The sequence below is a fragment of the Pelophylax lessonae genome (genome assembly GCF_965119305.1).
Source record: "Pelophylax lessonae genome assembly, chromosome: 7".
NCBI classification, from domain to species: Eukaryota; Metazoa; Chordata; class Amphibia; order Anura; family Ranidae; genus Pelophylax; species Pelophylax lessonae.
Genome location: NC_138774.1, coordinates 38,719,653 through 38,838,163, shown reverse-complemented (window position 1 = coordinate 38,838,163; position 118,511 = coordinate 38,719,653). Strand labels below are relative to the sequence as shown.

Here is a 118,511-nt window from a genome sequence, read left to right as displayed (position 1 = left end):
GGTATATGCAAATATCATCTAGTTCTTACAAGGGGCGGGTAGGATTAGTAGACATCGAGTTCTTACAGGGGGCGGGGCAGGGAGGATTAGGAGACTTGCGGCCGTGTAATAAATGTATTAAAAGTAGTTCCTTCGGTACCGCTGTATACTAAATAATAAAATAATAATAAAATAATGAATATTACTATTAAAAAAAAATTATATATACACACATATTCCTTCGGTACTGCATACTAAGTAATAAAATAATAATAATAAAATAATGAATATTAGTATTAAAAAAAAAAAATATATATATATATACACACATATTCCTTCGGTACTGCATACTAAATAATAAAATAATAATAATAAAGTAATGAATATTAGCATTAAAAACAATTATATACACACACACACATATATATATATATATATATATATATATATGTATGTATGGAAGAATAAAATATATATATATTGTGACAGGAAGTCAGGTAAATCTGGGAATGTAGTCACTGAGAGGAGACACATTCCCACCTGCTTTGAAAGTTCACTGATACTATAGGGTGTTGGCTGCAGAGAGAGCCAGCAGGAAGTTGAAAACCATTCAGCTGTTCAGAATGAGGAGATCAAGGACTCTATAATTTGTCCAGAGAAAATCTATTGAGTGCTGCCTCCTGTCGCTGTGTGAGCTGGGAAGAGGAGGACAGACATACGTGTACCTCCCGACGCCGTGTGGGCATGGGAGAAGGACTGCTGCCGCCTGTCGCCGTGTGGGCTGGGAGAGGGGGACAGTCGGATGTGTGCCTCCCGACAAGCTGGTGAGCATGGGAGAAGACCCCCTACAGCGATGTGAAGCTAAGGAGGGTAACCACGAGTGAAGACGTCTCAAAGGTGAGAAGACAAAGTGTTCCATGTGAAGAGTGTGAAGAGAAGTGTTCCATGTGAAGAGTGTGAAGAGTAAAGGGACCTGTTAAATGAACTATGTTCAATGTGAAGAATCTGAAGAGTAAAGGATCCTGTTATAAATGAACATGTGCTGTGTGAAAAGCAAACAAATGGACATTTGAGTGTCTGCTGTAGGATCAGCAGTGTCGGCCCAACAGTAGGTTGGAAAGACTTCTTAGGTAGGTTCCAGCTGTGAGAAGGTAGCCGCCCACAGAGGCAAGGATTTATTTTGTGTTTTATTTTATTTTGGATGTTTTGCTGCATACAGCCTGGTGAAGAAAACACCATTTAATAAACCACACTGTTTGTTTGCAAGCACTTGTCGGCTATCTCTCTGTGAAAACGCACCCCCAAAGGGGTCATCCACGCCTACCACCGAGCTAATCCCTCACATATGGTGGAGGTATGCAGTGGGCAGAAGCAGCAAGATCCCTGCAAGGAAGTGCAAATGTTTGATGAACTTTATCTGGTGCATGAGATTGCACAATCTATGTGTGCAGGAGAGAAGATCCTGACAGAAAAAAAAAAAGTGTTTTAAAGAGACAGCGGTCTCAAAATTTTTTGATGAACTTTGTTGTGTCTGGTGCAAGTGACTGCACAAACTGTGTGCGCAGGAAAAGAGATCCTGCAAGAGAGAGAAAAACTACATGTGTTGAAGAGACAGTGGTCTGAAAATTGTTTGCTGGACTGTGAAAAATTTGTTTGTGGAGTTATTGAAGATGGGGCGGTCCAAACGCCTGAAAAATGCAAAGATAGATGAAATGAGAGACCGGATTCTATGGATGGAGGGGATGTTGCCGTCTGAACCAGCCCCATCCATGCCTAAAGAGAGTCTACTAAAGAGGAAGGTTGTTGTCCCTAGCAACACTGATGAAACCGCTATGGAGACGCAGTGTGCTCAGATGAAAAGTAAACTCAAAATGGAGGAGATGTTGAAACATCTGATTATATCAAATGCAGCTCAACAGCAGGCAAATGCAGCTCAACAGCAGGCAAATGCGGATTTTCAGCAGAGCTTTGCAGCTCAACAAAAGGCTCATCAAGAGAGCATGGCAGGCTGGAAACAGAGACGCCAGCAGCCAATGGAGGCCATCGGTTTGGAGGAAACCGAGTATGTGTGCAGGGCTGAGTTGGATGCCTTGCAACGGAAAATGGAAGAAAAGGAACAAGCCTTGGAATTGCTTAAAATGGAGCATAGAAACTTGCAGGAAATGAATGAACTACTCAAGTCTCATGTGTTACAGTGGGAAGAATCCACTGCTCTTCTTTTGGTCGAGTTGCAAAAACGCAGAGAGACTATAATGGAGAAAGATACCATCCTCATGGAAAAGGAAAGTGAAATTCAGACTTTGCAGAAGCAAAGTATGGCTGATATGTTGGAGTTGCGTAATCAGCTGGAAAAAAGTCTTCAGTCTTTGGGAGCTACAAAAATAGACCTGCAGGAGTCGCAGGAACAGAATGTCGCTCTGAAAACGACATTGTCTCTCAGCGACAACGAGAAAAGTGAAAGAGAGGCTAAATTACTGAGTACTGTGTATGAGCTCACTACTTTGAGCAATGTGGTAGATGAATGGCGTGCGGACTGTGAAAGTTGGAAAGATGAAGCCCAACGTGTCCAGCAGCAGTTAAAGGAGAAAGAAGCCTGTGTGGCAGAATTACATTCTTATTCCCAGATGCTAGCCAGTGAGGTGAAAGCTCTTATGCAGGGAAAAGGAGATTCTGAACACAAGAGAAAAAAAGTAGAGGCACAGCTGCAGGAATCGCAAGTCAAGGTGTCAGAAGGTGACCGAGTGTGTGCTAAGCTGTCAGAGAAGGCAACCCGATTGCAGGTTGAGTTGGACAATGTTACAAATCAGCTTTCTCAAGCAGACAGCAAATCTAGAGAAATTGCGGAAGATTTTTCTATCTTGGAATCGCAGCTGCAAGACACGCAGGAACTCTTACAGGAAGAGAGGTGTCAAAGGCTGAGTTTTAGCACAAAGCTCAAACAAATGGAAGATGAGAAAAATGGCTTCCTGGAACAATTAAAAGAGGAGGCGGAAGCAAAGAAAAACCTATCAGAGCAAGTCGCAACATTGCAAGCTCAGATAGCGGTTATGAAAAAACGCATGGAAGAAAGCGTTGGTTCATTACAGTGTGTTGAAGATGTGAAAAAGAAGTTTGATCAGATGCTTGGTGAAGAGAAGAATGTGTCTGCAAAATATGCAGAAGAACGCGCACGTGCAGAAACGGAGGTGCGTGATAACGAGAGCAAAGCCCTGTTCTTGGCTCGCTCTTTGGAGGAAGCTCTAGAGTGTAAGGCTGAACTAGAAAGTGTTAAACAGCTGCGTACAGAAATGGAAGAATTGGTCAGCTCCAAGGATGATGTTGTGAAAAGCGTTCAGGAGCTAGAAAAGTCTACGCGAGCCTTAGAACAGCAACTAGAAGAGATGAAGATTCCGTTGCAGGAACTGGAAGAGGAATTCCAGGCAACAGAGGATCTGTCCCAAAGAGGGGATAGTGTGCCTGATGCAGTTTTTAAAAGGATCAGTGTTTTGGGGTCTGTCCTGAGTGAGCCTCAGAAATGTGATGACACGTGGCTTGAATCACCCCTTTGGAATAAACCGTTCCTTCAAAAACTTCAAGCATTGGAAAATGTATCATTAGAGCTTCAGCAAACAAAGGAGCTGAGTAAGAAATGTGGTGATTTCTCAGTTCAGGCTGAAAACCTAGTGGAGAAAACTAAGGCTGTTGGTGAAAACGTGAAGCAAATGAATAAGTGCCTTTCAGGGAGTGTTTCCAAAATGGAACTGGTGAAAGACGGGTGGCAGAAGTTTGATCGTGATCTTGAGATGCATTCCATGTGGAATTCAGATAGAGAAAAAGAACTAGGTGACCTTGAGCGGTCAAATAGTTCAGCAGAAAGTGCATTGAAGAAACCTGTAAAAGAATGTGTTGCAGTTCCATGCTTCTTCACTGATGCAGAGAGGAGGTCTATAATGGATACCACCCAGATCGCTGGGTTCAACTGTGTTGTTGCCTTTGACCCCTATGTTGGTGGAAGGAAAGTTGATGATGTTCTGGTTGGCTTCTTCTGTGAAGAGTTTGGCAAGAAATATAAACTGAATATCAAATCAAATAGTAGGCCTTTACTGCGACTCGCTCAGGAGGGCGAAAAGTTTAAGAAGTTGATGAGTGCAAATGCTTCAGATCTGCCTATGAATATGAAATGTTTGGTGAATGATATTGATATCTCTGGGAAAAGGAACAGGGGTCACTTTGAAGAAATGTGTGACAGCCTGTTGTCTCAATTGGAAAATCCTCTGCACAGCATCTTAGAGCAAGCAAAGCTCAAGAAGGAAGATCATTCCCTTTTACAACAAAAAGTCAATGATTGTGTACAGATGTATGGAGAGGCAACTCAAGTCACAGAGGGATGTCAAGAGTCCCTACTTGGAACAAAGCTTAGTGAAGCAAAGGTTCTCAAAGTTTTGTGGAAAACATTTATGGATTGCAGAGAGAGGCGTCTTAAGAATGTTGAAGACATTAAGACTAGCCCAATTGAGTTGCCTATGGATCACGGTCCTCCATGGTGGATTGGACAGACGGTTATGAGGGACAAGCTGTCTGACATTTATGAGAAAGCTGTCAATGAAGATGACAGAAACGAGAAGGAGCAAAATGATGCCAAAAATGCAGTTGAAGAATGTGTATATGAGATGAGAGACAAACTGTGTGGCATTTATGAGAAATCTGTCAATGAAGATGACAAAACAGTTTCATCCGGAAGCTTGAGGATAATAGGAGGCTTATCAGTGAGTCAGCAGTGCCTGACACATGCGTGCCTGGAAATATGTGTCCCAACCCTAGGGTTGAAACAAGAGGGGGGGGTATGTGACAGGAAGTCAGGTAAATCTGGGAATGTAGTCACTGAGAGGAGACACATTCCCACCTGCTTTGAAAGTTCACTGATACTATAGGGTGTTGGCTGCAGAGAGAGCCAGCAGGAAGTTGAAAACCATTCAGCTGTTCAGAATGAGGAGATCAAGGACTCTATAATTTGTCCAGAGAAAATCTATTGAGTGCTGCCTCCTGTCGCTGTGTGAGCTGGGAAGAGGAGGACAGACATACGTGTACCTCCCGACGCCGTGTGGGCATGGGAGAAGGACTGCTGCCGCCTGTCGCCGTGTGGGCTGGGAGAGGGGGACAGTCGGATGTGTGCCTCCCGACAAGCTGGTGAGCATGGGAGAAGACCCCCTACAGCGATGTGAAGCTAAGGAGGGTAACCACGAGTGAAGACGTCTCAAAGGTGAGAAGACAAAGTGTTCCATGTGAAGAGTGTGAAGAGAAGTGTTCCATGTGAAGAGTGTGAAGAGTAAAGGGACCTGTTAAATGAACTATGTTCAATGTGAAGAATCTGAAGAGTAAAGGATCCTGTTATAAATGAACATGTGCTGTGTGAAAAGCAAACAAATGGACATTTGAGTGTCTGCTGTAGGATCAGCAGTGTCGGCCCAACAGTAGGTTGGAAAGACTTCTTAGGTAGGTTCCAGCTGTGAGAAGGTAGCCGCCCACAGAGGCAAGGATTTATTTTGTGTTTTATTTTATTTTGGATGTTTTGCTGCATACAGCCTGGTGAAGAAAACACCATTTAATAAACCACACTGTTTGTTTGCAAGCACTTGTCGGCTATCTCTCTGTGAAAACGCACCCCCAAAGGGGTCATCCACGCCTACCACCGAGCTAATCCCTTACAATATATTGAAGATAAATTTTAAAAACCAAATATGAAAGATCAGAATAAAAAAAAAATTAATTACACACACACATATATATATATATATATATATATAGATATATATATATAAGAATAAAAAAAAATATATCTATATATATATATATATATATATATATATATATATATATATATATATATATATATATATTGAAGATAAATATTATAAACCAAATATGAAATATCAGAATAAAAAAAAAATAATTACATATATATATCTATATATAATTTTTTTTCTAATACTGATATTTCATATTTGGTTTTTAATATTTATCTTTAGTGTGTATGTATATATATATATATATATATATATATATATATTTTATTCTTCCATTTATATATATGGAGGAGTGGGGGGCCCGTCATGTAACTATAGGTGCAGTCACGCTAGGGAAAGTAGAGGGGCCACAGCTCAGGCCCTGAATAAGTCCAGGGTCCCAAATTTGGCAAAGAGATAGGGGAGATCTTCATTTACCACTCTTAAAATGTTGGAGTAGCTAGCCTCAAATTTTTTGGTCAACTTTTTCAGGGGCCTCTTGGCAGGGGCGTCACAAGGGGGGTGCGGTAGGGCGTCAAAATCCGTGGCTGCCGAGCGGGAGGGGGGGGTCGGCGGGACCGGGCGCACCTGATCGTGGGGGTGGCCGCGCCGTCCCGCACCCCCCAGGGTGCGGTCGCGGGAGTTGCTGGCGATGTGCGCACCGCCGCCGGGGCGGGAGGCCGTGGTCGCGAGGTCGGGACGCCCTCGGATGACGGCCCAGGAGGAGGAGTGGGGCCGGAGGCCACCGTTCTCCTGCGGGGCGCTCTCCTAGGGCGGACCTGGCCGTGACGGACCTGCCGGCCGTCCGGCGGCGTCTGTCTGGCCGTCTGGAAGCTGATTCGGGTCCTGGCAGACTCACCTGGCAGGGAGTTCCGCTCCCCTGGAACTCCCTGCCGGCCCCGGCCGGCAAATCCGTCCTCATCCGCCACTTCCGCGGGACGCCGGCGGAAAATTGTGCAAAGTCCCGGGGGCCAGCTTGGGTCGCGCTGCCAGCCTGGCGTGCGGTGCCGTTTCGCGGCCGGGGGACGGCAAAGTCCCGGCAGGCCAGCTTGGATCGAGCGGCCAGCATGGCGTGTGGTGCCGTTTTGCAGCCAGAGGGCGGCAGCCCCGGCGGGCCAGCTTGGATCGAGCGGCCAGCATGGCACAGGGTGCCGTTTCGCGGCCGGAGGACGGCAAAGTCCCACACAGTGCCAGGGTGTCTCTCCGGTCACCCTCGCACGGAAGCCGACTTCTCCCCACTGACGCCAAGAGCCATGGCCAGCAGGGCAAGCAGCTTCAGGCTCTCCCCGCCGGTCACCCTGACACGGAAGCCGTTTTTTCTCCTTTGACTTTTTCAACTTTTTGGCCCCCGGGGGGTACGGCCGGAGGTGGCCTTGACGTGCCCCCTTAAGGGGGACTTCCAGAAAAATTTATCTCGGGACCCCTTGTGTCCAGGGACCCCAAACTTGCACCAGACCCAGAGGGGGTCCCGAACCCCCGGCCCACCGAGTTTCGCGAGTTCGATCCGCCGAGGCCACGGCTAAATCGCACAATTTTTCAGGGAGGTCGCCCGCCCCCCTGGCGACGTTAAACGCGGAGCTCGAACCGACTCTCGCCCCGGGGTCCGGAGTTAAGGCGGGTGTCTCAAAACTTTTGAACATCCCGACTTTGACTTCTTTTTGGACCCAGAGAGACGGGGCCAGCGGGTGCCTCGACTCAGAGCCTCCCGGGTGAATTCCAGAACATTGATCTCGGGACCCGTCGGGTCAACGAAGCCCAAACTTGCACCAGACCCGGAGGGGTTCCCGAACCCCCGGCCCACCCAGTTTGGGGTCCCTGCCCCCTACCATTCCTGGAGATATCGACCGGTAAAAACCGCAAGTTCCGTCCGCCCGGGCTGCCGGAAGCCGCGGCTAAATCACGGCACGCCGCCCGTGGCGTTCCCGGCCACCGGGGGCTCCCACGTCCGGGGTCGGTCCTCCCCGCCCGTTTCACCCAGAGACCCCAAACTTTCACCAGACCTAGAGGGGTTCCTTAACCCCTGGCCCACAGAGTTTTGCGTTCCTGCCGCCCGCGGCCCGGAGATATCGACCGGTAAATACCGCAAGTTCCGTCCGCCCGGGCTGCGGGAAGCCGCGGCTAAATCGCGGCACGCCGTCCTGCGGCCAGGGTCGGTTCCAGCTAGGGACCCCAAATTTTTCAGGGAGGTCGCACGCCCCCCCTGGCGATGCAAAACAGGGAGCTCGAACCTCCGGTCGCCCCGGGGTCCGGAGTTAAGGCGGGTGTCCCAAAACTTTTGAACATCCAGACTTTGGACTTATTCTTGGACCCAGAGAGACAGAGCCAGCGGGTGCCTCGACGCACAGCCTACCCGGGTGCAGGGCCGGACTGGGAATAAAATTCAGCCCTGGAAAAAATTTCATACCAGCCCCATAGCATTATTATACCTGCCCAACAGAATAACGCCATTATTTTCTTGTTCATAAAAGGGAAAACCATGCATTTTAAAGCAAATTTGAAGAGTGTATTATATACAGATAATACAGATATATACAGATAAGATAGATATGAAAGCATATAGGGCTTTATATATAAAAGAGCAAATTCTATTTAAAAGTGGTAAAAGTGCGGACATGGTAAAGGAAATGTCAGAGGCTGTGCGGACATGGTACAGGACATCAGGGCCTGTGAGGACATGATACAGGACATCAGGGCCTGTGAGGACATGATACAGGACATCAGGGCCTGTGCGGACATGGTACAGGACATCAGGGCCTGTGCGGACATGGTACACAACTGCGGACACAACTGCGAGCCGAAGTGATCGCTACTAGAAAGGCAACCTTCTTAGACAGCAGAGGCAATGATATCTCCCGGATGTTTTCAAAGGGAGAACGCTGTAACACGGACAGAACCAAGTTCAAGTCCCATGGAGGTAAAGGCGCCCTCCGGGGAGGGGCCAAATGTCGCAAAACCTTGAAGGAAGGTGCGAATTAAGGAATAAGACGCCACAGGGCGTTGAAAAAGAACAGCCAGTGCAGATACCTGGCCCTTTATCATGGCCAGCGCCAGACGCTGGTCCACACCAGACTGGAGGAAAGCCAACACTCTCGTCACCGAGTATGAGCGACGAGGAAACCCCCTGGACTCATACCAGGCAAAATAAGCTTTCCAGGTACAGTAATAAATTTTACCAGAGGAGGCTTTCCTAGCCTTGATTAAGGTAGAAATGACCTCCGGGGAGAGACCCCTGTCTCTCAGGACCTGGCTTTCAACAGCCAGGCCGTTAAAGCCAGCAACTGTAAAGCAGGATGGAAGATCGGTCCCTGAGACAGTAGATCTTCTCGCATTGGCAGCCGCCAAGGAGGCTCGACGGCTAGGTGAACGATGTCCGCGTACCAGGACCGGCGTGGCCAGTCCGGTGCCACCAGAATCACCAAGTTCGGTTCCGAGGCCAACCTGCGACGGAACCTGGACAACAACTGAATCGGAGGAAATGCATACATCAGACGATACTGATGCCAAGGGGCCACCAGCGTATCCGAGGCGTCCGCCAGAGGATCGCGCATTCTTGCCACGAACCTTTCCACCTTGTGGTTTAGCCGAGATGCAAACAGATCCACGTCCAGGGATCCCCACTTCGCACACAGCATTTGGAAGACTTCCGGGTGTAGGGACCATTCAACCTGATCCAGGGTCTGGCGGCTCAGATAATCGGCCTGCAAATTCTCCACACCCGAAATGTGAACTGCCGAGATCGCCGGGACATGAGTCTTGGCCCAAGACAGAATGTCGGTCACCTCCCGGGCCCTCCTGGTGCCCCCTTGGTGGTTGATATAAGCCACCGCGGTAGCATTGTCCATCTGTACCCATACAGGACGGCCCCGAAGTCGACCCGACCACTGGAAGAGACACAGTTTGATCGCACTCAATTCCAATATGTTGATTGGAAGGGAGGATTCCTCTTCCGACCAAGTGCCCTGGGCCGACAGGTTGCCCAGGACTCCACCCCAGCCCAACAGGCTGGCATCCGTGGTAATCACCGTCCACAGTAACGGACAGAAGGATTTTCCTTCCAACACAGCCGGGGACTGAAGCCACCACAGAAGATCCAATCTGGTCTGGCGACTCAACGAGACCCTCAGATCCAAGGACTGAGGTAACCTGTCCCACCTGGCCAGTATCTCCGCTTGGAGAGACCGCGTGTGAAACTGAGCAAATGGTATAGCCTCGAAAGAGGACACCATCAGGTGCAGGTACGCATCCTTTAGGTCGATAGAGGCCAGGAATTCCCCTGGACTCAGGGAGGCCACCACCGAGCGGAGGGATTCCATATGGAACTTTGGAACGCGCACAAAGCGGTTCAGAGCTTTCAAGTCCAGGATCGGACGCACCTTGCGCTCCTTTCTGTGCACAGTAAACTGATTCGAGTAAAAACCCCGAAACCTGTCCCGATGAGGCACCGGGACAATCACCCCCTGGGCAAGGAGGTCCTGCACCGCTTGATGCAGGTCCTGTAGGCACCCTGGGGTCAAATGAAGATTTGAGGGAAAGAATCTGTCCGCCGTCCGTGAAAGGAATTCGATCTTGTATTCTGATCGAATGATTTCCTGAACCCACCTGTCCGGAATTCGGAGCAGCCAAGGTTGGAGGAAACCGCGCAAACGTCCCCCACCCCTGAAACGCGCAAAGGGGTAGAGCATTTGAAACCGTTTAGGCACCGTAAAAGGGCGTTTCAAACTGCGCCATTGTTCATTCACTGTGTGATGAAACTCAGGGGGGCAGGGAAAAACCTGCGCCAACTTGCGGGTCCTATGTGTACCAAAGAAGGACACAATGCCCGGAGGATTGGGCTCATCCTCCAAATGTAGTGTTTCTTTTACAGAAGAAATCAACGCATCCATAGCTGCGCGTTCTTCAGGCGACCCCGGGGCGAGAATCATCTACCGCCTCCCCCACCAGCGGGTCCTGAGACGAGCGAGTCCCTGAAAAGGGGGAGAAAGATAGTCTAGGCCTTTTTCTAGCAGCTCGTTCAGCCATCAGCACCTCCATTTTGGACACTAAAGTCGCAAACACAGCGGCCAAATTAGGTATAACGAGGGGTTCAGCAGAACTGGGGTCCCCCACCAAAGCTGGGGGGAATTTGCGGTTTTGAGAATCCATTGCAGAAAATACCATGAAAAAAGTACTGGCCCTTTAAAAGCGCTGCGGACTGCGCAGCCCACCGCTAGATACACTGTGTACATAGACCCTCCCAAAAGGGACAAAACTGAGCCAGAAGGGATAAAACAGAGAAGTATGGAAGAGACAGTCTGCAGAGCCCCACAGAGTGTTACCACACCGATCGCTGCTCCAGAGGAAAAGGAAGTGAGGTCACCAGAGGCTGAACTATATGCTGCAAGGCTAAGGGAAAATGGCTGCCCATAGGAAGTAATGGGAGGCATCGGCAAGATGGCCGCCGACATGTGCTCGGAACGATCGTTCTGCCACACAAGATGGCGCCGGATGGCGCCAAAACCACTACATAGCAAGCTGTTAACAAGCCCATAGTGAAGCTAGACATACTGCCCACACCTAAAATGGCGGACCGCGCGGTTCACACAGTCTGCACCAAGCTTGCCCTCACTCGACATCCTGTCTGTGAGGATCCGGGACCGGATCATTTTCCCCGCTGCCAGCGGGGCCGGTAAGCGGGGAAAAGGACCGGAACGCAGCGGGAGGGGGGGGGAACCCCTTCCGCCGTCCCGGAAGGGTGATCCCGTGGCGAATCCGCCGCTGGGACCACCCTTATCGGAAAGCCAACCGTTCACCGTTAAAAAAAATACCAGGGTTATGGCAGCTATCTGCTGCCATAACTCCGGTATTTAGGTTTAAACGGAGGACGTATATATACATTGGCCGGTTGGCAAGTGGCTAGGGACATAAATCACACACATAATTCCTGACAACCTATCACATTGTTGAAGGCCCCTAAGGCTCCGTTTCCACTATTGCGCCTACAAAGTCGCGCAACTTCAATTGCGACTTTGTACTTTGATTTCTGTACGATTTGTGTACGACTTTACAACGACTTGTTGCGACTTTGATGTATGCGATTTGCGCAAAGTGATTCCTTTTCCTGCTAGTGATGTAATTCCTTTTCCTGCAAGTGATATAATTTCCTGTTTTGGAATAGTATTGTATGGTACAGCAAACATGTTGGCTATGCAGTATGTTGGGGCAGCAGTCATTATGGCTGCTGTAGCAGATGTTATTGATGAGGAAGAAGAGGACCAGAGAAGGAGAAGGCATCGCTTTTGGATCCATCCTGTCATCTCCCAAAGGGAAGAGAGAGGCCAGTTCAGGATCCTTTATCATGACCTCCGTGCTCATGAAGACAAATTCTTTAATTACACACGGATGTCAATTAAAAGGTGAGAACATATGTTTATGTCAACTTGTAAATTGCAAAAAGAGATTTTTAACAAAAATGTGTATATCAGCATCATGCCCGGACTGGCCATAGGGCCCTGGACCACTCGCTCCGTGGCCATCTGTTAATCAGACCATACAGTGGGAGGTAAGGGAGCTATGCCTGTCTCGCTGAGCTGTAAATTTCTCTCTGTGTATGTCTCTATGTATGTTATTTTTACATGGATAATGTTGATAATTGCCATATATTTTTCTTTACAGTTTTGATAAATTGCTCTCCAGCCATCTAGAGCGACAAAACACTAGTTTCCGAAGGAGTATTCCGCCCGTAGAAAGACTCATTATCACATTGAGGTAACTTTTCAAACCTACTTACCTCCTGAGGCATTTGGAGATCCACATAATTATGTGACCCTTATGTAGTTGTGGGTGTGATTATGTTTGCCATGTCGCTTTTCAACAGTGTCTTTCTCCTGCTCCTCTTCTTCCTTCATTTCCTCAGGCACCTTCTTCCAAGCCAGTTTATGTATCATTCTAACATTCTTTTTTTCATTTTAGGTACCTGGCAACTGGACATTCCTTTGCAAGTTTACATTATGTGTTCTTGGTTGGCAAAACTACTGCCAGCAATATTATCCGTGATACTTGCAGAGCCATCTGGAATGTTCTTAAGGATTTGGTCCTGAAGAAACCCACTACAGAAGACTCGTGCAAGATAGCCAAATATTTCTGGGACCACTGCAATTTTCCAAATTGCGTTGGTGCAATTGACAGAAAACACATTAGAATAGTGAAGCCCATTGGCAGTGGAAGTAAATTCTTCAACTACAAAAAATACTTTTCTTTTGTCTTACTAGCCGTGGCTGATGCCAAATACTGTTTTAGCTATGTAGACATAGGTTCGTATGGAAGCAGCTCAGACTCGAGCATATTTGCGAGATCCACATTCGGAAGAATGTTGAGGAAAGATGGACTTCAGCTGCCACCGGACTGTACACTACCAGGGACAAACGGTCCGCCACAGCCATTTGTTTTTGTTGGAGATGAGGCTTTTGCTCTCAGTCATCATCTAGTAAGGCCTTATTCCAATCAGTCTCTGACTGTGGACAAAAGAGTTTTCAACTACCGCTTAACCAGGGCAAGACGAGTAGTTGAATGCGCTTTTGGAATTTTAGCTAACAAGTGGAGGTTCCTGCATACAGCTATCAATTTAAAATGGATAATGCAATATGTGCGGTCAAAGCAGCATGTGTGCTTCACAACTATGTTGCACTTTGTGATGGGTACATTCATGAAGATTCCAGCATGAATGACATGGAGGGTGCACGTTTGATTGCCAGTAGGGGCACAAGCAATGGTGCCACTGTGCGTGAGGGATTCACATCCTTTTTCATGTCTGCTGCTGGTTCTATCCCCTGGCAGCAGGATGCTATTTCATAATGTATCACACGTTCCAACACAGTCCAATTTTGAATAAAATTTGTTCTGTTGCGTTTTCCTTATATTTCTGTAAAATGTGCAATTGTATTCAAAGTCTGTATATAGTTCAATTTCTAGATATAATAAAACTACATTGCTTTACCTTATGTTGTTCTGTTTCCCCTGTAGATATACTTATATAGCATAACAGACAGTAATGAAAGTATTATACAAGAAAAAAAAAAACACAGAGTATGTAACAAGAGTATTTATTTATTTTTTGGGTTTTTCATGAAATTATGAAAAAATAAACTTTCTTTCCAATAAACATTACAAATGTTTTGGTTATTCCAGCACCAAAACAACAAAAAAATATAAATGAACAGGTAAAAAAAATAAACAAATTTCCTTTTTTGGACAGGTAAAAAGACAAAACAGTTGGGCTTTGAATTTTGCCCAATAACAAAACCAACAAAAAAACCATTACAACTCCTGATAGGTTATTTGTTCAGTTGACCCACAACCTGAACTAGTGGATGGGCCAGGGTAATCTGTCGATGCTCCCTGATAGTATTGCCTTTCCTGAAAAGGCGTAACCTGAGTGGGTGTAGGTTGGTAAGGTTTGGGTGTGCAAAGGGTGGAGGCAATAGGGGGTGGTATTGGATGCAACATGCGGGGCCTGGAGGGATTCAGCATGTTTTCATACTCATCATAGTATGGTCGGTTTATTGGCGGGCCATACGGTGTACTTGGTGGTGGGTACTGGCGATAAGGGGGATATGTGTGTTTTGGGGGGGGGGGGGTGTTTCCATACATGCTGCAGATGTTGTTGGCTTCCCAACCACAAAGGATTGCGCGGTTGATTTCAAAGCTATCCTGAGCGCATATTTCCTCTCTGGGGGGACCTTTTTACACATCCCTAAAAGGACCATCATAAAAGCTGTGTCTTCACACATACTTTCATTCATTTTGGTGGACATCTCATTGACCACCTTCAAAATTTGATGCATGGGTTTCCCACCCCTAGCACTTGCCCTTGAAGCTCTTCGGCAAGGCCTTTTCTCATCACTAGGCCCCGGTTCAGCCTCCACCGCAACTGGAGAAACATTATTAGACATTGGTCTGGACGTTGTTCCCTCAGATTCTTCACGGTCACCAAGGTCTTGAAATCCCTCCTCCTCCTCCTCCGCTGCTGCCCCCCAATGACCCCTCTTCCTGTGCCAAACACGTGAGCTGTCTTGCTAGCTTGCTTGGGTTCTGAAATATAATGAATTAATTTTTAATTGTATAAATATTACTACATTTTATATGTAAACTACAGTATATAACTGCTGACAACTTACTCTCGCATCTCCATCACCGGCCTTAAAAATTCCAGCTCCTGGGCGTGAGCATATGGGGCAATTCTTGAAGACCCAGAACCACTCCTTTCTTCGCGTAGTTTGTGTAGATAACGGTTGTAGCAATCTTTGATACTTCGCCATCTTGTTTGTAAGGAGTGCACTGAAAAACAGACAATACCGGTACTGTACAGGGAATAATGGGTGCAAGCTGCAATGTGATAAGTTGCATATATGAAACACTTACATTTTTCTGACCGATCTGTAGCTGTTAAACAATCCCAATTTTCGTAGTAGATACGAGCCATCTCCAACCATGCTCTCTCCTTCCTCACATGATCCTTGTATAAGGGGTCTCTGATGTCATAGACTGTTGGACGTTCTCTGACAAGACGTATAATCTCCTCATTGTCATGCGCTTGACGCTTGTTCTTCCTAGGCCTAGGCATACTTCCTTTTTACAGTATACCACTCTCCTCTATGAGCTATGGGAAGTGATGTGTTTGGGAGGAGCAGAGATCATGTGATTTGGGCGGAACATAAAAAAATGAAAAAAAAAGCATACTGTACTTCCGTGCAAGTCGCAACGAAGTCGCGTTTAAATACATGTACTGCGACTTAGTTCCGACTTACATTACCTTCTATGAGGGACAAATCGCACTAAAGTCATCCGAAACAGGTTGGAACGGTCCTGATTGAAATTAATGGGTTTTGACTTGTCATGCGACTTGACATGTGTCAAGACACACAACAAGTCGCACTAGTGGAAACGGGGCCTAACACATAGCATAATACATACCAAAATACATTCTGCTGAGCAAAGGATAAACAAAAAATTGTTTGTGCTGGGCATTTCCTCCTGCGGTCCAGCCCCGTTGGCGTTTGCCGATTGGCCATTGGCGCTGCTGGTGTCTGCCTGGTTTTCAGTGCGGCGTCTTGTAGGCCGAACTTCTTCCTCCTCCGATTCAGTTCTGGATATAAGAGCTCAAATTCTGAACCAGATTCAGAAATGGTTTCGGCATCGGAAAGTGAGGGCTCCGCGGTGCTCTCATCCGCCAGGGTTAATAATTTATAGGCCTCTTCGGCAGTGAAAACCTTTTTGGACTTGGACATGGTGGCTGTATGAAGGGTGACAGGTAATCTGGTACTTTGCTGGGCAGGTGACAGGCAGGTGACAGGTACTCTGGTACTGATGAGCAGGTGGCAGGTACTCGGGTACTCCGATAGGCAGGTGACAGGTACTCAGGTACTCTGATGGGCAGGTGACAGGCAGGTGATAGGTACTGATGGGTACTGATGAGTAGTACTGATACTGATAGGTGATACTGATACTGTACTGATGGGTACTGATGATCAGTACTGATACTGATAGGTGATAGGTACTGATGAGTACTGATGAGTAGTGATGGGTACTGATGAGCAGGCGGCAAGTACTCGGGTACTTCAGGCGTCAGGTACTCTGATGAGCAGGTGGAAGGTACTCGGGTACTCTGATGGGTAGGTGACAGATACTCGGGTACTCTGATGGGTAGGTGACAGGTACTCGGGTACTCTGATGGGTAGGTGACAGGTACTCCGGTACTCCGGTGACAGGTACTCAAAGTACCCGAGTACCTGTCATCAGAGTACCCAAGTACCTGTCATCAGAGTACCCGAGTACCTGTCATCAGAGTACCCAAATACCTGTCACCAGCCCATCAGAGTACCCGAGTACCTGTCATCAGAGTACCTGATGGGCTGGTGACAGGTACTCGGGTACTCTGATGAGCTGGTGACAGGTACTCGGTTACTCTGATGGGCTGGTGACAGGTACTCGGGTACTTTGATGGGCTAGTGACAGGTACTTTGATGGGCTAGTGACAGGTACTTTGATGGGCTAGTGACAGGTGCTCTTTATTGGGGGGGCAATCAGTGGGTTTTGGGGTGCACTGTAATTGGTAACTAGCTGTTACCACAATCTCCTCCTCACACAGGATCAGTGTGTGAGGGGGAGAACACAGTGACAGCTAGTTACTGTGTTCTCTATTGACATTCTGTGACCGGCTCTGATTGACAGCCGGTCACGTGGTAAAAAGCCAACTTTACCTCTGTCCGAGGGATGAGCCTCGTCCCCGATCGCCGCGCTGCACGCCCCCAGGGGGGCGCACATTGAAGAGAGAACGAGCGGTTCGCGCTGGAGACGCTCATGTGATCAGCTGGGATTGACACAGCCGATCATGTGGTAAACAGCCAATTTCATTGGCTGTTTACCTTGATCGGGGTTGGGCTCAATCCGAGGGACGAGCCTCACCCCCGATCGCTGCGCTTCGCGCTCCCGGGGGCGCGCAGTAGCAGCGAGAGCAGGCGGCCGTTATATGACGCCCGCCCGGATCTCGAAAGCCACCCTGCTGGCGTCATTTGTCTATACACCGGTAGGGAAGTGGTTAAGAAATGGCTTTCTTCTTGCCACTCTTCCATAATGGCCAGATTTGTGCAGTATACGACTGATTTTTGTCCTATGGACAGAGTCTCCCACCTCAGCTGTAGATCTCTGCAGTTCATCCAGAGTGATCATGGGCCTCTTGGCTGCATCTCTGATCAGTCTTCTCCTTGTATGAGCTGAAAGTTTAGAGGGACGGCCAGGTCTTCGAAGATTTGCAGTGGTCTGATACTCCTTCCATTTCAATATTATCACTTGCACAGTGCTCCTTGGGATGTTTAAAGCTTGGAAAATCTTTTTGTATCCAAATCCGGCTTTAAACTTCTCCACAACAGTATCTCGGACCTGCCTGGTGTGTTCCTTGTTCTTTATGATGCTCTCTGCACTTTAAACGGACCTATCAAAGTGCAGGTGCATTTATACGGAGACTTGATTACACACAGGTGGATTCTATTTATCATCATTAGTCATTTAGGTCAACATTGGATCATTCAGAGATCCTCACTGAGTTTCTGGAGAGAGTTTGCTGCACTGAAAATAAAGATGCGGGATAATTTTGCACGCCCAATTTTTCCGTTTTCTATTTGTTAAAAAAGTTTGAAATATCCAATATATTTAGTTCCACTTCATGATTGTGTCCCACTTGTTGTTGATTCTTCACAAAAAATTACAGTTTTATATCTTTGTTTGAAATGTGGCAAAAGGTCGAAAAGTTCAAGGGGGCCGAATACTTTCGCAAGGCACTGTAGGTACCTAGTGTGACTTGCAGGCAAAAAAGCACCTGGTTGTCAAGGATAGTTTGAACTGCTACCAAAAAAATGTAACTGCTAGTGCTAGAAGAGATCAGGCCTGACACTTCTTGGGGGGGGGGGGGGGGCTTAACGCAGGTGCTGGCAGGTGTTGGGGCTGATCCTGCTAACGCTGCGTTTTGGGAACACTATACTAAACTATTGGGGACGCTAGTATAGTTCTGATCAGATCAAAGATTTTGATCTGTTCATACACTATACTAGTAATGGAGGAGTTTAAAGCGGAGTTCCACCTGAAAAATTTTTTCTATATAAAAATACCCCCAGGACAGTCAGGGCTAGTGCATTTCACAATGGATAGCCAATGAACTGTCCCAGGTTGCACTTACCTTTTAGAAGAAATACTTACCTTGAAAATTTCTTGTCCAGCGCTGCCATCTCAGGTGTGGGCAGCTGAAGCCAGCGCGTCCTCTTGTGTGTCCTCTTCGTGTCCTCTTCCATCCTAGAATGCCCTTCACCGGCCCCGACGTCAGTTCCGGTGCAGACGCGTCATTCCTGCACAGCTTCTGGGCATGCCCAGGGAATGACGTCAGGGCTGGTGCAGGCGCATTGATTCCTGGGAGCGATGACGTTCAGCTCCCAAGAATCAATGTAAGCAGGAAGTCACGGCAGCGGACGTGTCCGCAGAGGGAGGAAGTAAGGTAAGTATATTTTCTTTACAAACAAGGTAAGTGAAAAAAAAAATTGAATTATCCAATTCTTTTGCAGGTTAAAAAAAGCAAGCCGATATTAAAAAAAAAAAAAATCCAGGGTGGAACTCCACTTTAATGTGTGTGTGTGTCACTGGCAATCAAAGGGTTAAAATGTATTACTGAATATGTGGCGGGTAATTGGACGCTGTCCTAAATTGACGCTAACTAACGTGAACGCTAACTGATGTCGCCTGTGCCACAAATACAGTGATCAGAAAAAAGATACTATAATACACTATAATAGTTACACTGTGACAGGGCAAAGAAGGGGTTAACTGGGGGTGATCAGGGGGTTAAATATTTGTTAGGGGAAATATGACGGGTACCCTAAACCTATCTGGGACTCCCTCTAACTACCAATGTCTCTCACACTAACTGAAGTCACAGGTGACACTATACAGTGATCAGTAAATTTATCTGTATACTGTATATAGTGTGTACTGTCACAGGGAGTGAAAGGGTTAACTGGGGGGGGGGGTTATCAGGGGGTTAAAAGTGAGCCTATGTGTACTGGTGTCAGTGTACTGATTCTGTACTCACGGTGATGTTCTCTCATCTCGCGCTGGAACCGAAAAGGGCTTTACATTTGTGAGTAATGTTTACATTACACAGGCACAGGACGTTTTGCAATTGGCCAGAACCGATCACCAGGTCTAGGTCAAAAATCACTGGCCAGGACTTGATGACTGATCGGTTCTGAACCAAATCAGAACATCGCAGAGACAGCAGGGGCGTGCGCGCAGCCCCCCCCCCCCCCAGCCCCACGTGCGACCAACGTATGGGCAGTATATCTGCGTTGGGCGGTCGGCAACTGTTTAAAGTGGTTGTTAACCCACTTTAACCACTTTACATAATCCTCTCTATTCCCGGCGATCACGTGACAGATGCAGGGGACGGGACTGAGATTCCCTTGCTGATGTCAGGTTGGGCGAGAGGAGAGAGAGAGAGAGAGAGAGAGACGGCCAGTAAACAATGCAAGATGGCTCTCCTGTCAGAGAAGCAGGGAAAGATTGTGTGCTAAGCTGAATCACCAATCTCTCTGTGCCTCTGTTAAATCCATCCCCTCAGAGTTAGAAAGCACATATAGGGAACACATTTAACCACTTGATCACCCCCAGTGTTAACCGCTTCCCTGCCAGTGTCATTTATACAGGAACAGTGCATATTATTTAGCACTGATCACTGTATTAATGTCACTTGTCCCCAAAAAGTGTCACAGGTGTCATATTTGCCTGCCGCAATGTCACAGTCCCGATAAAAATCGCTGATCACCGCTATTACTAATAAAAAAAATAAATAAATAATAAAAAGTCCAGAAATCTATCCCATAGTTTGTAAACGCTATAATTTTTGCACAAACCAATTATTATATGTTTTTGGGGATTTTTTTTACCAAAAATATGTAGCAGAATATAAATTGGCCTAAACTGATAAAAAATTAAATTTTTTAAAATTTTATTTATTAGGAATGTTTTTTTTTTTTCAAAATTGTCACATTTTTTTGTTTATAGCGCAAAAACTAAAAACCACAGAGGTGATCAAATAGCACCAAAAGAAAGTTCTATTTGTGGGGGAAAAAAGGACATCAATTTTATTTGTGTACAGCGTCGCACTTGCAATTGGCAGTTAAAGCAACGCAGTGCTGAATCGCAAAAAATGGCCTGGTCATTAAGTTGTGAAACCATCCGGAGCTGAAGTGGTTAAATCAGTAAGAACTTTAAATTACTGATGCATTATGGGAAACATGAAATATATGTAAAAATAACTTACTAACTTTTACTTTAACATGTAATTTTAAAGTAAAAAGTCAAGTAAAATAATTTTCTTCAAAAATTACAAACCTGTTATACTTACCTCCTCTGTGCAGTTGGTTTTGCACAGGACAGCCTGGATCTTCCTCTTCTTGGGTCCCTCTTCAGAGCTCCTAGCCCCTCCCTCCTGTTGAGTGCCCCCACAGCAAGCAGCTTGCTATGGGGGCACCCGAGCTGAACCGCAGCTCCCTGTGTCCATTCAGACATGGAACCATTGCTACTCCCCGCCCTTCTCTCTCCTCATGGGATCAATTACTTTGATTAACAGCAGCGGGAGCCATTGGCACTTCACTGCTGTCTCAGCCAATGAGGAGGGGAGTCCGGGGCAGCCGAGTCTCTCCTGTAACATTGCTGGATAGAGATGGGCTCAGGTGGGGGGGGCTATGGCACACAGTTTTTTTTTATCTTAATGTATAGAATGCATTAAAATAAAAAAACCTTCTGACTTTACAAGCCCTTTAACCACTTGCCGACTGCCGCACGACTATTTACTGCGGCAGTCTGGCTCTCCTGGGCAAACCGACGTAGGGCTACGTCGCTCGCCCAGGAGCCTCTAGGGAGCGAGCGCACGCCGCCGGGGGTGCGCTCCTGCCCCTGCTCGTTCCTGCACATCGCCGAGCGAGTGGTGGCTCCGATGTCTGCCGGTCACTCGCGATCTCCCGCTGGAGAGGGAGAAAGGTAGGCGGCTAATGTAAACAAAGCCGCCTGTCATTCTCCCTGGTGTTAGTACAGAGACTACACGATCCTGTTATGTAGGATCGTATGTCTCTGTTGTTACATCACAAGCCCCGCCCCTTTACAGTTAAAATCACGCCCCTAGGGAGACACTTAACCCCTTGATCACTAATAAAGTTAACCCCTTCCCTGCCAGTGTAATTTTTACAGTAACAGTGCATATGTATAGCACTGATTACTGTAGTAATGTCACTGGTACCCCCAAAAGTGTCAAAAATGTTAGTCAGGGGTCCGATCTGTCTGCCGCAATGTTGCAGTCCCGCTAAAAAAAAAAAAATCGCAGATCGCTGCCATTACTAGTTAAAAAAAAAAAACAATAAAAATGACATAAATTTTCCCTTTTAGTAAACACAATAACTTTTGCGCAAACCAATTAAAATACGCTTATTGCGATTTTTTTTTTTTTATACCAAAAATATGTAGCAGAAAACAAATTGGCCTAAAATGTTAAAAAATTTAGATTTTTACTTTTTTTTGGGGGGGGAATTTCATATAAAAAAATGTGAAAATATTATTTTTTCAAAATTTACGTTCTTTTTTTGTTTATAGCGCAAAAAAAGGAAAATTTATATCAATACTTACCGTAATTTTCCTTTCCTGATGGACTCCATGGCAGCACACGTATGGGTAGGCTCCGCCTCCTCTCCTACCCTATAGGACCCCACTCCCATAAATCTTTGCTCCATACCAGGAGCCGTGTTCCATAACTAGAACTACTCCAGCAGATGGGAGGGGACTCCTGCTGCCATGGAGTCCATCAGGAAAGGAAAATTACGGTAAGTATTGATATAAATTTTCCGTTTTCCTGACAGACTTCATGGCAGCACACGTATGGGAAATAACTAGCCATACACACCCGGGCGGGTAACTGCTGGTTTAACAGAAAAAGGTTTAATTTGCACCGTCAACAGACAAGACTTTTAAACCAAAGTTGACTGAAGATAAAGAAGTCGGTTCAACACAGTAATGCGACATAAAAGGTACGAATAGATGACCAAGAAGCCGCTCTGCAAATCACGTCAGGAGCTACATGAAGAGAAGCTGCCCAGAGATCCCTCTAGTGGAATGAGCTGTCACCACCTCTGGAGGAGCCAGTCCCTTGGCTTTGTATGCCCACTGGATGGTCTGAACTATCCAACTCGCTATAGATCTTGAGGAAGCTTGTTTGCCCCTGTTTTTCCCACAGATGAGGACAAAATGATGGTCTGACAGGCGAAAAGGAGCCGTGGTCTCCAAGTATAGCCGTAGAGTTTCCCCCACATCCAAAGGATGGATAGAATTTTCATCTTGAGATTTGAACGTGGGCAGGACAATTTCCTGGTTGACATGGAATACCGACATTACTTTCGGATTGGAGCCAAGCATCGGAACCAATACTACCCGATCAGGGAAAAACGTAAGGAACGGTTCCTTGTAGCCCAAGGCACCGAGTTCAGAGACCCGTTTGGCCGAAGTAATAGCCACCAAAAAGGCTGTCTTCATGGAGATATTTTTAAGGAAGAATGGATCCTTCTGATTCAAGGTGACTGAGGAAAGAAACTCCAGGACCGTAGGAAGGTCCCACTTAGGAAACCTGGGCTTTCTAGGTCTTAACCTAGTAGCGCCTCTGAAGAACTGGCGAACCAGGGAGTGTTTCGCCCATGCAGTCCCAGTCCGGACTGGAGGAAGCCCAAAATATCCTGGATTCCTGGATCAGAGACAGAGCCAGATCTGCTATCCACATAATCCTTGAACTTGGACCAGATTTTTTCATAGACCTTGTTCGTGCCGGGTCTTCTGGCACTCATCATTGTAGCGATTGCCTCATTTGGACAACCGAGCGCTTTCAATCTTTCCCTCTCAACAGCCATGCCATGAGATGAAGCTGTGCTGGGCAGGGGTGAAGAATAGGCCCTTGGGATAGAAGGTCCGGCCTGACTGGCAGAGGTACCGGGTCCCGACAGCTCAGCTGGAGCAACAGAGGAAACCACGGTCTCTTTGGCCAGAAGGGAAGAATCGCTATGATCTGCACTCTCTCTGTCCTGTGTCTGTGAAGAAACTTGAATATGACTGGCACTGGAGGAAACGCATAAGCGGTTTGAAAATTCCAATGATCCGTCAGGGCATCTACCCTGTAGGCCTGGGGATAACGCCACCTCGTGTAGAATCTCTCCAGTTTGGCATTGCTTGGAGATGCGAATAGATCTACCTCTGGATGGTAACCTAGAGACATGACCCATTTGAAGGTCTCTGGATGGAGTGACCACTCGTTGTTGTCCAGAACAGACCTCGAAAGGAAGTCTGCCTGGACGTTCTGGGCACCTGGAAGATAGGAGGCTGACAAGTTGGACAGATGTCTTTGAGCCCAATCCATAATTGGTTTCACTTCTTTCAGAAGAGAAGAACTGCGGGTGCCCCCTTGTCTCTTGATGTAGGCGACGGCTGTCGTATTGTCCAGTCTTAGGAGGACCGAGGCATCGGTCGCCAGATGCTGAAAGGCCTGGAGAGCACAGAACGCTGCCCGAAGCTCCAGCACATTCGAGACCACCCCGCATGTAGGGAAATCCCAACTGCCCTGGGCCACCTCCGACAGGCAGTGCGCTCCCCATCCCGTCCTGCTGGCGTCAGAGATCACGACCAACCAGGACGCTGGAATGATTGAATGGCAGTTTAATAGATTTTTTCGCTGAAGCCACCAGGTTAAGCTTTCCTTTATTGACTATTGTTATCCGAATGAGGACTTCTGGATTCTCGAAACTCCACTGTTGGAGGAATCCCATCTGAAAGGGCCTCATCCTCCACTGTGCCCACTTCACCATGGGAGCCGTGGAAACCATGGTCCCAATTATCTTCATGCACTGGGACGCCCGGAGATGAGAGGCTGATAATGCCGGACGAATCCTGTTGCGAATTGTCGGAATCTTCTCTAATGGAAGGGAGATAGTGCCTCTGGAAGTGTTGAAGAGGGCCCCTAGGAAGACCAAGGACTTCGTGGGTTCCAGATGGCTTTTTTCCAAATTCAGGAGCCACCCGAACTCTTGAAGGGTGGAAATTACTTGAGATCTGTGGAGCAGAATTTGATCCTGGTGTTTTGACAGAAGGAGCAAGTCGTCCAAGTAATGGTAAAGGCGAATCCCTTTTGCTCTGATCAGGGCTACTACAGCCAGTAAGATCTTGGAAAAGATTTGAGGTGATGTGGTAAGCCCGAAAGGGAGACAGGTAAATTGAAGGTGCACCTGACCCACTGCGAATCAAAGAAATTTCTGCATTTCTGCTGCGACTGGGACGTGAAAGTAGGCATCTTTCAAGTCTATGGATATCATCCAATCCTCTGGCTGTACCACTTGTCGAATTGTAAAAAGTGTTTCCATCCTGAACCTCTCTTTCTTGATGAAGGTGTTCAGATGTGTTAGGTCTATAACCGGCCTCCAAGAGCCGCTTTTCTTCAAGACCATGAAGAGCGGAGAGTAGATGCCTTGGAACCTTTCCTCGGTTGGGACAGGCACTGCCGCACCCTGGGCAACCAGGGATTCTACATATGAAAGAAGAGTTGACTTCTTTTCTTCTGAACGGGGTAAGGCAGTAGAAATAAAGCGAAGAATGGGACTTCTGTCGAAAATCCACACATGCCCGTGTGATACGGTTCTGACGGCCCATTGATCTTCGATCGAGGCTGCCCAGACGTGCGCAAATCGAAGCAAGCGTGCGCCTACCCGCACCGTCTGGACAGGCTCCATATCAAAAAGACTTTGTCGCCTCTCGGCTTGCTGAAGATTTTCCTTTGGAGAACTTCTGCCCTGTAGACTGAGGGCGCTTCCAGTTCTTACTGAACTCACGACCGGGCCTGTAAAAACGGGCCTCTCTGGCACGATCAGGATTTTGCCTGTTTTGAGGTCTTCTCTGGTCTATCAACCGACGATCCTGGGGAAGGAACCCCGATTTACCACCAGTGGCACGGGTAATAGCACTGTCCAGTTTATTACCAAAGAGGGAAGAACCCTCAAAGGGAATTTTGCACCAGGCCTGTTTAGAGGCAGGGTCGGCCAACCAGGGACGCAACCACAAGGCACGTTTGGCCGTGACAGAGGACAGCATGACCCGCGCCGCCAAGCTGATGATATCAATGGATGCCTCACCCAAGAAAGCCATAGCCAGTCTAGACTCCTGAATGGCTGAACTCCTGGCTATCTCTTCGGAGACGCTCTGAAGTGTAGCCTCCACGCTGTCTACCCAGGCTTCCATTGCCTTGGATGTGGCTGCCAAAGCCAGAGCCAGCTTACACACCATACTTGCGGAGGGATAAATCTTCTTAAGATCTGTGCCAATCCGCCTGTCAAGAGCGTCTTTGAATGAGACTGAGTCTTCCAATGGCAAGGTCACGTGTTTCACCAACCTCATCAAGGCCGCATCCACCGTGGGAGCGGAATCTAGATGTTTCACCTTATCATCCCTAAAGGGATACATTCTGGAGACCTTAGATGACAAAGAGTTTCTCTTTTCAACTCCCTGCCACTCGTCTGTAATAATTTCTCCCAATTCCCCTAGGAGGGGAAAATGGGAACGCTCTTTTTTAAGATGTTTGAAGTATTTCTTCTGTTTGGCTTGGGACTCAGCTGGATCTTCCCATTTTTAATGCCTCCTTAACCGCCTTAACAAGCGGTGGGACCATAGCAAGTTCAAAACCCACATTCTGGTCTGCCAGATCATCCTCACTGTCTGTAGAATTTTCTGACAAATGACTTGGTTGTACCTGGCTCCACTTCATCCCTCGGGAGAAATCCAGGAGCCTCTGAAGAGTGACCCGAAAGCCTGCTGGGATCCCAATCTCTGAGGGAATCTTGTACAATCCGCCTGACCATAGACTCCACTGGTTGTACAGTGTCTTGCATTTCCCTTAAAACCCTGGAATAACAGGTATCACATAGGGATCTATCCTCAGGGATACGGGCTCGACAGCCCCAGCATGATTTCCCTGAACTGCGGTCAGAATGGCGGGATTGTCGCGGTGCGACTGAACTGGAAGTGTGCTCATGTCGTTTAGATCTGGAGCTAGACCTATGACCAGACTTTGATGAAGAATGCCGATGGGCTGAAGGAAAACGATCCTTTGATCCAGAGATGGGGCGTTAGTCAGACCTAAAAGGGCTGAATAGGGAAAGAAAGACACACTTAGGCTCCATTCCACCAGCCAACGCAAGCAGGTAAGGGTTAAGAAAACGATCTTACCTGTTGCGCAGGGACTGGCCACCGGGGGGTGTTGAAGCATCCATTTGCAGATAGAAGCAAAAGCCTGCACAGGAAGAAAGTAAGCATACATGTACTAACTTTCGTCTCCACACCATCCCTTTACCCCAAATGGCACCTGGTTCAAAGCATGACTCACCGCTGAGGAGCAGAGAAACAGCACGGTGAAGCCACCGCAACGCCCGCAGACATCCCATTGAAAACAGGTTTGACAGCTGCTTAAATCTCCCGGGCGCCACAAAGCCACGCCCCAAACGACGCAATAGCGTCATAGGAGATCGGGAGCGATGCGCGCATGCGTAGACGAAACCAGAGCCAAGCCTCATCCTGAACGACCAATCAAAGGTTCGGTGAAGCAGGGGGAGGAGCCTAAGCGACGATCTGGAATGCAGGAGCGCTCCACCGCACAAACAGGAAATGCAATGAAACCAAAGAAAGTTTTATACTTTACCACCTTGATGATAACCGAACAGTCTCAGGCCTGGATGAATTCATGCGTGTGTGACAGGGCATCAGGGCCTATCCGCTCAATAGCAAGGACGTATTGGCCATCAATGCAGCCCACCTCTCATTCAGGATTTACGGCATCTTCAGCATTTAAAATAATATTGCCCGGGTCCACCCGATAAATATCGAGATTGCTGGACATAAAATAGGAGGCATCCGACATCAAGAGAGTATACACGCCACCAGATCGCCTGAAACCGATAGACGTCCTATAAGGTAAGACTTCCTTCTTGCAGGAGGAGGACAAAAAAGGAACACGGCTCCTGGTATGGAGCAAAGATTTATGGGAGTGAGGTCCTACAGGGTAGGAGAGGAGGCGGAGCCTACCCATACGTGTGCTGCCATGGAGTCTGTCAGGAAATGAAAATCACAGGTGATCAAATACAGGGAGTGCAGAATTATTAGGCAAATTAGTATTTTTGAGGATTAATTTTATTATTGAACAACAACCATGTTCTCAATGAACCCAAAAAACTCATTAATATCAAAGCTGACTATTTTTGGAAGTAGTTTTTAGTTTGTTTTTAGTTTTAGCTATTTTAGGGGGATATCTGTGTGTGCAGGTGACTATTACTGTGCATAATTATTAGGCAACTTAACAAAAATCAAATATACAGTATACCCATTTCAATTATTTATTTTTACCAGTGAAACCAATATAACATCTCAACATTCACAAATATACATTTCTGACATTCAAAAACAAAAACAAATCAGTGACCAATATAGCCACCTTTCTTTGCAAGGACACTCAAAAGCCTGCCATCCATGGATTCTGTCAGTGTTTTGATCTATTCACCATCAACATTGCGTGCAGCAGCAACCACAGCCTCCCAGACACTGTTCAGAGAGGTGTACTGTTTTCCCTCCTTGTAAATCTCACATTTGATGATGGACCACAGGTTCTCAATGGGGTTCAGATCAGGTGAACAAGGAGGCCATGTCATTAGCTTTTCTTCTTTTATACCCTTTCTTGCCAGCCACGCTGTGGAGTACTTGGACGCGTGTGATGGAGCATTGTCCTGCATGAAAATCATGTTTTTCTTGAAGGATGCAGACTTCTTCCTGTACCACTGCTTGAAGAAGGTGTCTTCCAGAAACTGGCAGTAGGACTGGGAGTTGAGCTTGACTCCATACTCAACCCTAAAAGGCCCCACAAGCTCATCTTTGATGATACCAGCCCAAACCAGTACTCCACCTCCACCTTGCTGGCGTCTGAGTCGGACTGGAGCTCTCTGCCCTTTACCAATCCAGCCACGGGCCCATCCATCTGGCCCATCAAGACTCACTCTCATTTCATCAGTCCATAAAACCTTTGAAAAATCAGTCTTGAGATATTTCTTGGCCCAGTCTTGACGTTTCAGCTTGTGTGTCTTGTTCAGTGGTGGTCGTCTTTCAGCCTTTCTTACCTTGGCCATGTCTCTGAGTATTGCACACCTTGTGCTTTTGGGCACTCCAGTGATGTTGCAGCTCTGAAATATGGCCAAACTGGTGGCAAGTGGCATCTTGGCAGCTGCACGCTTGACTTTTCTCAGTTCATGGGCTGTTATTTTGCACCTTGGTTTTTCCACACGCTTCTTGCGACCCTGTTGACTATTTTGAATGAAATGCTTGATTGTTCGATGATCACGCTTCAGAAGCTTTGCAATTTTTAGAGTGCTACATCCCTCTGCAAGATATCTAACTATTTTTGACTTTTCTGAGCCTGTCAAGTCCTTCTTTTGACCCATTTTGCCCAAGGAAAGGAAGTTGCCTAATAATTATGCACACCTGATATAGGGTGTTGATGTCATTAGACCACACCCCTTCTCATTACACAGATGCACATCACCTAATATGCTTAATTGGTAGTAGGCTTTCGAGCCTATACAGCTTGGAGTAAGACAACATGCATAATGAGGATGATGTGGTCAAAATACTCATTTGCCTAATAATTCTGCACTCCCTGTACCCCTAAAAGAAAGCTCTGTTTGTGGGGAAAAAAAAGGACGTAAATTTCATTTGGGTACAGCGTCGCACGACCGCGCAATTGTCCGTTAAAATCACGCAGTGCCGAATCGCAAAATAGGCCCTGGTCTTTGAGCAGGAAAATCCTCCGGGGCTTAAGTGGTTAATGTTGCAGTAAATAGAACAAGCAGCAGAATAAAACCACAGTAGTGGTACTTGTGTTCAAAATATTACTGATAAAACTTGACAAAATACATTTTGTTTTAGATTTGTACCCTTTTTACCCTCAAAATGCAAATAAATTTAGGGTCACAAGAAAAACCCGTTTAGCTGCCCCCCCAAAAAAGAAAAGAAAAAGAAACATTTGTGTATCAATCAGTGGCGGCCCATGCATAGGGGGCGCCAGGGCGCCGCCCCCCCCTAAAAAAAAGGGAAAAAAAAAAGACAAAAAGAACAATGAAGTTATAAAAAAAAAAAATTGGTTCGCAGGAATCGCCGACCTATGTGGTGGCTAAAGGGGGGGTGGGGTTTATGACCCAGAAGAGGCGCCGATTGGCTGCCTTCTGGGGGCGTAACCTGGGCGCCGGAAGGAGTGCTTGGCCACCCCCACCTTCGTGATATCCTGGCTGTGATTGGTCCAGTCTCCAGCCTGGACCAATCACAGTGGGACATCAGCTGGCGACGTGACGCGTGGGGCGGTGCACCGCCCCGGCGTCACGATCCCCGCTTCCGCCTTCAGTTCCAGCCGAGCAGCAGTGTGTCCTTCAGGAGGAGACGGAAGCCAGTCAGGACTCGGATCGGGCGGTGGCGGGCCTTCGGATCCAGGCAGGCCGCAAGGCACGCAGCGTGAGGTGAGGAGGTGACGGACGGTCACGCCGGTCGGGTCGGAAGAGAGGAGTCCAGCCCTGTGCAGCAGCAGCCCGGTAAGTGAGTCCTCAGTCCTCCTCCTCCTCCTAAGGCCTCCGTCCAGTGTCCACACTCCACAAAAAAAATGCATGCCAGCCAGCCAGCAGCCATTGCCATGCCAGCCAGCCAGCAGCCATTGCCATGCCAGCCAGCCAGCAGCCATTGCCATGCCAGCCATTGCCATTGCCATGCCAGCCAGCCAGCCAGCCATTGCCATGCCAGCCAGCCAGCCAGCCAGCAGCCATTGCCATGCCAGCCAGCCAGCAGCCATTGCCATGCCAGCCAGCAGCCATTGCCATGCCAAATTGCCAATGCCATTGCCGCCATCCATGATGAAGCACAGCACTAGTCTGGTCTGGGCCCGGCCTGGGTAACTTGATAAATCTTGCACCGTGACCTGCCTGTACCTACCTGTTCTGGCCTGGCCTGGGTCCATCCATTCATGATGGATGGATGGATGGACCCAGGCCAGAACAGGTAGGTACTGGCAGGTCACGGTGCAAGAATAATATCAAGTTACCCAGGCCGGGCCCAGACCAGAGTGTGCAGATATCATTATATATATTATCATGGATGGATGGATGAAAGGGTCATGTACGCTGGTCACTACATTGAAAGGGGGCATGCATGCTTGTCACTACATTGAAAGGGGGCATGTACGCTGGTCACTACATTGAAAGAGGGCATGTACGCTGGTCACTGCATTGAAAGGGGGCCTGTACGCTTGTCACTGCATTGAAAGGGGGCCTGTACGCTTGTCACTACATTGAAAGGGGGCATGTACGCTTGTCACTACATTGAAAGGGGGCATGTACGCTGGTCACTACATTGAAAGGGGGCATGTACGCTGGTCACTACATTGAAAGGGGGCCTGTACTCTTGTCACTGCATTGAAAGGGGGCCTGTACGCTTGTCACTGCATTGAAAGGGGGCCTGTACGCTTGTCACTGCATTGAAAGGGGGCCTGTACGCTTGTCACTACATTGAAAGGGGGCCTGTACGCTTGTGACTGCATTGAAAGGGGGCCTGTACGCTTGTGACTGCATTGAAAGGGGGCCTGTATGCTTGTCACTGCATTGAAGGGGGGCATGTACGCTGGTCACTACATTGAAAGGGGGCATGTACGCTGGTCACTACATTGAAAGGGGGCCTGTACGCTTGTCACTACATTGAAAGGGGGCATGTACGCTGGTCACTACATTGAAAGGGGGCCTGTACGCTTGTCACTACATTGAAAGGGGGCCTGTACGCTTGTCACTGCATTGAAAGGGGGCCTGTACGCTTGTCACTGCATTGAAAGGGGGCCTGTACGCTTGTCACTGCATTGAAAGGGGGCCTGTACGCTTGTCACTGCATTGAAAGGGGGCCTGTACGCTTGTCACTACATTGAAAGGGGGCCTGTACGCTTGTCACTACATTGAAAGGGGGCATGTACGCTGGTCACTACATTGCCAGAGGGGGCCTGTACGCTTGTCACTGCATTGAAAGGGGGCCTGTACGCTTGTCACTGCATTGAAAGGGGGCCTGTACGCTTGTCACTGCATTGAAAGGGGGCCTGTACGCTGGTCAATGCATTGAAAGGGGGCCTGTACCCTTGTCACTGCATTGAAAGGGGGCATGTACGCTGGTCACTACATTGAAAGGGGGCATGTACGCCGGTCACTACATTGAAAGGGGGCCTGTATGCTTGTCACTGCATTGAAAGGGGGCCTGTACGCTTGTCACTGCATTGAAAGGGGACATGTACGCTGGTCACTACATTGAAAGGGGGCCTGTACACTGGTCAATGCATTGAAAGGGGGCATGTACTGTGGGATTAGTGCAAGGGGGCCTGTACTGTGGGGTTTGTGTTAGGGGGTCTGTACTGTGGGGCTTGTGCTAGGGGGTCTGTACTGTGGGGCTTGTGCTAGGGGGTCTGTACTGTGGGGTTTGTGCTAGGGGGTCTGTACTGTGGGGTTTGTGCTAGGGGGTCTGTACTGTGGGGCTTGTGCTAGGGGGTCTGTACTGTGGGGCTTGTGCTAGGGGGTCTGTACTGTGGGGTTTGTGCCACTCTCAGTCAGTGTATCCCATAATAGGGTGTCTCTCACAGTATATCCCATAATAGGGCCCCTGCTCCCTATTGGATATACTAGTACTGAGAGACCCCTTAATATGTGATACATTGGGAGAATTTGTTCACGCAAGCAAAATACAGGGGACAAAATGGGTGGAGTTGATAAGGGGTGGGGCTTCTGAAAAATGTGAGGGGTCAAAATAGAAGGGCGGGGTCTTGCACCCCCCCATCTTAAAACTTCACCAGCCGCCACTGGTATCAATTATTCTTTATTATAAGTAATTACAAAGTTATAGACTCATGAACAGACACATAGCAGAAATGTGAAAATATGGTCTGGTCCTTAGGGAGTAAACAGGTGTGTCAAAATGGTTAAACCTGCAGGGGGTCTATTTTATTATTTTACTATCTACAACTTTAACTATAACTAGAGTCATGTAAGCCTGAGAACGCAGTTATTATTTTCTATGTTTTCAATCAGCAGCAAAAGGAAACCAGCACAGCTACAGAGAAACTCTCCCTAGTAACAAGTGATGAATGATACAAACATTTTGATTGGGACGTGCAGAAAAAAATGTCCAATCCAGTAACACCCAGTCTTCTGCATTTTATGATAATGACATTGTATCCTTAGTAGTTGCATTTTCATTACTTTACTTTGAGTATCTTAGCTTTACCAGCAGCAAGATGAAAACAGCTTTTATTTTCTTCACTGCTTTACAATTTGTACTACTTCTGCACATTGACATCATCCATGGGGAATATACAGCAGGTATGTACCTCTTTATTTCTGTTTAGCTAACAAAAATAGTCTTCAGTAATAAATTGCAAAAGGGCTTTGCAGCTGATGAATATAACTTGATTTTTCTAAAATGTTATATAATAACATGTATTCTTTTGAATTCTCACATGCCTGTTGACAATTAAAGTGACACTAAACTCTGGTTAAAAAAAAAAATGTATTTAAGGATGTATGCTCACCTCGCACACCTATTGCTCTCAGCCGCCTCCAACTCTCCAAATTCTTTTTTATTTTATTTTTTTGCTGCTGTGATCAGACTTATTGTTAGAGAGTGACTACATTCGTTCTTCATTGTCCCACTGTATGTGGGAATGTAACCACCCTCTCTTGCTCACTTCGAAAGATAGACTAGGAACTATGGACTATGGAAAAAAAAATGACCATGATTGGTTTGTGTGAAAATTATCACATCTACAAATGATGATATATATACTGGAATTTTGATTGATTTATTTTTTATACTAGTAATGTCGGTGATCAGCAGCTTATAATGGGACTGTGATAGTGCATTAGCTAATCTGACACGAGTGACACTAATACAGTAATCAGTGATATTCCTATAAACTGTAACTTTACTAATGACACTGGCTGGCAAGGGGTTAACATCTAGGCAGAGGCGTAACTAGAACATTCAGGGCCCCGGTGCAAGAAACCATGAAGGGCCCCCCTGACCTACTGTTCCTGAGCCTCTTCTATCCAAGCCTGTGTGTCATGAGATAGGTGAAATGCTCTGCAGAGTTTCATGGGATGGGTTGAATGCTCTGCGGTGTACCATAGAATGGGGGGAATGCTCTGTGGTATGTTATGGGATGGGTGGAATACTCTGCAGTAACAAGGGATGGGTGGAATACTCTGCAGTAACAAGGGATGGGTGGAATTCTCTGCAGTGTATCATGGGATTGGTGGAATACTCTGCAGTGTGTTATGTGATAGGTTAAAATACTCTTCAGTGTGTCATGGAATGGAATGGAGTGATGGGTGGAATGCTCTGTACACATATACACATGCACAAACAGCTATAAAAACACACATATAAAAAAAACACAGACACATACATACATACATATACATATATATATACACACACATACACAGTATATATACAAGGCTCAACAAAAAATGAAAGGAACACTTTTTATTTAGAGCATACCATCAATCAATTAAACTCCTGGGATATTGATCTGGCCAGTAAAGTAGCACAGGGGGGTTGTTAATCCGTTTCAGCTGCATTGGGGTTTATGAAATTAACAATGGGTGCACTAGATGGGCAACAAGGAGACATCCTCCAAAACAGAAATGGTTTTGCAGGTGATGGCCACTGGCATTTTTTTCCTTATTCAACTTCTCCGACTGTTTTTCACTAGTTTTGCATTTGGCTATGGTCAGTGTCACTACTGGTAGTATGAGGCAATACATGAACCTTATAGAGGTTGCACAGGCAGTCCAACTCCTCCAGGATGGCACATCAATACGTGCCATTGCCAGAAGGTTTGCTGTGTCTCCCAGCACAGTCTCAGGAACATGGAGGAGATTCCATGAGACAGGCAGTAACTCTAGGAGAGCTGGACAGGGCCGTAGAAGGTCCTTAACCCATCAGCAGTTGGGGTATCTGCTCCTTTGTGCAAGAAGGAACAGGAGGAGCACTGCCAGAGCCCTACAAAATGACCTCCAGCAGGCCACTGGTGTGAATGTCTCTGACTGAAAAATTAGAAACAAACTTCATGAGGGTGGCCTGAGGGCCCGACGTCTTCTAGTGCACCCTGTGCCCACCGCCCAGCACTGTGGAGCTCATTTTGCTTTTGCCATTGAACACCAGAATTGGCAGGTCTGCCACTGGTGCCCTGCGCTTTTCACAGATGAAAACAGGTTCACCCTGAGCACATTTGACAGACGTGAAAGGGTCTGGAGAAGCCGTGCAGAATGTTATACTGCCTATAACATCATTCAGCATGACCAATTTGGTGGTGGGTCAGTGATGGTCTGGGGAGGCATATCCATTGAGGGGCGCACAGACCTCTACAGGTTAGGCAATGGTACCCTGACTGCCATTAGGTATCGGGATGAAATTCTTGGACCCGTTGTCAGACCCTACACTGGTACAGTGGGTCCTGGGTTCCTCCTGGTGCACGACAATGCCCGGCCTCATGTGGTGAGAGTATACAGCCAGTTCCTGGAGGATGAAGGAATTGATACCATTAAATGGCCCCCACGCTTGCCTGACCTAAATCCAATAGAACACCTCTGGGACATTATGTTTTGGTCAATTTGACGCTGCCAGGTTGCACCTCAGTCTGTTCAGGAGCTCAGCGATGCCTTGGTCCAGATCTGGGAGGAAATACCCCAGGACACCATCCGTCGTTGATTAGCAGCATGCCCCGATGTTGTCAGGCATGCATACAAGCACATGGGGCCATACAAACTACCATTTTGAGTTGCTGCAATGAAATTTCAGCAAAATGGACTTGCCTTGCTGCATTATTTTTTCACTCTGATTTTCAGGGTGTCTTTGATTTCAGCCCTCTGTAGGGTGATAATTTTCATTTCCATCAAACGATGTGACATCCTTTCCTTCCTAACACATTACCCAGTCCATGTCAGTATAGATATCCAGCATGATATTTTTCCCCATTGAGATCTGATGTGTTTTCAAAGTGTTCCTTTAATTTTTGAGCAGTGTATATATATATATATATATATATATATATATATATATATATATATATATATATGGGATCGACCAATTATCGGCGGGGCCGATATGCACTCTCCCCGATATATTGGAATCGGTCCCTGAGGTTACCGATATTGCCGATATTTTGGGAAAGTGCTTGTACTGGAGTGATGCCTGCAGCTAGAGGCATCACCCCGGTACCGGCGTCCATAGCCGACGGTCAGCTGTCTTGTAAGGACAAGCGATGCGGCTGTGAAGCCGCTTCGCTGTCATTACAAGAAGCGGGAGGGGACGTCCCCCCCTCCGGCTCGCCCAGGTCTCCCGTCCCACCGGTAGACCCGGATAACCATCGTGCATGGCCACCGAAGAGAAGACTCGATCAAAGCCGCATTCGGCTCTGATCGGGTCTCCATGTAAAACCCGGAAGTGATGTCATGACATCACTTCTGGGTACTCTGCGCCAAATTCAAAAAGAATTACAGCATTCAAAACAGCCAAACTTGCCGTTTTAAGTGCAGAGGAGGGGTTTGTAATGTATAAAAATATCGGCCAGTATCGGCCGATACCGATATCTGATGACCAAAATATTGGTATCGGTATCGGCAATAAAAAAACAATATCGGTCGATCACTAATATATATACACATACATACACACACACACACAGCCTTTCAAAAAATCAGCAGTACAGTGCCTTCAATCACACAGCTGGGTACTGCACTATAGGGGGAGGCAGAGAGCACAGCACTCAAGAAGACACCCCCCTCCTTTGCTTTCATTTTGCTGATTGTCTTCACTGCCTGACGGAGCTCCCAGTGCCGATGCTGGGTGGGCCGTTTGGTCTGACAGCCTCACTCTACAAGCTGCACAGGCCCCCGGGAGCAGGCGCAGGGTCGCCATTGCAACCCCCTGTAGCTACACCACTGCATCTAGGGGCAATCAAGGTGTGCCTAACAAGTGTGTGCCTAACAATGTGTAATGTGTGTCATATGTGCTCCTTTTACAGCAGATCTGTTTTTTTCGAGAAGCAGATCATACCCTCTGTACAGAGCCCTGTGTTGTTTGTCAACACAGGGCTCTGGGCTGTGACTGGAAACAGCCGATCAGCAGGTCCCGGCCATGAATCATTGAACGGGACCTGTTGACAATTTCCTGCTGTGTTGAATCACAGCAGCAGTCAGCAGGTGGGGGAGAGTGCACACCCTGAACCTGGAAGAGACCAGCGACCTAGAGGGTAGGCTGCTGTGCCTCTAGGAGCCGCACATCAGCAGTACATTGTGGTCAGTTAGTCCTGTAGCGGTTAACCACTTCTGGACCGCCCGCTGCAGTTTTATGTTGGTATTTGGACGTTAAGTACTGGTGTTACGTGAGCAGATAACTGCCATAACCCTGGTATTTTCTTACTTGGACGGCAGTCCTCTTTCACATAAACGTGGACTCAGCAGCTCATTCACCGCAGGATCAATTTTATGGGTGGCGAAAGAGGTGCCCCAACCCCTCCCACCGCATCCCAGTCATTTTCCCTGCTTACCGGAGCCGTCGGTAGCCGGAAAAATGACATGGTCCTCTGAGGTGCTGTGCAGGGAGTCAAGTGAGGTCAAGATGGCCCCCACTCAGCCGTTGAGTCGGGGGGCGTGGTTCGTCAATGGCTCCGTGAGAGGCCGAGCAGTGAGAAGCTCTGCTTGGTGGAAGAGAGCGCCGTGCAGTGAGTGAGTGGGCTCTCTCCCCCCCCCCCCCCAGCTAGGTGCAGAGCAGGGCCCGAGGCTCACAGAGGATGGTAATGGGGAAATCCAGGCTCGGGGAGCCATAAAGCAGCGGTGTTGGCAAGGAAGCAGGCGGTCATACGCTGAATGTGCGGGACCCTGCCTCAGAGTGAGAGAGGTACAGCATAGGGTGAAAGACCGTGCGGGTCGGCGCGGGGCTGAGGGGCTGTGGAGGAGGAGAGCCGGGGTCGAGTGCCAGCTGGGACAGTAGATGCGGAGGTCGCTGGTCTCCCCTGTATATATGACTCAAGCAGCCAGCCCGGAGCAGAAACAAGCCCTAGAGAGAAGGACAGACATTACCTCATATTTTCTGAGACACACAGTGGCATCACGAAGCACTGTTGGGACCAAGGCATCACAGAAACGCCAAACAAACTCAGGAATGGCAGTTCAGCAGAAAGGGCCCAAAGCTACAGACATTCAATCTATTGGGGTCTCTGCTGGTGGGAAGAAGCCTTTAGTAATGGATATATCGCAGGAACAAAGAAACGAAGAGCCCAAAGAGTCTCTGACTATGCCGCAACAGCCCCAAATACCATCAACAGCGGAGTGGGGTGAGTTTGTAAAGCTGATCCCGACAAAACAGGATATCCAAGATATGGCTGCAGCAATCGTGAGTGACATTAAAATGGAAATATGTGGTTTAAAACAAAAAGTTGACCAAATTGAAGGCAGATTGGTAAATACAGAGTCAGTACAATGTGATTTTGAAGCCAGAATCTCTGAATTAGAAAGTTCACGAGCACAGTTGCAAAAACAAGTCACCTGGTTGCGGCTGCAGCAGGATGATGGTGAGAAACGCATCCGGAGGAATAATATTCGACTGCAGGGCTTGCCTGAATCCGTAAAGGGCCCAGAGCTCAGAACCACGGTAGTGGGTATTTTGAATGGTGTGTTGGAGAGACCCCAAATGGAAAAAATGGAAATTGACAGAGTGCACAGGGTTAAAGCGCCCCGAAGGACGGTAACAGAACTAATCCCAGATGTCCTGATTAGGATTCACCTGTTTTCACTTAAAGAAGACATAATGAAACAAGCATGGGCAAAAGGGCAGATTGAGTATGAAGGTTCTCAGCTGAAACTGTTGCCAGATCTTTCACGGGGGACCCTAAGGCCCCTTTCACACAGGCGGACCGTTCAGATCCGCCTGTCCGTTTTTTTGGCGGATCTGAACGGTCCCCCCATGCATTCCTATGGGGCATCGGATGTCAGCGGAGACATGTCCGCTGACATCCGACCCGACCCGATCCGTCAAGTCTGGACGGATGGAAACCCTATTTTCCATCCGTCCAGCGGATCGGATCGGATGGGATCGGGTGACAACGGACTGACGGTCCGTTGACATCCGATTTTCCCCATAGCGATGCATGGGGAACTGTCAGCTGTGTCTCCGCACACAGCGCGGAGACACAGCTGTCCTCCTGCTGCTCAGCGGGGGATCGGCGGCTCGATCCCCCGCTGAGAAAAACGGACTCCGTCCAAAGGACGGAGTGTGTGAAAGGGGCCTAAAGATGAGAGCCGCAATAAAACCCCTCCTAGAGGTCATAAGAAAAGTGGGAGCAACTTAATTTTGGGGACACCCCTTCCATTTGAAAGTGGTGAAAGACAGAGAAACGTTCTTATTGAAATGGCCAGACCAGCTCCCCGGGCTCTTTACATTTTTGGGGTGCGCCCCGATCCATGTGAGTGACTGGATGGATGTCCTAGGAAACTCCGTGAACTATTATATGAATTAAGTCATACAACATGGGTGAAATTTGGAGCAGATAGGTGTGGGAGCAAAACAGATGCTCAGGACAAGGAGACATTAATACAACGAACCTAAAAGTGCTGCACACAGGTTCCTGGCCTATTCCATGGTTTTTTTTTTTTTTATTTATTTATTTTTCTGGTTTTTCCCATGCGTTTTTTTTTTTCTTTTGTTTGTTTCTGGGGTTCTCCCTATCTCCTCCTCTCCCTCTCTTTCTGGGAGGGGGGAAATTTAAGATGTGTGGAGGTCCCTGGTATCCCCACACCCGCCTTGAACATTTGCTTTGTCAAGATATGTGCGTTGTTTTTTTCTGCATTTTTTTCTGTTTTACTTCTTATATGTCCTTACTATCTGAGTCACCCTCGAAGGGGAAGGGGGGGGGGGTTACTTTTAGTGTGATTTGTGTTATTTTTTCATGTTTTTCTTATGGGGGATTTGTGGTGTGCGTTTTTGGATTATTTTTTTTTCACAGGAAAGTTGGATATTATATATTTGTATCTGTAGAAATCAACTATAACTTCACAAGGTGTTTTTTTATACATTTTTTTTTTTTTTTGTTTCTGTTCGTGCCCCCGCCAGCCATGGAGGGCCGGAGCACGATCTTAAGGGTTAAGAGGGAAGGGGGCACTGAGGTAGAGGTAATTTGAGAGTGTTCCCTCACTTTGTGCGGGACACGCTTAAGACATAAAAAAGAAGATATGTGAGACTTAATAATACCGAATTTAAATCACTATTAGGGAATATACAGAGGATATAGTGACTCAGGGAATAGTTATGGTTAATAGCAACTAGAAGTGAGTAAGAGAGATCCTCCCAGGACCTAGCGTAAGTCTGAAGGGTTAAGATGGAGTTGAGGGGAGGGTAGATGTTTTGCAGAAGGGGGGGTGAGGGGGCCCCGGGGCCCTCAGGAAGGGAGATGGGAGAAGGGTGAGGGGAATCCATAGAGTGATAGGAGTAGAAGGCACAAGCAAGGGATCTGACCATGTAGCAATCAAGTCCCCTTTATCTGCGACCTGGCTCGGGGTAGTTTGACTAGATTGGGAGGTGTAAGAGGGGGTCTCTGGGGCGGGGGGGGGAGTAGGACATTGACATTATGTGAAGGGAGGCGATCGTCCGCCGAGTTAGAGCTCCTCTAGCTGGACACTTTAAATTTATAGTTTTACTGTCTGCCAGTGATAAGACAGGGACTACATCCTTACCACCACGGTAGGGGTGAGAGGGAGTAGAGCCCATTTTCTTAGCTCCAATTTTTGGAGCCCAGCCTTTTCTTCTTTTTTTTCTTCCCTCTTGTGTTCTTGAAGGAGAGTGTCCAGGTACAGTGGCTTGCTCGCTGGGTTTTGGGAACCACGGCCCCCTCAGTAGATAGCGCCTGGTTGCGCTGGTTTAGATAACCATTAGAGGGGGGTAGGGGTAGTGGGTATTAAACAGTATATACATACTTGTGTGGGTGAAGGGGGGTTTCTTTTCTTCTCAATTTTTTTTTTTTCCCCGCATAGGTTGTGTGGCCGTAGGGGGCAGGGGACCGTTCCACAATGGTGGCTGGAGGTGGGGCGACCCAGGGGGGGGCAGCAGGTTGTAAGATTATGACCTATAATGTGAGGGGACTATCAACCCCACAGAAGCGTAGGAGACTTATGGGGGATCTAAAACGAGATGCTACACAAATAGCTTTCATTCAGGAGACCTACTTCCGCAAAGATGCAGTACCAAAATTGTACAATAAAGACTTTCCATGGGTTTACCACGCTACATCCCCTATTGCTAAATCAAAGGGTGTGAGCATTTTAATATCAAGTGCTATGAATTGGACCCTGAAAGAAGAATTGGCTGACCCAATGGGTAGGTTCGTGTTGGTGAAGGGGTGGATAGGACGGGTCGAGGTAACCCTCGTAAATGTCTATTTTCCCAACTATGAGCATGTAATGTTTTTACAGAAAATGATTCCAGTTGTCTTGGAATTCCGGGAAGGGCACTTAGTGATGGGAGGTGACTTTAATTATGCCCCAGAACCTCTGTTGGATACCTCCAAAAGAAGCTCATATATGTCATTTGCTAAATTACGAAGGCTACAAAAAGAGATCTCCCTCCTGGGCCTCATCGACCCATGGAGGTTGATGCACCCAGGGGAGAGAAATTACACTTTCTATTCTCCAATCCACAAGGCATATAGTAGGATAGACAGAATCCTGGTTTCCCAGGCAGACCTGCCGTTAGTGACAGACTCAGATATCGGAGATTTTTCAATCTCTGACCATTTTCCGGTGTATGTGAGTATAGAGTGGGAATCAAAAAACTGTAGTCCAAGATCATGGCGCATAAATGAGGCCTTATTACAATCCTCGGAAACGGAGGGGAAGCTAGATGAGGCGTTACATAACTACTTTTTGGAAAATACATCGGAGTCGCTCTCACCTTCCACGATCTGGGAAGCGCACAAGTGAGTGATAAGAGGGGTTCTGATACAGTTGGGTGCACAGCGCAAAAGAGAGCGAGAGGCGAAAATTAAAGAATATCTAACTAAAATTGAACATCTGAGTAGACAGCATAAGAGAACGCTTGCGGAAGTTCACTTGATCCCTCTCATGCGGGTAAGAGAGGAATTGAATCAGATACTTTTCCAAAAGACAGTACGAAATATGTTATGGTTGAAAAGACACCTGTATGAATACGCAAATAAACCAGGGGCGATGTTGGCACGAGCATTGAGGGGCCCAAAAAGACTAACTCAAATTCTACGTCTTAGAAATACAAAAGGTGGGGAGATTCACACTTCAGCTGACATAGCAGAAGAGTTCTGCTCTTTCTATTGGTCACTATATAACCTACCGGAAATAGGGAGCAAGAAAAGTCCAGAAAAGGGGAAGCAGAGGAGTATTTACGAGACTCGGGCATGCGTACACTTTCAGAAGACCAAGTACTGACTTTGGAAGGCGAGATATCGGGGGAAGAGTTGGCCACTGCGATTTCACAGACCAAGGCACATAAGGCACCTGGCCCAGTTGGCTTTACTTTAAGTTATTATAAGAAATTTGGGGAGCGTTTAAAGAACCCCCAACTATCACATTTCAATGAAGTGGGAAGAAGACCGGCGTTCCCGTTGGATTCTTTACGGGCGCATATTACTCTAATACTTAAAGAGGAGAAGGACCCCCTGTGTTGTGGAAGCTATCGCCCGATATCTTTGATAAATGTAGACACGAAACTATACGCAAGAATATTAGCAAATCGGCTCTTACCACATATGGCAGACTTGGTCCATTTCGACCAAGTGGGCTTTATTCCTACCCGGGAGGCCCGGGACAATACAATCCGAGCCATAGATTTAATACATCGGGCACGTACATCACGGAAGAAGATGGTACTTTTCGCAGCAGATGCGGAAAAGGCCTTTGACAGGGTGGCGTGGGATTTTATCCGGGCCACCCTGTCATACATAGGCCTGGGACCACAAATGCTGCAATTTATACTGGCACTTTATACGGTCCCTACGGCTGCGGTTAGGGTAAATGAATGGAGGTCGAGTTACTTCCCTATCTCTAATGGCACACGGCAGGGGTGCCCTCTATCTCCGCTTATATTTGTGTTGTATCTGGAACCCCTATTGTGCAGAATTCGGAGTTCTCCGGATATAGCGGGAATCCAAAGCGGGGGGGAACAACACAAGGTGGCCGCGTTTGCGGATGACCTGCTGTTTTTTGCTACTAACCCTTCTCTTTCATTACCAAATATTCTAGACGCCCTGAAAACATACAGTGGGTTCTCTAATTATAAAATTAATGTAACTAAATCAGCGGCACTCAACATATCGTTATCTGACCAAGAAGAGAGAGCACTTCGAACAGTGTTCCCGTTTCAATGGGCCTCAGATACGCTGAAATACTTAGGGATACAGTTAACGGCAGATCCCGCGGATCTCTATAGAAAGAATTACCTTCCGCTTGTAGGAAAGATTAAAGCAGATCTTAAAATATGGCAGCTGTTGGCAGTGACGTGGTTTGGGCGCTGTAGCGTTATTAAAACGAATGTGTTACCCCGTATTTTGTATTTAATGCAGACAATTCCAATAGCAGTTCCAAAAGAATTATTTCAATCAATCAAGGGCATATTCCGCGCCTATATTTGGGCAAACAAATCCCCGAGAATTAAGATGCAGACGTTGGCCTTACCCAAAGTAAGAGGTGGGATGGGATTACCAGATATCCTGAGATATTACAGGGCGGTCCATATAGTAAGGGTGGTAGACTGGCACTGCAATAAACTTACCAAACGATGGGTGGATTTAGAGAATGAGGAAACAGGTCAGCTAACCCCCCCAGCCCCATAGTCGGTGTTCGAATCAAAAGACGCTATTCTCAAACATCCTACAGTGGGAGCGCTTATAAAAGAAACTAAGAGAATTCAGTCGCATTGGAGGGTAGCCCCGGGTATATCTCCGATGACACCGATCTTGGGGAACCCGGATTTTCCCCCGGGGTGTATAAATGCCAGACTCCGTAGGTGGGCTCAGAATGGTAAAAGGCGACTAGGTGATATATGGCAAAATGGGCCTATGCCCTCCCTAGAAGAACTTAGGACAGGTGCAGGAGAATCGCTAGATTATTTCAGCCTTTATCAGTTGTATAATTATATTAGATCAGTTCGGCAGAAAGGGTATGCACCACGAGAGCTAACGGATCTGGAAAATATGTGTAGAACAGGTAATGCGACGGGCCATTTGATCTCAAGGTTCTATACACAATTGTCAGAAGATGAGGGAGACCAACAATTGCCGTTTATCCAAAAATGGGAGCAGGAGTTAAACACCGTGTGGTCAAAAGAGCAAATAAATAAGATCCTGAGATTAGTTCACCAATCGTCACTAGATTGTAAGATCCAAGAGACAGGGTATAAAATTCTAACCAGATGGTATAGAGTCCCATCACTATTACACAGAATAAAAGAGGCGGTCTCAGGAAAATGCTGGCGGTGTGGATTGGAGGATGGAAATATGGTACATATTTTTTGGGGATGTAAAAGAGTGCGGCCATTTTGGAATAAGATAGCAGTGGCTATAAAACATATAGCCAAGGTGGATATACTAGAGGACCCCGCGTTGTGCTTGCTGCATTTGACAGGAAGCTCAGTGCGGAGCTACAGGAAGTCCCTGACTCTGCGTCTGTTGAATGCAGCAAGGGCATGCATACCTATTTTCTGGAAACAGACAGTGATCCCAACTTACGAGTTGTGGTGTGGGAAGGTCAACGAGATTTTTAAGATGGAAGAACTGTCCGCCATATTGGGAAATTCAGAGGATCAAGTTAAGTTGAGATGGAGACCCTGGGTGCAATACTTGAAAGCCAATTCTTCTTAAAGGGAGTTTAAGAGAGGGTCACCCTGGGCGGAGCCTGGTCCAGGCTGCGGTGGGACGGTCCCCATACCCCTTCTGGCGTACGGTAATATAGTATGGAATACATCTTCATACGAAGAAATGTTGGGAATGAGTGTATAAAAGTATAAAAACTTTTTTTTTTTTTTTTTTTTGGTTTAATTGGGGGGAGGAGGGAGGGGGAGGTAAGGGGGTAGGGTTTGGTCAGATCATGACAATGTTTGTTTGAAATGTATGTATATATAAAAAATCACCAATAAAGATATAAATTAAAAAAAAGATGGCTCCCACTCGACGTTATAACCTTGGAGGATGAGAGCAACCGTCCAACGAACTTAAAGGTCCCATTTTATTTTCTTTCTGAAAAAAATTACTTTTTCTTTTTTTTGCTTTTAAGTGTAGATGTGAGATCTGAGGTCTTTTTGACCCCAGATCTCACATTAAAGAGGTCCTGACCTGCTTATTTCTATTACAAGGGATGTTTACATTCCTTGTACAGGCAGTCCCCGAGTTACGAACACCCGAGTTACGAACGGATGTCAATTTCGGTCACTTGTGCTCCACACTGGTCACAGTTACCGCTGAGCAGCCATCTTGCACCGCCAGACATATTACACACTGCAGTAGTGTATGTATTGCATGGCCACAAGAGCCCCAGATAACATGACTGCACACCCAGAAGCACCTGAAAAATCCCACATCCCTGCACAGGCTGAAGTTGCACTTAAAAATGCACTGTTTCAACTTACAAACAAATTCGACTTAAGAACAAACCTACAGTCCCTATTGTGTTTGTAACCTGGGGACCGCCTGTAAAGGGAATAAAAGTGATCAAATCAAAAATGTTTTTTTTTAAAGGGACAGTGTAAAATTTAAAGGTAAAATAAATAAGAAAAAAAAATGTAAAGCGACTGTCTTTCTGTGCTTGCGTGCAGAAGTGAACACATACGCAAGTCACGCCCACATATGTAAACGGTGTTCAAACCACACATGTGAGGTATCGGTGCGATTGTTAGAGTGAGAGCAATAATTCTAGCCCTGGACCTCCTCTGTAACTCGAAACTGGTATCCTGTAGAAATTTGTAAAGCGCCGCCTATGGAGATTTTTAAGTACCAGTTTGCCGCCATTCCACAAGCGTGCACAATTTTGAAGCATGACATGTTAGGTATCTATTTACTCAGCGTAACATTATCTTTCCCATTCTAGAAAAAAATTGGACTAACTTTACTATTTTCTTATTTTTTAATGCAAAAAAGTGTATTTTTTCCAAAAAAATGGCATTTGTAAGACCGCTGAGCAAATACATTGTGACAAAGTATTGCAACCATTTTATTGTCTAGGGTCTCTACTAAAAAAAATGTATAATGTTTGGGGGTTCTAAGTAATTTTCTAGCAATAAATGCTGATTATAACTTGTAAACAACAAGTGTTAGAAATAGGCCTGGTCCTAATTGGTTAAAGTATGTTTCGATGAATACATGTGAAAACAACTGTCTGTACTACTGTGTGTTATCATTACACTATATGAGGGTTTTCTGAGCCCCTCCTGTTCACAGGGTCATAGAAACCCTCTGGAAATAACCCAGATGTGCAGCATGCAAGGGCTTATGAAGAAAGCATGAAGGTTTACTGTTGGATACCTGTGAAGGTCCTCATTTGTCCAGTTTATGGTATAGCTACTGTAGCACTGCTCCCGTAGGGACTGCTAAATATTAACTCAGCGGGCACCCTTGATTACTAACACACGGTTATAAACAAATGTAATTCTTACATTCCTCTTGGCTCTCCACTTCAATAAAAAGTCCAGGGGTATTGTGTTTTTTGTTGTTTATTTTGACTTGGGGATAGGAGAAGGGAATAGTGGGATACTCCAATTAAACTATTCACAAATCTGAGGACTTCTATCTTCACAACTCCACTTGTAGGTATGGAACAGCCAGGCTGTTAATTCATCCTGCCACTTTAGATAAATGGGGTTAAGTCTCTTGCTTTCTTTATCCTCTCTCTCTCTCTCTCTCTCTCTCTCTCTCTCAAGAGGACTTGGTGGACAATATCTTATCTTATCTTTAGGATACTCTCCCTAGCATCCTCTTTCTGCTGACACCCATCCACTGACTATCCTATGAGCAGGGTTGGCCCCCCTCTGGTCAGGCCCCTTGACACGAGTCCTTGTACCCATGATACTGCAGCCATAGGGTCTCCAGTGTCTCCCTTTTTAGTCAGCTTCCCTGGACCTCTGGGTTCAGCTCCTCTCAACCGCTCCTCTGGCCCTCAGGACGACCTCCTGCGACTGCATGGCACCTCTACAGAGGTGGAGGCAGTCACCCCCTCCCTCCGGGACTCCGCTCTCCAACAAGTACAGTACAGTATCCCAGCATGTACCGAGGCGACCTGCCCTCTGCCAATCATCAGGACTGTATCAAAACCCTATGCATCCATTCGTCAGGTTTCCTCCAACTGTCCAACATGCCTCCCTATTGGACCAGCATGAAACACTGTCCAGACTGAATGAATCGCATACTGAGCACAATGAGCAGACCTCACTAACAGATCCTGCTCTCTGGTAGGCAAAGAGCAATATAGATTTACCTGAAGCCTCTCTGGTAAGCAGACAAAGCTCAAGACTATACCCTCACACTAGCACCTAGCAGGGTGCTACACTCACCCCCCGCCAAAAATTAGCCATGTCCTCACTGGCTCTGGGCAGCCGCCCCTACAAAAATTCTTTATACAAAATTTTTTTACGGAGTATCCCACTAACTTGGAAAAGGGGAAAAAGGGAAGTAAAATATGTACAGGGCCATGGGGCATACCCCATATGTGGCCAGTGAATACAATAAATTACGTAGAAAAATATATGACTCTGCTGTACAAATATTCACACATTTACTGTATATACACATATCAGGTGCATTTATACCAATGCACCCCCCGCCAAACAAAAATCTTCTTGACAGGTTTAGACATTACCCTATCTAGCTAACTAAATACAATATCTACATTATAGAGACGTTTACATTGAGCAGTGGAGCGCCTATCCAGACCCGGAAGTCCCAAGCAAGCCTGCAAAGGAAAAGAAAGTTAAGCACAAGATGCACATTGTTACCTATTTACGGTGAGACTGTCCTCTTCTCAGAGGAGACATTATCTCTAACTGACATTCCCGTACAGATCTTCACCCCTAAGGGCACGATTGACTTGACGTTCTGTTGTGTACCTGTAATAGACAACAAACAGATCCTGCCAAGCTAACACTCCACCATTGATTCCTACCGAGAATCATATTTTTTACTAAATAATAGACACAGTCCCTCTCAGACATCAGGGCACTGACTATCTCTCCTATTATAGTCAGACCCACAAGTTCAGAATGAAGAAATGCGGAGCCCACCCGACTGATGTTCACAGTGTCCTCTCCTTCGGTAAGACAAGCTGTTTTGCTGGAGCCTGAGCAAACTTGTCTAACTTGTGAGTCTCTGCAAATCTCTTCAAGGGGTCCTTCACTCTGACCTCCCCTTCTCTGAAGAGACAATGAGCCACTACCTCCTTTTTCCAAGGTAGCAACTCACGGATTTCTTTCAACCGGCCCACTGGCCCAACAGGATCTTCACAAAGTGTCCTTTAAGCAAAGTATCTTTGTAAGGCATCCTCTTTCATCCTTCAGCCATCCTGGCCCACTGGCCTAAGGTCTCTGCAGAATGTCTCTAACACATGTTGTGATCCTGTCCCGTTGGCCCTAAAGATCTTTCACAGAGTATCCAGTGGACATGTCTTCTTGTAGAAAGCTGTAGCACAAAGCCAATTGTCTTCTAAAGTTCTTTCAATAGGAAATCTTTGTGGGTTAGTGGGTCGACCCTCTTCCACATAGAAAAATGCATGGTGGTAGTTGTTTTGTCAAGTCCCCAACTCCTCTTGCAAGGATAGAAGGGAAAGGGGATTTGGAAATAGGGCTTCTGGCCCTAACAGCAACTTTGAACTCAGTAAAATCTCTTTAGGCACTCTAGCCCCTTTAACTGTAACATCACATCTTGAACAACACTCAGGCTAACTAGCCTTTTAATGAATCAGCTCTTCTGATAAGAATAGTGACTGAGCATTCTCTACAATAGTAATCGGGATGAGGAATCCAGATAGTTTTCCCCGCAGGGTCCTTAATTCGAACAGCTCAAGCCTGCCTGTTCCATTTGGGGTGGTGAACTTCGACACAGTCTATGTGGATGGACCGCCCCAAGTTCCAGTCAGCCTTCACAGATAGAAAGGTGTCCCACAACTCAGGCCTCTTCTGGTTGCGAAATGGTTTTGGGATGTATAGGAAAACCCAAACCGCTTCATCACACCATCCCTCTCTCTTTGCCTCGATTTCCTCCATATTCTCCCGAGGAGCGTACGGGTAGTCATACCCATATTCCAGGGCCACCTTCTGGATCAGGCGCTGGCATTGAGAGAACCTGGGAAGTCTCTGTCTCTCTCCTCTCCCAGGTGTGGTGTATAAGGTCTCCTCCCTCTTGATAAGACTAGCATAGGCTTCATTCTGATCCCGGGCCCGAGTGTAGGTGGGAGGAGGGGATAAATCTGGGACTCTTGTGGCATAGGCCTCACAGAACCCTAAGTTCCTGGCACACTGCATACGAAGTACAGCCCCCTCGGTCTCATCATTGAGTGAACTAGGACTTGCAGAGCTGCTCCTCCTCTCTGTTCCCCAGTCCCATTCAGTCTCTTCCTCGGACTTACACACATCAATGCCCTCTTCCAGGGACCCAAACAGAAATTGGAAGCGGAGTGACCTTATGTTAATGGCTCCAGCCTCTTCCTCGCTGGATACACTAGAGGCCTTCCTCTCAGGAGCCCATTGATCCCCTCTGCAACTTTAGGAGTGGCGCGTTCTGCATCTGCAGGAATTACTGGACCTTCTTGTGGCCGCAACTCAGACTGCACAATCTGTGTGCATCCCACCTCCGAGATGCGGGTCTCCCTGGCCTGGCATACTGTGGTGTAGGTCTGCGCTACTGGTCCCAGCCCCAGCAGTGCTCTCAATACTCCTCTTCCTCTGCCCACAGGGATCCCTGTCGTGGTGTGAGCAACTATCGAGTGACTCCTATCTCCCAGCTCACACTTTGTCTTCTGGGCCGACAATCACTCCGCACCGCCTGCATCAGCATATCACCACAGTGCCAACACTGACTCCACGTCCGCAGCTGCATTTACACATTCAGGCATCGGCTACATACCAGCCCAAGATGCTGCTTGTCCCCCCTCCGCTGCACAAAGCCAGTTTCCTGATGGGCACCAATCGCACTCTTGTGTCCCACAGGGTCGAGTTCAGTGATTCCGCTTGCTTCTCAGGTACTCCGCCAACACGTGGGATAGCCCCTGTGCTCCAGGCTCACTCTGGCATCCACCATCTTGCTCCCCCACACATGTGTCTGCTCCTCAGCTACACCAGATGGCGGAAGTGATGTCTCAGCTCTCTTCCTCCCCTCGGATTGGCAGCTCGCAGGCGGCGATTCCACCCACGACTCCAGACTAGCTGACTCTCTGGAGGTGGCTCCTCCTGTAAGGCAGATCTTTTTATTGCGCGTTCTCGTGTGGTGCACTAACCCCTTCGCTGCTGCTACAACTCTGCTCAGTGAGCACGAATTGCACTGCGTTAAAGACTGTGTTCACCGACACACACACATCTGCCTCTTCCCTCTGTACTTGGGCCTCAGTTGCACTTTTTCCTTCATAAGCCAACTGATCTCCCATACTGCCAGTGAAACTTGTCCCGCTGTCATTAACTGCACGGCCAACACTTTTCTTCACAGTACATGTACAGACATGACCCCCGACACACCGATCCCTGCGTCCCGGTGTTCCGTGAGAATTACCTACCCGTGAGAAAAACCTACCCCTCGTCACTTCCGGTGTACGAAAGTGTCTGTAACGCGGCGGTTTACATTAAAACAGCTCGCCAGAAATATCAGTCATCTCCACTGCTATCCCTGACACTTCCCTGGTCTCGGCTACTAAATATTAAACCGGCGGCGGCTGTACGACAACATAAATCACGGAGCCGAGAGCCGCTTTTATATTTAGTAGACAAGTTCAGGAAAGTGACAGAGCAAGGAGCGGAGCTTACTCATATTGCAGCACAGCTGTTTTAATGTACCCGCCGCGACGGTAGGTTTTTTTCACGGAACAATCATCATTTCATACTAGTGCGCATGCGCACTAGGGGCTGTGAGCATGCGCACTGCCAGGGTAGGTTTTTCTCACGGGGTAGGTAATTCTCACGTTACACCGGCTCACTGCTTTCTCCATCAACACTTGAAAGCACACCTGCACCGATTACTGTAAAGCAGACACAGTTCTCCTGTACAATACAACACATTCCTTCTCCATCAACGCTCCAGCACTTTACTTGGGAAAACATACTGTTTCTTTGGTAAATGTCCATTCGTTGCCCATAGCAACCACTGCCGTGATCATGACTTCTCAATACACTTTCACTGATCACTGTAGAGCAGACATTACTTTCTTCACTGACACTCCAGCACATTACTTGGAAAGACATGGCATTACTTGGTCAACTACTCGGCCGTTGCCGGTAGCAACCGTTGCTGTTAACCCAGGGGTACAACGACAATGCCACCAAATGTAGCACTGCCCCCATAGGGACTTCTGAATATTAACTCCGCGGGCTCCCTTGATTACTAACACACGGTTATAAACAAATGCAATTCTTACATTCCTCTTGGCTCTTCACTTCAATAAACAGTCCAGGGGTATTGTATTTTTTTGTTGTATATTTTGTAATGGGGATAGAAGAAGAAATAGTGGGATACTCCAATTTAACTATTCAAAAATCTGAGGACTTCTATCTTCACAAATCAACTTGTAGGTATGGAACAGCCAGGCTGTTAATTCATCCTGCCACTTTAGATGAATGGGGGTTAAGTCTCTTGCTTTCTTTATCCTCTCTCTCTCTCTCTCTCAAGAGGACTTGGTGAACAATATCTTATCTTATCTTTAGGATACTCTCCCTAGCATCCTCTTTCTGCTGACACCCATCCACTGACTATCCTATGAGCAGGGGTGGCCCCCCTCTGGTCAGGCCCCTTGACACGAGTCCCTGTACTCACGATACTGCAGCCACAGGGTCTCCAGTGTCTCCCCTCTCAGTCAACTTCCCTGGACCTCTGGGTTCAGCTCCTCACAACCGCTCCTCTGGCCCTCAGGACGACCTCCTGCGACCACATGGTCCCTCTACAGGGACTCCAGGACTTCGCTCCACAACAAAAGACCCCGAGCACATGTGCTCCTGGCTTTTATACAGTATCCCAGCATGCACCAATGCGACCTGCCCTCTGTCAATCATCAGGACTGTATCAAAAGCCTATGCACCCATTCATCAGATTTCCTCCTGTAGCGGACTGCCATTATCTGATAATGCAGACTTACTTTCTGCTCCTTCAGACTGTCTCTGTGTACCTCTGGTGTTAGTCTCAGGTTTCATGCATCATACTCCTGAGACTGGAAGAAATGCATTGTGGGGACTGTAGTCTTCTGTAAAGTGATTACTATGTGGCTGGATTATTTAAGAACTATCTTTCCCAGCAAGCCCTGGAACAGTGAAGCATCTTGGGAGAGGCTATAAAGGTATCTGCTTAACGGGCTTGGAGCCTCTTGCCTCCTGGGATCCACCGTGTGCACATCTCTCTGCTGAACAGAGAAAGAGATAGCAGGCTGCGGCCTACTGCACACCTCCTATCTGCGTACAGACTCAGTCCTGGAGGGACAGATGTTCATCGCAGCATCGCAGACATCCTTGCAGCATCACTGATCGTGTGAGGTTGGTGGGACTCACAAAGACAGCAGAGCACAGCCATCCTGAGGCCACAGAGCGTGGAGGATTGCCATTGCCTGTCATTCCAGGATCCTCATGGATGGACATCAGGATTTGGTGAGAGAAAACCTGCTCAGAGTTCAGACACCAGTCACTACAGTTCTTGTTACACTGACCACAGACACTTTGCAATTGAATCAGCCACCAGGTCTTTCGAGATTATAATCAGCTGTAGCACCCTCCTAGTTAGGGGCTAGGTAAAGGCATTTATTTGCTCTCCTGCTTATCAGGGAGCAGGATTTTTTGTTTTGCCTGTTACATGCAAAGGTGTGATTCACTTGGCCTGAGGGAGTGTCCCCACTGTATCCAATAGGAGAGCCTGTTGGACAGTGGAGGAAACCCAGCCAGTGACACACAGGCTTTTGTGGCTGTCCCAGTGGGAGGGCACTACAGTGCTGCATCCTGGGATTGGTTATAAAAGCCAAGGGCACATGTGACAGGGGGTCTTTGGGTGGGAAGCCAGGTCCCGGGAGGAGGGTTATGGCTGCCTCTCCTCCTGTCAGGTTGGAAAGTGGTTACAGGCAGTCGGCCTTGTGGACCACAAGTGTGGGGCTGAGCAGTGTGGTCCAGTGGAAACTGACAGCGGAGCAGTGGCAGAGATTCCTGCAAAAAACAGTGTCCGCGAGTAACAGGGAGCTTGCCAGGGGTCTGCCCAGGAAGGGGATCACTCCAGGGAAAGTCAGTGGACAAGAGCCAGCACACTGTAAGATCCTGGTACCTTCAGTACCTTCTAGCCTCTTATTTCCGGGTTGCGTTCCACCATTCAGGTAGGTGGAACGCATATAGCTGCATGTCTCTTTAACAACTGATGATGTCATCACTAGGCGCCGCTCTGAGCGGCTATTTCAACCCACGGTCTGCACTCACAAGGTGTTCGTGCAACCGCTCATAATACAAGCCTGACTGACGCTGCCGTATCCTCCAGCTATCTTCCCTATACCTGGACTGACCGGAGCCTCGCTACTTGATCCTTTACCTCGCTACCTGATCCTTACCCTCGCTCACCAGCTTGTGATAAGTACCCCGCAGGGGATCCCTTCCTACCAAACCACTTGCTATATCTTTCTGCATGATAAGAACTGTTACTAAGCTCTAAGATACATGCTCTTCACCAGCTATCACCTGCAGCGTTACCTAGAGTGTTAGCTCTTGAACCTACTACCATCTGTAACCTATATCCTTCTATTTGCTTAGCATCTCCTGTACACCTCATCTGTTATCACCTATCACCTATTACTTGTACATGATTGCTATCTCTCCTGCATACTATCTATCACCATCTGCTACCACTCCTGCAACATTACTACCTGAGTGCTTATTATTAACTGCTATCACTACTCAAGCCTATCCCTTCAGTATATCACCTCAATACTATTGCATAGACAACTATCACTCCAATAACATCTTCTCTGAGTGTTTGTGTGTGTGCATACTGAATCAGGCTGAGCCACTGTGATGAGTCAAGAGAGTTGGATAAAGTGATTCAACACATCTCTACACGACTACTGAGTGGAAACTCTGCAGCTGCAAATCCAGTTCACTAAATCAAACCCCAGAGCGTTACACACACACAGTGAGTAAAAAAGGGGGTGCCAAGTTAGACCCTGAAGAGAAACTCAACATATAGTTCACCTTTGAAATCTTCACCTCAGTGGCAAAGTGAAGCAGCGGCCTTGCCGAACAAACCACAGATAGTTGTCCTCAAGTTTGTGCATAGTTGCTAGTTGGAGTATTCCACTCATCCCTTCTCCCATCCCAGTTCTAAATAAAATACAAAAACAACATCCCCTGGACTGTTCATTGACTGAGCCGAGGACTTAAAGCAATACGTTTATTTGCCTAATGCTATGGGTAACCCAGGGGAATCCATTCTCAGCAGCTCCCAAGGGGGCAGTGCTACACAGCTATTCTGCATTGCTTGTTATACACAGAGTCATATTGGGAACTGTTCATTTAATGAGCTCCAACTGCCGGTGAAGATCTTAGCAAGACCTTGCAAGTAGAACATTGCTATATTGTTGCTCTGAAGGGGACACATTACTGATATCTAGATTATTTCATCTCTCATTGGGATACAGTAATTATAGGCCGCCCCGGGGTTCCCCTTTAGCCTGAGTGCTTCACAGTAACAGTATATATAGGTTTTTGAGAGATTCACATGCATATTTCAAGAGATTGTGTTTATTAGTACCATTGGTGTTATTAAAACCTGTTTTCTCACTGTCTTTTTGATGTTAGTTCAACTGAACCCTGGCGGTTTATCCAGGGTATAGTTGACTAATATAATTTTACAGGTTCTTCTTCGGAGTAAAGTTAAAGTTCATTCATATTGTGTCATTTAAAGGTATACACTCCCAAATTACCAGGTGTGCCAGTGGGGCGGAACTTGTTCTTGGGGTTAAAAGGCCGGACCCGTTTTACTTAAGCGGCTCCTGCGGGGGTAGCGCTAAACTCCCACTGTCCAACATGCCTTCCTATTGGAACAGCATCAAACACTCTCCAGACTGAATGAATCGCATACTGAGCACAATGAGCAGACCTCACTAACAGATCCTGCTCTCTGATAGGCAGAGAACAATATAGATTAACCTGCAGCCCCTCTGGTAAACAGACAAAGCGCAAAACTATGCTCTCTCACTAGCACCTACCTAGTGGGTGCTACACTACTAGTAATTTTTCACATTCAAATGAACTACTTGTAGCTCATTCAGGCTGGGTTCACACTAGTGCGAACTTTCCCCGCATCCAATTCGAATGACAGGAGAGTGTGCCCAGCTGTCAATGGAGTCGGTTCACATCTCAAGGTTCACATGGCGGCTGTGGAGTTGATTGCACAGGGGTCCTGTGCAACTTTGGCTCAGTTTTCGGTCTGAATTCAGACAAATATTCGGGCCTGGTTCATAACTGAAACTGAGAACAGGGACGCACCTGCTGTGAGCCACGTCCGTATTAAGTGTGAACCTAGCCTAAAACTGCTTACTCGGTTCTAAATAGTGTCAGGAAAATGACCCAGCATTTATCCACATGGGTAACACAGACACATTCATCCATGGAAAGGCAAACGACGTTTGTCCAAGAACAAGACGGGAGTTGTAAAAATTGTGGCGCCCCTTGTGATAGCTTTATAATTCCATCTTTGGTGTCAGGCAGTCTGCATAGGAGTTCAACTTTTGAATGACATGGCTGAAACTGTAGTAAGAGCACCTGGGTCAAGATGTTAAAACTGCATTAGCCTCGATTCACACTATGAACCACATATGAATAGTACAGGAACCGTACTGCATTCCTTTACAATTCACATGCAATTCAGTGTGGTGCAATTTAAGTCCATTAATTTTGTAAGGGCTCAAATCGTACCGCATCGCACCAAAATCATGCATGTAGAAATTCTGGAACCACACTGCAACCGGATCACATGGTCGTTTTGTACCATGTGATCCGCTGCAGGCAAACGCACTGCATTTGGGATGTTGTGTCACTCACTGCAGATTGCAAGGGCAGTGCAATTTGAAAGCGGTTCGGGGAACAGTGCTGGGACAAGGCCATATGGTGCCCAAGGCGAAGATGGCAAACTGCGCCCCCCCAGGAAAGGAATCTGCTGGCGGCAGAAGTTCACCATAGAGAATACCGAGGACCGGATGGTCCCCGGCAGTCTCTATGGCTCTCAGAGGCCCAGGCGCGACATTACGTCGTCACGTCTGGCCTGGCAGTTCTCTGCCGTGATCTTGGATAGAAAGGCCGAGATCTTTTTTTTTTTTAATCTCAGTTTTTCCTGCCTAGAGAGATGTAGGGACTTATAAACCTCAGATCTCTCTGTACTTGTCATGTCCTGTTCTTTTTACAAGGGATGTTTAAATTTCTTGTATTAGGAATGAAAGTGATCAAAGAAATATACTGTATATTTAAAAGGAAAGTGTAAAAATATAAAAATAAAATAAACAATAAAAAAAAAATGTTTTAAAGCGCCCCGTCCCCACATGTTCGCATGCAGAAGCGAACGCATACGTTCGTCACGCCCACATATGTAAACCACGCATGAAGTAACGTCGCGAATGTTAGAGTGACAGCAACAATTCTAGCCCAAGACCTCCTCTGTATCTCTAAACTGGTAACCTGTAAAAAACGTTAAAGTGTCGCCTATGGAGATTTTTAAGTACTGAAATTTGGCGCCATTGCACGAGTGTGCGAATTTTAAAGCGTGACATGTCAGGTATCTATTTACTCTGTGTAACATTAGCTTTCACAATATACAAAGAAATAAGCCTAACTTTAGGGTTTTTTTTTTTTTAATGGAACTGTTTAAAAAAAAAAAAAATAACTTTGAAAAATTGCTGCACAAATACCGTGTGACATAAAAGAGTTGCAATGACCACCATTTTATTCCCTAGGGTCTCTACTAAAATATATATATATATAATGTTTGGGGATTCTGAGTAATTTTCCAGAAAAAAAATTATGATTTTTACATTTAGGAGAGGAGTGCCGAAACATGCCTGGTATAGAAGTGGTTAACTGTCCCAAGAATCTCTTATGGCAAGTGGACCAGGAAACTATAACACAGATGGTCCCCAAAATACAAACGGCTCACTCGCCGTAGTGTAAAAATCTTTAAAAACTTTATTTAACCGGTTGCCGACTGTGCACAGTATATTTATTGCGGCAGTCAGCCCCGGTCAGGCAGAGTGACGTAGATCTACGTCGCTAGCCTGTCACCGGGTTTTGAGCCAATAGCGGGCAAGCGCGCACCCGCTGAGGCGCGCGCCCGCCTCGGCTCATTCACAGAGGAGTCCGGGCGTGTGACCGGCGGACCCGATGTCCGCCGGTCACACTACGATCGTCGGTAGAGCGGGAGAAAGACGGACGGCTTATGTAAACAAGCCGCCTGTCATTCTCCCTGTGTAAAAATGGAGATCAGACGGTTCTACTATGTAGAACCGTTGATCTCTGTTTTTACAATAGGAGACATGTCCCACCACAGTTAGAAATACGCCCCTAGGACACACTTAACCCCTCCCTCTCCAATACAGTTAACCTCTTCCCTGCCAGTGTCATTTTTACAGTAACAGTGCATATGTATAGCACTGATTACTGCAGTAATGTCACTGGTACCCCCAAAAGTGTCAAAAATGTCAGTCAAGGGTCCGATCTGTCCGCCGCAATGTCGCAGTACCGCAAAAAATCGCAGATCGCCGCCATTACTCGTTAAAAAAAAAACCCACCAAAAATGACAAAAATCTTTCCCTTTGTTAGTAAACGCGATAACTTTTGCGCAAACCAATCAAAATACGCTTTTTGCGATTTTTTTTTACCAAACATATGTAGCATAAAACAAATTGGCCGAAAATGTTAAAAAATTTAGATTTTTACATTTTTTTGGGGGGGAATTTCATATAAAAAAAAGTGAAAAATATTGTTATTTTTGCAAAATTTACGCTCTTTTTTTGTTTATAGCGCATGATCAAAAAAATCGCACAGGTGATCAAATACCACCAAAAGAAAGCTCTGTTTGTGGGAAAAAAAGGACGTGAAATTAATTTAGGTACAGTGTCGCACGACCGCGCAATTGTCCGTTAAAGTCAGGCAGTAAAAAAAATCGCAAAAAAAACCCTGGTCAGGAAGGGGGTAAAATCTTCCGGGGCTTAAGTGGTTAAGGTATACAATATTGCACTTACAGCAAGAAGAACATGTAATTGCATTAGGATCAAAATAAGCCGGCTGGCTAATGGCAGCTACCGGTCCTTCCGGGATTCGAGAAACTCGGTGACGTCAGCTGACGGAGTGATGTCACCGCGCTTCTCAAGGTCCGTGCAATCTGGTAAGCGAGCACTTAATACATGGTGGAGGTGACTGTCACAGGATCACTCAATAGAAGGTGGCAGATGGTGCGGATGTTACCAAAGAACCTTTATTAGCACATTGGGACTTGGTGTTTATCACTGGTGTTTGACTCAATTTGTAATATGCAGCATGAGGGGGTTAATGTATTGCGCTGGTCACTGATACATTAGTGACCAGTGGTAGTTAATTAACCCCTTTGTGCTGCATTAGTGGCACCAGTGTCAGTGTTACTGATGTATCGTGACCAGCAGCAATACATTAACCCCCTCATGCTGCATATTACAGAAATTAAATATAACTGGTAAATAACCTTCTCCCCTCAGCCAGAAAGAAATGGAGAGAGATGGAGGAAGGAAGGAAGGGTGCCCCTTACATCAGAGTACTCACTGGGAAGCAGAAGAGAGAAGGGAGGGAGTGGATGGATGAGATGGATGGATGGATCAGACTCCATCTTTCCTCTTCTGGTTGTTGCTGGTGCTCAATCTTCCCGCCCACACATTATCTTCTCTGAGGGCAGTGTGGGCGGGGAAAGCACAGGAGGGGAGGGGAGGGCAGGAGGAGGAGGAGCAGCAGAAGCAGCTCTCTATCCACTCCTGTCTGTGGGGGGAGGGGGGAAGTGTCAGCTCACCGGCTCTATCTGGCTGTGATCTGAAATTAAAGGCTTGTCTGCTCTAAGGCTTGTGCCGGGTACAGGAGCGCACTCGCACATCGTTGCAGGAGGTACAGCAACAAGCGGCTGGATCAATCACACACAGTTATGTTATAGAAGGCTTGTGCAGAAACTCCATCGGCCCTCCAGTGGTGCAACCACAAAGCCCCTCCTAGTATCCTCTCTTGACCACTGACACCCGCCCACTGACTATCTCTCATTGGGGTGGCCCCCCTCAGGTCAGGCCCCTTGACACAATCCCCTATACTCACGATACTGTTTCTCTAGGGTCTCCAGTGTCTCCCTTTCAGTCAGCTTTTCTGGACCTGGCTCAGCTCTGTTCCTCTGGCCCTCAAGACGACCTCCTGATGCCACATGCCACTGTTACAGAGGAGGAGGCAGGCACCACCCTCCCTCCGGGACTCTGCTCTCCAGCCAATGACCTCGCAGCACATGTTCTCCTGGCTTTTATACAGTATCCCAGAATGCACGAGGCAGCCAGTCTCTGCCAATCACTGGGACTGTATCAAAGCCTGTATACCCATTGGTCAGGTTTCCTCCCACTGTCCATCATGCTTCCATATTGGACCAGTGTGAAACACTCTCTAGACCCAATGAATCACACACTGAGCAGACCTAACTCACAGATCCTGCTCTCTGGTAGGCATAAAGTAATATTGCCTGCTGCTCCTCTGATAGGCAGACAGAGCCAAAAAAGATACTGTCTCACTAGCACCTACCTAGGAGGGGGCTACATTTGTATTGCTTCATAACATGATTATCTGTTATAAAACCAGGTGGGGGATGGTTGAGCTGATTCAGTGGTTCAATGGGCCACTTGACTGGGCTCCCCCCCCAGGCCTAAGGTTGCCAACCATCCCTTAAATGGGAGTGGGTACCTATCAAAACAAGGTACCTGCTCCCCCTCCCCCAAATGTGACAGTGGAAGGGGGGGGGGGTGTGAACTAGTGGAGCCTCCCCTTTTGGGTGGAGTTCTGCTTTATATCACTGTGTGGCTGCCAGGCTTTATTGATAATAATGAGCTTGGAATTATGTATCCTCCTCATGGCTCTGTTGGTAGAGATAAGCACAAAGTCTCCATAGTGTTCTCCCTCTGTAATGATTCCTCAGAGGTGTTCCCCTCCCCCTCCTCTGTGCTTCCTATGCTGGATCCATGTTCTCCTGAGGATCGGCGCTCAACTATTTCCCCTGATTGTATGATCAGCCGTCGGCGCATGCTCAGAAGGCACGCAGGTTTAATGAGATTACAGTATTCCTCCTTAGTTGTCAGATGTCCTCCTATCGGTGCAATGGGATTGTTTGTCACATCGGAATTCGGGACTGTGTGATGGATCGGGGTTCCGGGCTGTGTGGGGGAGGGGGGCACACATTGTACATACACCCCCGGTATAATATCTCCGCTCTTCTCTCACAGAGCCCGCTGATTATGTTTTGGAATCGAAGTTTGAATGTCACTACATGAACGGCACTCAGAAGGTGAGACTTCTGCACAGACTGTTCTACAATGAGGAGGAGTTTGTATACTTTGACAGCGATGTCGGACATTACATAGCGAAGACGGAGTTCGGGAGACCCTCTGCTGACTACTGGAACAAGGATGAGGATCTCATAGCACAAAGAAGGGCCGCGGTGCAGACATTCTGTGTACACAACTATGGGGTATTCCACAGCGTCACTGCTGACCGGAGAGGTGAGTGTGTCCTATGGATGTGTATTATATACTGAGATGATTGCTGTGTTTTGTATCCAGGAACAGACATATTCAGGCTGATTTACTAAAGAGGCAGAGAATGTTCCCACACAAGAAAAGTGACTATTCCCCTCAGGCTACATTTACACATGCAGCAAGATCGTCCGATCCAGGGTCAGGACGGGGGAATAGGAGGTGAAGGCGCCCCAGGCATTAGAATAATGTTAGGTTGGGGGGAGGGGCACCATGTGAATAGTTCCAGCCACTACAATCTGACCTCCATAGTCATCACTACTCTTCTCAGTGTGTAATGGGAGAAGTGACTAAGCCCAATCTGGAGAGCAGAAGAGAGGGGGGGAGGAGGTGCAGGCTGTGCTCTATCTCTCTCTATCTCTCCCTCCCCTGCATTAGGAATGTCAGATCAGGGTTGCAGTTGCCAGCATCTCTCCCCCCCCCCCCCCCCCCAACTAGCTGCCTGGCAAAATGGTTAAATTCAGCTTACCCTAGGCTCCTGCTCAACTCTGACATGTGAAGATGAGGAGAAGCCTAGAAGAAAGGACAGCACACAGACATCTGCCTCACTGTGGGGGAGATTTACTAAAACTGGAGAGTATAAAATCTTGTGCAGCTGTGCATGGGAGCCAATCAGCTTCTAACTTCAATGTTTTCAATTAGACCCCTTTCACACATACGGTCCATTCAGTCTTGTTTGTCTTCAGTCAACGTCTGTTTTAATCTCAGTTCATATCCGTTTTTCATCCGTTGTCATCTGTTTTTCATTTGTTTTCATCCGTTGTCATCCATTTTTACATAGAGATGCATTGATGTCCATTTTTCATCCGTCAATTGATGGATGAAAAACGGACAAATATGTGTGAAAGGGGTCTTAATCTCTTACAAAAAAAAAAAAAAACTGGAAGCTGATTGGATTGCATTCTCCAGCTCCGTGTTTTTCAACCTTTTTTCAGTCCAGGCACTCTTTAATTATAGTAAATGTATTAGTATGGGCAATAGCGCTACTCAGTAAAGTAAATATATATGGTATAGCACTATACAATCAATGCATTAAATCATATATAAATATAAAGGTGTTGGTCTCCATCCGTGAAATACACCATTTGCAAACAATCAATAAAGTGACACGTGCAACAATAATTAAAACGACTCAGTGCTGTGAATTCAAGTGAATTGTGAATCAAATAAATATATGTGAAAAATCTATAATATATACACTGGTAGTTAGGGCTGGGCGATATGGCTGAAAACTGTATCACGATATCAGTGTTTCATATCGGTCGATATCGATATATATTGATATTTTTTATTACCCATTTAAAATAAGGACCCTAGGGTGAGAATGCAGGGCGGCGGGCATGGTGCAGGAGAATGCAGGGTGACTGGCATGGTACAAGAGGATCCGGGGTTGTGGCTTGGGGGTCCAGCCAGTTCTTATTACAGTTCTTGAAAGTACTTTATGCTGCCTTGTGCAGCCAGCCCCCACACCCTGGGGGTCCAGCCAGTTCGTAGTCCGCCACACAGTAACCACCTAACTCCCCACCCAGTAACGGACCACCGCCTCGCGCCGCGCCTGGATGTGACGTCAGCTGCGGGCGCGCTGTGATGATCGGTACAGAGAACTCCCCCGGCCTGGATGTGACTTCAGTCAGCTGCCGGGAGAGGAAGCGGGCGGTGCATCTGTACAGGCCAGGGGCTGTGATAGGATAGGTACTATCCTATCACAGCCCCTGGCCTGTACGCACCGCCCGCTTCCTCTCCCGGCAGCTGACTGAAGTCACATCCAGGCGCGGCGCGAGGCGGTGGTCCGTTACTGGGTGGGGAGTTAGGTGGTTACTGTGCGGCGGACTACAAACTGGCTGGACCCCCAGGGCATGAAAAGTACTTTCAAGTATCGAACCGGTTATCGTTATTGATATCGAAAACAGTACTATCGCGATATATATCGATATCGCATTATCGCCCAGCCCTACTGGTAGTACAATAGACACAGATAACAAATGTGCAAAATGCAAAAAAAGTGCAATGTGTATATACAATTCCAAAAATCTTTAATTAGTGTCTATAACGAGAAAACAGAGCAGTGTTGATTATAGAGAATGACTCTCTATAACATAAATTCAGTCCTATAAATTACACCTCTGACCGGTGCTATGTGCAAATGAAAAACGTACAATCCAATGCATCAAGTGAACTATGGTGAGAGCAAAAGACGTATCAATGTGGTAATATACTTTGCCCTTTTCTGTGCTCAGTGCAGTGTTCCGTGCCCCTTAAGCATTCCACTTACCGCCATGCCCTCCCCATATAGGGGTATAACGCCTTGCACAGCAATAGGGTGGTCCTGCGGGTTCCCTCCGGATCCGTTAGGTCCTGGCAGGTATAGGAAGCACGTATCCTCAATGTTCCAGGGTGGTCCCTCAGTAGGCCCCAAGTATAGAAGATAAATACTCCATGGTATAGTATGTATAAACTTTTATTAAATCAAAAGTAATATCTACTCACAGTTTAGTGTTCAATACAGCCGGATGTCTGGGTGCGGATGCGTTCCAATGTCTGTGACCAGTCTAGTGGAAGTGACGTAAAGTCCAGCCCAACCAGTTTTGTCAGAATTGACGTCATCGGGAGCTCTACCTATACCTGTCAGGACCTAACGGATCCGGAGGGAACCCACAGGACCACCCTATTGCTGTGCAAGGCGTTATACCCATATATAAGGGAGGGTATTACGGTGAGTGGAATTTTTAAGGGGCACGGAACACTACACCGAGCACAGCAAAGGGCAAAGTATATTACCACATTGATACGTCTTTTGCTCTCACCATAGTTCACTTGATGCATTGGATTGTACGTTTTTCATTTGCACATAGCACCGGTCAGAGGTGTAATTTATAGGACTGAATTTATGTTATAGAGAGTCATTCTCTATAATCAACACTGCTCTGTTTTCTCGTTATAGACACTAATCAAAGATTTTTGGAATTGTATATACACATTGCACTTTTTTGCATTTTTCACATTTTTTATCCCTGTCTATTGTACTACCAGTGTATATATTATTAATTTTTCACATATATTTATTTGATTCACAATTCACTTGAATTCACAGCACTGAGTCGTTTTAATTATTGTTGCACATGTCACTTTATTGATTGTTTACAAATGGTGTATTTCACGGATGGACACCAACACCTTTATATTTATATATGATTTAATGCATTGATTGTATAGTGCTATACCATATACAGTGGAATTTCGGTTTACTAGTACCGCGGTTTACGAGCAACTTGAAAGACGAGCAAACATTTTTAATTTTTTTTGCTTTGGTTTGCGAGCGCTGCTTTGATATACAAGCGGCGCCCGCACCCGGAAGTGACGTCATCAGCCGAGTGCCGAGTGTCTCGGACTTCTGCGGAGCGGAGCGGATGGGCGGATGGAACCCCTGCACCTGCATTCTAAAGAGGCACAAGTCAGGCTCAGGCACAGGTGAGTTATAAAAGGAACCAAGATACATTACACAGGGCTGAACAATGAGATTATACAGGGCTGGTTAGCTACAGTATATACTGTGCAGTACTGTATGTTCTTTTCACAGCCTGGGGACCCATTACAGTACAGTATAAACAAATCTACAGTGTACAGTACTGTACAGTATGTTCTTTTCTCTTTCTCAGTACTGTATTTTGAATTTCAGCTTAATTTGTTTTATTTCTACAGTACACTTTATACTGTATTTTGTACTGCTATAATGAATAAATGTTTGTGGAACGAATCATCTGAGATTCCATTATTTCCTATGGGAAAATCCGCTTTGATATACGAGCGCTTTGGATTACAAGCATGCTTCCGGAACGAATTATGCTCGTAAACCAAGGTTTTACTGTATATTTACTTTACTGAGTAGTGCCATTGCCCATACCAATACATTTACTCTTTCTGGCTTCTCACCTGTTGGGAAGTTTTCTGGGTAGGCAGCAACTCCCTTTCTTTTTCTTTTTCTTTATATATTTTTCCATTGCGCGGGATCTATCCCATTTATAACAAACTCTTTAATTATAGACAGTCTCGAGGCACCCGATTCTAAAATGTAAAAAAGGATTGTACACAGAATGTTCCCTTTATGGGGTGCCTATGGGTTGGCTACGCTGGTCGCAGAGTCCTGGCCACAGCCCCCCTGGTTGCCTCTTCTCCACCTACTCCTAAGTTTGACCCATGGTTATTGTAGCCGTTATTTTGTTAAGCGCATCTGGCTTGCATTTATCTTGTCACTCTGTTTACCAATTGTTGTTACCTGTTTACTTTGTTCTCCAATAAAATGTTTGAACCAGAAAAAAGGATTGTAATACCATTACATAATGCAGCAGCATCCACACATAGGACATCCGATGTTCGAGGTGATTTATTCTTCTAAAGCAAATACTTTTGCACACTGGTACTGACTAGTATTCCAATGTTTCTCTTCTCCCTCAATATCTCTCCATCAGTCAGCTAATGTCACCCCAGTGCTGAGAGGGGCACAGGCCGGTCATACAAGGATGGTGTGGAGGCGACAGACATCCTCCTTATTAACTGATGACATCATTGGTTGTTAGGATGTCAGTGTCTAGAAAGTCGTAATGGTGCATAATGAGAATCCGTGGCTTTATGTAACTAAAGGGCAGGATTCATCCACCTACTGGCTTTTATACAATTTTTAGGCAGTTTATCAAGGCACTGCCCCAGCCTTAGTAAATCAACCCCTATATCTGAGGTCTGTGTGCTTGAGTGAGGGGAGAACTGCACTGGGGACATGGGGAAGCAGAGTAAGAAACATTTGTTCTGGGATGAGAGTGTGCTGGGGGGTGGAGGAGAAGACAATTAGGCAAGGTGTGATTGGTTGGGGGGGATTGAGGTGGCAGAGGATTTGTTCTGGTAGGTGATTTGGGGGGTGGAGGGGATTTGTGCTAGCAGGGGAGATTTTATCCGGTGGGGGATTTGTGTTAACATAGGGGATCGGGGGGGGGGGTGCTAGGAGGGGAAATTTGGGGGCTTTGTTCTGGTGTTCTGGGGGGGGGGGAGGGATTTGTGCTCATGGTGAAATTTGGGAAAATTTGTGTTAGGGAGGGGGATTTGGGGTGGAATATTGGGTGGGGGAAAAATAGTTGCACAAGGAGAGGAAAATTGGGAGACGATTTGTGCTCGGAAAGGGGATCTGCACTGGTTGGGGGGGGACGATTTGTGCTAGTTAGGAAATTTGAATGGAAGGATTTGTGCTCAGAGGGGAAATTTGAAGGGTAAAAGATTTGTGCTAGGATGGGTGATTTGTGGAGGGGGTGATTTATGCTAGGATGGAAGATTTGGGGAGGGCAAGGATTTAAGCTGGGAGCTTGGATGGGGGCTCAAAGATTTGTGTTGGGAAGGGGGATTTCAGCAGGGAGGGATTTGTACTGAGAGGAGAATTTTTGTTTGGGAGAATTTTGGCTTGCAAAGAGTATATGTGCTTAGCATGCAGATTAGGGTTTAATTTTTTTTTGTTTGAGGGGAGGGGGATTTTGACAACACATCAATGTATTTATCTTGGGGAGGGGGTCTGGCATTATCGCCCCGGGCGCTAGAAGACCCTGTCCTGGCACTTGAAACACCTGTGAAAAACAATCCACAGTCAGATAATTTTTCAAGGGCATCTTAAAAGGGGAGCTAATCTCTCTTAATGGATACTGACAATTTTTAATCCTTATGTTGTCAGCATTAGCTAAAAACACAGCTCAACCACATGTTTTTACCACCCCTTCCCCCAAATGCTAGTGTAAACCAGCCCTTATCCACACATGTACAGATTAAATAAATACACCATAATTTTCTTTTTTTATGATTGGATAGTTGAAGTGAATCAGCCTTGTCTTTTTGTGTGAACATTTTCAGCTTCTCTACTAAATCAGCCTAAGTGATGATGTACAGTGTCACTGCTGACTTCCTATTCTGGGATGGGTACTGTCGGGGTCAAGAACTCAGTTTATATAATTCATGCAATTCTCTCATTTTTCTTGTTATATGTATATAAGGCACCATTGTGCTGGTCACCTACCCAACCAGCAATACAGGCATACCCCGCTTTTAAGTACACAATGGGACCAGAGCATGTATGTAAAAGGAAAATGTACTTAAAGTGAAGCAATACCTTTTTTCATTTCCTAGGCAAGCTGGCTGGCTACAAATAGGATATGTTGTAGTTCTGGGTCCCCTCACATTGCTCCCTAAGTTTGGTATCCCTGTCACTTATGGTTTGGGAGTAATGCCATGCCAAGCTGACCAGGCTGTGTCCGTATTCACGAGTGTACGTAAAGTGAGTGTACTTAAAACGGGGTATGCCTGTACACTACTTCTGTGCCTTATACCAGTTGTATAGATTGTATGCTGCTGAACAAACTAAAGCAAATAAGACATGAACAGAGGATCAGTAAACTAAACTGATAAATATGAAGAGTCTTAAAGTTGTTGTAAACTTCAGACATGAAATATGAACAAAGAATACCTCTCTATAGTGTGTACTTGTCTCAATTAAGAGCACTAAGTGTCATTTCTGTCTGCTGCCTTCTTTCTCTATTGGCATGAGTCATTTCGAACAAGTTTTCCTGACACCAAGAGAAAAAAGGTGACTGGGGAGGGACCTCCAGCACACAGCCTGTGATTGATGACCTCAGCTCTGTTCCTGTGAGCTGCGTAAAAGGGTGGGTCTCTTCCTTCCAGTCAGCTATCAGACCTCTCCTCATTGAGCTCTGCAGTGTGTAACTTCAGTTCCCACTCCCTCTGTTTTCGTAAAGCTCAGACAAGCTGTATAAATTCAGCACTTTAAAGCGGAGTTCCGGCCACAAAATCGACATAATCGATTTTGGGCCATGCGCTTGCTTCTAGTCACCTGAAAAAGAAATGGATAATTACGATTTTTTTTTTTACTTACCTTGTTATTGCAGAAAAATATACTCACCTTTATCCACTTCCACCCTCTGTGGCTGCGGCCCACGCCGTCACTTCCTCTTTGCATTGATTCCTGGGAGCTGAACGTCATCGCTCCCAGGAATCAATGCGCCTGCACCGGCCCCGCTCGTCACTTCCGGTGCGGCGCCTCATTCCCTGCTAAACAGCTTCTGGGCATGCCCAGAAGCTGTGGAGGAATGACGCGCGCGCACCGGAAGTGACGAGCGGGGCCGGTGCAGGCGCATTCTGGGAGAAGAGGACGCGCTGGCTTCAGCTGCCCACACCTGAGATGGCAGCGCTGGAGAAGAAATTTTAAACGTAAGTATTTCTTCTAAAAGGTAAGTGCGACCCGGGACAGTACAGAGGCTATCCATTATGGAATGTATTAGCCCTGACTGTCCCGGGGGTATTTTCATTGAAATTTTTTTTCTCTTACGTCCTCCGACAGTCGCCGCCTCCTCTAAGTCATCACTGTTGGGTATTGTCGACCTATCCATAGGACCAGCTAGGCATATAGACTTAGTCCAAAGACAAAAGGCATTAGCATATACACACCCATGGGGGCTGTCCCATCCGGTCAATACCCCCCCTGCATCACCACTCCCAACTCAGTTTTAATTTGCCTAGCGTCAGGAATAGTCAGGCTACCTTGTGCTGGGGCTTTCGGTCTCAGCCTTCCTAATCTCTTATTTGATTTTCTTTGAAAATGTCATTTTTTTCTCTCACTTTACTAGCTGTTTATTTTGTCAGCTTTAGTGTTAGTCTTCTCTTCGGATGAAGATGGATCATGCGGTGCTGGGATTCGGACTGACCGCCCTGGTTCTCCAGGGCACTGAGGGTCAGATGGACCCCCAGCCCGACATCGAGCGTTCAGCTATGGTTCGCCCTGGCACTACGAACGACCCATCCCTGTTCGCTGCAGGGATGCAGCCGTGAGGTGGCTACCTCACAGGACTCGTCTGCGGTTCTGCAGCGCCATGTCCCTGGCTCACGGCACTCCCTGTCAGATGAGGACAGAGGTTTATCCGTGCATAGAGGCTTCCCCACGCCATCTGGTACAGGTAAGTACTTTCTGTGTGGGGCCTCTGTCTGGGGTGGCAGTCTGTGTTGCTGTGTGTCCCCATGTCTGTGCCTGTGTGACTCCCTGTGCGATCCCTGCGGGGTTCGCTTGTGCAGATCTGTATGTTTGCCGGGGGTCCCTGTCCCTGTGTCACCTTAGGTGCATGTTTGGGGGTGCAGACGTTTTGTGCTTGTGCGGCGACTGCAGCGGACGAAAATTCGCCGGTCCGCCATCTTACTGTGGGCACACGTATATCGCTCCTCTGGGGCGATTGTACATGTCATTTTGGCGCCATCCGCCGCCATTTTGTGGGCGGTAGAACGATCGGTCCGACTGCATGTCAGCGGCCATTTTGGCGTAGCCTCCAATGCATCCCTATGGGGCAGCCATTTTCCCGGGGTCTGGCTTATAGTCCAGCCCTCTCCAGCAGCACTTCCTCTTTCCATCAGCAGCAAGGACACTGGCAGCAACGTTCTGCGGGCTCTGCAGGTTATTCCTCTCAATTTCCCTCTGTATTTCGCTTCTGGCTCAGTTTCTTTTCTCCTTTGGGGGTCTTTCATAGCGGTGGGCTGCGCACTCCGCAGCGCTTTTTAAAGGGGACAGTACACTTTTTTGCACTGTAGTTTACTTGGATAACTTGAGCCATGGATTCTCAGGAAAGCAAGTTTCCTCCAGCTTTAGTGGGGGGCCCCAGTTCTCCTGTGGCCCCCGCTGCAACCTGATCTGGCTGCTGTAGTTGCGACTTTGGTGGCAAATATGGAAATGCTGATGTCTGAATGGGCTGCGAGGAAGAGGCCCAGGTTGTCGCTCTCTTCGGATTCAGATGGGGATATGGCTGCTGCTGCTGCGGGCGTGCCCTTTTCAGGGTCCCGCTCATCTTTAGACCCCCCGGGGTCTGAGGGGGAGGCTGACATAGAGGGTGTTGACACATCCTCCCCAGGGTCACCTAAAGAACGGGCGACCATGGATGAGTTAATTGTTTCTGTTAAGGAAACCTTGCATTTAGAGGATGAGCCCTGTCCTCCGGGCGTTGTGTCCTCGTTTGGGACGCACAGGACCCGCAAGTCTGTGCAGGTTTTTCCCTGCCCTGCTGAATTTCATTACACTGTTAATGAACTGTGGCCCACGTTGAAATGTCCATTCCTGGTACCTAGTCGTTCAAATTGCTTTATCCTTTTGCGCCGGCTACGGAATCTCGATGGTGTGTGCCTCCACAGGTGGATCACACTGTGGCCGTGTTGAACAAGGCTACCTTGGTTCCTACTGAGGATACCCCGGTTTTCTGGGATCCCAAAGACCGGCGGTTGGAGTCTCTAGCCCGCCATTCTTATACGGTAGCAGGTTCGCTGCTCAAACCCGTTTTCGCGTCCGTTCTGGTGGCGCAGGCAGTGGCTGATTGGACTAAGATGCTTAGGAGCAATCTTGTGTCTGATGGCGTGCCGCCTGCCCGACTGGAAATGGTGGACCAGATCCATCAGTGAGTCATGTATTTGTGTGATGCAGCCTTGAATGAGGCCCCCTTGGTGGCTCGCCTCTCTAGTGTCGCGGTACTTAACCGGTGACTGATATGGCTGAAGAGCTGGTCGGCCGACCAGTCCTCACAGAAAACGGTTGCTGATTTTCCCTATGCTGGCTCTCGCCTTTTTGGCAAGGCGTTGGATACCCTGGTGAAGGGCGTCACGGGGGGCAAGAGCACTATGCTGCCCCAGAACCCGAAGCACAAGTCTTTCCGAGGCAAGCGGGGTTCTGCGCCTGGATCCAATAAGGGGTCCTTTCGTGCCTTTCGGAACCAATCCAAGGGCAAGCCCTTCAAGTCCCAGGGCAACCAGAAGAAATCCTGGGCGGGTAAGCAGAAGGCCGGCAATGCCGGCTCGGCGGGACTCTCCGCCTCTGCCTGAAGGGGCGCCCTCACCCATTTCAGGGGTGGGGGGACGTTTGCGCGGTTTCCTCCGACCTTGGCTGCTCCAGGTATGGGACCGGTGGGTCCAGGAAATCGTTCGATCAGGTTACAAGATCGAGTTCCTTTCCCGGCCGGCGGACAGATTCTTTCCCTCCAATCTCCATCTGCTTCCGGGGCGTCTGCAGGACTTGCATCAAGCGGTGCAGGACCTGCTTGCTCAGGGGGTGGTTGTCCTGGTGCCTCACCGGGACAGGTTTCGGGGGTTTTATTTGAATCTATTCACTGTGCCCAGAAAGGAGGGCAAAGTGCGTCCTATTCTGGACCTAAAAGCACTGAACCGCTTTGTGCGTGTTCGGAAGTCTCTCCGTTCGGTTGTGGCCTCCTTGAGTCCAGGAGACTTCCTGGCGTCGATCGATCTGAAGGATGCGTACCTGCACATCCCCATTTTCGAGGGTCATCAACGGTACCTTCGGTTTTCTATCGCAGAGGACCACTACCAGTTTGTGGCGTTACCTTTTCGGTCTCGCTTCGGCACCCAGGGTGTTTACCAAGGTGTTGGCACCGGTTCTGGGCCTGCTGCGGGCCCAGGGCATTGTGGTCCTGGGGTACCTGGACGATCTGCTTCTGAGATCGAGTGTCAGCCAGGACCTTGTGCGCGATCTGTCCATCACGGTACAGACGCTCCAGGAGTTCGGATGGACCATCAACGTTCAAAAATCAGCGTTGTTTCCATCGCTTCGCCTTCCCTATCTGGGTATGGTTCTGGATTCTGCTCAGGCAAAAGTGTTCTTGCCGGAGGACAAGCTCCGGACTTTACGGGACGAACTCGGTTCCTCAGGGACAACAAGTCCTCGTCACTCAGGGCCTGCATGCGGGGCCTGGGGTTGATGGTGTCAGCCTTCGAGGCGATACCTTTTGCCCAGTTTCACACGCGGGTTCTCCAGTCGGAGATCATGGCAAGGTGGGACGGACTTCCTCAGTCCTTGGATCTGGATGTCTCCCTGAGTCGCCAGACCAGATTGTCTCTTCTATGGTGGATCCGGTCCCCGTCGGTGGCGGAAGGCAAGTCCTTCCGTCCGTTGGTGTGGACAGTGGTTACCACGGACGCCAGCCTGTTGGGCTGGGGTGGAGTCCTGGGCACCCTGTCTGCCCAGGGCACTTGGTCGGAGGAAGAGTCTTCTCTCCTGATCAATGTGCTGGAACTACGAGCGATAAAACTCTGTCTTTTCCAGTGGTCGGACCGTCTCCAGGGCCTGCCTGTTCGTGTACAGACGGACAATGCTACTGCAGTGGCTTACATCAACCACCAGGGGGGCACCAGGAGTGCTCGAGCGGCCCGGGAGGTGACCGACATTCTGTCTTGGACCGAGACTCATGTCCCGGCGATCTCGGCAGTTCACATTCCGGGTGTGGAGAATTGGCAGGCCGACTATCTGAGCCACCAGACCATGGACCAGGGGGAATGGTCACTACACCCAGAGGTCTTTCAGATGCTGTGTGCGAGGTGGGGATCCCTGGACGTGGATCTGTTTGCATCCCGGCTCAATCGAAAGGAAGAAAGGTTCGTGGCAAGAACAGTCGCTGGCTTTAACGGCCTGGCTGTTGAGACCCAGGTCTTAAGGACAAGGGTCTATCCCCTGAGGTTATCCCTACCCTGATTAAGGCTAGGAAATCCTCCTCTGGTAAGATCTATTACTGTACCTGGAAAGCCTATTTTACCTGAGTCCAGGGGGTTCTCCCCCCGTTCTTACTCTTTCTCCAGTCTGGAGTGGACCAGCGCCTGGCGCTGGCCACGATAAAGGGCCAGGTGTCTGCACTGGCTGTCCTTTTCCAACACCCTGTGGCGTCTCATTCCTTGGTGCGCACCTTCATTCAAGGTGTGCGACATTTGGCTCCTCCCAGGAAGGAGCCTTTACCTCCATGGGACTTGAACTTGGTTCTGTCCGCGTTGCAGCGTGCTCCCTTTGAGAATATCAGGGAGATATCGTTGCCTCTGCTGTCGAAGAAGGTTGCCTTTCTGGTGGCGATCACTTCGGCTCGCCGGGTGTCGGAGCTGGCAGCTTTGTCTTGCCGCTCCCCTTACTTGATTATTCACAGGGATAAGGTGGTTTTGCGACTACCCCCATCTTTCCTTCCCAAGGTGATCTCTGAATTTCACCTTAATGAGGACATTGTCCTGCCTTCGCTTTGTACGAAGCCTAAACATCCGAAGGAAATTGCCTTGCATTCCTTGTATGTTGTCAGGGCGATCAGGGTTTACCTGTCGTCTACGGATTCCCTCTTTGTCCTTCCTGAGGGACCTCGGACCTCGGAAGGGCATGGCTGCGTCTGCAGCTACTATTGCCAAATGGATCAGACAGACCATTGAGCAGGCTTACGCCTTGAAGGGACGGGTTCCGCCTTTCCCTGTTAAGGCGCACTCTACTAGGTCTTTGAGTGCTTCCTGGGCCTATTGGCATCGAGCCTCGGTGGCTCAGGTGTGCAAGGCGGCGACTTTTTCCAAGTTCTACAAAGTAGACGTTCTGGCATCAGCTGATGCTTCTTTTGGCCGCAAAGTTCTCAGTGCGGCAGTGCCATGATGGACCCTTGCATTTTTCTCTGGGTCCCTGGCTGTTGGCATTTGCTTTCCTGGGCTGTTGCTCCTGTTGAGCATTGTTTTTTCTGTTGCCCAGTTGGTTCTCTTACGGTGCATGTAAGATTCCTTTCTCTGATGTAGGTACTGCGTTGCCTTTTCTACGGTTGCGTCTCCCACCCCTCATGTTTATACTGCTTTGGGACATCCCAACAGTGATGACTTAGAGGAGGCGGCGACTGTCGGAGGACTCAGAGAAAGTTATTTTACAGGTAAGATTTTACAAAAATTCCGTTTTTTTGTGGCCGGAACTCTGCTTTAAGGCCAGGTTCAGACTTAACTTGGATGCGGCTCACATCAAGGGGTCCGGTGCGTCCCTGTTCTCCGTTTCAGGGACAAATCGGACAAATCCAGCCTGAGTTTTTTTCCTGAATTCAGACCTGAAACAGAGCCAAAGACGCACAGGACTCCTGTGCAATCTGCTCAGTAGCCGCCATGGACATGTGTGAATCGGCTCCATTGAGAGCCGGGAACACTTTCCTGTCATGTGAATTGGATGCAGGGAAACCTACATCCAGTTTGCACTAGTGTGAACCCAGTCTACACGGATGTACAGAAGAGAGGACTGTAGATAAACTGGTACAACTTGCGTAGAAGGATTTGTTTAATCTCTGTGTATCAACTGAGGCCAGTCACTTTACTGGGTATATGTAAAGCCACATACACACGATCAGAATATCGTACAAAAAATACAGCTATTGTTGTCCGAAGGGACAAACACGAAAAGTTTTCTCGTACAATACTAGATTGTATGATTTTCATTTAATCAGTACAGATTTTGTCTGAAAATACAACACAAATACATTTCATCACTTCCAAATTTTTATTTTGTCGTACGAGAATTTTTGTAATTTAGTAACCTATTCATTTTCGATATGGAGACTAGCATGCAAAAAAAAAAACTGTCCTTCAAAGCCTAGGAAATTCAAGGATAGTGTCATATTTAAATTCTAAGGCCTCATGCACATTGCACATATATATTTTTTCCTCCCCTGGACTTCTTTTGCTGTAAAAATGCAGGGGAGAGGAGAGAGCCACTACAGACATGCACAGCTCTGGATCGAGTGAGGATCCAAATAATGGGGCATTTCTTATTCCAATGCAGGGAATGCATTAAAGTGATTGTACAGTCTCTTTTTTTTTTTTTTTTTTTTTTATTTAAATAAACATTTTATACTTATCTGCCCTGTGTAAGGGTTTTGCCCAGAGCAGCCCTGATCCTTCTCTCTCTCTCTCTTTCTCTCTTTCTCCCTCCCCTCTTTCTCTCTTTCTCAATTCGATTCAATTCAATTCAAATAAGCTTTATTGGCAGGACCAAATACATTTTAGCATTGCCAAAGCAGTTGAGTTTGGGGGGGGGGGGTGGGTAATATAAAGGGGGAATGGGGGTGAGTCCATGTAAAGGATTTTTAAGTCCTCAGTTTTTCATGTCCCTCTCAGTCTGTGACACGCTGTCACATATTGTGCAGCTATTCTCACCATTGGCTCCTCTTCTTCCAGTAGGATTTGGAGTTTCCTCTTCTCTTCTATAGAATTGAAGTCCGGGATGAGAGCGGAGAGTCTCTGGAAGTGAGTGTCCCTCACTGATGAGTACTTAGGGCACTGTAGCAGGAAGTGGTCCTCGTCCTCCAGGACCCCGTGGTTACACTGCTGGCACAGTCTGCTCTCCCTGGGCTTGTAGGTTTGTCTGTGCCGTCCTAATTCCATTTCCAGGCTGTGGGCGCTCAGTCTGTACAGGCTCAGGGTCTGTCTGTCTTTGTAGCACCTCCAGGTATGGGACCAGTTTGTAGTCTCTCTCTGCAGTGACTGGTAAACAGTTAGTTTCTACGAGTTTATTTCATTTCTCCATTCTTCAACATATTTTTCTTCTGAATAATTTGTTATGTTTTTTATTTGTGATTTTGTCAGGCCAGACTGTTGGGAGGTTGGGATAGACAAGGCGCTGATGAGTTGTTGCAGACCGCTAGGCCTGGGCAGGTTCTTATTGGTCAGTAGGGCCTTATGAGGGTATGAGTCAGGACTGCTTTTTTGTAGATGATCCCAGAATGATAGCGCCCTCTTCTGTATTGCAAGAAGTAAGGGAAATCTGCCCAGCTCAGACCGGCAGGCACTGTTAGAGGTGCTCCGGTGGACTTGGAGGAGGTGCTTGCAGAATTCCAGATGGAATATTTCTGTCGGGCTGGAGTCCCATTTGGATTGGTCTGGGTAGGTGACAGGACCCCATATCTCACTGCCATAAAGAAGGATTGGGGTGATGACGCTATCAAAGATTCTAAGCCAGACTCTCACTGGGGGTTTTAGGTGATACAGCTGTCTCCTGATGGCATAGAAGGCTCTGCGTGCCTTGTCTTTTAGTGCCTCTATGGCTGGCTTGAAACTTCCTGATTGGTTGATTTCTAGGCCGAGGTAAGTGTAGCTGTTAGTTTCCTCAAGAGTGCGGCTGTTTAGTGTAAATGGAGGGCTCTTTGTGTTCTTTTTTTGGAAGACCATGATTTTTGTTTTCTTTGGGTTGATGGGTAGTGCCCATGTGGCACTGTATTTCTCCAGCACTTCCAGGCTGTCTTGTAGGCCTTTCTCTGTTGGTGACAGAAGTAGGAGGTCATCTGCATAGAGCAGGAACTTCACCTCAGTGTCATGCAGAGTCAGTCCAGGTGCTGGAGAGGATTCTAGAGCTGCAGCCAGTTCATTGATGTAGATGTTGAAGAGGGTTGGACTTAGACTGCAGCCCTGTCAGACTCCTCTGGCCTGCCGGAAGTGCTCTGTTCTTTTTCCATTCACCTTTACGCTGCAGCTGTTCTCGGTATATGAACTCTTGATGACATCATATGATTTCCCTCCTATTCCACTCTCCAATAGTTTGAGGAATAAGCCTGGGTGCCACACTGAATCAAAGGCCTTCTTAAAGTCCACAAAATAGGCGAATATCTTCCCATGTTTTGTATTGTGGACATGGTTCTTGATTAGACTGTGCAGGGTGTAGATGTGGTCTGTAGTGCGATGGTTTGGCATGAACCCTGCCTGACTTCTGTTGAGGACGTTGTGTTGTGTCAGGAAGGTGAGGATCCGTTTGTTGAGGATACTGTTGAATAGTTTCCCTAATGTGCTGCTGACACATATCCCTCTGTAGTTGGCTGGATCATACTGGTCTCCACTCTTATGGATGGGTGTTATGAGGCCTTGGTTCCATATTTTAGGGTAGTGACCTGCACTCAATACCAGATTGAACACTTTACATATTGCAGCATGTACATCTGGGAAGCCATGTTTAATCATTTCAGGCTGGATTCCATCCATCCCACTGTCTTTTTTAGTTGGCAGGTGTTGGATTTTCTCTGTTACTTCTTGTAGTGTAATTGGTACATCCAGGGGGTTCTGGAAGTCCTTGATTTTTTTCCTCCATATCGTGTAGTCTTTTGATGAGGTCTTTTTGTTCTGCAGTTGACTGCTCTTCTGGGATATCTTTGTAGAGGTTCTTAAAGTAAATGAGCCAGATGTCGCCATTTTGGATGTGGAGGTTGTTTTTCCTGGGTGCTGAGCCAATATTCTTCCATATTTCCCAGAAAGAATTTTCCTGAAGTGCCTCTTCTAACTGTTGAAGGTTGTTGGAAATGAAGTTTTTGCTTTTTCTCTTTAAGGGTTTGTTTGTATTGTTTCTGAAGAATGCCATGGGCTATCCTTAGGTCGGTGTTGTTGGGGTCTCTGTGTTTGTTATTGGAGGCTGTTCGTAAGGTGTTCCTTAATGCTTTGCATTCTTTGTCGAACCATTTATTGGATTGTTTGTTGAATGTTTTCTTGCAGTTGGCTTTTTTCAGCTGGGCTGTTTCTGCTATGGTGTATAGTATATTATGGAAGTCCTTTGCTGCCTTGTTCACCCCTCGTGGGCTTACCTCATAGTTGTTGTTTTGAAAGTTTTCAAGATGTCTTTTGATGTCCGGTCTGTCAGCTACCTCTCTGTATTTTGTGGCAGACTGTTTTGACCATTTAAATGATGGTGGTAGGTTGCTGAGAGAAGCCTGGTGGAATTTTTGGAGTTGGTTTATTTGACGATTTAATATATAGTATTAGTTGGTTGTGGTCTGACAGGTGTGTTTGTGAGGTGACTGTAAATGCATTGATGAGGGCAGGGTCCATATCTGTGATGGCATAATCTACCACACTGCTGCCTACGTGGGAGTTTAAAGTGTACGTCCCAGAGAGTCTCCCTTGGTACGGCCGTTGAGGATATAGAGCCCCAGACTACGGTAAAGATTCAGCAATTTTCTTCCATTTTTGTTGATTGTACTGTCATAGCTGTTTCTTTGTATCTGTATCAACTCATGACCGTAATTTGCAGGGCCCAGTATGTACGTGTTTCCATCAGAACTTGTATAGTCTTTTTCTCTTCCTATTCTAGCATTGAGGTCTCCAAAGATGAGCACTTGGCCCAGGGATTGGAAGTGGGTTACCTCACCTTGTAGGACCTCATAGATATCTGGTCTAAAATATGGGGACTCTGGTGGGGCAATGTATGCTGCACATAAGTAGATATTCGACTGAGAGGCAAGGATGGAGCTACTTATTCTGATCCAGATGTGGCTCTCTCCTTTTTTGATTGCATTGATGTTGTCATGTAGCTCCTCCTTATACCAGACTAGTATTCCTCCTGAGCAGCGACCCTGTTTGATGTTTTTATCCTTTTGTGCGGGAACAGAGAATTCCCTATAGCCGATAGGTACTGTTGGTTTGTCCTGTGCCCGAGTCCATGTTTCCAGGAGGATTTGTATGTCTGTCTCACGTAGTCTTTGTATGAGGTCTGGATCATTTACTTTGGATCCGAAGGCTGAAGTATTCAGACCCTGAATGTTCCAGCTACTAATTACTAAAGATGACATTTTGTAGTTATATACCTTGCAATGGGCAAATTTCCAGGGGTAAACTGGATTTTGGGTGGTTGTCTCTGTCTTTTGTGCTTTTTGAGCTCATCAGTAAATCGCATAATGTGCTGAGGAGGATGGATCTTATCTCCTCCTCCTCTATTTCCCTGCTTTTTAGTCCTGGGGCAGGTGGTTTCCTCCATTCTTGCCATCTTTGTGGCCCTGTTTTTCCCTTTAGTGTGTTGTATTGGGTTAGTAGTGGGGCTTGGGGTCTTGTAATTGTTTCTGTCTGAGAATGTTTTGTGCCAGGTTCAAGGTAGTGAGATCTCCCAAGAACGATGTCTTTGAATTCTCTCGCCAGGAGACTGACCCCTTGTTTGTTCAGATGTTTGTTGTCATAGAGGTGTTGGGGCATTATAAAAGGGTGTTGTGCCAGGTGAATGAAAGGTTTTGTCTGCCAGCTCTGTGTTGATTTGCTGGGTTATGTCATTTGATATATCCTTCCTTGGAAGAAGGGAGGACAGGATTACTTTGGACTGTGGAAATTTTTGTTGTGCAGTCTCTGTTAGTTGTAATAATTTGTCCACGATAACTTCCTGCTGATCTTGGATGTTGTTTGTGCCTGTGTGCATGATGATATGTTTGGGGTTGGTGAAATATGGGTCGTTGATGACTCCTGTTGCCTGTTCAATTGTTGAACAGTGAATTTTGGAGTCTCTTGTTCCTGGGAAGAGCCGTTTAGTGTTAAGATATTTCCCATTTGAGTCTATTATTAAAACAATTTCAGGAGTTTGTTGCCTGTTCCTGTGGTTTGATGATGGATTGTTTGTGGTTTCTGGATTATTAGAGTCGTCTTGGCTATTGTTGGGCTTTGTAGTGTTAATTTTTGGGAGTTGATGAGTTCCACTAGTTTGTTGTTTGCTGATGGGTACTTTGTCTGTACAGACCATAGCCTTTGATTCTCTTTCCTGGTTGTTAATTATCATTTGTGATTTAAGTGTCATTACCTCTTCCTTCAGTTGTGTGTTTTCTTGCTGTATCTGTTGAATTGTAGATCGGATTTCTTCTAGGATAGATTCGTGTTCAGATTTCAGTGTTTTCAGCTCTTCTCTCAGCTGGTAGTTAACATTTTTGTCACTTGACTGTCTTTGAAGCTGTTCTTTGAATTGTATAAAGTCTCTCTCCAGTTGAGATAAGCAATCTCTGAGTACTGTGGGTGAGGGGACATCAGGCATTTCTCTGGACATTGTGTCTTTTTGTATCTGTTCCTTATGATTTTTGACGGGAAATTTTAGATCCATATAGACCTTGGCCTGATCTTTAATTTGTGGGAAGACCTGTTTAAGCTCTTCTAATCTTTCATCTGTGCCTTGTGCCATGATGGTGCCATTGTGATATATGTTCAAGGTGAGTGCAGCGCAATCGTCCTCCTCGTCATCCCTGACCTTGATCTGCCGGCCCTTGCAGATACCTCCTTTTGTGATGTTATTGTAAAATTTACAAAAAGCTGTATGCCAGGCTTCAGTGTACTCAGTATGGAATATCAAATTTGTTATCTTTCTGCCATGTTCACTATTGGAGAAGTCAGCAAACAGAGTCTCTGGATTTTGCTTGAGTAGTTCCTCTTTTATGGCTTTTTTTGTTTGTTTGGTCATTCCTTTCTCTGTATAAACAATCTGCAAAACATCAGACCCCCTGATGACTTTGGCTTGTGTAAGGGAGTCTGTGTTCAGGGTAATTTCTTTGTTCTGTTCCATTTTAAGTACAGAAATTTTCTTTAAAAATATCTGTATAATTTCTTTATATTTGCTTGTTGTTGGTGTTCTAGTAGTAGTCCTACATTGTGTCTCTGTTTGCTTGAATCCTCAGCCTTTGATGCTCTCTGATGCTGGATACTTGTCTCCTGGATGGTCTTGGAGTTTTTTGCACTTTTGTCTTTATTCTCTTTTTTTTTCTCCGTTAAATTCCATTCAATTATTTCTTCTTGTTCATCTCTGTCTTGCATGTAGTTTCAGATTTCCTAGGTTTGTCTTTGCAATTTTGCCCATTGCAAGGTATAAAAGGTAAAAGTTTCAGGAGCTCATCTTAAGTGCTGCTTGCTTGCTTGCTCTCTTTCTCCCTCCCCTCTTTCTCTCTTTCTCCCTCCCCTCTTTCTCTCTTTCTCCCTCCCCTCTTTCTCTCTTTCTCCATCCCCTCTTTCTCTCTTTCTCCCTCTCCTCTTTCTCCCTCCCCTCTTTCTCCCTCCCCTCTTTCTCCCTCCCCTCTTTCTCCCTCCCCTCTTTCTCCCTCCCCTCTTTCTCTCTTTCTCCCTCCCCTCTTTCTCCCTCCCCTCTTTCTCCCTCCCCTCTTTCTCCCTCCCCTCTTTCTCCCTCCCCTCTTTCTCCCTCCCCTCTTTCTCCCTCCCCTCTTTCTCCCTCCCCTCTTTCTCCCTCCCCTCTTTCTCCCTCCCCTCTTTCTCTCTTTCTCCCTCCCCTCTTTCTCTCTTTCTCCCTCCCCTCTTTCTCTCTTTCTCCCTCCCCTCTTTCTCTCTTTCTCCCTCCCCTCTTTCTCTCTTTCTCCCTCCCCTCTTTCTTTCTTTCTCCCTCCCCTCTTTCTCTCTTTCTCCCTCCCCTCTTTCTCTCTTTCTCCCTCCCCTCTTTCTCTCTTTCTCCCTCCCCTCTTTCTCTCTTTCTCCCTCCCCTCTTTCTCTCTTTCTCCTTCCCCTCTTTCTCTCTTTCTCCCTCCCCTCTTTCTCCCTCCCCTCTTTCTCTCTTTCTCTCTTTCCCTCTTTCTCCCTCCCCTCCAATATATTTCCCTTTTTATCAGAACTTGTCGGCTGCCACGTCCCTGTATTTATACAAACAAGCAATTCCCCCTTTGGGTGGGACTTTTAAAGCGTCAGTTACCATAGTATATGTAAAAAATATTTTACATATAGTTATACAGTGCTAAACACATTAAAAAATTGTACATCTCATAGCCAATTAAATTATTTAAGACAAATGGATATGAGTGATTCCAGAATCACCCTGGTTGATGATTTTTTGGTAACAGGTTCTCTTTAATAAAATATGCAGAGTCTAAAATTCCCATCATGCCTCCCCTGTGCTCCAATGAATGTAATGCACTGCTAAGCACATCACACTGCATTACATGTTTTCTGGCCTTGATGGCAGGGGAAACTTGACGGGGACCCAGAAGTGATGACAACTAGAAGGGGAGGAGAGCAGATGTGTGACTGCTCTCGTCCTTCCTCCTCTAGACGGCAGCACCCGCTGTGCCAGTCTTGGGCTCGCAGATGGGCAAGCGGAGTCTGGGATACATAGCGGGGTGTGGGGAGTATTTAGATGGACTAAACTTCTTGTCGCAATGGGGACTTGATGCCTGGGGTTAGTCGAGCCCTGCCTTAACCACTTGCCGACTGCTCACAGTATATTTACTGCGGCAGTCGGCCCCCTGGCCAGGCAGAGTGACATTAATTAACGTCACTCGCTTGTCACTCCTTCTAGAGCCAATAGCGGGCGAGCGCTAGCATGCCCGCCTCGGCTCGTTCACGGAGGAGTGCGGTCACTCACCGATCGCCGGTACAGCGGAAGAAAGACAGAGCGGCTTATGTAAACAAGCCGCCTGTAAGTTCTCCTGTGTAAAAATGAAGATCAGACGGTTCTACTATGTAGAACCGTTGATCTTTGTTTTTACACCAATAGCAATGTCCCTACACAGTTAGAAGCACGCCCCTAGGACACACTTAACCCCTCCCTGTTCAATAAAGTTAACCCCTTCCCTGCCAGTGTCATTTTTGCAGTAACAGTGCATATATATAGCACTGATTACTGCAGTAATGTCACCGGTACCCCCAAAAGTGTCAAAAATGTCAGTCAAGGGTCCGATCTGTCCGCCGCAATGTTGCAGTACCGCAAAAAAAAATCACAGATCGCCGCCATTACTCGTTAAAAAAAAAAAAACACCAAAAATGACAAAAATCTTTCCCTTTGTTAGTAAACGCGATAACTTTTGCGCAAACCAATCAAAATACGCTTTTTGCGATTTTTTTTTTTTTTTTTTTTTACCAAACATATGTAGCGTAAAACAATTTGGCCGAAAATTTTAAAAAATTTTGATTTTTTTTCATTTTTTTGGGGGGGAATTTCATATTAAAAAAAAGTGAAAAATATTGTTATTTTTGCAAAAATTACGCTGTTTTTTTGTTTATAGCGCATGATCAAAAAATCGCACAGGTGATCAAATACCACCAAAAGAAAGCTCTGTTTGTGGGAAAAAAAGGACGTGAAATTCGTTTAGGTACAGCGTCGCACGACCGCGCAATTGTCCGTTAAAGTCACGCAGTAAAAAATCGCAAAAAAAACCCTGGTCTTTTAGCAGGAAAATCCTCCGGTGGTAAAGTGGTTAAGGTGAAAAATGTGTAAGAACTCTGGCCAAGAAGAACAGCCAACCAAATCGCTCATGCTAAAAGTGGATACTCCTCTGTTTATAAGAAGTGATCTGGGTGACTATATAGCCAGCCGATATCAGTGGGCCTCTGGACACGTATCAAGCTCTAGGCACTTGCCTAGGTAGCCTGTTGGAGCCCTAAGTAAAGCTCCTTGGTAGCACCTAACATTTTGCCTTAGGCTCCTAGATTTTGGGGAATTTTGATCTTTTATCAATGATAATAGAATACTAACTATGTTTCTCTCTGTTTCAGTTAAACCAATGATTAAGATATCCCAAATACATGAAGACCCACATGTAGACAACCACATGCTGGCATGTAATGTAAATGGTTTCTACCCATCTGAGATAGAAGTAAAATGGTACCGGAATGGTGAGGAGGAAACTGCTACAGTTCAGTCTACAGACATCTTCCAGAACGGAGATTGGACCTTCCAGGTTCTGGTGATGCTAGAGACAGAGATAAAAAAAGGAGATACCTTCACCTGTGAGGTCCTTCACAGCAGCCTGGAGACACCATACAGAGTGAATTGGCGTAAGTCTATTTCCATTCTAAGAAAAGGAGATTCTGTTTTTGCTTATATCCTCCCCTGTCAGGCTTGTCTTCTTAAAGTAGAACTATAGCCAAAATGTTTTTTATTTTTATTTTTTTCATTTTGGATAGAGTAAGGGAAGGTTATAACTAGAGATGCACTGAAATTTAAATTCTGGGCCGAAACCGAAACCAAAAATGCAGGATGCCCTTGGCCAAAAACCGAAACCGAAAATGACTTTTTTCCCCCAAATGATTTTAAAATAGATAGAACAGGGGCATACGCCAGAAACTGGCAGCGATGTACACCTGTAGCTAGTATGTAGTATATGTACTGTGACGGGTTGGCAAGTGGTTAATTTAATTACCAATGATATTTGTATTATGCAGCATGAGGGGGTTAATGTATTGCCACTGCTGGTCACTGATGCATTAGTGACCGACCAGTGGCCCTTAATTAACCCCTTTGTGCTGCATTAGCCCCGGTTCACACTAGGGCGACCTGTGAGGCGACCTGGTCGCCTCACAGGTCGCCGCAGGTCGCCTCCCATAGGGAAGCTGCGGACCCGTTCTAATAGGAGCGACACAAGTCGCTCCGACCTAGAAAAAGGGTCCGGAGCTTCTTTGGGGCGACCAGGAGGCGACCGCCATAGACTTCAATGTTATGAAGTCTGTGGCGGCCGCTCCGAGGTCGCGGCGCGCTGCTCGCACCACGATCTCGGAGGTCGCCCCTGCAAGTAGCGTCGCTCATATGTGAACCGGCGCTTAGTGCAACCAGTATCAGTGTTAATAAACACTTTAACACTGTGTTGAGTGTGTTGAGTTATTTTGAGGGGACAGCAAATTTACACTGTTATACAAGCTGTACACTCACTACTTTACATTGTAGCAAAGTGTCATTTCTTCAGTTTTGTCACATGAAAAGATAGAATAAAATATTTAAAAAAATGTGAGGGGTGTACTCACTTTTGTGAGATACTGCATAAATATATATAGCAAAGACTCTGGAGAATAAAATAGCGGTCGTTGCAATATTTTTTATCATGCTGTATTTGCACAGCGGTCTTTCAAACGCAATTATTTTAGAAAAAATACATTTCAATGCATTTAAAAAAAAACTAAACAGTAAAGTTAGCCCAATTTTTGTATATTGTGAAAGATGATGTCACGCTGAGTAAATAGATACCTAACATGTTACGGTTTAAAATTGCGTGCACTCGTGGAATGGCGACAAACTACGGTACTTAAAAATCTCCATAGGTGACAGTTTAAAATATTTTAACGGTTCCCTGTTTAGAGTTACAGAGGAGGTCTTTTTCTAGAATTATTGCTCTCGCTCTGGCAATCACGGTGATACCTCACGTGTATGGTTGGAACACCATTTTCATTTGCGGGCATGACTTACGTATGCGTTTTCTTTCCTATTTATGTTTTTATTTTTAGCACGGTTTTAAAAAAAATAATTTAAAATCTGATCACTTTTATTGCTGTCACAAGCAGTGTAAACATCCCTTGTGACAGCAATATGCAGTGACAGGTACTCTTTATGGAGGGATCAGGGATCTAAAAGACCCCAAACCCCTCCTCTGCCGAAATCTGCATTTTTGAATACTGACAGTTTTTTAACATCGGCGCCGTTAGCAGCCGGGTAAACCAGAAATTATGTCGCTTCTGGGTTACTACATCGGAGACCTGATCAAAGCCAAAGCGGACGGTACCGGCTGGTTGCTTGGGTCTCCCAATGGGACTGGAGACCCGGGCAGATTTGCAGAAGGTGGCAGGAGGGGGGGGGGGGCATCCCCTCCCGCTCGCTGGGATAATGGCCGAGTGGCTGCTGAGCCGCATCGGCTGATATCTCCTGAAAGCTGACTGCCAGCTGTAAAAATTGGTACCAGGTTGATGCCTGCAGCTGCAGGCATCATCCCAGGACAATCACTCCTGCAAGCCAACGTACAGGTACGTCGGTTTGCGGGAAGTGGTTAAGGGCTCATTTACACTTGCTTCGATTTTAGCACACATTAAAGCGCCTGTCAGTTCAACATGCCTTAGTAATGTGTTTTTGATGCTACTGTGATTCTTTTTTTAAGCTTTAATGAAGCTTGGCAAAGTGTGTGTGTGTGTGTGTGTGTTGATTTTCTATTGATTTTCTATTTGTTTTAAAGGGGCCCAGTAGAACCCCAGCTCAGTAGTACCCCATTTAGCAGATCCCCTGGTCAGTAGTACTCCCAGCTCTGCTGATCAGCCCCTCAGTAGTAACCCCCAGCCCTGCTGATCAGCCGCTTAGTAGTAACCCCCAGCCCTGCTGATCAGCCGCTCAGTAGTAATCCCCAGGCCTGCTGATCAGCCCCTCAGTAGTAACCCCCAGCCCTGCTTATCAGCCGCTCAGTAGTAACCCCCAGCCCTGCTTATCAGCCACTCAGTAGTAACCCCCGGCCCTGCTGATCAGCCTCTTAGTAGTAACCCCCAGCCCTGCTGATCAGCCGCTCAGTAGTAACCTCCAGCCCTGCTGATCAGCCGCTCAGTAGTAACTCCCAGCCCTGCTGATCAGCCGCTCATCAGTAGTAACCCCCAGCCCTGCTGATCAGCCGCTCAGTAGTAACTCCCAGCCCTGCTGATCAGCCACTCATCAGTAGTAACCCCCAGCCCTGCTGATCAGCCGCTCATCAGTAGTAACCCCCAGCCCTGCTGATCAGCCGCTCATCAGTAGTAACCCCCAGCCCTGCTGATCAGCCGCTCATCAGTAGTAACCCCCAGCCCTGCTGATCAGCTGCTCATCAGTAGTAACCCCCAGCCCTGCTGATCAGCTGCTCATCAGTAGTAACCCTCAGCCCTGCTGATCAGCCGCTCAGTGGTAACCCTCAGCCCTGCTGATCAGCCGCTATTCAGTAGTAACCCCCAGCCCTGCTGATCAGCCACTCAGTAGTAACCCCCAGCCCTGCTGATCAGCCACTCAGTAGTAACCCCCAGCCCTGCTGATCAGCCACTCAGTAGTAATCCCCAGCCCTGCTGATCAGCCGCTCAGTGGTAACCCCAGCTCTGCCGATTTAATGGTTTGCTGATAGATACTCCTCTTTCTCTCTCTGGTCCCTGCTCACTTCCCACTATATTGCTCCCACGCTACGTGCCATGTTTGACATTGCCAGCTTCTCCTGACTGGTCCCCCTGCTCTTCCACACGGTTCTCTATCTCCGGTCCTCGCTCACTTTCCCCTACACCATTCCCATGTTGCACACCACATGTGCTGTTTTCTAATTGCTCCAGTCTGGACCCCGCTCACCTTCTTGCTGATGCTCGCTGCACACCAGATGTGACATCTGCACCAGACACTCCCAGAATATATACACATGAACCGAAAGTGACTGCTGATGACGTCTTTCCTGTTCGCTTGTTGGTTTCCCAGTGCATCCTGGGATATCTCATACCTGCATTACTTCCAAAACAAAGCAAAGCTAACACTGAATAAAAGCCTCTCCAAAGCTGCAAATGCTGTTAGAGAGCAGTGTCATAGACACTATGGAGACTTTAGCCCCGTACACACGTACCGATCGTCGGCCGACCGATCGGCCGTCTTTTGTCCCCGGGCTGTCGTGTCCGCTGAAAAGTGCAAAAGACTGCACACAAATTTTGTCCGCCGACTGCAGAAGTGATGTCATGTGATGGTTAACTTTCCCTGTGTTTTTTCTTTTCTGAGCATGCCCAGTCTTGCAAATCTGCTGTCTGTCAGCCGAATTCTGTACTGACTGGCGAACAATCGGCCGTTCTGGTGTCGGCATACAAAAATTTTAATGCTTGCACAACAGATTCTGTTCGGCCGAAAATGCGCTGTCTGAAGCATCATACTAACAAGCCGAAAATCGGCTGATCGTTCGGCGGCCGAACATTTTCGGCCGACAATCGGTACGTGTGTACGGGCCTTTAGGAGCTGCTTTGAAGTAGCAAGAAAGCGACATGGGGTATCATTTTTTAAGGAAAGTAAACACAAAGTGTAAACAGGTCTATAAGCTTAACATTTTATTTAGTGAAAGGCTCTTTGTTTGGCATTCAGAGTGCTCTAAAAAAGGAAAATGCCAAATGCCACATTTTGAAGCAAGTGTAAATGAGCCTTATTCACACCTACCAATGCACCCTGGCTGCGATTAGCTATGTGAACCCCAGCAGGGGTTCCTGCGATTAGCTATGGGTAGACGGCACCATTGAAAGCAATGGGAGGCTGCTGGCGCTGACACCAATTTGTTACTAATTATCTTTGAACAAAGTGAGGTACATATTGTAAGCTCCACTCAGTTCATAAATATTGCAAAGCATGCTGACCCCGGCTAATAGAATGTCTAAGAAGGGACACAGCAAGGGTGATTGAGAAAATATCATATTTGTAGTTATTGCAGACATTGGCGGTTGGTGGGCGGTAATAACAGGCAGTTTAGCCACATTTTTACCACCCCCAACTGCCTCCTGTTAAGCTGCAAAATCAGCTTAGATGGGGATGTGCATATGCTGTGAAAAAAAATATACACTCTGCCATTCTCAAGTGAATGAAACCGCACTGCTAGCGCCCTGCAACCATGTCTAATGTACACAGTGTGGTGGTGTGGCATTTAAAGGGTTGAAGCGGGCAGTGAGGATGTGACTTCTCCCCACCGCCTGTCAAATGTCTCTGAAAAGCGATTGACTGTAGATCACTTTTCAGAGGGGTAGCAAAGTCTGCCAGACATCTAAACTTAGCCAAATTATTATTATTTTTTTCTTGTACCTTATCAGTGCCTCATACTTCTTTACAGACCCTCAGGAATCAGATTCAGGAAAAAAGAAGGTGGTAACTGGAATTGTGGGATTTGTGCTGGGAACCATGCTTATCGTTGCTGGTGTGGTTGTCTATATGAGAGGTCGCAAAGGTAACTACAAATTCTCTTCTTGGCTTCTTATTAAGAAATGGGATTTCAGTCATGGTAGTGACCATTTTTATATTTTCACAGCTCAAATGACATTCCGTGGACCACAGGCTGAACGTAAGTTTTTTTTTTTTTTTTTGCCTGATCTTTCTAAATATTGTTTGTATTTAACATATTTTAATTAATATCCTTAATAAAAGCAGCTAATTTCAGAATCGGCAACACTGCAGCTAATTTTATTGTGAAAAACGTAATCTTTAAGCCATATAATTCATACCAGAGATTCATCTATAGCAGATTTGGAAATGAAAAAAAAAGCTTTTTTAGACACAAGTTTACTTTTATTTTGTTGATTGATAATGCCGTTTTGGAGATTTTAAGGCCCCTTTTACACATGTTGTCCGTTTACTGACGGATGAAAAACGGACATCAATGCATCTCTATGGGAAAACGGATGTAAATGGATTATCATCCATTTACATCCGCATCCGTCATCATCATTTTTTTTTAAACTGATCAAAGCTCTATTTTTCTTCCGTTAAAAAAAAAAAATGGATCGGACGAAAAACGGATGTAAACTGATAAATGGTCAATTTTTCCATCCGTTTTTCATTGGTAGTGGATGTAAAAAAAACTGATGAAAAACTGGTGAATACTTCATCCATTTTGATGTGACTGAACTGATGAAATTAACTAAGGCCTAAGGACCCTTTCACACATACAGACTGTTCATTTCATCAGTTCAGTAACGTTTTTTTGTCTTTCATTTTTCATCTGTTTTTAATCCCTTTTTTCATCCGTTTTCATCCGCTTTTCATCCGATCCGTTTTTTTTTTAATGGATGAAAAATAGGGCTTTAATTCGTTAAAAAAAAAACTGATGTTGACAGAAGCAGATGAAAACAGATGTACAGTGGGCATGGAAAGTATTCAGACCCCCTTAAATTTTTCACTCTTTGTTATATTGCAGCCATTTGCTAAAATCATTTAGGTTCATTCTTCTTCCTCATGAATGTACACATAGTACCCCATACTGACAGAAAAGCACAGAATAGTTGACATTGTTGCAGATTTATTAAAAAAGAAAAACTGAAATATCACATGGTCCTAAGTATTCAGACCCTTTGCTGTGACACTCATATATTTAACTCAGGTGCTTTCCATTTCTTCTGATCATCCTTGAGATGGTTCTACACCTTCATTTGAGCTCAGCTGTGTTTGATTATACTGATTGGACTTGATTAGGAAAGCCACACACCTGTCTATATAAGACCTTCCAGATCACAATGCATGTCAGAGCAAATGAGAATCATGAGGTCAAAGGAACTGCCTGAAGAGCTCAGAGACAGAATTGTGGCAAGGCACAGATCTGGCCAAGGTTACAAAAAGATTTCTGCTGCACTTAAGGTTCCTAAGAGCACAGTGGCCTCCATAATCCTCAAATGGAAGACGTTTGGGACGACCAGAACCCTTCCTAGACTTGGCCGTCTGGCCAAACTGAGCTATCGGGGGAGAAGAGCCTTGGTGAGAGAGGTAAAGAAGAACCCAAAGATCACTGTGGCTGAGCTCCAGAGATGCAGTCAGGAGATGGGAGAAAGTTGTAGAAAGTCAACCATCACTGCAGCCCTCCACCAGTCGGGGCTTTATGGCAGAGTGGCCCGACGGAAGCCTCTCCTCAGTGTAAGACACATGAAAGCCCACATGGAGTTTGCTAAAAAACACCTGAAGGACTCCAAGATGGTGAGAAATAAGATTCTCTGGTCTGATGAGACCAAAATAGAACTTTTTGGCCTTAATTCTAAGCGGTATGTGTGGAGAAAACCAGACACTGCTAATCACCTGTCCAATACAGTCCCAACAGTGAAGCATGGTGGTGGCAGCATCATGCTGTGGGGGTGTTTTTCAGCTGCAGGGACAGGACGACTGGTTGCAATCGAGGGAAAGATGAATGCGGCCAAGTACAGGGATATCCTGGACAAAAACCTTCTCCAGAGTGCTCTGGACCTCAGGCTGGGCCGAAGGTTTACCTTCCAACAAGACAATGACCCTAAGCACACAGCTAAAATAACGAAGGAGTGGCTTCACAACAACTCCGTGACTGTTCTTGAATGGCCCAGCCAGAGCCCTGACTTAAACCCAATTGAGCATCTCTGGAGAGACCTAAAAATGGCTGTCCACCAACGTTTACCATCCAACCTGACAGAACTGGAGAGGATCTGCAAGGAGGAATGGCAGAGGATCCCCAAATCCAGGTGTGAAAGACTTGTTGCATCTTTCCCAAAAAGACTCCTGGCTGTATTAGATCAAAAGGGGGCTTCTACTAAATACTGAGCAAAGGGTCTGAATACTTAGGACCATGTGATATTTCAGTTTTTCTTTTTTAATAAATCTGCAACAATGTCAAAAATTCTGTGTTTTTCTGTCAGTATGGGGTGCTATGTGTACATTCATGAGGAAGAAGAATGAACTTAAATGATTTTAGCAAATGGCTGCAATATAACAAAGAGTGAAAAATTTAAGGGGGTCTGAATACTTTCCGTACCCACTGTAAATGAATGATCATCCATTTTTCCATAGGAATGCATTGTCTGTTTTTCATCCGTCAACAGATGGATGAAAAACGGAGGAATGGTCTGTATGTGTGATAGGGGCCTAAGGCCCCTTTCACACTTGCGGACCGTTGAGATCCGCCTGTCAGTTTTTCAGGCGGATCTGAACGGATGCCCCATGCATCTCTATGGGGCATCGGATGTCAGTGGAGACATGTCCGCTGACATCCGATCCTTTCTGTCAAATCCGGACGGATGGAAACCCTATTTTCCATCTGACTGGCGGATCGAATGAGAACGGACAGGCGGTCCGTTCTCATCTGATTCCCCCATAGAGAACAGCGGGGACCTGACAGCTCTGTCTCTGCACACAGCGCGGAGACAGAGCCGCCATCCGCTTGCTCAGCGAGGGATTGACGGATCGATCCCCCGCTGAGAAAAACTGAGTCCGCCGACGGAGCGGCAAGTGTGAAAGGGGCCTTAAGCTTGAAGTGTTACTAAACCCAGGAGCCTGCATTCACTATATCTGCTCTCCCACAGTACACGGAACAAGGAAATGTAAATATAAACTGCCAAATACCTTTTCTTACCAAGAGTATATAGCAGTCTTGTGACTTCTATCAGTGTCTGGCCGAGCACTGGTTAAAGCTTGTAAGTGCAGTTTTCATTCTCCACTGATTGTCCTATGAGGCTGTATGACTCCTGACCCTCTGTCTGGATAGTGCTTATTGGTCCTGTGCTGATCACATGCACCCTTCCAAAGAAAAGAAAAAAAAAACTCTCTAGCAATACACACCACACTGAGCATGTGCAGAGTGCCCCCAAGGCTCTGTACTATCAGGAGATAGATTGGGAACAGTGGAATAAAGAGTGGATCAGAGGAGACAGGATCCAGCAGTCTTTTTACACAATGTGGAGGATTAACCCCTTAGGTTCCACAGTGAGTATAAAGCCTCATGTACACTGCTACCTGTAAACGGACGTTTAGGAGCAGTTGGGCATTTTTTCAGAAGCCCCTGAACCCTCCTCTACTGTATGTTATCTTATCTGTCCATGTACACAGAGTCGTTTACAGTCATTTAGAGGTAGTTGAGTTCAGTGTCGTTTTTTGGAAAGCAATTATTTGCGTTCAGGATGTTCAGAACGTGTGTTTACCGGCGTTTCAAACGCAAAACGCGACCGAACGCGATCACTTGCGTTTTTCCTGTTTAAAGGGGAATGATTTTTTTTGACCTCTAAAAACGGATCTGAGCGCAAAGGCCCGATAAATGCTGCTAAACGCGGCTGCAAACGCGACACAACGGACGTTTTAAACGTCCTTTACATAGCTGTTAAATTCCAGCGTTCAAAGGACTTTTTAAAATGTCCCATGTACATGTAGCCTAACAAGCATGTTTCACTGCATATACACAATGATTTAACTGTTGTGGGTTTAGTAACACTTTAAAAACTGATTGGCCTTGTATAAGAAAATTCTTAGGATAATATTTTTGAGCGAATATGAAAGTAAAGAAGGCAAGAATTGTTAAATCATATACCCGTCAATGGGGCTCTAGTGCTCTAAAAGCCTGTATTATAAGCTGAACTCCCAAGATACAAGTAAAAATCACCTATCCGTGGTGTCCCCTATGTAAGCATAAAAGCTGCTAATCAGTCACTTCAACAGCCTTACCATTTAGCTGCTAATTCTGATAAAAAAAAAATCGGTGATCGGGTCATCACCGCAAGTCATAAAAAGCAACTTCAGCCGGGCACCTGGAGGGGCTATAACAGAGGCAGATTCCCCAAATCCACTCTTCTCCCAGTGCCGCTATGATAAACTACAGTTCCACATGTGATGAGAATTGTAGTGAATGGATATTAATTTGCATAGCCTGCCAATTTCACATGACAAACCGAAATACTCTGACCTGTCAATCAAACAGCACTGTTACAGTGGGCAGTAGAGACCAGATGTTTGACTCCTGGGTCCACCTAATACAGTGAGCTAGGACATATTTACATCTGTGCTTACTGAATATAGGACTGCAGAGGGGAATGGACAAGACTGGTGGCCAGGAAGGTAGATGGCAAAGCAGCCATTGGTTATATAAAAAAAGGTGAGGAGGACTGAGGCTCAAAATTCAACAAAATCTTAAGTTTCTCACTCCCACTATACCTATGATTGGAAAGCAGAACATTCGTTAATGGTAAGAGGACACCAAGATAGACCTGCAAAAACGTTCTGCCCAGAGTTCACCTTTCAAAATTGTATTTCCACTTTTGCAGTCCAATTTGAGAAAAGTCTACTATATGTACAGTATGTTATGATTTCTCATTCACACAACATGCCTAATTAAAAAAAAAAACAAATACTACCTTTTTAGATGTTCTTGGGGGAAGGTGTAATTGTAGATTGCAAGTATTTCTAAACAATTTTAGAGTGAATCTGTCCCAATAGAAAGACTTCTTGGACAGGCTGAATTTCCTCTCATTAACATACCAGGTGTGACAATTTAATTTCCACAGCGTAGCACTATGGTGGTGAGTTCTAACTTGCACTCGCCTGGGTCGCAGACCAGTACGGAGTAGTAGAAGAAATAACAGGGGTCAGTTGGGCTGTTGGTGGAAAATGAGTGACCGGAATCTGGATTAACATCAAAATTTGTGAGAAAATTTTCAAAAGTGAGAGTGAAACTTTAGCTCTGTTACAGCAGGCTTATGGTGAACATTCCATGAAGAAATTAAGCATAGGCGGTTTAACCACTTAAGGAACAGGGTTGTTTCTGACACTTGTTGTTTACAAGTTGAAATCAGTATTTCTCTTACGTCCTCTGACAGTCGCTGCCCGTTCATATAGCCTTCACTAGTGGGTAATGGCGCCCTCTGCAGGAGCGAGCTAGGCAGTTTTAAAAGGTTGATAAAAAACTTTCTATACTTAAACACACCTCTAGGGGGCCGTCCCTCAGCCATTATCCTGATCCAATTATCGCTGTTCCTCAGTTTTATGCTGCCTAGCATCAGGAGTAGACTAGGTTTCCCTGCTGGGAGCTAGTGTCTCAGTTTCTTTCTCTTTTTTCTTTAAAAAAGTGTTTTTTTCTTTGACAATAGCTTTTTGTTTTACTTACTATCGCTAGTTAGTCAGAGAATTCCTGGAGGACTACAAGCGACAGCTGTTCTGGGCCTCGCACTGGATAATATAGATCCTTATGGAGTCTCAGCCTGCCAACGAGCGTCACAGGTCACTTGTGCGCCCAGACCTCACAACAGCAGTGCCCCTCGGGATGGGATGAGCCTGCGGAGATCCATCTTTGCCGGGGATGTCTCAACTCCGGAACACCCGTGTTGCTAGCATCCCTCCCTGGCTGACGGCACCCCCACTCAGGGTGGAAGGTTTCCCATATCAGAGCGGTGCCCGCATTCTCTGGACTGGTGAGTACTACTACCCACCCCCTTGTCCCTGGGACTAGGCTCTGTAGGGGGGTTCTGTGGGCCCACTCTTAGGGGATGGCAGTACTGGTGGCTTCTGTGATATCCCCCTTCTGGCCAGCGTGGTGAGCTTCCCTCCCTCTGACCCTGCTGGGGGCACTATGCGGTGCACTTGCTGTACCGGGGGGGGGGGCTCTATAGCATCAGGGGGTTCTCTCTGGGGTCCCCCTATGGTGGCCAGATTGTGTTGTATGCTTTATTTGGGCCATTTAGCCCGGCTGCCATCTTGGATGAGGGCGGGCTGTCTGGGCTCATTGTAAGGGCAGCATCCATTTTAGCTCCTTGTCCTGGCGCCGATTGGGCGCCATCTTGGGTGTGGGCAAACGCCAAGTAAGGGCGGCAGCCATTTTGCCTGAGATTCCTCCCATTGACTATCATTAGGCACCATTTTTTTGTTGCTCAGGGTGGGCATAAGCCTTTATGGGTGTGAGGTCACTTCCTTGCTCCCTTCCTCTTTTCACTGAGCAGCGTGTGGCAAGTACTGACACTGTTGGGGGATTTTTACTGTTTTCTCAGGCATTTTCCTGTTAAAACTGTTTTCTCTTGTGGCTATTGCATTTGCTGAAGGGGCTCCTTAGGTAGTGCAAGTGGCGGTGGGGGTCCGTGGGAACCGCCGTTTTAAAGGGCCAGCCTCCCAGGATGAAGTCCCAGGATAACAAATTCCCCACAGACTTGGTTGTGGCTTCAGGTACTCCTGAATCCTCTTCCATGACCTCATTATCTGCTGCTCTTGCGAATTTGGCATCCAAGGTGGATCTGCTGATGTCAAAAGCTCTTCTCAAAAATGGCCTATGCCCTCCCAGTCCTCTGACTCAGAGCCTGATTTGGTTGTCACGGACAATGTCCCCCTGGAGGGGTCCCTGTCCTAACTTTATGAGGGGGAGGGGAGGAGTCTTCTTCCTCGGTGGCGCAGGAACGCGCTGTGATGGATGCACTTATTAGTGCCGTTAAGGAGACTTTGAACCTTGACGATGAGCCATCTCAGTCAAGTAAGCGGGCTGCCTTCAGGTTCCGTAAGGCCCAGAAGTCAGGTCAGGTTTTCCCCTGCCCTGAGGAATTTCACGAAATTGTGAACAACCAATGGCGTCGTATCAAACATATGTTGGCGGTGCCTAAGCGTTTTCACTACCACTATCCCTTTGCGGATGCTGTGGACAAGAGTTGGACGGTGTCACCTAAGGTGGACCACACTGTTTCTAGGCTAAATAAATCTACCTTGATGCCAGTTGAGGACTCTCCGGTGTTCAAGGATCTGGCAGATAGGCGTGTAGAGGCGCTTTCCCGCCACATGTATCTGGTGGCGGGCTCCCTGCTCAAACCGGTTTTTGCCTCGGTAATGGTCTCTCAGGCTGTCACGACATGGTCCAAGGTGCTTTGGAGCATCCTGGTGGCGGAGTCGGCCTCTCCGACTGCCCTTGACATGGTGGATCAAATGACCTAGGCCGGGATGTACCTGTGTGACGCAGCCTTGGACGAGGCTCCGTTGGTCGCTCGGCTGTCTGCTGTCGGGGTCGCGGTCCGCTGCATTGTTTGGCTAACGGCTGACCACGCTTCCAAAAAGACTGTGTCTGATGTCCCTTATGTGGGGAGTCGTCTTTTTGGGGACACTCTGGATGAGTTGATCAAGGGGCTTATGGGGGGGTAAGAGTCCTCTTTTGCCCCAAGCCTCTAAGGTTAAACCCACCCGCGCTAGGCGGGGGCCTTCTTTTAAAGCTCAGCATGGGTCCTTTCGTGCCTTCAGGACACAGGATAAAGGAAAATCCTTCAAGCCCTCAGGTGGTCACAAGAAGCCGTGGTCGGGTAGGCCGGAGGCCAGGCAGGCCGGTTCGGCGGCCCAGTCCACCTCTTTCTGAAGGGACACCCTCACCCGTTTATGGGGTGGGGGGGACGTCTGCGTTGCTTTCAGGAACCCTGGTTGTCCATAATTCAGGACAGGTGAGTTCACGATCTGATTCATTCAGGGTACAAGATCGAGTTTCGATCTCGCCCCGCAGACAGGTTCCATCAAATCTCCATCTGACTCCCGATCGTTTCAGGGATCTCATGGGGGCAGTACAAGATCTGCTCGCCCAGGGAGTCATTGTGCCAGTGCCTTCACGGGACAGATTTTGCGGTTTTTATTCCAACCTGTTCACGGTGCCCAGAAAAGAGGGCAAAGTGTGTCCGATTCTGGACCTGAAGTCTCTGAACCGCTTTGTGCGGGTACAGAAGTTCCGGATGGAATCCAGCAGGTCGGTGGTGGCGTCGTTGAGTCCAGGGGACTTCCTGGCCTCCATCAATTTGAAGGATGCGTATCTGCACATCCCATTTTACGAGGGTCATCAGAGATATCTCCGCTTCGCGGTGGCAGAGGAGCATTACCAGTTTGTGGCGTTGCCCTTCGGTCTCGCTTCGGCTTCCAGGGTATTCACCAAGATTTTGGCTCCAGTGCTGGCTTTACTGTGTTTAAGGGGGGATTGCGGTCCTCAGTGATCTGGACGACCTCCTGTTGAGGTCGGGCTCGTGTCTAACTTTGACGAGTGATCTGTCAGTCGTGGTTCAGACGCTCCAGGAGTTCGGGTCGACCATCAACTTTCAGAAGTCGGGCTCTGACTTCATCAGTTCACCTCCAGTACCTGGGGATGGTTCTGGACAGCTCAGGCATGTGTTTTTCTCCTGGAGGACAAACTCCGGACCCTGCGGGACGAGATCAGCTCCCTCAGGGACAACGATCTCTCCTCTCTGCGGGCCTGAATGCGGTCCCTGGGTCTGATGGTTTCGGCTTTCTAGGCCGTCAGGTTTGCTCAGTTTCACATGAGAACTCTGTAAGCGGAGATCCTTGCCAGGTGGGACAGAACGACTCAGTCGTTGGACAGGAGGATTTCTCTGAGCCACCTCGGAAGATCGGATCTTTTGTGGGAGCTCCTGTCACCAACTCTGACACAAGTCAAGTTCTTCCAGCCTCTGCTGTGGACGGTGCTCACCACGGATGCCAGCCTGTCGGCCTGGGGTGGAGTTCTGGGCACGCTTTGTGCCCAGGGGATGGGGTCGACGGTGGAAGCCTCCTTACCGATGAACGTCTTGGAGCTATGAGCAATCAAACTCTGCCTGTTCCGCTGGTCAACTTGGCTTCAGGGTGGCCCGGTTTGGGTGCAGACGGACAACGCCACGGCGGTGGCTTACATCAATCACCAGGGGGGCACCAGGAGTGCCCGGGCAGCCAAGGAAGTGGCCGAGATCCTGTCTTGGGCCGAGACACACGTCCCGGGAATTTCGGCCGTTTACATTCCTGGTGTTGAGAACTGGCAGGCGGACTATCTGAGTCACCAGAACCTGGACCAGGGGGAATGGTCCCTGCATCCAGAGGTGTTTCGCCTCCTGTGTGCCCAGTGGGGGTCTCCAGAGGTGGACCTGTTCGCGTCCCGCCTCAACAACAAGGTGGGAGGGTTCTTGGCCAGAACCCGCGATCCTCTGGCGTACGCCATGGAAGCGTTGGTGGTGCCCTGGCACTGGTATCGGATGATTTATGCCTTCCCTCCGATTCAACTGTTATCCAGGTTCCTCCGCAGGTTGGCGTCGGAACGGGAGCAGGTCATTCTGGTAGCCCCAGACTGACCGCGTTGGTCTTGGTATGCAGACATCGTGCAGATGGTCATTGAGCCTCCCTGACGGCTTCCGCTGAGAGACGATCTTCTGTCTCAAGGGCCGATCTTCCATCCTGCTTTACAGTCTCTGGCTTTGATGGCATGGCTGTTGAAATCCAGGTCTTGAGGGATAGGGGTCTTCCGAATGCTGTCATTCCTACCTTATTGAAGGCTCAGAAAGCTATCTCTAGAAAAATGTATCATCGCACCTGGAAGGCGTATATTGCCTGGTGCGAGTCGCAAGGGTTTCATCCCCGCTCTTTTTCGGTGGCAAGGATTTTGGCCTTTCTGCAGGAAGGTGTGGATCAGCGTTTGGCACTGACCATGATAAAGGGTCAGTTGTCGGCCTTGGCCATTCTGTTCCAGCATTCCATAGCGACTAATTCCTTGATTCGCACCTTTATCCAAGGGATGCGGCATCTGGCCCCCCCCCCCCCGAGGAAGGCTCCCTTGTCTCCCATGAGACATTCCTCTGCCTGTGTTGTCCCAGAAGGTTGCCTTTCTGGTGGCTATCACATATGCTTGCAGGGTGTCTGAATTGCCGGGTCTGTCTTGCCGATCGCCTTATCTGGTGGTTCATAGGGATAAAATGGTTCTGCGACCCAATCAGTCTTTTCTCCCCAAGGTGGTGTCGACTTTCCACCTCAATGAGGATATTGTATTACCTTCGCTTTGTGCGAAGCCCAAGCATCCCAAGGAATTTGCATTTCTTGGATGTGGCCTGGGCGATCAGGGTTTACCTGTCTGCTACGGAGTCTTTTAGGAAGTCTGATTCTCTATTTGTCCTTCCTGAGGGACCTCGGAAGGGGTCGGCTGCGTCCGCGACAACTATTTCTATGTGGATCAGACAGATGATTGTTCAGGCTTATTCTATCAGGGGTCAGATTCCGCCTTTCCCTGTCAAGGCTTATTCTACTAGAGCGGTCAGTGCCTCTTGGGCTTTTCGCCATCAGGCTACTGTGGCTCAGGTGTGCAAAGCGGCGACCTGGTCGTCTGTGCACACTTTCACTAAATTCTACAAAATGTATGTGCTGGCATCCTCGGATGCTTCTTTTGGCCGCAAGGTTTTGAGTGCGGCGGTTGTTTGAAGAGACGTGTTTTTTTCTGTCTCTTCCTTGCTCTTCCTGGGGTGTTTTTTTGTTATTCTGGGTTAGCTCCTGTTTTTGAGCTTTGTTGCCCTGTGGGTTCAGTTGTTTTTTTTTCCTGGCCTGGTTGTTCCGTTACCTTTTTGGTAGGTTGCGTCTTCCCACCCCTTACACCTACACTGCTTTGGGACATCCCACTAGTGAAGGCTATATGAACAGGCAGCGACTGTCAGAGGACGTAAGAGAAAATAGAATTTTTGTAAGAACTTACCGTAAAATTATTTTCTCTGAGTCCTCTGACATTCGCCGCCCCCACCCCTCTGGTCCTTGGATCTGGGGGTTATTGCCTTCCGGTACTGCTTGCTACAAACTGAGGAACAGTGATAACTGGATCAGGATAATGGGGACGGCCCCCTAGAGGTGTGTCTAAGTATAGAAAGTTTTTTTTTAACCTTTTAAAACTGCCTAGCTTGCTCCTGCAGAGGACGCCATTACCCACTAGTGAAGGCTATATAAACGGGCGGTGACTGTCAGAGGACTTTACGGTAAGTTCTTACAAAAATTCTATTTTTTTTGCTATAAAATTACTTAGAACCCCCAAACATTATAGATATATATTTTTCTTAGCAGAAACCCTAGAGAATAAAATGGAGATCGTTGCAATACTTTGTCACACCGTATTTGCGCAGTGGTCTTACAAACCCTTTTTTTTTTTTTTTTAAATACACTTTTTTGAATTAAAAAATAGGAAAATAGTAAAGTTAGCCCAATTTTTTTCTATAATGTGAAAGCTAATGTTACACCGAGTAAATTGGTTCCCAACATGTCATGCTTTAAAATTGTGCACGCTCGTGGAATGGCAACAAACTTTGGTACTTGAAAATTTCAATAGGCAAAAATTTAAAAATTTCTACAGGTTACCAGTTTAGAGTTACAGAGGAGGTCTAGTGCTAGAATTATTGCTCTCGCTCCAACGATTGTGGCGATACCTCATGTAAACATCCCATGTAATAGAAATAAGCAGGACAGTTCCTCTTTAATGTGAGATCTGAGGTCAAAAAGATAATTTTCCCGCTACTGACTGCTCCGGTAATCGGGGAAAACGATCAGGAAGCGACGGTAGGGGGGTGGACACCGCTCATAAAAGTGATCCCGCGGCGAATCCACCCCTGGGACTACTTATATGGTAAAGCGGACCTCCCGCCGTGTAAAAAAAAAAAAAAACAGGGTTATGGCAGCTATCTGCTGCCATAACCCCGGCATTTAAGGTCAAAGTAGTGATGTAAAAACACGGTGGGCGGTCCTAAAGTGGTTAAGGAGGGGTGGGAAAATGTGCACCATGACGTGAAAGTGGATTGCCAAATAGGCAAAGGACAGCTACAAATAAGGACAGCATGCAAAAGCTTGTCGTAAGACCAGACCTCTGGCCTGACAAGTGGATTCTCCACCAAGACATGCTCCTGCACGTGATGGGTTTAAGTAGAACTATGGGCAAAACTTTTTTTTTCATTTTGGTTGGAGTAAGGGAGGGTTTTAACCCCTGTCAGATTTTATTTTTATTTTTTTTTTACCATCTGTGTCCCATTGTGGAGTTTTCCCTTCACTTCCAGTCCGCTGGCCAAAACAAGAAGTGGGGAGATATCCCTAAACATTAAGGGATTTTCTTGGGGACCCCCAGGTCACCAGAACTAGTGTCCCCATTGGAAGATTTCCTCTTTTACATTTCTGGGGACATCCCAAAATTGGGGATTTTCTTTTACTTTCACTTTCAATGATAATGGTAAACATGACAAATTGAGAGGGTGAATCTCCCTAATTGGGGCAAAGACAGCAATAAAAACTGACAGGGACTCAAATCCCTCTCCACTCTAAAAAAAAAAAAAAAATCTAAAACTATAAAAAAAAGACATTTTGCCTTTAGTTCTACTTTAAGTGTTTGTCAAATCCTGGACCAGAAATCCATTCAAAACTTGACCAACCACCTTATTTTCCTGACTTGGCAACCTGTGACTTTTGGCTGGTAACCAAATTAAAAAATACCTTAAAAGGCCACAGATGTGATGACATTTAGGACATCCAGCATGCCATGACAAAGTTACCGTGCAGTATTCTGGAAAAAAATTCCAGGAATGTTTCTGGCAGTGGCAAAGTCATCTAGAAAAGTGTTTTGGGGGACTACTTTGAAGGTGACAAGCCGCTAGTGTATAGGTAAGCAAACTTTTTTTTTTTGTACAGTCCATTCCAGGAGATAAATTGTCACACCTCGTATAATGCACAAGGCAAGCTTCTTCATCTTTAAGGCTTAATGCACACTGGACGTTTTTACAGCGGCTGTTTTTGGCTATAGACGTTTTTTTCTGCAGCCAGTAAAATGCAGCCAGTAAAATCCCCAGCATGTTCTCCTAAGTGTCCATGCACACACAGGCTCTTATCAGCAGTTTTTGGACGGGGGGGTTTCTGGCTGGGGAAAAAACCCAAAACTAGTGGGTTTTGAGAGGAGTTTTTGAGCTGTAAAAATGCTCTTAACTCTGATAAATGCGTAAAAATGTGGACAAAAGACAAAAAAAACACATCAATTCGGTGTTTATGTTAATGCAGCGTGTGGCTGTAGCCTGCCACCAGATGCAGCGTGTGGCTGTAGCCTGCCACCAGAAGTAGCGTGTGGCTGTAGCCTGCCACCAGATGCAGCGTGTGGCTGTAGCCTTCCAGTAGAAGTAGTGTGTGGCTGCAGCCTTCCAGTAGAAGTAGCGTGTGGCTGTAGCCTGCCACCGGATGCAGCGTGTGGCTGTAGCCTGCCACCGGATGCAGCGTGTGGCTGTAGCCTGCCACCGGATGCAGCGTGTGGCTGTAGCCTGCCACCAGAAGTAGCGTGTGGCTGTAGCCTGCCACCAGAAGTAGCGTGTGGCTGTAGCCTGCCACCAGAAGTAGCGTGTGGCTGTAGCCTGCCACCAGAATAAGCGTGTGGCTGTAGCCTTCCACCAGAAGTAGCGTGTGGCTGTAGCCTGCCACCAGATGCAGCGTGTGGCTGTAGCCTGCCACCAGATGCAGCGTGTGGCTGCAGCCTTCCAGTAGAAGTAGCGTGTGGCTGCAGCCTTCCAGTAGAAGTAGCGTGTGGCTGTAGCCTGCCACCGGATGCAGCGTGTGGCTGTAGCCTGCCACCGGATGCAGCGTGTGGCTGTAGCCTGCCACCAGAAGTAGCGTGTGGCTGTAGCCTGCCACTAGAAGTAGCGTGTGGCTGTAGCCTGCCACCAGAAGTAGCGTGTGGCTGTAGCCTGCCACCAGAATAAGCGTGTGGCTGTAGCCTTCCACCAGAAGTAGCGTGTGGCTGTAGCCTGCCACCAGATGCAGCGTGTGGCTGTAGCCTGCCACCAGATGCAGCGTGTGGCTGTAGCCTGCCACCAGATGCAGCGTGTGGCTGTAGCCTGCCACCAGATGCAGCGTGTGGCTGTAGCCTGCCACCAGATGCAGCGTGTGGCTGTAGCCTGCCACCAGATGCAGCGTGTGGCTGTAGCTTGCCACCAGATGCTGCGTGTGGCTGTAGCTTGCCACCAGATGCTGCGTGTGGCTGTAGCCTGCCACCAGATGCAGCGTGTGGCTCTAAGCTGCCACCAGATGCAGCGTGTGGCTCTAAGCTGCCACCAGATGTAGCTTGTCGCTGTAGCTCCGCCACCAGATGCAGCGTGTGGCTGTAGCTCCGCCACCAGATGCAGCGTGTGGCTCTAAGCTGCCACCAGATGCAGCGTGTGGCTGTAGCTCCGCCACCAGATGCAGCGTGTGGCTGTAGCTCCGCCACCAGATGCAGCGTGTGGCTGTAGCTCCGCCACCAGATGCAGCGTGTGGCTGTAGCCCTGCCACCGGATTTAGTGTGTGGCTGTATCCCTGCCACCAGATGCAGCTCGTCACTGTAGCCCCGCCACCAGATGCAGCGTGTGGCTGTATCCTGCCACCAGATGCAGCGTGTGGCTGTAGCCCGCCACCAGATGCAGCGTGTGGCTGTAGCCCGCCACCAGATGCAGCGTGTGGCTGTAGCCCGCCACCAGATGCAGCGTGTGGCTGTAGCCCGCCACACGCGGCAGCTTGTCTCTGTAGCCTGCCACCAGATGCAGTGTGTGGCTGTAGCCTTCCACCAGATGCAGCTCATCGCTGTAGCCTGTCACCAGAATCAGCGTGTGGTTGTAGCCTGCCACCAGATGCAGCTCATCGCTGTAGCCTGCCACCAGATGCAGCTCATCGCTGTAGCCTGCCACCAGATGCAGCTCATCGCTGTAGCCTGCCACCAGATGCAGCTCACGGCTGAAGCCTGCCACCAGATGCAATTCGCCGCTGTAGCCTGCCACTCCAGCCACCAAATGCAGTGTGTGGCTGTAGCCTGCCACCAGATGCAGCTCATCGCTGTAGCCTGCCACTCCAGCCACCAGATGCAGCATGTCACTTTGTAAGGGTTTTGTTCTATGTGCAGTGAAAACTTACAAGTAAAGCCTTTTGCAGCCTATCCCCTGCGCTTGCTATGGGGACACCTGAGCCGAGCTGCTGCTCTGTGTGTCCAATCAAAGAAGGAAGCCATGGCTCTGCCCCACCCCCTCTCTCTCCTGATTGGCTATCTGACTTTGATTGATAGCAGCGGGAGCCAATGGTGCCACTGAAGTGTCTCAGCCAATCAGGAGGGAGAGTCCCATATGGCTGAAGCACTCATGCACATCGCTGGATAGAGATGGGGCTCAGGTAAGTATTAGGGGGGCTGCTACATACTGAAGGTTTTTTATCTTAATGCATAGAATGCATTAAGATAAAAAAACCTCCTGTCTTTAGAATCACTTTAAGTGTTTATAACAAAATTCACTAACCTAATACCCCGCGCTCTGGAGGAAATAAAAAAAGAGAACTAAGAATAAACAAATCTGTATATTGCCACCATAAGCATGAACTAAAACATAGACATAAAAAAAAAAGGTAGCGCAGTACAATCTAAAATTAAGCACATTTGTCTCTCATTTTACTGATTGGCATAAAATGCTCACACCATATTCCTTCACAGTGGCTCTAATTCTAATGCACCTCCATCTGCTCCTCAGTTTTCCATAGCCATACTAAGACCCGTTTCAACCAGTTTATTAAAATTTGTCCCCAGGTAAAATCACACTTACAAGTGCATTAACAATCTATGCCCATCAGTAAAACATTAGCCATCAGAATCGCCAGGACACGTGCGGCTAGTGATCTCAACCTGCTCGCCAACTGCGCCACTTCCGGTCTGCGTCACATCCGGTCTGGCATCTGAGGTCACTTCTGGTCGCTGTACAGCCCCACACTGACACGTTTTTGTCCTTATGAGCTCATCCGAGGATGAAGTCATAAGGATGAAACATGTCAGGGTGGGCCTGTACGGTGACAACAGTGAGGAGGCGATGGAGGTGCATTAAAGGTGGAGCTTCATTTTAGATTAAGTTGCGCTACCAGGAGGGGGGATTTTTTACTCCCTTTTATATTATATATCCATCTACAGTATATATGTTTCTCTTCTCATTAATTTTTTCTTACTAATGTTATTTCTTGTTGTATTTCTTTTTCAGAGTTCTTGCACACATAAAGGAGAGAAGTTCTATTGCTAAGCTGCCGACTACTTACTGTACAAGTTCTGAAGCCAAATTGTTTGAGGCCTCAGTACACTATGTTATCTGAAGCCTAGCTTGTAATCAAAGAATCAATAAAATATAAAGAGCTGTAACGTAAATGATCTTAGAATTGGGAAGTGACAGAAGAAAGAGTTTTCATGGCCTGAGTGTACAATCCATTATTGCCAGTTCTCTAGGAATTGTTACATTTCAGGTGCATGGGTTCTGGTATTTTGTGTATTCGCGCCTGGTCTTTTAATACTTTGTGCTTGGGAGTGGATTTAAAATTTTTGGTGTGTATTCTATAGACACGGTCAACTTTAAAATGGAGTTGTGTCCATGTGGGTTGCAATGGAGTTCAGGTATTCAGCACCAGTTCAAACCTGCCCTGAACTCTCCTGCTGGGAATCTGTCAAAGCAAATAGCCAGTCATAAGCAGTGCAGGCATTCTGTGCCCTGCAGCATGCCCCTGCAAGATCGGGTGTCCACCTTGACCGCTTCCCAGCAAGAGTTCTTAGGCAGGTTCGGACTTATGGTGGTGTGCACCAAAAAAAAAAGTGTTGCATGTGTAAAAGATAAAGCATGCAGTGCACTGAATATTGCACACACCAGCATCTGCATCCAGAATAACAACAAAATAAATTGAACTTTAGGATACAAAAAATGTAAATATCAGGAATATGAAATGTTGGGTTGACATATTCTTTAATACTGGAATTACAAACGGGCCATGAAAACTAATGTTCTGAGCTGTGCTTCAAATCTATGAATGTTTAAATTTTTATAGTAAAACCTGAAGGCTTTTGGAATATATCTTAATGTCTGCAATAGCATTTTTGTACAAATAATCCAATAAAAGAAAAAAAGTGCTTAAGACTTTTTAATGTTGCATATTATAACATTTACTCTTCTTTCGAATTTTCTTTCTTCATATCAACAGTCCGACAAGTCCGAATTAGTTCTTTTAGAAAACTGTTCCCATCATTTCACAGTGCACCAAATTATATGTTTTATCATTGCCTTACATGTCATTTACACTGTCATGAATACAGCCTGTGAGCACAGGGATGTCACTTCAGTGGTCCAACACACCCCTCTGCTGAGTCAGACTGTTAGCTCTGCAGTCAATAGAGTGTGAACTTTGCTCATTGTAGAGCTCTCCATCTGACTCAGAAAGGGGGGTGTCAGACTGCTGTTCATACTGATAGAGCAGCAGTTCTTAGCTGCAGATTACTGGTGGGTGCAGGCTGTTTTCATGGTACTAGGGCATTAATACAGTAAAATGATAGGGAAAACACTGAAAACGTATCATTTGGTGAACCCTGTGATGATGGGTGCCATTTTATAAAAGAGTTCATCTGGGCTTTAGCCCTCGTTCACATCGACTGCAGCTTTGAAATCGTGCAACTTCATCTGAAATCACACAATTTTAAAGCTGCATGTCACTGCGACTCAGAAGACATCTGTGCGGCTTCATGCACAGAAGTCCATGAAAGGCGCACCAGAAACTGGCAAAAGTAGTGCAGGAACAACTTTTTCAAATCGATGCAGCACTGCAAAATTGGTATCACACTGATTTAAACAGTGAGATTGCTGGCAATAGGATGCGACTTGTCATGCGATTTGACCTGTCAAATCGCATGACAAGTCACTCCAATGTGAATGAGGGCTTAAGACTACATTCCCACTGCAGTTTAGCAGCAGATAGTTTACTGCATTCGGAGGTTGTTTAACGCTACCCCTGGACGCAGCAACACTTGTGTGCAGCAAAAAGTCTGCAGAAAAGCCAGCCTTGGATGCACATTGACTGAGTCTGGGGTCGGCCAGAGGCTGAACAGAGTACAAATCTGGCAGCCACTACTGACAGTTACAACTGTTCTCACACAGTATGTGCAGGCAGCGTTTACAACCGCCAGTAAGATTCTACTGGTTTTTTGACAGTGGCCGCCCCTGGTCATTGCTAACTGTCATGTGAATGTAGACTAAGTAATGTCAAAAATCTCTATGGGATTGATGAACTAATTTTTTCTGGACTGCCTTGTTTGTGTTTAGGGTAGGCAATATAAATTGTGCATAATACTTTTCTGTTCAAGTCACACCCTGCTTAAAGCGGAGTTCCACCCAAAAGTGGATCTTCCGCTTTAGGTAGTTCTAACCCCCTGACATGCCACATTTGGCATGTCATTTTTTTTTGGGGGGGGAGCGGGTTCCTAGTTTTGGCAGGTACCCGCTCCCACTTCCGCTCGGAGCGCCGCGGCGCCCTGAGTGGAAGTTCTCCTCTCCCCCTCCCTCCCTGCAATCTTCTGGGACATGTCAGAGGTCCCAGAAGATTGCCGGCCAATCACAACGCATAGCGCAACTCGCGCATGCGCAGTGCGTACCCGGCTGTGAAGCCGCAAACTGTCACAGCCAGGTGCCCACATCAGTGATGCCAGTGCCGCAGAGCAGAGAGGGAGAAGACGGCGCATCGCTGGACCGTGGGACAGGTGAGTGTGTGGATAGGCTGGAACTCCGCTTTAATACAGCCATATGTTTATTTTTATGTTGTGTATATTTTAGAGTTTACGGTCTGATTTCACTCTTGCATAAAGTAATCACATAAACGGCAAAATGTTTGTTGTAAAGATTCAATAAATGCTTTTGGTTTGGATCAATAAAATTTGGAATTTAAAGCCTAGCAGTATGGGAAGTCTTTAATTGAATTTAACACTGATCAAATAATATTGCTTTATTATTTTTACTGTTACTTGCATTGAAAGGAACATGCCATGATAAAATGATGGCCATTGCTGAACATTCTTCCAAGATGCAAACTCAATTCTCCTAATACTAGCTCTACAATTGTTCCAGACAGTGACCTGCTAAATTGTGAACCAGGGTTTAAAGTGACTTTAAAGTCTTGTTCTCTTTTTTTTTTTTCAATAAAAACAACAAACCTGTTATACTTACCTCCTCTGTGCAGTTGGTTTTGCACAGAACAGCCTGGATCCCCCTCTTCCCTGGTCCCTTTTCAGCTCTCCTGGCCCCTCCCTCATTTTGAGTGCCCCCCCCCCCCACAGCAAGCAGCTTGCTATCGGGGCACCCGAGCCAAGTCACAGCTCCCTGTATCCATTCAGACATGGAGCTGTGGTTCAGCCCGCCCCCTCTCTCTCTCTCTCCTCATTGGCAAACTGGCTTTGATTGACAGCAGCAGGAGCAAATGATGCCACTGCTGTGTCTTAGCCAATGAGAAGCGGAGTCCCAGACGGCTGAGACAGTCGTGGACACCGCTGGATCGAGAGGGGGCTCTAGTAAGCATTACGGGGGCTAAGGGGAGCTGCTGCACGCAGAAGGCTTTTTTTCTTAATGTATAGAATGCATTAAGATAAAAAAAACCTTCTGACTTTACAACCCCTTTAACTTGAAAGCCCCAAGTTTGCACATTCAAATTACAAGTCAGCAGTGGCATTCCCATATTTTTAATCTTGACAGGTTCCCTTGCAATATATATATATATTTTTTTTTTTCTGAAAAAGTGAATCTGATTATTCTAAACCACAAATGATTCTTTAACCACTTCCATACCAGGCAATAGCCGAAAGACGGCTACAGCGTGGCTCTGTTGTTTCATGGATGCCCTCCTGGGAACCAAGCCCCTCGTGCGCCCCCTGGGGGTGCACAACCTTTGCCCTCTGTAATTCGCTGTGTCCTTTGTACACAGCCGATTGCAGATCGTGTTAAAGGGCCAATCACAGCAGCCCTTTACCACATGATCAGCTGTATCCAATGACAGCTGATCACAATGTAAACAGTTGCCAGTTATTGGGTCTTTTTCCGGAGAGCCGTAACGGTCAGTCCTGATAGGGGACAGAATTGCCATCTATCAGTGTCGCCTCATAAGTGCCCATCAGTGCAGCCTCTCTGTGCCCATCAGTGAAGGAGAAAAAATAATTTTTGCTAAATTTTAAAACAAAATTTAAAAAAAAAGTTTTTTTTCTGCCTTTTATTGTTCTGTTTTTTTTTTTTTTTTTGTTTTTTTTTTAGCAAAAAAAAAAAACAAACCCAGTGATTATTAAATACCACCAAAAAGAAAGCTCTATCTCTCTCAAAAAAAATGATAATTATTTCAGTACAATGTTGCATAACTGCGCAATTGTCATTCAAAACGTGATAGCGCTGAAAGATGACAATTGGTCTGGGCAGAAAGGGGATGTAAGTGCCCAGTAAGCAAGTGGTTAAGAAAAAGAAAAGGTATAAAGTCTGTGATTCAGGGTAAATATGAGATTAGAGTAAAGAAGATAATAATAGCAAACACCTTAAACTGAAATCAATAAATAAATAACTACATAGTACCGCAATTGAAATAAAATGTGAGAGGAACATATTAAAGTAGCTAATCTAGTTCTATACCAAAAGGCCATCAACCTATTAAATATAGTCAAAATAGGAAGAGTGACGAGAAATGGGTGTTTGACGATGGCCCCTTGATATATCTTGTATAACCAAATACAAAGAACGTTCTAAAAATGTATACAAAACATTTAAAAACGTTTTACATCGGGTGGACAGTATAAAGCCCCCCATGCAAAAAAACAAAAAGATGGCGATAGTCAGACTGTTTGAAGAGCTTATATGCGATTCGCATTGCGGCGGTGTCTGCAGCATCTCTGAGGTTTTAGTGGAACAGGGGTTACCCCTCCTTACGGTCCTCCTTCTGGCCCTATCATGTGGATTTGGGCTCTGGTTACACTGTTTTGACCTATTTGGATTAACTCTTCTACGCTCTTCACGCAATTCCCTCACCAGTTCTATAATTTCCAAATCAGTGATGACGCATACAGTATCTCACAAAAGTGAGTACACCCCTCACATTTTGTAAATAGTGAAAACACTGAAGAAATGAAACTTTGCTACAATGTAAAGTAGTGAGTGTACAGCTTGTATAACAGTGTAAATTTGCTGTCCCCTCAAAATAACTCAACACACAGCCATTAATGTCTAAACCGCTGGCAATAAAAGTGAGTACACCCCTAAGTGAACAAAGTGAGCCCAATTAGCCATTTTCCCTCCCCGGTGTCATGTGACTCGTTAATGTCACAAGGGAGCAGGTGTGTTAAATTTGGTGTTATCGCTCTCTCTCTTTCATACTGGTCACCGGAAGTTCAACATGGCACCTCATGGCAAAGAACTTTCTAAAGATCTGAAAAAAAGAATTATTGCTCTACATAAAGATGGCCTAGGCTATAAGAAGTTTGCTAAGACCTTAAAAAAAACTAAGCTGCAGGACGGTAGCCAGGACCATAAAACAGTTTACCAGGACAGGTTTCACTCAGAATAGGCCTCGTCATAGTCGACCAAAGAGGTTGAGTGCACGTGCTCAGCATCCTATCCAGAGGTTGTCTTTGGGAAATAGACGTATGAGTGCTGCCAGCATTGCGGCAGAGGTTGAAGGAGTGGGGGGTCAGCCTGTCAGTACTCAGACCATACTCCGCACACTGCATCAAATTGGTCTGCATTGTTGTCATCCCAGAGGGAAGCCTCTTCTAAAGATGATGCACAAGAAAGCCCACAAACAGTTTACTGAATATAAGCAGACTAAGGACATAGATTACTGGACCCTGTCCTGTGGTCTGATGAAACCAAGATATACTTATTTGGTTCAGATGGTGTCAAGCGTGTGTGACATCAACCAGGTGAGGAGTACAAAGACAAATGTGTCTTGCCTACAGTCAAGCATGGTGGTGGGAGTGTCATGGTCTGGGGCTGCATGAGTGCTGCTGACACTGGGAAGCTACAGTTCATTGAGGGAACCATGAATGCCAACATGTACTGTGACATACTGAAGCAGAGCATGATCCCCTCCCTTCGGAGGGTTCTTCCCCTCCCTTCCCTGGGTTCTTTACACAAATGTGATTGAGTAGTAAAGTGCAGAATAGCTTCAGCGATTCACTCCCTCTTGCATGGCCCTTGCAGAGCTGCAGCAGCCTACATCACATGGGGTGGGGTGGGGTGACCACTCCTTTATAAGGTACTTTAAGCCTACTAACCCTCGGCAAGCCATTACCTCATTCAGGCAGAGAGATTGGTGTAAGTATGATGGGATGGGCAAATCCCTCTACCAAGTAGGAAGGACCTTCTGTAATGTCTACCTTGTAATTAGCTCAGAAATCCTGGCCTTATCTGCTATTTCCACTGTCTCAGGGGCAAAATTCTCTAGTTCCTTGGTGTCAAGGGAGGATTTTTCTGCAGCCATCTGTGGTTTGTGGAGACCTCTCTCAGGGACTCTCACTGGTTTGCAACACCTGGGATGCAAGCCTGTCCTCCTTTCTCGCCTCTGTTTTGTAGGAGGATGCATCATCACAGGCATCTCAAGATTATTAAGAATCCTCTATAGAGGAGTCCTCCCAGGAGAAATCTCATTGTCTGGGGATGTTGTAGGCACAGACGACCACACTGGGTTTTGTGGCATATGTGGTATGCACTAACTTGAAGTTACCACTTCCGGAGTTCTCTTCTCCAAAGGTCCCTGGGTTTGGGTCCTAGAAAGCACCCAATCATCCCAAAGCCCTTCCAGTGCACTCTCATTTGTAGTAAGTGATGTATGCCCAATTGGGCTTACCTGGGGGTCCTTTCACCATCAAAGCGATTAGCTCAGCACATGGAGGAGGAATTCTACAATAAACGGGGTTCTTCTACGACCTGGCCTTTTCCTACTTGCATAAGATCCTGACAGTATATGAAGTCCCAATCTTTAAAGATGCCATGGATAAGAGGTTAGAAGCCCCCTTTAAAGAGGAGGTCTAGCACCCCCCCACCCCCCCCTAAAAAAAATTAAAGTCAGCAGCTACAAATACTAGGACACTTACCTGTCCTTGAATTTAGCAGTGTCGGCACCCCAGTCAATTGTTCCATCGGTTCTCGGGTGCTCCCGCCGCCATTGCCCGTAAGGGAAACAATCAATGAAGTCTCGCGGCTTGACAACTGGTTCCCTACTGTGCATGCGTGAAGCACGCCAAACTTCCAGGGGACCTCGCTGCATCTCGCCGCAGCTAGGTCTCCTGGAAGTGGGGACAAGCACCTGTCAAAAACAGGTATGGGTTCCCCCCTCCCCCCTGCAAGGTACCAAATGTGCACCAGAGGGGAAGAGGAAGCAGATAAGCATGTGGAACTCCGCTTTAACTCTCCTTCTCTCTGGCAGGAGCAGCTCTGCAGCCAGCAGTGTCTGCAGTGGGAGTTTGCCAAACCCTCAAAGTTTGAACAAAGCATATTCTCCTTTCCAGAGAAGGTGACCCAAGGGATCTTGCAATTTTGCAGTTCCGTGGAAGATTTTCCAAGAGTATTGAGTTTCTTGGTGGATGCTTTGGAAGACTCCATAAGGCAGCTTACTGTACCTGGGCAGGAAGCATGTTTGTCCACATGAAAATAATCCTTTGGCTTAAGTGTTAGTCAGCTAAACTTCTCTGCAAGAAGCAGAGTACTGTCCTTTAAAGGAGATTGCTTGTTTGGACCATCCTTGGATGCCTTCACTCAGAAGGTACCTGTGGGAAGAAACATGCTCATATCCCTAAAGAAGAGGGTGAAAGTGACAGGTCAGAAATTTGTGACACCTTCGGAATCCAAGAAGAGTTCTTTGGTAAATAACAAGCCTCATGTTCTAGGCAGAAGCCTACATCCCAGTTCCGTAAGAAAAATGAGACCCTAGGTCTGCTAGGTCATGAGGCAAGTCCTCTTCACTGCTGGCTTGGGTGGGAGGATGTCTATTGGCCTTTGCAGCCATCTGAACTTTGGAAGTCACAGATGACTAATTCTGCAGTATAGTGTCCAGAGGTTACAAGTTGGAGTCTCGCTGCTTTCCCCTACATGCTTTATGTGCTCAAGGGTATCTTTGGAGCCACAAAAAAAATGTTTCTCGTACGTCCTCCGACAGTCGCCGCCTCTTCATATTCGTCACATATGGGGTATTAGACTTTGCTCCGAAGGAGTAGCTAGGCAACAGAATATGTTAACAATAAAGCTTTAACATATCCCACCCTCAAGGGGTGGTCCCCTCAGTCAATACCCTCCTACTTCCTGCAACCATATCTCAGTTTTAATGTCTAGCTTGTCAGGTGTGGCTGGCTCTCTCTGTGCTGGGACTTTTTGTCCCAGACTCTTTCTTCTTTTTAATATTTTGTTTGAGTTTTCTCTCTACCTTTACTTAGCTGTTATTTTTGTCAGCATTAGTTAGTTCTTCGGACGAAGAGGATCATGCGGACTGGGTCTCGGGCTGATCCCCTGATCGCAGGTCGTGGGTCAGTGGCTTCCCAGTCTGCCATCGAGCGTTCAGCCAGGTAACGCTCCTGGCACAGTGAACGACCCATCCCTGTTCGGTGCAGGGATGATTGGTGAGGTGGCTACCTCACCGGACGCTGTGCGGTTTCTTAACCGCCATTGTGTGCGTCTTGAATTGCGACTCTCCCTGCCTCATGTGCAGCGGCTTGTTCGCCTGTGCGGGTTCCCCACGCCATGTGAGGTAAGTGTATCTATGTGGGGACCTGTCTGTCTGGGGGGGGTCTCAGTCTGGGACTGTGTAACCTGCCTTTATTCACACTGCTTGTCTCCCTATCTCTCGGCTGCATGCTGTGGGCTGCAAGGGGGGGGGGGGAGCTGTGTGACACTGTGTGTGTCAGGCTGGGCAGTGTGGGAAGCTGTGTGCTGTGGGGCATGTTTTTAATGGCATGTTGGGGCATATACAGCGATCGCTGCGGCGATCTAACATGTATCCATATAATGGGATAAAATTGTGTGTGTTTTTATGCACTTTGGAGCGGCGATTTCGGCGCCAAACGACGCCATTTTACCGGCGCCCGCTCCGGCCGCATGGTTTACATGCACGGCGGCCATTTTCTTGTAGCCTCCATAGGCTTACATAGAGCGCCCTGGCAGCATCACTTCCTTTTTCCTGGAACACCGATCGAGGCAGCAGCAGCAGCGGGGTCTCCTCAGGTTTTATCCTTCTATTCCTGTTTTCCATTGCCTGTATTCAGTCTGTATATTCCCTGTGGGGGTCTCATTGTGCCTGAGTGTGGTGCGGTGGGCTGCGCTTGCCGCGCTTGCTGAAAGGGGGCAGTTAACCCTTGGTTGTCTGGCATACAGGGGCAATGGATTCTCAGGAGGGCAAGTTTCCCACAGTATTGGTGGAAAGCCAGGGGACCGCTGTTTCCCCCCCAGGGGGAGGATTTAGCCACTATTGTGGCTGGCCTTGCTGCCCAGGTGCAAATGCTGGTGGCTGCTCAATCTACTAAACGGCCCAGAGTTGCTCTGTCCTCTGATTCTGAGGGTGAAGGTGATGGGGCTGTTCTGGCAGGGACCCCCTTATCGGGGTCCCGCTCCTCTCTTGATCTAGTGGGGTCTGAGGTGGAGGCTGAAGTTGAGGGGGTCGATAATTCTCCCCCTGGCTCGCCTGAAGAGCTTGCAATCATGGATGAGTTGATTGCTTCCATTAAGCAAACGCTGCGTTTGCAGGACGAAGTGTGTCCCCCCGCTGCCTTGGCGGCTTATGGAACGCAGAGAAAACGCAGGGCGCCGCAGGTTTTTCCCTGCAATGCTGATTTTCAGCGCGCTGTTAAGGATCAATGGCGCGATCTGCGCAAACCTTTTGCGGTACCAAGTAAATTCAAGCTGCGTTATCCTTTCTCGCCTGCCACTGATGAACGGTGGTGTGTGCCTCCGCCAGTGGATCATGCAATTGCGGTTTTGAACAAAGCCACTGCGATTCCTGCAGAGGGTTCCCCTGTTTTCCGTGATGCCACGGATAGGAGACTGGAGTCTCTTGCCCGTCATACTTATTCTGTTACGGGTTCTATGCTTAAGGCTCTGTTTGCTTCTCTCATGGCGGCCCAGGCGATCGGAAGTTGGACGCAGATGCTTAGGCGCGTCCTAGTGGCCGATTCGGCCTCGGCGGCGACCCTGGATATGGTGGATCAGATCCACCAGGGTGTCATGTATCTGTGTGATGCGGACCTGGACCTGATTCCGTTGGCTGCACGTGTGCACAGCGTGGCGGTGTTGTCTCGCCGCCTGGTTTGGTTGAAATGTTGGTCGGTGGACCAATCTTCACGTAAAACCTTAGCCAATCTGCCTTATGATGGGTCTCGCCTTTTTGGGGAGTCCCTGGATGTATTGATTAAGGGGATCACCGGGGGTAAGAGCACTCTCTTGCCCCATTTCCCCAAGGCTAAGGGGGCTTCTGGGAAGAAGCATGCGAATTTTCGGCCCCCTCAGGGGTCCTTTCGTGCCTTTCGGCCACACTACAAGGGCAAACCGTTCAAAGGCCAAGGCTCTCAGAAGAAGCCCTGGTCTGGGAAACAGAAGTCCGGCCAATCCGGACCTGCGGCCCATAACAGTTCGGCCTGAAGGGGCGCCCTCACCCAGTTTTGGGGTGGGGGGACGCTTGCTCGGTTTTCTTCAGCCCTGGTTGGCCCGTGTGCGGGACAGATGGGTTCTGGAAATCGTTCGATCTGGTTACAAGATCGAGTTTCTCTCTCGGCCGGAGAGCAGATTTTTTCCCTCAAATCTACAACTGTCTCCAGAGCGCCTGCGGGATCTGCACCTGGCGGTGCGGGACCTGAGGGCTCAGGGTGTGGTGGTTCCGGTGTCTCATCGGGACAGATTTCGGGGGTTTTATTCCAATCTGTTCACCGTGCCCAGGAAGGAGGGCAAGGTTCATCCGATTCTGGACTTGAAGGCTCTGAACCGCTCTGTGCGGGTTCGCAAGTTCCGCATGGAATCCCTGCGCTCGGTGGTGGCTGCCCTGGTTCCGGGGGAATTCATGGCCTCCATCGATTTAAAGGATGCGTACCTTCACATCCCCATATTCGAGGGGCATCAGAGATACCTTCGATTTGCCATTGCGGAGGATCACTACCAGTTCGTGGCGTTGCCCTTTGGGCTCGCCTCGGCTCCGCGGGTCTTCACCAAGGTGCTTGCACCGGTTCTGGCATTATTGAGGGCCCAGGGCATTTCTGTCCTGGGGTATCTGGACGACATTCTGATTCGGTCTGCGACCAGTCAGGGTCTGGAGAAGGACCTGTCTGTCACAATGCAAACTCTGCAGGAGTTCGGTTGGACGATAAATGTTCCAAAGTCGACACTGAGTCCGTCGGTTCGTCTTCCCTATCTGGGAATGATACTGGACTCGGTGCAGGCGAAGGTCTTCCTGCCGGAAGACAAACTCAGGACTCTTCAGGAGGAAGTCAGGTCCCTCAGGGACGTTCCACACTCGTCTCTGCGGACGTGTATGAGATGTCTGGGATTGATGGTCTCGGCCTTCGAGGCGATTCCTTTCGCTCAGTTTCACACGCGGGGTCTCCGGGCGGAGATCCTGTCCAAGTGGGACGGGCGACCTCAATCTCTGGATCTTCAGATCTCGTTGAGTCATCGCACCAGGGAAAACCTTCTGTGGTGGCTACAGTCCCCGTTGGTGTCCGGGGGCAAGTCGTTTCGTCCGATCTCGTGGACGATAATCACTACGGATGCCAGCCTGTCGGGCTGGGGTGGTGTTCTGGGCGTTCTGTCCGCCCAGGGGACCTGGTCGGAGGGGGAGTCTTCCCTCCCGATCAACATTCTGGAATTACGTGCAATAAGGCTCTGTCTTCATCGCTGGACGGACCGGCTGCAGGGTTGCCCGGTTCGGGTGCAGACGGACAATGCCACGGCGGTGGCCTACATCAACCACCAAGGGGGCACCAGGAGTGCCCGAGCGGCTCGAGAAGTGGCCGACATTCTGTCTTGGGCCGAGACTCATGTCCCGGCGATAACGGCGGTTCACATTCCGGGAGTGGAGAACTGGCAGGCGGACTATCTGAGTCGCCAGACCCTGGATCAGGGGGAATGGTCTCTCCATCCGGCTGTCTTCCAGATGTTGTGCGCGAAGTGGGGTCTTCCAGATGTGGACCTGTTCGCGTCTCGCCTCAACTACAAGGTGAAGAGGTTCGTGGCAAGGACACGCGACCCTCGGGCAGACGCGTCGGACGCGTTAGTGGCCCCGTGGCATCAGTACAGGCTGATGTACGCTTTTCCACCGATTCAGTTGCTGTCCAGGTTCCTTCGCAGGTTACACTCGGAACGCAGCACGGTGATTCTTGTGGCACCGGACTGGCCTCGCCGGTCCTGGTACGCAGACCTCGTGAATCTGGCGGTCGACGCCCCCTGGCGTCTGCCTCTTCGAGACGATCTACTGTCTCAAGGACCGATTTACCATCCTGCTTTACAGTCGCTGGCTTTGACGGCCTGGCTGTTGAGACCGAGGTCCTGAGGGAGAAGGGTCTCTCTCCAGAGGTCGTTCATACCTTGATCAACGCGAGGAAGTCTTCCTCGGGAAAGGTTTATTACCGTACTTGGAAGGCCTATTTTGCCTGGTGTGAGTCCAGGGGGTTTTCACCCCGCACGTACTCGGTTTCCCGTGTGCTGTCTTTCCTTCAGATGGGTGTCGATCAGCGTTTGGCGCTGGCCACGATAAAGGGTCAGGTGTCTGCGCTGGCCGTTCTGTTTCAACGTCCCGTGGCTTCCAACTCCTTGGTTGGCACTTTTATTCAGGGTGTGCGGCATCTGGTTCCTCCTAGGAGGGATCCTTTGCCCCCCTGGGACTTGAATCTAGTTCTATCTGTGTTACAACGTGCTCCTTTTGAACAGATCAGGGAGATCTCGTTGTCTCTGTTGTCCAAAAAGGTCGCCTTTTTGGTGGCGATCACTTCGGCTCGCAGAGTGTCGGAACTGGCGGCTTTGTCCTGCAAGTCTCCGTACCTGGTTGTTCATTTGGATAAGGTGGTCTTGCGACCTAATCCTTCTTTTCTGCCGAAACGAGTTTCGGAATTCCATCTTAACGAGGATATTGTTTTGCCTTCGTTGTGCACGAAGCCTAAACATCCAAAGGAGGTGAGATTGCACTCTCTGGATGTTGTTCGGGCGATTAGGGTTTACCTTAAATCGACTGAGTCTTTTCGTAAGACGGACTCCTTGTTTGTTCTTCCAGAGGGTCCTCGGAAGGGCATGGCGGCTTCGGCCTCTACCATCGCCAAATGGATCAGGCAGACCATTGAACAGGCCTATGCCTTGCAGGGGAAGGTTCCCCCTGTGCCTGTGAAGGCGCACTCTACTAGATCACTGAGTACGTCTTGGGCCTGCCGTCATGGGGCTTCTGTAGCCCAGGTGTGTAAGGCGGCGACTTGGTCGACCGTGCACACTTTCACAAAATTCTACAAAGTAGATGTTCAGGCATCGGCGGATGCTTCCTTTGGCCGCAAGGTTCTTAGTGCGGCTGTTCCCTAGGGTCCCTTGTTGGGGACTCCTGGCTGTTGGGATATCTTTTGTATCCCCTGGTTTTTTTGTCTTTTCCTGGGTTGTTGCTCCTGTTGAGCACTTATTTTTGCTGTTGCCCAGCTGGTTTCCTTCCTTTGGTAAGGTTCCTTTCTTTGATGTGGAGACTGCGTTGCCTTTCGGCGCGGATGCGTTTCCCACCCCTCATGTTTGCACTGCTTTGGGACGTCCCCATATGTGACGAATATGAAGAGGCGGCGACTGTCGGAGGACGTACGAGAAAACGGAATTTTTGTAAAATCTTACCTGTAAAATTCCTTTCTCTGAGTCCTCCGACAGTCGCCGCCCCCGCCCCTCTTTTGGGGTTTGAATGTATACTCTACTGCTATTCCACTAAAACTGAGATATGGTTGCAGGAAGTAGGAGGGTATTGACTGAGGGGACCACCCCTTGAGGGTGGGATATGTTAAAGCTTTATTGTTAACATATTCTGTTGCCTAGCTACTCCTTCGGAGCAAAGTCTAATACCCCATATGTGACGAATATGAAGAGGCGGCGACTGTCGGAGGACTCAGAGAAAGGAATTTTACAGGTAAGATTTTACAAAAATTCCGTTTTTCTTTGCAGGTCTTGGTAGGCTGCTGTCCCAGGGGTCATCAAGCCCGTGCCTGAAGGTACAAAACTTCAGAATAAAGTCCACCCAGTCAGTGATTGTTTTGCTTTATCAGTGGAATTTTCTGGCACAAATGGATATCAAGGATGTCTACCCACACATCCTGATCTTCTGGCCTCATCAGCAGTTTCTGCAATTTAGTGTTTAGTGTTCAGTGTTTACTTACCAGTTCTGGGGTTGTTGAGGACCTGTGGTATCCTCATTGTGGGATACCTAGATGACCTGCTACTATGGGAGATTACGCTCAGAAGCTGATATCAATTTGAAAAGCTCAGTTGGGTGCTGAATCTTCAGAAGTCAGCCTTGGTTCCAACACAACGTCTGCCGTTGTCCTCAACAAAGTGGAATGAAGGTACTGCCTGTATCAAATCAGACCTGTATGAAGGTGCTTGGAAAGATGCTACCCATCTTCCTTGTGGTTCCCTATGCCCAGTTTCATTTAAGAGCTCTTAAACACAACATCCTGTCCATATGGGACAATCATCAGGAGTCCTTGGACCTGCCAATGCATCGAACTCCAAAACCAGGTTAGCT

At 47.2% G+C, this 118,511-nt stretch overlaps 1 protein-coding gene across 1 annotated transcript; it reads left to right on the top strand.

Annotated features, from left to right (window-relative positions):
* The first annotated feature begins 32,551 nt into the window (after positions 1–32,551).
* LOC309559987 (H-2 class II histocompatibility antigen, E-S beta chain-like) lies at positions 32,552–104,142 on the top strand. Its single transcript, XM_082263469.1, is given in 7 exon segments — positions 32,552–32,618; positions 32,621–32,764; positions 60,152–60,427; positions 82,526–82,807; positions 87,583–87,696; positions 87,778–87,810; positions 103,988–104,142. Coding segments are annotated over 7 exon segments (918 nt in total). The 5' UTR covers positions 32,552–32,566; the 3' UTR covers positions 104,005–104,142.
* The last annotated feature ends 14,369 nt before the right edge of the window (positions 104,143–118,511 follow it).